Here is a 138,467-nt window from a genome sequence, read left to right on the forward strand (position 1 = left end):
AATAGTTCAAGTTCAAATTGTATCAGATACTAGGCAGTGAAAAGTCCATAACCTCCCTGAGGCCCCTCCCTAAAGGCCACTGCTGTTAGCAGTTTCCTGTGGGTCCTTCCAGAAAGCTCTACACTGATTACTATGTCTGAAAAAAATATTTGTAGGTTTCTCTGCTTATGTCTTCATTATAAAATGTTCAGACACGGGGCTGGGAAGGTAGCTCAGTGGCCAAGCACTTGTCTATCATGTGCTAAGGCCCTGGGCTCCCCCCCAGCACCACAGGATGGGGAGGGGAGTTCATAGGTTTATATGTTCCAAATCCTAGAAATCACCACAGTGTGGAGCCCATGGGGTTTTCATTACGCGTACACTCTACATCTCCAGCATGCTAAGTTAAAACTTTTGTATCAGTCAGGGGTGCTGGCACACGCCTATACTCCCAGCAGCTCGGGAGGCTGAGGCAGGAGGATCTTGAGTTCAAAGCCAGCCTCAGCAAAAGCGAGGCGCTAAACAACAGTGACATCCTGTCTCAAAATATTAAAACAGCTGGGGATGCAGCTCAGTGGTCGAGCACCCCTGAGTTCAATCCCTGGTACTCCCTCCCCCCCCAAAAAAAAAAACCCACAACTTTTTATCAAATCATAACATACATTTGGGAAAGTGCACAAGTTGCCAAAGCACCGCTCAGTGAATTCCCGCCAACTCAGCGCACCTGTGTGTCCAGCCAGCAGGTCAAGAAATGCAGTTAGCAGCTTCCTGGGATCCTGGGGCCAGCACTCCTGCTTACGCTGGGTTCTTTCAATTGCTTCTCCTTTGACATGGATGATACACTTGCAGAGCTCAAAATCCAAAAGCCACAAAAGAGAATAAACTGACAAGAAGTCTCCTCTGCTCTCAGCCACTCAGTTTAAGTTCTCAGAGGCAATTACTGTGATGCAGGGACTTAGGAGCTCCTGCAGGGAGGATCAGCAGTTAGGGAAATCATGTACGTCACAGATTTTTCACCCAAGTGAAAGCATGTTAGATTCTTTGCTTTATAGTTGGATTGTTTTCTCCTTTGCTAATACTTCTTAGAGACCCTTGGTGTTCAAGGAACTGGTCCATACTTTTTCACAGCTGCATAGTGCTCCACGAGGCACTTGGAACTGTCTTCCTGGGCAGGGGACAGTTAATTGTCCATGAGTGAGCTGAAGGTCAGTTCCATCCATGTGACTTGGGAGAAGCACAGCTGTGGACCAATACCTCTGGGGGTGATTTTCCTAACACTGCCCCTCCCCCACCATCCACCCTTTCCCCCTCCAGGATGGACCAGCCCAGCCAAGGTTCTCCAGGCCAACTTGGGGCCAGAGGAGCAACGTTGTCCAGAGAAAAGAAAACCAGGGCTGAGGGGACATGGAATAACCAACCCCAGCCCGATCACCTCACACGCACTGCCCCCAAGCACAACGCACTGATCATCTCACACGCACTGCCCCCAAGCACAACGCTCCATTGTGAGGGCATTCTGTAATTAGAGGGTTTACAGAAGCATCAATTCTGTAATACCTTCCTGCATCCCACCTTCTCCTCCTGCTGTCTGTTTGACCTCACGTGGTTCTGCTATCCGAAGTCCAGACCTGACAGCTACATGCAACGCATGCCCTTGAACTGGATCCTGTGCTATGGGGTGGGGGATGCTCCAGGGGACGTTATTGGTTGACAAAATTAGAATGTGAGCAATAAAATGTTGTATCAAAGGTGAATTTTCTGAATTTGCTAACAGGACCCTGGTTATGTAAGAGGATATCCTTGTGCTTAAGAACTAAGGATCCTTCAGGGACACAGGAGCAGAGGTAGGCCACATACTCTCAAAAGAGTCAGGAAAAAGTAAACTGTGGGCAATTGAGAGAAAGGGGATAAAGCAACTGTGACCACTGGTAAATGCTGGTGGCCCTGGGTGGGGGCGTAAGGACTTCTCCATGCTGCTTTTGTCTCCTCTGCATGTTTGTAAATGCACAATGAGGAGTTAGAGAGAAGCCAGGACCTTGGCCCACTCAATGCGAGGTCTCCCAAGAGGTCCCCTAGCCCTGCTGACCCACCCTTCAGCTAGTCTAACGAGGACAGATAATACTCCCAGGGGACCCAGGCTTCCCTGCTCCTGACTTTCAGGCCTCTGTGGCCCTCAGGAGGCTAAGGTGGTCCCAACCCCCGAGCCTCCTGCCACCATGATTTATGTCCCTGTGAGCCTCAGCAGCTGTGAGCTCAGGTCCCACCAGGCGGCCAGCTCGGGTGGGGGTGGGGGGGCAGCCTTTGCTTCTCAGCGTGTCTAATCCAGACCAGACTTTCAGACCCCACAGGCCTGGGATTGGGCTCCCAGGGGGCCCAGGGTCACAGGTCAGGCCAGTAGGGCCTGGAAACCCAGGAGGCACTGAGGGTGAACCAGCTGGAAGGCAGGTCTAGCCTGATCTAGTTTGGCCACTGCTCCTGTGTGTCCCAGAGTGGGTTCTGCCTCTCTCTGGGCCTTGCTTTTCCTTAGCTCAGGCTGCACACGGTGAACCAGAAGGACTTTGTCAACAGGAAAGACCCACCTTGAGGAGGGACGGCTGGTAAAATAGGAGTTGGCTTTTTCTGAACACCAGATCCCCCAGGCTTGGGGAAATGCTTGACTTTTTGAGAACCTACTATGTTTCAGGCCTCAATCTACATATTTGACATAAAAGAATTAATATAGCTTTCAAGTTTGCCAGATTATATACTATTGTTGTTGCATTTTATAGATAAGGAAGTTGAGGGACAAGATTGTTAAAGAACTTGCCCAAGGTCCCGCAGTGGTTGGTAAATAGATTGATTTGAATCAGGTTCTCTGGCTGCTCATCTACCACCCCCACCTGGCCAAACAGGTAGGTGCCTCCTCCTGCCACTGACAGGGCTAACTAATTGGAGGTACTGCCCTGAGTGACTCACACTTATGGCTTCACTTAATCTTGCAGCAATGCACAGAGGTAGGTCCTGTTGTTACCCCCATTTCACAGACTAGAAAACCAAGCCCAAGCTCACTGGGCTAAGCAATGATTGACAGAGCCAGGAATCAAACCCAAGGGACCAGGCTGAGTCACTGCAGGAGATAAGACTCCCAGGAGGCACAGGATTGAGTTTAACATCAGGAACAACTTAAGGTAGGCTCAGCCATCAGTCCTCAGTCAACACACATGCATGGAACTTCAGGGACCAGCGAGGCTCTGGGGAAGATGAGAGAATAGGACAGATGTGGTGCCCGATCCTGAGGTGGTCACAGCTTATGGAAAAAGCAGACTCTGAGCAAATAATAAAAATGTGGAGGCTGAGGGTGTAAATCATGCACAAGGCCCCGGATGGGATCCCCAGCAAAACACCCTACACATACACACACAAAGTACGGGGCGGGTTCCAAGGCATGAGGGAATATGTGGCCGGGAGACCAGAGGTGTCATTTGGGATGGTGCTGCCAAGGCAGGAGAAGGTTTTACTAAGTGTGGAAGATTCTGCTGGGTGATCTGGCCACTTGTGCACCTGCATCAATAATAGTGCGTCTGCGGGTCCTTGAATCTCCCCTGAACAGGACCCAATAATCCCCAACACATCTCCTTGAGCGTCCAGAGCATTGGCCCAGAGCAGCCGGTGGCCATCAAAGTCACCCAAGTCCTCGACAGAGTATAGGACACTAGCACTCCCGGCACTTCCTCTGTGCCAGGCACTTCTGAGCCCTGGAACTCATTCTGTCACTATTCTGCTGGCTCCGCAAAGTCACTGAATGACAGAAGCAGAATCAGGAGGCAGGCTCGCTGGGTCCAGAGCCCTTGCTCTGAGCTCCTTGCTCGCTGCCTCTGTGCTGAAGGCAGAGGTTTCCAGGAAGGAGGCGAGTCTCTGCAGGCCACAGAGCTGGACCTGGAGCCCACCTTCCGGCTGCCACCCCCTGGGGAACCTGCCACCTCCCTCAGTGCCCGCTGGTGGCGGGTGCTTGTGGAAGGTCTGGGTCTCGCTCCGCCTGCACGCCCTGCTGCAAGATGGGCTTGACCCTCTTCCCAGAGGTCACTTCCCAGGGGTCACAGCCAGGAGTGCGGAGGCAGACCCCGCTCGTCCCATCCGCTGAAGGGCCAGTTTGGGAGATTCTGGCAAGGCGCCTCTAGCCAGAGGGGAAGGCAGGGTGGGCCCGCGGTTTGGAGAGGGAGAGGCGCTGCGAGGTCCGTGGGAACGTCTCTGGCCCCCCACTCACCCAGCCCCGGGGCCTCCCCAGCCTGCGGCCAGGGCAGGGGAAGGGTGAGGGCAGGGGGCGGGCCCCGGACCCGGGAGGGCGCCGGGCGCGCCCCCGCGGGGTGCGGGCGGAGCCACTCCCGCGCGCCCTGCGGGGCTTCTGCGCCTCTCCTGCCCCCTCCCCGTCGCCCTCCCCGCGGCGCTGGCCCTCCGCCGCCCAGCAAGCCCTGGAAAGGCCGCTTTCCCTGAGACAGGAAGGTGTCCTCAAGTCTCAGGAAGGAAAAACAGTCAAGCTGAACCCAAGACCGTCTCCAAGGGGCCGGGGCTGGCGCCGCGCCAGGACTGACATCACCTGGGAACCGCCGCGACCGCAGCTGCAACCCGCCTCCTGGGGGGACGCGCTTTTGCTATTTAAAAAAATAATACTACTACTAAAAAAACTTTTCCAGTCTGGTGTTTTGAAATGTGCTTTTTATAGTGGGCCCTGGGGTGTGGGCGTTGGGCGGCCTCCCTCCTCCCTTCCCTCGCCCTCCTGGATTCTGGCAGCACATGGCGCCGCCTTGGACCAACCACGGCCAGTTAATTCCCGGGCTCCTTCCAGGCCCCACACCCTCAGACTATCTTTTCTCTATTTGGATATACTCAATTTCAACTTTAAAATATGATAATAGCGGGGCGCGCTGGCGCACACCTGTAATCCCAACCACTCAGGAGGCTGAGGCAGGAGGATCACGAGTTCAAGGCCAGTCTAAGCAATTTGGAGAGGCCCTAAGCAATTTAGCGAGAACTTGTCTCAAAATAAAAAATAAAAAGGACTGGGGTGGGGCGGGTGGCTCAGTGGTAGAGTGCACTGGGTTCAATCTCCAATAGAAAAAAAAATTAAATAATATTCACCCAAGGTACAAATTCAAAAGGTACATAAGGGTATCAGGTGCAAAGTCTCTCCCTCTACCCCCTAGTCATCTGGTTCCTTCCTTTTATTTTATTCAACAAAATCTTCTTGCTGTGCTTACTGTGTGCCAGGCTTTCTCCTGAGCAATTAGGTAATATGAACTCATATAACCCTCATAAAAACCCTATGAGGTGGAGTTTCCATGGGTTCTTATCTTGTGAATATTGCCAAAGGTGTTTTACGCATACAGAAGCACATCCAGATCCACAATCTCACCCCTCCCTTTAATTAATCTACTTATTTATTTTTGTGGTACTGGGGATTGAGCTCTGGAAATGTTTTACCACTCAGGTTTTTGTTTTGTTTTCTTGTGCCAGGGATTGGGGGATTGAACCCAGGTGTGCATAACCACTGGGCCACATCCCCACCCCTCTTTATGTTTTATTTTGAGACAAGGTCTCCCTAAATTGCTGAGTCTGGCCTCCAATTTGTGATCCTCTTGCTGGGATTACAGGCGTGCTCCACCGCCACAGGTTCTAGCTGTGTAGTAGGCCCTTCTATGGAAGATTATACCATCACATAGATACTGCATACACTCTTTATGGACATTAAGGAGGTTTTCAAGTTTTTTTTTTTCTCTTGTACATTATACTACAATGAATAACAGGTTGAAACCCAACAGTTCAATACTCAAAAACACTCCCTTCATGCAAAGGGGCAAAAAATTAAAGGTTAGCAAGAACACCTCTAAGACTGACAAAAAACAATGGACTTGCTGGGCAGTGATGTGCCTGTGTCCCACTGGGACATCCACATTAGAAATGATGAACTTGGGCCCGGGTGTAGCTCTGGGGAAGAGAGCTTATCTAATATAGAGTTCCTGGGTTCAATCCCTAGTACCTAACAGCAATAGCAAAAGATGATCTTGTCGCACACAATCCATGGGCTGTGTGAGCTATGGGCATTTGAGCATCTGAGGGGACTGGTCTGGCCTTGCATGCTGATTGGGCTGTGTGACGCAGATGTGCCTTTCCTCTCGCTCTGCCTATGATCCCACACAGCACCTGAGATGGGTGTGACTTGCCAAGATGTCCATCAATCTGTGACCACATGACCTCACCAAGCAAGACTCCACTCTTCAAAACCCTACCCCTTGCCTTATTGAGGTGGAATATTCTATCAAATGTCTTCTCCCCAATAAATAGGGGGATTCCGGGTGAGCCTGCTCTCTCTTGCTCTTTCCAGTGCTGTCCAGCGTGGAGCTGATTCTTGGGGGTCACCGAGCTGTCCTGCTCTCTTTCTTAGAAACTCACGTTTGTGTGCTCCATGGCTTCTTCGCTGTTTTCTTAGTTATTGATACAGCCATCTCCTTTGAACCCAGCTAATCTAGCCAGCCCGGCCAGCTGGCGACCTGATCTCAATTGGGTAGTGGTCATGAAGGTGCAGAAGACAGCAGCAGCCAGGAGAGCTTTCCAGAACCATAGGTGAGATAACCGCCCCAGTTAAGAGACCCATCAAGTGCACAAGAGGAAAGAGTTGACTAGAAAAGGCCAATTCAAGTCCCTCCTCTGCCCAACACACCAATGACTTTTCTGGACTTCATAACCCAAGTCCAGAGTCCTGTCCTGGCTTGAAAGCCCCCCCCCGCCCCCGCCTGTCCTTGGACCACAGTAGGGCCACTCCACCCCCACAGCCTTTGCCCTAGCAGCTCTCTCTGCCTGGAATGCTCTGCTCCCAGGTATCTGCAGGGCTTGCTAAGTCCCTTCATTCAGAGATCTGCTCAAAGTCACCTCTGCAGAGAAGCATGTCCTACCACCTTAGCTAAGATAACAATTTTTTTTTTGGGGGGGGGGGCAATAGTGGAGATGGAAACCAGGAATACTCTCCCACTAGCCCTTTTCATTTTCTGAGAAGGACCTTGAACTTGCAATTCCCCTGTCTCAGGCTTCTGAGCAGCTAGGAATGACAGGAGTGTGCCACTGAGACTGGCTCTCTCCACCAAGCCTTATGCCCTTAATGTTCCTTTGTAACAGTTACTGACACTTTGATACTGTCTTTGTCATGTTTACTGCGTGTGTCCTTCCACTACACTGGAAGGTACCCCAGGACAGGGACTTTGCCTACGTGTTCTTACCAGCCCTTGGACAGTGTCCAGCCCATGGTGCGTGCTTAGAATGAGTGTGGATAAAGTAACCAATGAAGGGCCACCTTCCAGAGGAGGAGGAACACACTGGCTCTCTGCGCTGCTAAGCACCTCCCTCCCCTCCAGTCCCTCCCACCACCCATCCCTCTCTCCGACCACATTGGATTCTCCACCTCCCTGACCGTCTACCACCAAGGCTTTGCCCAACCTGTGCCCCTGATTGGAAATACTGTCCCTTCGCCTTCTCCAGGTATCACAATGTCTCCTTTTTTCAAAATCCTACTCAAAATTCACTTCTACCAGGCAGGATTCCCAGAAAACTCCTCACACGCTCCCAGCCCCTCTCCCTTTCCAACATTCCCCTGACACTGTTTCTGCCTGGAATTAGCCAGGACTTCCTTCGGCTGTGACAGAAATCCTTCTTAAGGTGACTAATAAAAGATAAGCTGTTGGCTTCCAGAACTAAGTTCAGGGACAGCAATCTCATTGCTCAATCCAGAAGGCAGCCATGCGGTAGCATGAGAACGCCATGGCTGTCTCTGCCTCTCCTGCTTTCCTCTCCCCTTCATTTTCAGAGAGTCTCGCCCCTTTAGATGGCAAAGATGGCTGCCAACAAGCCCGGGTGCAATGACCTGCTTAGAGACCCTGTGGTAGTTGGAGCAAAAGTCCCAGGGAAGGCCCTCATTGGCCTGCCTTAGGTCACATGCTCAACCCTGGGCCAATCACTGCCGTAAGACGGATGACGTGCTTTAATTGGCTGGGGCTGGTCATGTGCTCACCTCTGAAATAGGAGTGAGGTTTGCGCGGCCAGAACTACAGGAACTAAGAAGGATCATTTCCCCAAAGAAAATCGCCCCTCAGCTGCCCAAACCGCAGATGTCATTAGAGATGCCTCCGTTGTTCCACGGGGAACCTGAGCTATTTTTACAGAAGGTGTCTTCTCTCGCAATCTGTGAATTTCCTAGGGACAATGTCCAGTACCCAGCCAGGGTCTAGCATGGTCAGTGTCACGTGGCCAGTGCTTGATAAACACCAAATCCTTCCCTCCTCTCCCTTAGGCCCCAGATCCCTTTGTACTCAGTCCATGACTTGGCCTGCTGTGGGGGACCCTGGCCAGTGGATGGGTGCAGTGGACTGCCCAGAGGGGGTGCACTCCAGTCCTAACTTCTCTTCTACGCCCCCCCCCCCCCGCCCCAGGACATTCCACAAGGGGACCAAGGGGTCAAGTTCTTAGCCTACAACATCAGTGTGACCTTGGAACAGTCTCTTCCCCTCTGAGCCTCACTGGTTCGCTCTGTAAAACAGGGGCCGGGCCAGGCATCCACCTCAGAAGCATCTCCTTCTTTTCAGCCCTTGGCGCACATTTTTAAATATTTGTTCTCTCTCTGGTACCACCTGTGCTGCCAGTTACATAATATTTCCAAACGCAAATATATTATTTCAAAAGCAAACTTTAGATCCCTCCATAAATGGAAAACCAGTATCTCATGCCATAAATAGAAGGTAACCATAAAAATAAGCACAATGAAAACAAAACAATGTCATTCAATTCTGGCCAAATCCCGTTGCCTGCTCAGGGCTCTGGAGGCCTATTCTCTGTTAAAAGGGGAAGTAAGTATTAGGAGAGGTGTTAAAACACACTGCGCTCAACAGGGACTTTCTCTTTAATAACAAGTTGAAGGAAAAGTGGAAAGGGAGGAAGGTTCTGCCTCTGGCTTTGATGACCCATGGTTAGCGTGGCTACTGCCCAGGAACGCCGGGTTCTATCCAGCCTGTCCCGGGAAGCCCTGGACCTGGCCATCCCTGCCCATGGAGGGGCTGCCCTCGGCCCTCACAGGCCAGGGGAGGCCAAGCCCCACCCAGGTTGAGCCCAGCCGACAGATCCAGTTCATGTTCATGTTCCTGGGTCAGGTGGACAGTCGTGCTCCCCTGGGGACCACTGGCTGTCTGTCGTTTGGATCTTGAATGTCCCCCAAGGCCCAGGTGTTGAAGCCTCTGTGGGCAGCCAGTCCACTGGGAGGTGGGCCTAGGAGAGGGAAGCGAGGTCCCTGGGTGCTGCCCCCCCAAGGACATATTGGGAACCAGGTCCCTTTCTGTCTTTTTCTTTTCTTCCCAGACACCCCAAGGAGAGCAGCGTTGCTCCCCACGGGCTTCCCGCCATGCTGGCCATGCTGCTCTGACCGTCACAAGTGACCGTGGACTGAAGCCCTGACACCTCCTTGAACCTTCTCTTCTTTTGTCGGTTACAGGAACGGGCAGCTGATTCACTCGTGGCTGGGTGGCAAAGGCAGCAAGATGAACCGCCCAGGGGTGGACCCGGCCCCCACAAGGCGCTGCATGCGTGCTCCCAGCTCCACACCAAGCCCAGGCTGGGGGGTGACAATGGTTTCTCTCTCTCTCTCCCTCCCTCTCCCTCTCCCTCTCTCTCTCTCTCTCTCTCTCTCTCTCTCTCTCTCTCTCTCTCTCTCTCTCTCTCTGTCCAGGGATGGAACTCAGGGGAGCTTAACCCCTGAGCTCCATCCCCAGCCTGTGCCTGTGCCTGGTGTTTCATTTGCATAAATTTCTATAAATTTGCATGAAGAACTTCTGGAAAGAAAAAAAAATGGTGATACCAACAGCTCAGCTCGGGAGGCTGAAGCAGGGGGATTGCAAGTTCAAAACCAGCCTCAGCAACTTAGCAAGGCCCTAAGCAACTCAGCGAGACCCTGTCTCTAAATTTAAAAATGCAAAAAAGGACGGGGGATGTGGCTCAGTGATTAAGTGCCCCTCGGTTTAATCCTCAGTACCAAAAGAAAAAAAAAAAGTGGAAACCAGATGGGTGAAAAATGGAGTAGGAAATGAGAATCTTCACAGTTACCTCTTTTTGGGGGCGGAGGGGGTTACTGGGGATTGAACTCAGGGGCACTCTGCCACTGAGCCCCATCCCCACCCCTATTTTGCATTTGATTTAGAGACAGGGTCTCACTGGGTTGCTGAGCACCTTGCCATTGCTGAGATTGGGATTACGGGCGTGTGCCACCACACCCAGCTCCTTTTATAATTTTTGAACCATATAAATACCTCACTCGATTTTTATTTATTTGTTCATTTATTAAGTACTGGGGACCCCGTGGACACTCTACCATTTTTTATTTTTGATGTCGAGACAGCATCTCACTAAGCTACCAAGACTGTCCCTTAAAGTTGCGATCCTCCTGCCTCAGTCCCCCAGTCTCTGGGATTACAGGTGTGCGCCAGGCTCCCAGTTTCAAGTTTCAAATAATAAAAATAAATATTGGCCTCTGTCAGTAAGCAGACCTGGTTTAGGCGCCGAGGTCGCCGGTTCATTTGTTCTCTCCCAATGATGGTTGAACAAGCATCAGCGCAAGCCAGGCGGGGAGCCCGGGGAAGGCGCGGGGCTCACTCATTCCATGAGCGCCTTCCGGGGTTCCGTGACCGTGTCCACTTGTGGGGGTTGGAGCCACGAGAACTCTGGTCTCTCAGGGTCACCGTCTAGAAGGCGAGAGAAATGCCAGACGGTAGGCGCAGCCTGGGACATCAGAGGAGGTTGACCCTTACCTCTGGGGTGGGGTGGGACCTTGGATGCTAAGATAAATCCTGTCCCTGTTGGACCTCGGTTCCCATCGCTCCCAGAGCTCTTAAAGTCACATAGGACGTTCAAGTGCCAACTCCCCAGGTTGTGTCTCCATTTGCATCAGCCTCCACCCCTCGACAGCATTTGACAGAAGCGGGGACAAAACTTCTGACTGTCCTCTCCCTTCTCCCTTTTTACTTGAGACAGAATCTAGCCATGTTGCCCAATCTAGCCTCAAACTTGCGATCCTCCTGACTTGGTTTCCAGAGTAGCTGGGATTAACCCACCAAGCTGGCATTCCCCAAGAAGTCGGGAGCAGTGCCCCTTCACTTCTTCCTTCTCCCTGCTTACTGGAAAGCAGCTACAAAGACTGGAGCACCAACCGCTATTTTGTATCAAGAGGTGACCTTGGTAACAGAAGCCACTCACAGTGGAGCCAGAGCCCAGGTTTCTAAAACCCCAGGGTGCCTGACCAGCTGTAAACTGTCTACCTCAGGGATTAATGGATGTGAGAAGGAAATAAACTACTTTTATTAAAAAGGCAATTCTCTAGTTCTAATGTCATTTTAAAAAGGCTTATGCTAATATGTTAAGCAGCTGAATCCAAGACGAAGTCATACAGTTGCCACCCAACAACATTTCCCTCTTTTTCTAAACTGGCAGATCTTCACTTTGTTCTTGGGTTTACCCCTCTTATCTTCTCTTTCCTTGGAAAAATTCTGACTGTTCTAAATAAACATGGTGATTTAGAGATGGATATATGACCTATTTCTGGCTAATGAGACATGAAAGGGAAGGACTTCTCAGAAGGTTTCTTTAAAAACACGAAAAATATATGGAAGAAACAGCCCTTCTCTGCATCTGTACATGACTGGGTGAGGATGTGATGTCTGGATCTGTGGCAGCTATCTTGCAACTATAGGGAGATAGCTGAAAACAGTGGAAAGATGGGGGGGAAAACCTGAGTTGCTGTTGATGTTGTTCAATTAACCAAGCCCTGAATGCCCTACATCTGGGTTTCTTCTTGTATGATAACAAATTCCCTGTATGTTGAAGCTATTCAGGTTTGTGTTAGTACTTACATGTGGAGATATTTTAACTGATACATTTCCTTTTTTAAAACATTCTCTTCTTCTTTCATTAAAAAAAAAATAAAGCTTTTAGAACTAATAAGCAAATTCAGCAAAGTTGTTCTATCTTCAGCCAGGACTCAGAGAGGGAAGAAGGGAGGAAGGGCTAGGCTTGCACCTTTTACAACAATCCTCAGGAGGACACCTTAAAGCATTTGCAGGGCAAGGACCCAAAGATCCAAGGACCCCCCACTAAGTCCCGCCTCTTAAAGGTCCCACAACCTCTCCCAATCTCACTGTTCTGGGGACCAAGCCGCCAATCATTTGAATCCTTGCAATAATCTGAGCCATATCAAAACCATAGCGATGGTCATGCCTGTTCATTTATATTGCCTATGGCTGCTTTCCCACCATGGGGGCGGAGCTAAGAGCTGTGACAGAGACAGGATGTTTTGCAAAGCCTAAAATATTTACTATCTGACCCTTTACAGGAAATGCTTGCTGACCCCTCATCTAAAGAAATCCTTCCCTCTTCTCGAGTTCATTCCCATTGCCAGTCCCCATTCTCATTTCTTACATGGCACTTAAAACAATCTGAAATGTGTGTGTGTGTGTGTGTGTGTGTGTGTGCACGCGCGCGTGTGTGTCTGTCTCTAATTCAGACACAAAAGCATTTGGAAAATGTTATGGTTTAGATATGAAATGTCCCCCAAAAGCTCATGGGTGAGATAATGAAAATCCTCTTAGAGGTTAAATGATTGGGTTGTAAAAGGTTCGACCTAATCAGTGCATTAATTCTCCCCATAGGGATTCAGCTGGTGGTAACTGTAGGCAGGTCGGGTGTGGCTGGAGGAGGTGGTTCCCTAAGGGCCAGGCTTTGGATTATATTTTGTCTGTTTTGAGCAGATCCATATCCCCCCGCCCTGCACTCTGCTTCCTGATCATCATGGGAGACACTTCCCTCCACCACACTCTTCTGCCATGATTCAGCCTCACCTCAAGCCCTGAGGAATGGAGCTGGCCATCTGTGGACTGAGACCTCTGAAACCATGAGCCCCCAATAAACTTTTCCTCCTCTAAAATGACTCTTGTCAGGTCTTTTGGTCACAGCAGGAAAGAAAAGCCGTCTAAAACAGAAATCTAACATACAAAAGTGTACCTGGAATGCAGTTCTACAAGAGGGTTCAGGTTTCAGAACAGTAAATCACCAAATTAAAAAGTGCAGCAGATATTTCAAGGATGAAAAAAAAAGTTACCCAGGGGTTCGTCTGTCCAAGACAGAAAAAAGCAGCAATTCTCTCATATGATCATTCCATCCACAAAGGTAGTCACATATTTTCAGACACAGTATTGCAGAGGTCAGGAATAAAGTTCTTTTTGTTAGGGAGTCAGTAACTTACAGGAAAGGCTCAAAACTTTATTTATTTGGGGATTTAAAACTGGACAGGGTAGCCTTGTTTCCTCCCCACCCCCACTCAGGGTACAAAGTGCTTTTATAATCTGACTATGAGGCAAAAATGGGAAGGACTTGGTTTGATTCCCCAAAATCATCTGCCCCCAACTCTGCCCACTATTGAATACTAAAACATTTTCCTTGAGGGAGAAATTTTGTCTGATGGTTATAGTCTATTGGCCTCCCAATGGAGAGATGCCTCTGTTACCATACCTAGCACAGGTCTGACTTGGATCAGGAAAAAGCACAAAAGACTTTGGAATGGGCCAGGCTCAGTGATGCACGCCTATAATCCCAGCAGATTGGGAGGCTCAGACAGGAGGATGGCAAGTTCAAAGCCAGCCTCAGCAACAGCAAGATGCTAAGCAACTCAGTGAAACCTATCTCTAAGTAAAATACAAAACAGAGCTGGGGAAGTGGCTCAGTGGTTGAGTGCCCCTGAGTTCAATCCCCAGTATCAAAAGGAAAAAAAAAAAAGACTTTGGAATGGAAAAAGAAAAGAACTCAGCTTCCCAAAGATCACTGGATAGGCGGATGTCCTATAGAAGGCCTCCCATCATCTCCACAGCATTTCCAGTTAGATGATTCTTTGCTGGTTAATGTCAGGCTGACTAATACAGCTGTGTTCAAATAAAACTTTATTGACAAAACAGGTGGGGGGCCAGATGTGGAACATGGGCCATTGTTATTTTTGAGCTGTTGTATGCATCTGTAAATTGTAACAAGACTGATAATAATATAAATAATTATTGTCATAGAGATGTAAGTAAATTCTATCTGCTCACCATGCAATTAGTTCCCCCTAGTCCTTCTGCAAGAAAAGTTTTGCATCTTCAGCAAGTTAATTTCAGCATTCTTCATTACTTATCTGTCTTCTCTTTGGATTCTCCTTTGAACCAGTTTTGGACACCTTACTGGCTTCCTCATAAATTAAATAAAATCTTTTCATAAATTTTTTTAGTTGCAGATGGACACAATATTTATTTATTTTTATGTGTGCTGAGGATCGAATCCAGTGTCTCATGCATGCGAGGCAAGTGCTCTGCCATTGAGCCACAACCCCAGCCCTAGATAAAACCTTTGACATGCCTTCATTTTATATTAAAAAAGAGACAAGACTTTATGCTTCTGTAAAAATTATCTTCTAGCACACATAATCCCTTTTATTAAATATTTGTTTAATGAATGCTGGAATAAATAATGGCTATTTTCTCATAGCCCCCTGTGTTTCTTTGTGTGTGTGTGTGTGTTGTTGTTGTTGTTGTTGTTGGGGATTAAACCTAGGGCCTTGTGCATGTGAGACAATCATTCTATCAACTGAGCTGTGTCCCCAACCCCCATCCCATATTTCTATAGTACTAATCGTTGATCACATTGAATCATATAGCTATTTGTCATTTGTGTAACAGCTGTTTTTCTCTCTTTTAAAAAATTGTTCTTTTTAGGGGCTGGGGTTGTGGCTCAGAGGTAGAGCACTTGCCTAGCATGTGCAGGATGCTGGGTTCAATCCTCAGCACCACATAAAAATAAATAAATAAAATAAAGGTATTGTGTCCAACTACAACTAAAAAAAATATTTAAAAAAAAAAATTGTTCTTTTTAGATATCTATGACAATTTAGTATATTTTGACATATTTATACAAACATGGAGTGATAGCTGTCTCTCTTGACCATAGCTTCACAAAGGCAAGAATCTTGTGTGCCTTGCTCACCACTGTGGTCCCTGTGACTAGCTGAGTATCTCCTGTCACATAGCAGGTAATCATATATATGCAAATATATAAGTGTGTGAACATGTTTTTACTGTGATACATACCCTTGGATGTACATGTTTCTATGTGTGTATGTGTGCATATAAATATCCTGGTTTAGGATAGCCCCAGACACCTCTTTGAAACTCACAGTGCAAGACGGAATCTTTTGTCGATGCAGTGGCAACGCCGGTTTGCTTGAGAAGTTGAGGCAGAAAGATGACAAGTTCAAGGTCAGCCTGGGCAACTTAGTGAGATCCTGCACCAAAATTTTTCAAAAATTAAAATGGCTGGGGGTGGAGCTCAGTGGTAAAGTGCCCAGTTGGTGGGGATGGAATCTTTAGGGAAGATGGGAGAACAAATGGAATAGAGGAGGGGAGGGGGGAGAGAGAGAGAGAGAGAGAGAGAGAGAGAGAGAGAAGCCAGAACACCAAGAAGGAAAGAAGGGAAAAAAGAAAAAGGAACCCACTGCCCCTCGGCAGGGGGCTGGCACTGCAGGGGCACCCTCCCAATCCCCAATCTGCTCCAGGTGTCATTTGTCCTCACAGCGAAGTCACAGGCCAAGAAGCTCTGTGAGCTGCTGAGCATTCTGTTTGCTGTGGGGAAAACTGAGACTGTGAGCCGAACTGCATCCTCCTTTCCTGATTCTCCTCTGCCCCTTCACCCAACCCAGTCCTCCTGTGCAGGTCACCTTCCTGTGTCCCTCCACCGTTGCTGGCTGCCACCCAGACGCCCAGCCTGAACTCTAGCCCTCTCCAGTTTGGTCATTTCCAGGCAAAAAGCCTCTGACCCAATTGTATCTGGTTCAGTCAAATCATCTAGTCTGTATCCAGGGCTCAGGACGTCTTCTTCCTCAAGTCTTCCAGGGACCACGGGGTGATAATGCCACCCCCCGCCTTCAGGGGGTCTGCAATCTATGGCAGAGGTGATTTATGTCCCCACGGCACCTCCACACAGTGTAGAATATGGTGCCCACGCATCTTCTCATCTGTGCCAGAGACCCCCCTTTCATCCACTGTCCCCATCTCCTATAGAAATAAAACCTCTGACCTTTAGCTGGACACTTGGCAACACAGAATAAAGACTGCACTCCCCGGTCTCCCTTTGCAACAAGTTAGAGCCACGTGAACCTCCAATGCATGGCTGTGCCTTGGTTCTCCCTTGCCCAGTGGCTCAGCCACCTGAGATCATGGGGACCAGGGCAACATCCAAGAGATGGCAAAGCTGCCAGACAGAAGACCCTTGAGCCCCAGCACCATCAAATCAGTCCCGGGTTATTCACACCCAGTAAATTCTATCTTCTTTATGCTCTTACTTTGGATGTGTGTTAGGACACGGTCCTACCTGCCCTATGTTCTCACAGACCATCCATTTGTCTTTGTGACAGAATCTAAGCGAAACCCAATATTTATTTCTTATTATGTGCCAGGTGCTGTCTCAGCATCTGGGGACACAGAGGGACTCTCCATCCAGTATGATGAAACACACACTTTAGTAAATGCACAATTGTGTCTGAGTCGTCTGTGGCTCTGCTCTTCCTGCTCCCCCTCCTCCTTCCTCACTTGTCCCCCTTGACAAGTGGGGACATTCAGTAATTAGCATAACCACACACCCTGCCCAAAGAATGATCCATCAGATCGCAGAGAGGCAGCAGAGAGGAGCAGGAAGGATATGTAATGTGTAGTCACATGGACGATACTTAAATCCTAGCTTAACCTCTGAGACTCAGTTTTCTCATCCATAAAATGGGCACGAGAGTAATACCTTTCTCAAGGTTGCTGAAGGCGAAGGATGAGATGATATCATGCATAGAAAACTTAAGAGTGTTAAACTGGCGTTTAATACTCTTCCGCCCAGTAAAACATGGCTGCTAAAGTAGCAACGGTCTGAGTGAAGGTAACAGGGAAACACTCTCTTCTGAGCCAACTTAGATTCTAAGAATACAGCACTTAAAGAGTTCCTCACCTCAGCTGCTCCCTGCCTCACTTCCTCCTTCCCAAGGCCGTTATTTTCTACTCTTTGTCAAATCTCCACCGGTTCCTTGGGCTTCTGCTGTCAGCTCTCCTTGAATGGGAAGCTGAGGTCTAAGGAAATCCCCTTCTCCGCCCACCTTCAGCCAGATCCTGCAGCAGCTGCCCTCTTGCCCCACCTTGAGGGGGCGTCCCCTGCATAACTTCACTGTTCCCAGAAGGAAGTGGCCACAGGGAGGGCTAGTCAGGAGGCTACCGACCCTGCTGCAAGTCTCTGCCCAGTAAGAACCCTCAGTTGGGTTGTACACACTCACTCCCCGCCTGAGGACTCGATTTCCCCTACAAAAACACCAGCCCCGCTGCTCCTCATCCTCCAAGACCCAGTTCACCCACCCCGCTCTCGGTGACCCCTTTCTTTCTTCCCTCCGATGTGGAATTTGTGGCTTTCTCTTCTGTGATCCCCCTGGGCGTGGGAATGGCCACTTCTCTGGTCCAGCAGCCTTCATGTTATGGAGACCTGCTTCCTGTCTGTGAGTCTTTCTCTGCTAGACTCTGAGCCACTTGAGGACAGCTGGGAGCTTTTTCAGTCTGTGTTACTAGTGCACATTACCTGGCGGGTGGGATGGAAAATGGACCTAAGAGAACGGATGACTGGACGGGAGGACGTAAACAGATGCCAAGATGATTAGATGATGGCAGGTACAGGGGCAATGACATACGTGGATAACAGATGACAGATATTTAATGAAAAAGCAAATGAAGGATGGATGGTGTATGGAAGAGAAATGGCTGAAGAATACATTTATGAGTTGATGATTGGCTTGTGGGTGATAGATACGAAAAGTAGATGTTGAATGAATGCACGAGAAAGGTATGCATAAGTGACCAATGGATGGGTGGATGGGTGGGTAGATGGGTGAGTAGATGGAGGGTGGGTGGATGGGTAGGTGGATGGGTAGATGGATGGATGGATGAATGGAGGATGGGAGAATGGGAACATGGATGGATGGATGGATGGATGGGTGGGTGGGTGGGTAGATGGGTGGGCAGATGGAGGGTGGGTGGATGGGTGGATATTTGAGGAAGAAATGGATAGGCACATGCAGAATGGTTGGGTGAGGAACTAATGAATTCATGAGAATGATGAATAGGAAGTGAATGGCCGGGGACTGGTGGATAGATGGCTGATGAATGGAAGGTAAGTGGATTGACAGATGGAAGAATGATGGCTGGCTGGAGATCTGGCTGAGTGGGTGTATGGATGAGAAATAGATTGACGAGGGACGGTCGGTTGATGGATGGTGGGGAAGCCACAATGATGGATCAGGATGGACGGTGAGCGAAGGGTGAATGGGCTGGATGGGTGATGAATGGGTGGTGAATGGATGGTTATTTGAATGGAGGTATAAAAAATGGATAAATAACAACTGCACAGATTGATGGATGGTGTGTGAACAGTCGTGAACAGATGTGTGTGTTAAGGCAGGAAGTCTTCGAGGGTCCTTCTCACCCTGATATTTTGTGAGCACCCTCTCTTTGGGGAAAAAAATGTTATTTGATGCAGTGCCAGGAGCCAGGCGCCCTACTGAATGTTTGACTTTTGTCATCTCCAATAATCATCCACCGACACAGCAAGGGCCACTTTACCCATCAGGAAAGCAAGGCTCAGGAAGAGGAAGTGATTTTCTCTGCCTGGCTCCACCTTGACCGCGGTTTGTTTCCTCCTCCTCTTGAGAGGTGCTGCCTCACATCCTCCGCCAACCCCTGTACACACCCTGCCCCTTCCATGGCTTGTGTCCCCAAAGCCTCCCCATCCCCTGCTCCTCAGGATGGCTCCTTCCACACCAGAGACCTCCTGGCCCTGACCTTCCCCACCTTTCGATTGGGGCTCAGCCTGACTCACAATCCGCACCTGAACCATCAGCATTTATTGAGTAACCTACTGTGTACTTGGCACTGAGTTTGTGCTCTGCGTATGTGACCTCATATTATTTCCACGAGAACCTTAGACATAGCTGTTGTGACCCTCCTTTTAAATATGAGGAAACCAAGACCCAGAGAAACAAAGGTACTTGTCCAAGGTCGCTGGCTAGGTGGTGATGAAAACGGGGTTGTCACTATGGTCTGTTCAACTCCAAAGTCTGTGTCCCCAAACCTCTGCGTTGCATTTCCTCTTGGCTCCTTTGATTTTGATGAACCACGTTTGTCTGTGTGTAGGTGCGTGTGTCTGCCCACGGGGTTGTGGCCGGTCCCCCCACCACGGCGTGGACTAGAGACACTTTTAGGGCACTCTCCCTGGCCCTCCGCTGCCTCAGTGCGAGAACCAAGGACCTGCGAAAGAGCAGCCTTGAACCTGCTGCAGTTCCACCCCTCCACGTAAGATCCCCAGGGCTCTGAGAAGGGCTGTAACGCCTCAAGGCCACCCAGCAAGTTGGGGGCGGGGCTGGGACCTGAGCCTGGGTTTTTATGCTCAGCAAAAATTGATGATAAAACTCAGCCCCTACGTAGGCTCCGGGGCCAGGCTCCAGGAATAATAATATAATCCTAATAAAAAGTGAAGCAGGTACGATGCTCAGCCTGTCCCCAAGATAAAAAGCCTCCCTTCCAACAGGTGTCAGAAGCTCAATCTTGGTCAATTCTGGGTGTCTTCTTTCACTTCTTCTCCTTTGGGTCACTTCCTGCCCCACCTCTTCAGGGTACAGAAAGGATCCTGCACACCCACGCAGGCATCAGGCTGGAATGAGGCCCTGGGTCCTGCACTTGGATCCCGCCAGACCACACAGGTTTCCATTGTTTTTTCAAGGTCACACCAATGTCTCCACGCTCCTGTTTCCTGTACCTGACCTCTGTATTACTTGGGATGTGAACTCAGCCATTGCTTTCCCTCTCACTAGCCAGCAGAGGGTAAGGAGTGCAGGCCGGGATGGGTCCTGCGTGGGCTCGCTCTCGTCCAGCGAGATGGTCCACGGAACAGGGTACAGGAGAGTGTGGCTACGGAGTCGCTAATCAGGACCTCCGGAGACAAGCAGGAAGCAGGTCTGATTTTATTGTGCAGTTACTATGTGTGTATACATACTCAGGCAGTAGCCAAGAAGATTACAGGCAGCCACCAGTGCAATGTCTGCTAACTGTCCTTGCAGCGACCAATTGAGGAGTGGGCCGTGGAGGAAGCACAGGGACTGCAATATAGCCTCACACCCAGGGCTGTGCCTGTGGGGTTTGCCGCTCACACGCCTAGCACGAGGGAGTGGTTTGCCACTCAGACGCCCATGTATGCAGTACTCCCTGCACTTGTCCCCACAGGGTCCCGGGTGTTCAAGAGCCTAACCCCTTCCACGGTGCTGTCTGGCATTCTTAACGTTCATACCCTCCCATCTTGTGGCCCAGGGTGGCTGCTCCAGCTCCTGACACCATGTCAAATGCCACCTGGCAGAAAGGGAATTGGGTAGATGCCCCTTTGTTTCTTTCAATGCATGACCCAGAAGTTGCATACACCATTTGGTAGCCATCTCCTTTGTGGAAACCTGGACGTGTGGCCACACCTAACTGCCAGGGAGTCTTCAAAATGGACAATAATAATTTCTGTGTGTTTATATGAGACAGGGTCTCGCTAAGTTGCAGAGGTTGGCCTCTAACTTGTGATCCTCCTGTCTCAGCCTCCCAAGTTGATGGGATTATAAGCATGCACCACCACACCCAGCAAAATGTGCAGTCTTCTGCTACGTGGCCCTCTGCAGGGTTAGAAGGGAAGTCAGATAGATTGCATATCAGACAAGCATCTCTGCTATACTTCCCTTCTCCCGCCACGCAGATAATCTTGTTTCCTACAGACAGAAACCAATTTTGACTCATCTATCTCTCTCAATCTATGTATGGCATAAATTGTATGCCCTCAAATTACTCAGGGCTGTGACTAAACTTCCATTGCTCTGATAAACCAAAAGCCGTGGCCTTTGGGAATCAAAAGGAATTTCTTCCATTTCTGCCTTATTGTCCCCTTCCCAAGGTGACAGAGGGTAGCCATTAACAAACAGGGGAAAGAAGAAGTTTACAAAGACATGCAGGAGATGTTTCCAAGGCTACAAAATGTTATACAGCTGTAAGCATCACCTGCTAAACCTTTTAGAGGTTTCCCCTGACCTTGAACTTGACTTGAATGATAACGACTGAAACTTTCTGTGCCCACTCGATTTGCTTCCTTCATAGCAGGCATCGCAATATGTTTGTTATAAATATATACACATCATGTGGCTCATACATGACATGAGCAATTAGACCACATCTGCTTTTTTATCTGTGTGTTTGGCACAATGCCAGTACACAGTAGTTGCTCAGCAAAAATATATATGATGGAATCACAATTTTGTATACCAGAGCTCCAAGAGATACCAAAGATGATGAAATATTTTACCAGATGACTGAAAATTAAGGGACTGTGATTTATTATGGCCCAAGAGGAACAAGGTCAAAATATCAGCAGGGGCAGGGCTTTCCCCAATGAATGCCAACAGGGCAGAGGCATGTTGGAGACCAGAGGTGCTGGAATATCTTGAGAAATTCGAGTCACAGATGACCCTCTTCTCAATAATGACAAGCTACCTCTATCCATCTAGGACTTAAGTCAACCCAGAAATACAAGGAAGGAGAGGACTGAGTACTCGATCTAGTTCAAATTAGAAATAACTGGTTTTGTCTAGATTTTATTGCATTTTGCATTTTCTGGCATCAGGTTAAAAAAATATAGAAGCTCTAGAAAATCAAAATTCAGTTATAGCCAGGCACAATGGCACACGCCTGTAATCCCAGTGATTTGGGAGGCTGAGGCAGGAGGATCTAGAGTTCAAAGCCAGCCTTAGCAATTTAGTGAGGTCCTAAGCAATTCAGTGCAACCCTGTCTCTAAATAAAATATAAAATGGGTGGGGATGTGGCTCTATGGTTAAATGCTCCTGGGTTCAATCCCTGGTACCAAAAAAAAAAAAAAATCAGTTATAGAGAACAGAGTGTTATATTTCCTGTGTGTGTGGTCAGTGGGGGTATTTTGACCACCTTTAGAGCAACATCCATCTAGAATCAGAGATGAGTTTAACTTATGAAAATTTGTAATCATAGAATTAAAGTCTCTAAATCTTAGACTCACATAAGGTTAGATTCATAAACTGTACTCAGAACAGTGGGACCTGACTCTGTTCTGGGTTCTTCTGAAAGCAGAGCCTGAGTCTAGGATTTGGAGCCTGTAGCCCAAGAAGCCAGAGAGACCTGGGAGAGCAAGACAGCGAGAGGAAGCCCATTAACAAAAGGGGAGTTGCTGAGCCAGTTTCCAAAACCGGCAGCTGGTGCCATCTCACTGCCAAGAGGACTGAAGCTCGGATGTTTAAGGAGGAGGGCTCGGACCCAGAAACTCCCATCTGCCAGTGATCAACGGTCTTCCTGGGATCTTGCTCGTCCCAGGTCCTGGCTGAGAGAGTTCCCAAGGCTCCAGGGAAGCAGAATGACAGCTGAGCACTTGAACTGAAATGCAGTGTGACCTGGGAACTGCCCACGTGGGTACAGCTAATCAGAGGTGGACTGATCTGATTTCCCTCCAGAAAAGCTCTGGACCGGGGCGTCTATAGGCTGCATCAGTCTGGGGGATTCAGGATGTTTGAATAGCACCATGTTGAGCTGTCTGGGTGGACAGGAGGATCCCAAGTTCAAGGCCAGCCTCAGCAACTCAGTGATGCCCTAAGCAATTTAGTGAGACCTTGTCCCAAAACTTTAAAAATAAAATAAAATAAAAATGGCTGATGATGTCACTCAGTGGTAGAACACCCCTGGGTTCAATCTCCAGTAATTAATTAAAGAAAATTAAAAGGGCTGCGGATACAGCTCCGTGGTAGAGTGCTTACCTAGCAGAGACAAGGCCCTGGGCTCAGTCCCCAATACTGGGGAGAAAAAAGAAGAAAAAAAAAAAAAAGAAAGAAACAAGAATAACACCATATTGAAATAAAATCTGAATCTAAAGGCCTTTGGAAGATCTATGTAGCCACACTTTGCCATATGCCCCACCACTCCCTGTTGCTTGCACGTATTCAGATTTCTGTCACCTGCCTGGCCCTGAGGCATTTGACTGGGAATCTCCTGCTCAGGGTCCCTAAGGACAAGATCCCTGTCCCCCTCCCATGGAATCTCCAGTTCCCCCACGTGCAGGCCAGGCCCTCGGAGCAGGCAGCCCCCCTGGCCGTGCCCCTGCCCGGTGGCCGCCGCCCCCAGCCCCGCCCCGCCCCCAGGCGTTCCCAGCGGGGACTGGGGGTGAAACTCGCTGCTGGGGTGAGCAGCGGGTTAATTTCCTCCTGGCGCTTCCCTCGGCAAACAATGAGACAATGGCGAGCCGGAGGTGGCCTGCGTAAGACAGCCGAGGAGGGGAAGTTGTAATCTGTGCGTGAAGCCAGCGGGTGGGCAAAGGGGCGAGGAAGGCAGCCCCGCCAGACTGGGCCCTCCGCCCAGCAGGCCCTAGGGACCCAGCGGGCCCCAACCTGAAGGTCACCTGAGTCGCCCTTGAGGAAAACAGCCACAAATCGCCATCCGCGTGGAGAAAACACGGATGGGTGGGGCTCCGTCCAGATGGTCCTAGCTCCTCCCCAGATAACCCCAACTGCCCACCCTCTGGGCCCAGCTTACAGGGAGACACCCCCAGCAGAGACCCTCTGGTTCTGACTGTGACTGTGTGACCTGGAGACAGGTCACCTGCCTTCTCTGTGCCTTCCGTTCCTCATCTGTAAAGGAGGATCCTCAGGTTGTCAAGAGGACGTCATTCTTCCATTCACCCAAAAGCATTTATTGAGCACGTACTAGGTGCAGGCACTGCCCTGGATGTTGGGGATACAGCTGTGAGGGAGAAAACATCTCTGCCCTCATGGGACACACAGTCCTGACGTGGAGGGAGTCAGCAACCTGGTCGTGGCAGTGAGACACCAAGTGAAATCACAAGTGACAGGTGTCATCAGGAGAGGAGGTGGCAGCAGAGAGGGGATGTGTAGCATGAGACCCAACCCAGTCTGCAGGTCAGGGTGGGCGTCTACTGGCAAGAGGACTTTGATGGAGCTGAGCAGAGAGATTCCTCGGCCAAGGGGAAAGTGTCCCAGGAGCCGTGTAATTGCCCTGAGCCAGGAACGAAGTTGGGGGTACTGAGGTGGGTCCAGGAGGCCTGTTCTTAAGGACACAGAGAGCAGGGACGCTGTCTGGCTTGTGAGGTGGGCAGAGCCAGACCTCACTGCCACACCCATCCACCCCTGCAGAAGACTGTTCTTTAACTGGAGGCAAAGGAAAGCCACCACTGTTCAGTCCAGTGGAGTGGCCGGATGGCACCTGCTGTCAGCTAATACTTGGAGGCTCTTAGCCCAGTGCCTGGGCAGGCGGGGCCCTCCTTCGGGAGGGCAGGGTCCTGTCCGAGCATATTCTGCATGACAAACCTCTCTGTCCAGCAGGGTGAGGGCCTGCTTGCCCACCTGACAGATGGGGAAACTGAGGCTTCGTTCAGGGGAAAGAGAAAAGGAGAACCAGCTCCAAACTGGGTGGTCCCCAGCCACCTCTGGGGAAGGCAGGGTGATTGGCAGGGCATTTTGAGACCTCAGAGAAACTCAACACCCTGGTCTCTTTCTACCCTGTCCCTTCTCTCGCCCAAGGGGTTCCCTAAAATCGATCTATGGGCCCAGAAAGGAAAGAGGGCTGCAGACAATTCAGGGATAGCTCCACTGCAGATCTGGCCCCTGATGTCATGCAAATCTACACAGCCACTGGCCTAATGTGGGCTGAAGACTAGCTTTTGACTCTGCCCCAGAAAGTGGCTCCACTCCTAGGAGGGTCTAGAGAGAGTGGCTCCCAGCTGGGCTCAGTGCAGCGCACACCTGTCACCCCAGCAGGTTAGGAGGCTGAGGCAGGAAGATCTAGAGTTGCAAAGCCAGCCTCAGCAACTTGGCGAGGCCCTAAACATCTTAATGAGACCCTGTCTCAAAAATAAATAAATAAAAAGGGCTGGGCATGTGGCTCAGTGGTTAAGTGTCTCTAGGTTCAATCCCCAGTACCAAAAAGAAAAGCAAGAGCAACTCCCACTCATGGAGGGCTGTGGCCGTGCCCTTCCTACCAATCACCAGAGTGCCACGAGCACCCTTACTATTTATTTATCTGGTACTAGAGATTGCACTGAGGAGTACTCGACCACTCAGCTACATCCCCCACAATTTTATTTTTTGAGACAGAGTCTGGCCAAGTTGCTTGTGATCCTCCTGCCTTGGCCTTCTGAGTCACTGAAACATCAGGTGTGATTCACCAAGTCCAGCTCTGAGCTCACTTGACCAAGGGGGAAACGGAGGCTCAAAGACACAAGGCCTCACATCCCATCTATAGACCTGGGGAGGAGCAGCATCCAGGTGCCAAGCTGACCTCAGAGCCCTGCTCCACAGGTCCACCACCCGTGGGTCTCCCCCCCACCACAGCGGGTTGTGTTATAGCTGTATCAGTGCTGGCTCAAGAGCCCTTGGGCTTCCCATCAATGGAGCCAGAGCCCCTGTGTGGCCCCAGAGCCCCCAGCCCTTTCCTTCCCCCGCCTTTCTTTTTTGGGGGGGCCAACTAGGGATTAAACTCAGGGACACTCAACCACTGAGCCATATCCACAGCCCTATTTTGTACTTTTTTTAGAGATAGGGTCTCACTGAGTTGCTTAGGGTCTTGCTGAGTTGCTGAGGCTGGCTTTGAACTCTCAATCCTCCTGCCTCAGCCTCCTGAGCTGCTGGGATTACTGGCCTGCACCACTGCACCCAGCCCTTTCCCCACCTTGGACTGCTCCCTCTGTCACCGCCCAGAGGCCTCCCTAGCACCTCAGGACCATTACCCTGCCCCTGGTTTCTCTTTCCTTGGAGTACTGCCCATGGGGAAGGGGTTTGTGTGTTTGCGTCTGTGAACTCCTGGGGGCACAATATCGTGATCCAACAAATATTTGTCGCATGAATGAAGGAAGGAAGAAAGTTTTTAGTCCTGTCCCCAAGGCGACCCAAAACAGGCATCCCCAGCTGCCCCCGGTCTGGGAAGGGCCATGCACCCTCATGGCCTCGCTGGACCGTCCCACCAGCCTTAGCAAACCCTGTTCACGGCTCTCAACTTTCGAGAGCTCAGAGGGCTCCGGAGCTGAGATTCTCCAGGGGCGCAGTCACTAGCCTGCAAGCAGAGGGCCCGGTGGAATGGGAACGTGGGGACATGTCCCCTTCTCCAGCGAGGCCCAGCGATGTTGGGAGGGGGTCCCTGGCTGCTGGTGGCTTCCCTCCTCCCGTCACGGGACTCCAGCTCCATGTGTTCCAGGAAATCCAGGCCACATTTCCCTCCCCGGAGCCGCCGCCCAGAGGAACCCTCTGGGGAAAGACACAGCATTTTTGAGGAAAAGGGGTGGGAGGGGTGTGGGAGAAAAAGTCATCAAAAAAAAAAAAAAAAAAAAACAGTGGCTGGGCCAGGAATGTGCCGGGGTGAACCGGAGCCAAAGGTCCTGTCACATCCACAGCTGTGCAACCAGGGCGGGGCAGGGTCACTCCTGGGACAGGACACCAGCTGCCAACCTGCTCCTGGCTGGCCAGTGAGCTGAGCTCCCTGCCACTGGGCTGGTCGGGAGAGCCGGGGAATAACCCAGCCGGGAGTGGGCACGAGGCTCTGCCACCCGCAGGGCAGGATGATCCAAGTCCACTGTCAGGCTTCCCCAGCTCTGCACCAAGATAAGACTGGGGGAAATGCTGAGACTTCTCCACGACAGACGGGTTGAATTCAGAGAGGGACAGTGCATGCCTGTCATCCCAGCGCCTCAGGAGGCTGAGGCAGGAGGATTGTAAGTTCAGAGCCAGCCTCAGCAACTTAGTGAGGCCCTAAGCAACTCAGCGAGACCGTGTCTCTAAATAAAAAGGACTGGGGATGTGACTCAGTGGTTAAGCACCCCTGGGTTCAATCCCAGTATCTCCCTAAAGAAATATATCAATAAAAGAGAGGGAGGGACTGACACATTTTTCAGCATGGGTTCTTGAACTCAGGGACTCTATGAAGTTGGAAGGGGAGAAAAATAATAACTTTGTTTTTATTTAATTTTACTTTCTTGGTACCGGGGATTGAGCCCAGGGGTGCTTAACCGCTGAACCACATTCCCAGTCCTTTTTAAATTTTTTAATTTTGAGACAGGGTCTCACTAAGTGGCTGAGGATAGCCTCGAACTTGTGATCCTCCTGTCTCAGCCTCCTTACTTGTTGGGATCACAGATGTGTGCCACATGCCTGGTAAAAACTTTATATTCACTAACTTCTCACTGAAATTTAGCACTTCCTTCAATATGAATGTGAACCACATGAGTCACGACAGGGTTGGCAGTGGTTCTGTCAGAAGCCAAGATACTTTAGTTCCACAACCCAGGGGTGGGAGACCCTCCACATCCTACTGCTGAGGACCTCTTCCTTTCTATATGCTGATTAAGAGGCTCCTGTAGCCAAAGGCTCACCTGGAATCCCAGAGAGTAGGGAGGCTGAGGCAGGAGGATTGCAAGTTCAAGGGCAGCCTGGGCAACTTAGCAAGACCCTGTCTTAAAGTGAAACATAAAAAGGGCTGGGGATGTGACTCCATGGGAAAGCACCTGCAGGTTCAACCCTCAATACTGGAGGAAAAAAAAAATGAAGAAGCTCACGTATCACCGCGTAGCACACCCCAGTTAATATTACAACAATCAGGGCTGCGAATGTAGCTCAGTGGAGAGCACGTGCTTAACAGGTGGAAGGCCCTGGATTCCCTCCCTAGCACCAAAAAGTAAAGTAAAATAAAAACAATATTGTAGTAATAGCATTTCAACATTATTGGCTTCCTTCAGAATGGTATGAACTGTATTTTATGCATTTAAAATACTGTGATGATAAGGAGTCCATCCTTTCACCAGGTGGCAGAGAAGTTCCCAGGAAAAAAATTTAAACATCCCACTTTACGAACAGCCATTTTTATTTTTAAATGGGAAAGTACTAGGTACATTAATCTGGAAAATAGTCACGCACTCTGTTAACGCAATACAAAAAGCAAGAAGCAAAGCAGCGTGTATGGCCAACTGTTCTTTGTGTAAGAACGGGGCTGGGTCCTGAGTTTGCTAGATACACATGAAATACATCAAGGAGCCCCAAACTGGCACCAAGGTCATCTCTGGGCTCCAAGGAGAACCATCACTGGACGTCTGAGTGCTGACGTTTTTCATGAGGTTCTGGGGAGCACGGCAGGGACTGTGGTATAAAACAGGTTTTGTATCTTTCCAAGTCCCCATGTAAGAACGTGCAAAGCAATAAGGTAGCAAAACCAAAGTCCCATGAACAAGATTGACAGCAAATCTCGATGACAAGGGTCCCCACAAGCCCCCCCCAAAAAAATATAAGCGGTAGAGACAAACTTGCAGGTTCTTAAGATTTGTGTGGGAAAATACATTTGTTAGTCCTTGTTGGGGGGAAACAGGAATTAATAAAAATGCTAGTCTTCATCCGCTCTAGAACCCACGATTGGTGGGGAACACAGAGAATCACCCGGACACATGTAAAACTGCAACTGTGACCACAGAAAAGAAATTCTACATGTTCAAGATTTTGATAAAAAGAATTCAAGTGTGTAATAGGGTCAGAGTTTAAAAGAACAAAGGAAGAGAGAGAAAAAGAGGCTGGGAGACAGACAGGTCCCAGGGCAAGCTCCTTCCCAAGGCCCAACCCCACGACCTCCCGCCATCTGAGACCAGCTGGTCATCTGCAAAGGCTGCAGGGGCCCTGCCCAGCCCCCAACACCTACTGCCCTGCATCTTCCTTTGTGATGAATCATGTGTTTGTGGACTGAAAGGCAGGGTTACCCCAGCCAGGAAGTCCTTGGAGTCATCAGATGGTGGCAGCCCCTTGAAGCGGAAAAAACACAGCCCTCAGAGGCCGGAGACATGGGTTCGGGCCCCAACCTGGCCTCATAATCCACAGGAGAGCTTGCAGATCTGAGGATGGGGAACAGGTACCTGTCCCAGCAGATCTGCAAAGGGGCCCCTCCAGCTCCCCTGCGAGGGAACTAGAGATCCTGGGCACCCACCCTAGTTAGGAGGAAGGTAAAGTTATGTTACACCCTCTGCTTGGTTCTTGGGGTGCTCAGGCAGCACCCACCACCAGCAGGACAATAACAGAGCCCTCCGCAGCTAGGTAGCCTTGTCACCATTTCACAGCTGAGGAAGTTGAGCTCCAGGAGGAAAATATCGAGGCCTATGGTCACACAGCCCTCACACACTTTGACCCTGGTCACTTGGAGGGGACACCTTGGTCCCCAGGGCAGTTCTGTCCTGGCAACCCCAACCCCACGCCCAGTGCTCAGGGGTGGGGCTGGCTCCCTGTGAACAGGACTATTTTTAGAGTGGACAGCAGGGGCCAGGGGCCGCAGCCAGGAGTGACAATGGGGGGAAGGGGGTGGGGCTGCTGGCGGCCGCCCCCGCACCCAGCAGCCGCCCCATTTCCTCGAGGAACCAGGCTGCGCACAATACAAGGAAAGCCGAATGGGGAGCGGCTGGGGGCTCCTGTTGTGGGGGCTGACCTGGCCCATCGGGGCAGCTGGGGGCCCGGCGGAGGCCCGTGGACCAGGGGAAATGGACCATTAGTCCAGATGCCTGGCTGAGCGCAGGGAACTCCGCTCCACACGCACGCACAGCCTCACACGTTCCTCCGGCCTCACCCTCGCCCTCCTCTCTCCCACCCAGAGCGCACGTTCCACTGATGCCTGGGCAGGGGCTGGCCCCATCTCCAGTCTCCAGGGTAGAGAACTGGGCCCTCGGGACCCAGCGAGTTGAGTCAAACAGAAATGGATTTGGAGGACCCGGTGAGAGCACCCAGACACTCTGTCTAGGTCCTGATCTGCCAGAAGGGGTGTCCCATCCGGAGAAGGTGCTGGCCTGAGGCTGGAGCTGCCGTCTAGGGGGCCTGTGACTTCAGCCAGAAGGGGGTGTCCTTGGCCTTCCCAGCCCCTCTACTAAAGGGTCTCCAGTTGTGACATCTGTAATCCCAGGGGCTCTGGGAGGCTGAGACTGGAGGACTCCAAGGTCAAGGTCAGCCTCAGCAACTTAGTGAGATCCTGTCCAAATAAATAACGGGGGGGGGGGGGGGGGGGCTGGGGATGTGCTGAGTGGTTAAGTGCCCCTGGGTTCAGTCCCGGGTACCAATAAAACCCTTATGAAAAGGTACACTTAAAACAGGAAAAAATGGGTGCCTTTGATTTGATGTTGGCTATATCCTGACACAGTTGAGCTTTAAAAACTGGCGCTGTCTTTCCAACTTGAGAATCCTATGACTGCCTTCTTTCTGGTGCCAGAGCGTACATACCTCATCCCAGCTGACTTGTGAGGCCCAACACCAAGGTTGCATTTAACTATCTGGTTAATTTTTCTCCAGGGGTGGGAGGGGAGCTGCAAGGGGAAGGCGAGCTCCTCCACGGCCCCGCTCAGCTTTACGCACAGGTAACGCACATTCTCCCAACATCCAATGAGGAGGGTGTACTTCTTATTTCAACCTGACAGAAAAGGGAAAAGGTGGGAGAAGGGAGGTCTAGCCCAGGATAGTGCAGCCAGCAGGTGGGAGAAAGGAACTGGGTCCAACAGCCTGGTTCCAGACCCCCATCCCTACCCCATGCCACCCTGGAGGAAGATGCTGGGGTCATAGTGCAGCCTTCTCCCCTGCCCCCCAGGTTGGGACCAGGAATTGAATCCAAGGGCAGTTTATCACTGAGCCACATCCCCAGCCCTTTTTATTTTATTTTTTTATTTTGAGACAGGGTCTTGCTAAGTTGCCCCGAACTTGCCTCAGCCTCCCACATTGCTGGGATTCCAGGTATGCACCTGCACACCACCATGCCTGTCCCGCAACGCAGCCCTCTTGATGGTTTCTTTTCTCTGGCCTCGAGTGTCCCACACCCTTACATAAAACAGGAACCCAGCAAGCGATGCAGACCTCCCCTCCCTAGAAGGCAGCTCCGCGGAGCTATCTGGGGGTCCCAAAAGGGGCTCAAACCCATCCTTGACAACTTGTCCACATGTCCCTGCCAGCCCCCATGGCTGGCTTGTTCCATTTCCTGGCTGTGTGACCTGGGGCATGTGACTTCTTGGCCTTGCCTCTGCTTATTCATCTGTAAAATGCAGATAAAAATACTATGTATCTACCCTTAACGGATACGGAGTTTTCTTTGGGGGTGAGGAAAGGTTTTGGAGCTAGATGGAGAGGTGGCTCCCCAGTCTTGAGGATTTATTAAATGCCACTGAATCTTACACTATAAAAGGGTTGATTTGTGGGACGTGAATTTCACCTCAATTTTTAAAAGACGGTGGGATACAAATAGACATAGATACACAATTTTTAAGTCTACCTAAAAGCTGTATTGAGGATTAAAAGAATATTAAATATCAAGTTCTTAAAATAATGCCGACCCATTGCAAGCAGGCGATATAGAAGTGTTTTTGTTTCTGCTGGAATTTAACACCCCAGATTGTTGACCAAGCTGCCGCCCCCACTGGCCAGCTGCACCAGCTTTTCTGCTGGGCTCCCCGCTGCCGCCCTGGCCAGTCCCATTCTCCAGAGGCAGCCAGGGAATTAGAGTGATCCTGATAAGACCCAGTCTCTCTCACACATTCCTCTGCTCAAAAGCCTCTGATGTCGGTGGCTGGTGAGAAACAGCTGAAGTCCCTGCAGTAGACTTTGAGACCCCACAGAATCGGCTCCTCTGACCCCCATCCCATCTGCTCTCCTCTTCATTACCTTCCTCTCACCAGCCACCAGCTGCACTGGCCTCCCCACTCTGCCCTCTCCCTACTCCCTGTCAGGCCTATTTATGCCGCAGGGCCTTTGCACTTGCTGTTTCCTCTGCCAGAAACCCTCTTCCCCCAGGCTCACATAGCTGCCACCTCACCTCTTACTAGATCTCTGCTCCAATGTCACCTTCTCAGATAGACCCTCGCTGGCCATCTTCAAAACCAGCACCGCTCCAGCCAGTCACATCCCCTGCCCAGCTTTCCAACCCTGAGTGACACAGAACGTTGATTCACTTTCCAGTGTTTGTCCACCTCTCCCATGAGACTGCAGGCTCCTTGGAGAAGGAGTTAGGCCCTCTTCAAGGGACTTCGTTTCCTGTTGGGCACCCAAATGGCAAGTTGAGAGCTCGCCACGGATTGTGTTGGATGAATGGATGAGTGAGTGTCCGACACCGTGCTGTGGCTCACCTGGTCATTCCGCTGGACCCCGAGGATCAGAAGCCTGGCTCGGCGCAGTGGCCCCTGCGTGGACGAGGGAAGGCCCCTGCCCAGTGCAGGGTCCTGCCACCTGCTGAAGCTGCGGAGGCTGGGGCCTGGGACACAGAGCCCCAGCCCACCCCAGCCCACCCCGGCCTCTCCCTCGGGACTGGGGACTCTTCCTCCCTGTGCAGCTGTTCCTTCCGCCCGCGGCCTCTTCCCTTCCTCCCCATCTTGGCCCTGCTAGTCTCCCCAGGCCTTTATCTCTGCCCTCAGCTGCTCCAGGGAGGAGCGGGTGTTCCGTTCCCCTCTCCTCCCTGCCTTCCTGGCCTGGGCCCTGCGCCTCCCTCGGGCTCAGCACCCATCCCACCTCTCCCCGGACCCCTCAGCCACTTCCCAGAGGGCTGGGAGGAACAGAGGTCACGCAGGAGTGGCCAGGGGAGCCCAGGGTCCCTCTTCCCAGCCTCCAACTTGCTTTATGTCCATGGCTTCACTCAGAGGCCAGCCTGGGAAGAGGCCATTTGAGCTCCAGACCCAGCTCTGGCCCCCGCTGGCTGTGAAGTCTTTAGCAAGTCCCAAGACCTCTCTGAACCTCAGTTTCCTCATCTGAGAAACGAAGGTCATGGCAGCACCTACGTGGAGGGATCCTGAAGGAGTGAAAGAAAGCAGAGAACCTGTCTTAGCACGGGACGCAAGGCCACGAGGTGGGAGGGCTTGGAAACTGCCAAGTCCTGGGCCACCCTTGGCAGTGTCTCTGGGCCACGTTCCTGGCACAGCGAGCCTGGAATCTGCGGGATTCCTAGGCTGACTCGGACATTGCCTGCCGTCACCATCCTTAACATGACAGGATCGTTAACGAACTCAGGGTCCAGAAAGGCCAGTGGAGGTCAGCTCCTGGAAGCACTCTGGAATGGCACCCCTCCAGCTGGGCCCACTGCCCCCAGGGGCCGCAGGATAATCCAGACACAGAGTTGTCCTCGTTCCGTTTCCCACATCTGGAAGCTGGAGCCCAAAGAGCTTCAGGTGGCCTGACTCTAAAGCTGAAGCTCTGTCCCTGTCCCTGGCCGGCAGACTGCAGTCCCTCTCCTGCCTTCCACACCTGCTCCCACCGGGGCACACGTGGGAACTCTTTGCCCCCCCTCCTGCTGAGCAACCCCCTCCCCGTGTTTCCCGGGCACTTTCTCCTCCTCCCAGGACGCCTGGTCCAGGCTGGGGACAACAGATCGGTGGCTCTTTCCCTCCTGACTGCAGAACAGAAGAGGCAGGGGAGAGGCTCGGGTCCCTCTTCATGGGCATCACCAGCAGCTACTGAGCGGGAGGGGCTCTTACTCCCACTTAAGCTCTGCCTAGGGCCTCCGAGCTAGGGTCTCCCCTGAGCTAGAGGGGAGACCAAGGTCTGCCCAACTCCAAAATTTGTGACTTCGACCTTGGAACAGGTGGGTGACCTTGGGCAGATATTTCTCAGCTCCATTGCCTCTTCTCTAAAATGGAGATAGTAATAGTTCATGGAAATTGTGGGGATTAAATTGAACAAGTTTAAAAAGTGCACAGAGCCAGGCTCCCTGCAGCACTCCCAGGAGGCTGGGTCAGGAGGATTGCAAGTTTGAGGCCAGCGTAGAATACCCTGAGTTCTGACCCCAGTACTGAAAAACAAAACAAAACAAAACAAAAAAAACTATGTGTATAGATATATATGTGTGTGTGTGCATAAAGATTATATATATATATATATATATATATATATATATATATATATATATATATATTCCCAAGAGCTCCAGGTGTGGTGGCTCACACCTGTAATCCCAGCAGCTCGGGAGGCTGAGGCAGGGGGATCCCAATTTCAAAGCCAGCCTCAGCAACTTAGCAAGGTGCTAAGCAACTCGGCAAGAACCTGTCTCAAAATAAGACATGAAAAGGGCTGGGGGTGTGGCTCAGTGGTTAAGTGCCCTGGGATCAATCCCTGATACCAAAATTAGTCCACAGAGCTGCCTTGGGCACATGGGCGTGATACCACTGAGGCATGGGGGGCTCTGGGGTCAGGCAGATCTGGGTCAAGTGCCAACTGTACCCTTTGGCAATTGGAGACAATGATTATCCTTCTCTGAGCTTCATTAGACCCATTGAAAAACAGGAATAATTATCCAACCTCACTAAGATGGCCCTAGAGCCAACAATTTTTTTGTGTGGGGGGGATTTACTGGGGATTGAACCCAGGGACCCAGGGGTACTTAACCACTGAGGCACATCCCCAGTCATTCATATATATATATATATATATATATATATATATATATATATATATATTTTTTTTTTTTTTTTTTTTTTTTTTTTAATTCTAGAGACAGGGTCTCGCTGAGTTGTTCAGGGCCTCTGAGTTGCTGAGGCTGACCTTGAACTCGTGACTCTCCAGCCTCAGCCTCCCGAGCTGCTGGGATTACAGGAATGTGCCAATGCACCTGGCTCCAATGCATCATTTTTTAAAATTAAAAAATATGATCCTCCCGCAAATAAAAAGTGAACATGTGCTGAGATCACAGGCACGGCATCGGCAGGGAGGTGAAGCTGCTTCAAGAAGCAGAGAAGGCAGGGCCGGGGCCCAGTGGTAGAGCGCTGGCCTGGCCCAGGAGGCCCTGGATTCCATCCTCAGCACCGCATGTAAATAAATAAATAAAATATCCACTGACAACTAAAAAATATATATATATAAAAAAGAGAGAATCTGAAATGTTAATAGACAGTGAAAGAAAGAATGCTAAAATAAGATCATGAGACCAGGTGATGTCCCACAGAACAATAAAACAGTCATCTTTGTGGTGACCTTTCCACTGGACAAAGATCATTGGTAACTTAAATAGACAAGTGGACTTCTTCAAGTGTGGGCCCTGATAAAGACGTAAATGATAAGTCAACAAAAGATCTCTTCAGTGCTAGTCAATCCCCAGGGAGCTTAGTAGCCCTAGGGTGGCCCTCGGACAACGCTCCGGCTGACACTAGCCCTTCTTTTGCACTATTTTCAAGTTTGGGACTTATTTTTCTCTTTTATTTTTATTTTAATATATTTTTTAGTTGTAGTTGGACACAGTACCTTTATTTCATTTGTTTTTATGTGGCGCTGAGGATCGAACCCAGTGCCTCACCCATGCTAGGGGAGCACTGGACCACTGAGCCACACCCCCCAGCCCTATTCTATATTTTATTTCAAGACAGGGTCTCACTGAGTTGCTTAGCACCTCACCGTTGCTGAGGCTGGCTTTGAACTCCCGATCCTCCTGCCTCAGCCTCCCTAGGTGCTGGGATCTCAGGCGTGGGCCACTGCACCCAGCCAGGACTAGTTTTTTCTTTACCTGAGAATGCAGTAGTGGAGGGCGAAGGGATTTATAAATTTTAAAGTACCGAATCGTCTTTGCTTAGTTGTTTATACGGGGTTTTTGTCCACTAACTCCAGGACTCTGAGGGAGTCCCACTGTCCAAATGAGGTGGCAGTCACCTAGGAAGCCTCACTGGATATAAAGGGTTTGCAGACATGGTCTCATCTGGATTTCCTCTGGACCCCTCTGGGCCCCTGGGCAGGGCATGGGCGAAGGGATGCTGAGCGTCACGTGGTCTGTGGGCACCTTGTCCGTGGAGTCCTTTCTCACTCTCTGGCTCTCTGGGAGAACCTGGGAAAGTATTTTTCATATGCAACCAGTATTTCCTGGGATCCTGCTTGATGCCAGGCACTGTCCTGGCACTTAGGGTGAAGCAGAAAATAAGACGGACTGGGTCCCTGCCCTCAAAGATTAAGAATCCAGACAGTAGACAGGCAACTAACGAAGATAGGAAATAAATAATTACAGACTGCCATAAGCCACTATAAGGAAAGAGACAGTGATTAACAGGAGGGAGAGCTTCCCAGAGGGTTGCCAGGGAAGCCTCTTTGATGAGGAGACACTGAAGTTGGGATTTGAGGAGCAAGAGGAGAGGGCCAATGGAAAAGTTGGGGAAAGCCATCCCAGGCAGGACACATCATGTGCAAAGGTCCTGGGACAGAAAAGGCTTCAAGGAACAGAGAAAGCCCACAGTCATTGTTTAGACAGTGGAAGAAGATAAGGTGGGAGAAGATGTCAGGGCCTGTATTGTGGTGGGTGCGGACAGACCACCTGGTAAGAGACCTGGGTTTCATTTTGAATGTAACTGGCAGGATAACAGTATAATGTTTGTGTCAGACACCTCCAATATGGTGACATGGGGAGGTCTCCTGGTTTCTACCTCAGGGTTCCAAGCAGAGATTCTCAAAGTGGGGTGCCTGAACCAGAAGCATGGCCTTGCCTGGTACTTGTTAGAAATGCAAATTGTTGGACCACCCCAGAGCTACCCATCAGATGCTCTAGACCTGGGGCCCAGTCTTAAGGAGACCTGCAGGAATCAATCCACGAGTTAGAAACATGACCCAGAGTCTCCACCTGGTGGTAATTCATGGGCACTACCGCATAGTCAGTGCGTTCCCTGCTAACCCCGGGGGAAATAGGACACTTGCTGATCAAACTATTGCAGACCCCAATCATGCACAGCAGGGCAGCTTTGGAATATGCCCAGCCCCTTCACTCACTCGCAAAAGCACTCAGCATAGCAGGGCTTCCACTCTGAATGAGGCCCAAATGCCTTACACAGTCTGGCCTTTCCTAATCCCTCTGTCCTCACTTCCTCCTCTTTCTCTCTTCCTACTAGCCACATTGGCCTCCACACTACTTCCCCTTTTAAAAAATTTTTTGAGGGCTAGGGCTGTAGCACAGTGGCAGAGCGCTTGCCTCGCATGCATGAGGCCCTGGGTTCAATCTTCAGCACGACATGAAAACAAGCAAATAAAATAAAGTCAATCTGTCCATCGACAACTACAAAAGTTATTAAAAAAATTTTTTTTTTGATACTGGGGATTGAACCCAGGGGTGCTTTACCACTAAGCCACACCCCCAGCCCTTTAATTTTTTTTTTTTTTTTGAGACAAGGTCTAGCTAAATTGCTTAGGGCCTCACTAATTTGCTGAGGCTGGCTTTGAGGTTGGGATCCTTCTGCCTCAGCCTCCCGAGTTGCTGGGATGATAGGCATGAGCCCCCCGCTCCTGGTCTGACATTAACTTACACAGTTGATTTTTGTCTTCCTCATGAAACCAGGAGCTCAAATGAGGCAGAGCTGTTAGTCTGTCCCCCCCAACCCCGCACTGTTGTATCCCCAGTACAAACACAGGTGCTCAATAAACGTTAGAGTCTGTAAACAAGTCAGGATGGCGCCTGGAAAATGTTAGAGTCTGTAAACAAGTCTGGATGGTGCCTGGCAAAATGCCAGAGGGAGTGGTTTGTGAAGTAACACCAGCGGGCCATGAAGTGTGGAGATTCCTGATTGGTTGACTGATGTATCTAGTTTATGCTAATTAGATAAGCTGTGTGGAATGTATAAATACCGCTCCTGTCCTGCAATAAAGGGCTCCCACTCCTGCTGTATCAATGTACACAAGTTGTTCGTCACCCCCGGGGTTATTTTGCTGCAGCCGGACTGCGGCAAATAAATATTTATTAAATGAATAAATAGACTCCGTGAGGCAGGCATTAACACCCTTCCTCCACCAAAGGGGAGAATGATGCTTGGCAAAGTGACGTGACTCACTCAGAGTCACCCAGTGCATAGATGGCCGGGATCTAGATTGGAGGTGGGATTTCTGGAAACAAGTGTGAACTGTGTCCATGGTGGCACCTTGAGATTCCTGAGGCTGGGGGCACTTTTCAATCAGGACATTGTGTCTCCAACACTAAAGATCAGCAGTGGCTGAGGGTTCTTAAGAATGTTCCTCATGCTTAGAGGGACAGAGGGCGAAGACAGACATCCTCCTGGGCAGCACCCCTGGCCATGCGGGGTGGTCCCCAGAGACGGGGGTACCCTGGGCATTCAGCAGGAGTCCTGCCTCCACCATGTTCAAGTTTCCCCTTGGTTCACGCAGGTGACAACCCGGTTTTTAAGGATTGGAGCCTCAGACCAATGGTTATTTTCCATGTAAACACAATGTGCAGGAATTTGGTTTCATTTTTGAGGGTTTGGGGGTGTTTCGTTTTGCCTTGTTGGAGACAGGGTCTCGCTATGTTGCCCAGGGTGACTCCCCTGGACCTTCCAATCCTCCTGCCTCAGGATCCCAAGAAGCTGGGATTGCAGGTGTGCATCACCCCATGTTTGGGTTTTTTTTTTTTCCCCACTTTTAGTTACAATGCTTTTATTTTATTTTATTTTTTTATGTGGTGCTGAGAATCGAGCCCAGGGCCTCACACATGCTAGGCAAGTGCTTCACGACTGAGCCACCACCCCAGCCCAACAACAGGTTTTGTTTCCAATCTTTAATTGACTTTTATCTTTTAAAGAAGTTTTAGATATACAGAAAAATGGCACAGACACTAGCAGAGCGTTCCCTTAAATCTTCTCTCCCCAATACGCGATTTCTCTTACTGTTGACATCTTGCCTGAGTGTGGCCACTTGATCCACTTGATGAGCCAGCACCTCTGTGCCATTAACTCACGCCCACAGTTTACATCGGGGTTGACTCTTCGGATTGTAAGGTCCTGTGGGTTTTGATGAACTAATATTCCGTATCGACCATTTCAGAATCAGAAGGAAGAAGGTCACTGCCCTAAAAGAGCCCAGTGCTCCCCCTCGTCCTCCCCTCCCTCCCCTCTGCCTGAGCTCTGGCAACCACTGATCTTTTCATTATCTGAAGCACTGCCCTCTCCAGCACGATGTGTCTTGGCTCGGTTTTAGTACACAGTGACTCTGCCAGGACAGCGACCTGGGCACAAATTGGTGTCTTCGTCCATTCGGGTTGCTATAAGAAACTACCTCAGGCTGGGCGCAGTGGCACACGCCTGTCATCCCAGTGGCTCGGGAGGCTGACACAGGAGGATTGCAAGATCAAAGCCAGCCTCAGCAATTTAGTGAGACCCTAAGCAACTCAGTGAGACCCTGTCTCTAAACAAAATAGAAAATAGGGCTGGGATGTGGCTCAGTGGTTGAGTGCCCCTGAGTTCAATCCCTGGTACCCACCCCCCAAATAAGGAAATAAATTACCCAGACAAGGTGGCCTACAAAGTGCAGACACTTATTTCTTGCAGATCTGGAGGCTGGGAGGTCCAAGTATCGGCTTCCAGATTCACAGGTGGCTTCTCTGTGTCCTCACATGGTGGAAGGGGCGGGGAAGCTCTCTGGGGCCTCTTTCATATGAGTATAAATCCCATTCATAAGGTCCCCACCCTTGTCACCAGTCACCTCCCACAGGTGCCCCTCCTAATACCAGCCCCTGGGGGATGCATTTTGACACGTGGATTTGGGAGAGACAGGAAAATTCGGTCAATAGCAGTTGGGAACAAACAAGGCTTGCATGTGGCTCAGACTTTACCTAGAACCGTTCCTGTCTTGGACCACTGCAGGCCCACGGTCACAGTGCTCGGTTTGCCACGGTGGCACTCCAGAGCCACACCCTCTGCACTATTTAGTGCTGTTTTTTACATATGCGCCAGAACACTCGTACATTAATTTATTCTAAACTACTTCCATTTCCTTTTCTCCTGAATCACAATCAAGGCGCTGTTTATGTGGAGGCCATGTGTGTCAGCAGGTCATGTTGCTCACGAATTTCATTTTAGAAAAGCAAAGAAGCATTGCAGCCACCGTTACAGGAAGCACTGGGTCTGTGGGGTTTCAGCCCGCAGTCAGACCGCGTGACCACACAACGGCTGCAGGTGCTCACGGGATCAGTAAGTGACTTGCACGCAGGAGTCAGCGCCACGTGGGGCCAGAACCAAAGACAGCCCCAAGGGGAGGAAGTAACTGGGGGGAAAGTGGAAGGCAGAGGAGATCCCTGATGGGATCCATTCACCAGCCAACGTGAGGCCACCTGCGCCAGTCACCAAGCTACATGCTGGGGACAGCCAGTGGACGTCAGGCTGGCCAGAGGACAAGCTTTGAGCCACTCTGCCCCGACTCAGAGCCCAACTCTATACCCTAGCTGTGCAAGCTTCTATAAGCCACTAAACCTCTCTGAATATCTCTTCCTCCCCACTTCCAGCCTTGAGAATTAAAGCCATTTTTTTCCTGGACACACTGGGGACTCCTTCTCCTCTCTGGCTGAAACTCACCGGTTGATGCCTGCGCTCTGTGCTTGTCCCCCGGCAGTGGCACGTGGCTGGAGGAAAACACCACCATGTGGCCGGGTCTCACTTCATGTACAGGAAGGCTGGCCTCGAGGGGTCTTCAGTGCTGCCTGGCAGTCACCTGAGGCTCCTTTGGTCCCTCTGTTTTCCCCAAGCAATTCCTTCCCATCTTCTCACACCTCCTTCACCTTCTCCGCCGTCCTGCACCCAGATGAAGAGCTGCCTGTTCCTCGGGGGAGCTGCCGCAACCCGAGAGCCTGTCTCCCAGCTCCGCCACACAGCACCCACCCAGCACGTTGCACCCGATCCTCTGCCCTCCCTTCTGTGACCGCGATGAACCACCTGCACTCCAAGGTTGACTTCCCACAACACGAGTACTCTAGGGTCCCTCCTCTCCCCTGGGGACATCTTTCTAGCCACTCTCTCTCTCTCTCTTTTGCGCCATCAATTTCCTAATCTGCTGAATCATTCTCATCAGCACAAAAAGGCACTAATATTTCTAAATTTAAAAAATGACTCTGGGTTTGTGGCTCAGCGGTAGAGCGCTCTCCTAGCGCACGTGAGACCCTGGGCTCGATCCTCAGCACCACATTAAAAAATAAATTAAAAAATTAAAGGTATTGACAACTACAACTGAAAAAATAAAAAATAAATATTAGAAAATATTAGAAAAAAATTACTCTTGGGCCAGTTGCAGTGGTGCACACCTATAATCCCAGCAGCTCAGGAGGCTGAGGCTGGAGGATCGCAAGTTCAAAGCCAGCCTCAGCAACTCAGCAAGACCCTGTCTCTAAATAAAAAATCAAAAGGGCCAGGGACGTGGCTCCGTGGTTAAGCACCCCTGGGTTCAATCCTCAGTATGAAAACGAGAAGCAGAAAACTTCTCCTGGCCGCACTTTGCTCTCCATGTGCCAGGCCACCCTCCGTCCTGCCACAAAATCCCTCAAAATCTTCTCTGAACTCATTGCCACATTGTCTCAACTCCCAGCCCTTCCATTCTTTGTAGACTTGACTTTGACAAAAGGTCATCCATAGAAAATTTTTGAAATGGTACAAAGAATACTCAAATACCCACGATTTATTGTTTCCCCCTGAACTTGAACTTTCTACAGTAAGGGGCAAATATAATGTCCTATTATCCGTAAAAACCAATGGTTATTTCCTAAAATCAAGGTCATTCCCTTATAGAAACCAAAACCAGGAAGTTTTATATTGATGCAAAACTATTATCTATCTAACCAGTAGACCCTATTCGAATTTCACCAGTTGTCTCATTAACATCTTTTATAACAAGTGGGAGTGATATTTTTTACTGGTGTACAGCCTTACATTAGTTGTTTCCCTTTAGTCTCCTTAAAAGAACTGTCCCTTAGTCTTTGTATTTCATGAGTTCAGTATATCTGTGTGTGTGTGTGTGTGTGTGTGTTAGTACAGGGATTGAACCCAGGAGTGCTTAACCATTGAGCTACATCCCCAGCCATTTTTTTTTTTAATTTTTAATTTTGAGACAGGGTCTCACTAAGTTACTGAAGCTGGCCTCAAACTCATGATCCTCCTGCCTCAGCCTCCTGAGTCACTAGGATTATAGGTGTGCACCACGGTGCCCAGTGAGCTCAATATGTTTAACGAGCACAGGCCAGTGATTTTGCAGAAACATCCGCCACTTACTGTTGGTCTAATGCTTCCTCATGAGTCACTTAGACATTTTCCACAGAAACACTGACATGATGGCAAGTCCCTCTCAGCGAGCGCCTCATCCCAGGGGACATGCCATGTGGATTTGCCCCACTCTGGGTGGTGTCCACTATGGCCACTTGGGTGCTGTGTGTGCTGGGCTTCTCCGCTGTCAAGTTTCTATTTTAACCCTTGTGACGAGTAAGTGTCTTGGGGAGAGATGCTCTAAGACTCTGCAGACGTCCTGTCCTGTTTCTCATCAAACTTTAATCCCCTCTGCAGCATCCATTAGTGAATCTCTTCTGAAACAATTAGTACCGTGGTGGTTGCCAAGCGGTAATTGTATAACTCCTACTCTTCTGCATTTTGTATTTCACTTTCTATTCTTTAAAAAAGAGTCTATCCTGCCTTTCTCTCCTTTCTTCCATGCTTTTTTATTTTGTCTGCCCTCACTCTTTGTGTGTGTGTGTGTGTGTGTGTGTGCAGTACTGGGGATTGAAGCCAGGTTGCTCTACCACGGAGCCACATCCTCAGCCCTTTTTATGTTTTTATTTTGAGACAGGATCTCGATAAGGTGCTGTAGCTTATCGAGATGTAGCAGCAATCCTCCTGCCTCAGCCTCCTGAGTCACTGAAATTACAGATGTGTGTACTGCCCCCACCTCCATTTCTTACTCTCTTATGCTGAGAGCCATAGCCAAGTAGGAATGATGCATGGCATTTTGGGTTGACCCCTGCTCAGGGATTAGGGTGGCTCTGGGTTTAGGGTGGATCCAGCTGGGAATAGGGCGGCTGGAGGCAGTGTATTCGCAGGTAGTGTGAGTAGAGTGTCAGTGAGAGTTCGGGAATAAAGAGTTGCTGTTTGAATCTACAAGGCCTTTGTGGTGGCTCGGTTATTTTGTGCCCAGCCAGACTACGGCACTCTTAATTCAATCGCAATCAGATTTTACTCCCACCAGTCCACACACACCCTTTCCTGTCGAGGTAGCAGTGCATGTACTTTGGTACATCAATTCTCGGTTCTCATCTTCCTCCACCTTTCAGCAGCATCTGACACAGGGGACCTGTCCCTGCTCCTGGAGATGCTTTCTCTACTGGTTTCAGGACACGTGCTGGCTGCTCCTTCTCAGGCGCATTTGCTGCTGCCTTGTCTCCTAATGGTGCTGCCCCAGGGCTGGCCCCTCATCTCTGCCTGGACTCGCGCCCTTGCTGGCCTCACGCAATCTCCTGGCTTTAAAAGCCGTCTCTACGTTGATGACCCTTCATTAGCTGCTCTGGCTGCTGTAGCAACATGCCATAGACCGAGGGACTTAGACATCAGAAATTTATTTTCTCACAGGTCTGGAGAGTTCAAGATCAAGGTGCAGGGCAGGCTCCTAGAGACGCCTCTCTTCTCAGCCTCTGAATAGCTCCCTGCCCCCAAGCTGTCTTCACCAGCCTTTCCCTGGCTTGCACGAGGGCAGACAGTGAGTCCCAGTGGATTAGCACCCCACACCATAACGTCATTGAACTTTCTACCTCCTGTCTCCAAATACAGTCACATTGGGGGCTAAAACCGCAACATACGAATGGGCGGTGGGCATGATCCAGTATGTGACAATGTCCAAAGTCAGGTCTCTGGCCTGGGCCTCTCTCCTGGGCTGTCATACATCTAACTTCTGTCCAGGGCCAGCACCTGGCAGTCTGATGGTCACCTCAAATTTAACAAGTCCCAGGTAGAAGTGCTAAGTCTTCTCCCCGACTCCTGACCTGAAACTCCTGACCTGAAATGTTCCCTTCCTATAGTTCCCATCACTTATCGGCAAATTCCTTCTGCCAGGTCCTCAGGCCAAAAACTTTGGAACAATTCTAAATTCTTTTCTTCTCTCAAATACCTTATGCCCGACCTCTAGCAAATCCTCCTGGCTTTACTTCTGATATAACCCTAGAGTCTAACTTAGGTTAAAACCTTCACCATCCCTTGTCCAGATTACGGCAGTAGCCTCTTTCCTGGTCTCCCTGCTTTTGTCCTGTCCCCATCCATGTATTCTATCTTCAGTCCCTGCATAGATCCTATAAAAATGCAAACAAACAAACGGGCCCCGCCCTGCCCCTGGTCAAAACCCTCCCAGCCACCCAGATCTTTCCATCTCAGGACAGAAGCCAGAAACTCTACAATGGCTACAGGCTGTGCACGAGCCAGCCCCTATGTGTCTTGGGGACATTGCCTTCTTCTTGCTCACTTAGCCACCTCCTCTTCAGTCCTTCCTTAAACCCCTCAGGCGTGTCCCACTTCCTGAAGACCCTGTCTTTGCCCATCCTCTGTCCCCCTGGCCTGGGACAATCTTCTCCCACAGACCCCCAGGGCTCCCTGCCTCCCCGTCCCAGGCCTTTGTTCACGCTCCTCCCGCCCAGTGAGGCTTCACTACTGACCCCTGGAAGCTGCCGCGAGCACACACCTCCGCCCCATTTCCCCCATGGTGCTCATCAGCGCCTGAGATCCAGGAGGATAGGGGTTTTGTGTGTCCGCAGTTGTGCCCCCACTAATAACAACTCTCATGGAGCGTACTTTTGCTGTGTGCCGGAATATCTTAAAGGGATTTACTGTGTTCATTCATCAATCCTGACGAAAGCACTAAGAGGTGAGAGTAGCATTTAGTTATTGCTATAACCACGTTGCATATCTGCACCCCTCCCCGCCCCCCCCCAAAAAAAAAACAGCTCTGTGACTTGCAGAGGCAAATGTTGATCTCTCCCTGTCCCACCTCTGTCCTTTGGGTTTGGCTCTGCCGGGGTTGGCTCCAACTCAGGTCTCTTCCCTGTGTCTTCTATTCTTCTTGGACAAGCCTATCTAATGCTGGTTCCTGAAACTGAGACGGAGCATTCTCTCCCTACCTGTTTAGTTTCCTGCCATTTAAAAGAGATGAAATTCAAGAAAAACTACAGCTTATATTTTAATACAGACCACACACTAAAATACAAAACTACAAGACTCTTATCTCAGACCTGCCCACAGCACCTTCGATTGGTACTCTGTTTCAAAAGATATGGTGCCCCAAGGATGGACTCCTTCACGGCAAAGGAGGAGATTCCGTGGACAGCAACTGGAAACACGAGAGGCCTCGTTAGGCTAGGCTAGGACTTAAACATGGCCACTTCCACCTACATTCTGCTGGCCAGAGGGACTCACACGGCCAAGCCTAATATCAATGGGCAGGGAAGTAGCAACCACCGGTGCTTAGGGGCCTCAGTAGGCACCACTAAGGCATCTGATTTGCCTCCACATGTGTAATGCTATTTCTTCCTTCCTTCCTTCCTTTACTTTTCTCCCTCTCCCTCCCTCCCTGTCCCCCCACTCTGTTTTTCTCTCTTTTCGTGGTGGGGATTGAACTTAAGCCTCAAGAATGTAAGGCAGTGCTCCTTCACTAAGCCACATCCCCAACCCCGCCTTCAAATTTCTTTTTAACAGATGAGGAAACTGAGGCTCAGAGAGGTCAAATAACTTCTGCAAGTTTGTACTGCTCGTAAGTAACGGCTGGAATCCAACCAAGCTGGAGTCTCCCTATAAACGCCCCGTTCATCAGGCCAAAGGGTTTGGGCCTTCTCTGCAGGCAACACAATGCCAAGAAGGGAACAGGGTAGGAAGTCAACTTTCTTCCAGTGGCCGCCAGCCCGTGGGATGCACTGGGGAGAGGGGAGGAGCTCACTGGGGAGAGGGGAGGAGCCCCGAGGTAGTCGTGAAAGTTCCGGCCAGAAATTGATAAGGAGTGGAGCTGGGTGGTGCCAAAAGAAAAGAAACAAATAAATAAAAGTAAAAAACAAATAGAAAACGACAGAGACAAGGGACAAGGTGAAGGACATTTTAAAAACACTTTTATCTTCATGGAGTGTTAAAATAAAAAGTCATGTTTGCTATAAAAAATTCAAGCAATGCAAATGGATGCGTTGAAAGAAAAAGTTCCCTCCTCTTCCCCCTCTTCAAAGATAAGCTCCATCAACAGTTTGTGGTAAATTCTTCCTGAATCTTATCTAAAACTCTAGAACACAGATACATCGACTCATTTCTTTTTTCTTTTTTTAATATTTATTTTTTAGTTGGACACATCTTTATTTTTATTCATTTTTATGTGGTGCTGAGGATCAATCCCAGGGCCTTGCATATGCTAGGCAAGAGCTCTACCGCTGAGCCCCAGCCCCAGCCCTCTACTCATTTCTTAATGTGTTTCAACCAACCAAACTACTGTCTTGTTTCTTGCTTTTGGTTATGCCACAGTGTGTCCGAGACATCTTTCCATGGCAGGACCTACTGCTGTCCTCATCTCTATTTTTTATTTTTGGTACTGGGGATTGAACTCAGGGGCACTTAACCACTGAGCCACTTCCTCAGCCCTTTTTTGTATTTTATTTAGAGACAGGTCTTGCTGAGTTGCTGAAGGCCTTGCTAAGTCGCTGAGCCTGGCTTTGAACTTGAAATCCTCCTGCCTCAGTCTCCTGAGTCCCTGGGATTACAGTCATGGATCAGGGCACCTGGTTTCTTACTCTTTTTAAAGGCTTTGTCACTTGCTAACTGTATGACTTTGAGAAAGTCATTTAAACTCTCTTAAGACTTGGTATGCTTAATCTTTAAAATGGGGATAAAATGTACTTACTTTAACAGGGCTGTTGTGAGGATTAAATATGTTAATACATTGAAGGTATCTTATACAGTGGCTGACACACATTAACTGCTCAAAAACATTAGCCTGCTGGGGACAGTAATGCATACCTGTAATCCCAGCGGCTCGGGAGGCTGAGGCAGGAGGATCACTAGTTCAAAGCCAGCCTAAGCAAAAATCAAGGCACTAAGCAACTTAATAAGACCCTGTCTCTAAATAAAATACAAAAGGGGCTGGGGATGTGGTTCAGTGGTTGAGTGCCCCTGAGTTCGATCCTCGATACCAAAAAATATATACATATTTTTTTGTATATATGAGCTCTCCTTGCTGGGAATAGCTCCATGTTTAGCTGTACCATGATTTACATAACCAGTTCCATAACTATGATTACTTAATGTGAGATAATGTTTACAAATATGGCCACAAAAATTCCATCCTTTCTGGTACATGTGACTCTGTGAGATGACTTTGATGTTTTCTTCATCAAGAGATATTATCTATTTCTAGTCTTCTTGAATCTGAGCTGGCCAGTCTCCTGTGACTGGCTTTGATCAATAAAATGCAGTAAAGGTGATGCTGGAGCACTTGTAAGCCTGTGTCTTGAGAGGCCTTGCTGCTTTTCTCCTTTTCCTTTTGGAGTCCATCGTGTAAGGAAGCTCAAGCTGGTTGACTGAAGAAGCCACCTGGAGGAGAGCCAAGGCGCTCCAGCCGCCAGCCCTAGCTGTACTTGTCAACAAGGCCACACAGGACAGGTCAGGTTACTGACCTGCCACCTAACTGCGAATGCAGGAACAACCTCCTCCAGATGTGTAGAACAGAAAAGAGCCTTCCTGGCCAACGTGTCCAAGCTGCAAATGCACACAAACACAATAAATGGTTGTCACTGGAAGCCACTTTGTGGAGTGACCTGTTAAACAGCAACAGAACGCTGATACACTTAGGTTGTTAGTGCAGTGATTGAGACTCTAATGGCCCAGGTTGGAATGCAGGCTCCATCTCTGCTATGTGACCATGGGCATGGCCTGTAGCGTTGCTAAACCTGTTTACTCACTGGTACCATAGGATGCTTTGGGTTCCAATCTCATCAAATTGCTGTGAGGATTCAGTGAGATAAAGACTGGGTGTGTGTGTGGTACAGGGCCAGTCCTCCCAACGTCTTCACAACTGCTGCTGCAGTTATTGTTGTTTAAGGAAGACTAACCTGGAGGGTCAGGGAGAGTGAGTGTTAAGGGTAAGTATTCAATCCATGAGGTGGACACTGGGGACTGAGAGCCTCTTGGGACCAGAAACCCATGCTAGAGTAGTCTAGGAAGTGGCAGCAGTTGGGCAGCAACTGTGTTCTGCGTGAGTATGAAGGGATGTACACATATGTACAGGTGAGTTCTCTGAATGAGGTCATGGGTTAAGGTCAGAACGAGGAAGAAGAATGGACGCTGTAAGGGAACTTGAGACTACTGGAAAGGCATGAGGGTTAAGCTGAGGGAAGACTTCACTCAGATGAAAGCCCAGCTTCCTGACCATGACCTGAATGCCCTGGCCACCTCTCCTTCATATTCCCTATCCTTCTCCTTACTTACAGTGCTTCAGTCACCATGGCCCCCTTCAAACTTAGCAAGCTCTCTCCTACCTTGGGACTTTTATACTTATTATTCGCTTCCCCAAGAGAGCCCCTGAGCCACTCAAGCAAGAGTACTCTATTTCAGATGACTTCTCTGTTTCCTTCACCCTGCGTACAGCTATCTGAAGCTTTTAGTCTATTTCACAGCTACTTACTTTCTTCCTTCCTTGCATTTATTGCTACCTGAAATTATTGTGTTGATTCATCTGTTTACCTGTGCACTATTTCTCACTTTAGCAGGTGAGGAACTGGTATCTGTCTTGCTCATACCACATCTCTAGCACCTAGCTCCTAGCACAGTGTCTGGCAAGCAATCAACGACTGTGAGTTAAACAAACATGAATAAAAGTGGGGAAAAGGAAGCCATACTCCAAGAGTTAAGAGGATGGGCAGTCATTTCCTGGAAGAGGGTTTCACAGAAAACGTGGAATCACCTTGTATAACGTCTTCATTCCACAGGAAGGGAAACTGAGGCTCAGGGAAGAGGGATGGCTGGCTTTCAGGCCCCTAGAGAACAAATTTCTACAGAAACTGAGGCATTTGGGATTAAATGTCACAGACCTGAGTGGTGGATGAGGTCCAGAAAAGGTCAAGGCCACCCCTCTGAGGTCATCACTGTAGGTCTGTAAGCCACCACCATTCTCATTCTGTCTCTTTGAGATCAGAGGTGCCAGTCAGCTGAAAATCTGAAAGGCGAGCTGGGGAGGGTAGAGAGGCCCATTCCCGGAACAGGCATTTTATATTCTGAGGTAGCTGGGGATAATGGCTCTTACAGAAATAACCCAGCCTCTTCGCCCTCCTTCCAGCTCTCACACCTCTGCCCTCCCAAAGGTGAGGCTAACACTTGAATTCCTCTCAGCAACACTTACAGCTTTCACAGGGCCTGCAGGGAACAGGGTGATCATCAGAACCATCCCTGTCCACTGGGGGCTCACAATCTGTTGGAGGGAGCAGAGTAGGAACTTCAAGCTGCCAAGTGATGGTGCTTGGGTTTGGGGGAGCTCACGAGAGAGATCCCCAGAGGAAAAGCGCCCTGAAATAGATGAACATACAAAAATTACCCAGTCCATGAGGTAAGAATAACAGAAGTAACTGCCAGTGGAAAGGGTGGGAAGCAACATAGCCAAGTTCGAGGAACTGTTTGCAGTTTCAGTGAGTGGAAGCATGAGGGATTTGAGAGGGGGGCCGCTGAAGAGGAGAAAAGAAAGGAGTTTGAGCAAATGTGGAGGGTCTTGAATGTCAAGCAAGAGTTCGGTGTAGGTGTACAGAGAGAGCCACCAGAAATTTTTGACCAATGGACCAAGATCAGGTTTGCATAGTAGAAAGTGCCCTGTTTTAGAAAGGTGGCCAGGGCCTGAGAATGCGGGTAGGGTGCGGTTGGGGGGCAGATGGAAAGGTAGAACACCCTATGGGATTCTGGATGGGCAGCTCGAGGTAGGATCCCTATTGGAGGAATGAATTGAGCCTGGGTCTCTACAGGGCTACTATACTCTACCGGCCTCCTGCGCCATGCCCATCCTGACACCCAACTTTCGCCCTTCGTTTCAAACTCCAAGTCGGAGCAGAAAAAAAAGCTCTGCTGGAACCCTAATCCTAGACGTGAGGTCGGAGCAGGAGACTTCAGCTCCCAGGATGCTTCGTTCTCCAGCTCTGCAGATCGCGCAGGCTTCTTTTCCAGAAAGGAGGGGCGACTCGTAGGCTGGTGGGACTCGCCGGCTGGGCAAAGTGCACGAAACCTGGGGACCGCCATCTTCACTGGGAACAGACCAATCGCACACGGAGTGGGAAGTTCGTGCTCCTCTCTCTCGTCATTTAGTATGGATACTGAAATAAAATGCGTCTAGTCATTGGAAGCCTCGTTATTATGAGTTACACCGAGAATTCATCCCATTTTGCGCCTCAGTCTGGAACGGCACCCCCAGGAACACAATAGGACAGCCCAGCATGGCCGCACTCAGCCGGATTCCATTGAGGGCGGAGTCGGAAGCGGTCCCGCCCCGCCTCCCAGCAGGAGGGGGCTTCCGCTTCCGGCAGCGGAGGCTGCAGCCTCGCTCTGGTCCCTGCGGCTGGCGGCCGAGCCGTGTGTCTCCTCCTCCGCCGCCGCCATATTGTCTGTGTGAGGAGAGGGGAGAGCGGCCGCTCCCGCTGCCGCTTCCACCACAGGTACCGCGGGAGCCACCAGGCGAGGTCGCTGGGGGTTGGGGGTGGGCCCAGGATTGGGCAGCGGGGCGCGGCCGCCTCCCACGCTTCCAGCTGACTCCCGAGTAGCCCCGTCGCCTTCCCCTGCCCCCCCCCCCACACACACACCAGCCGAGGCCCCTGCAGTCTATAGGGGAGGCCCGGGGCCACCCCCAGGGCTGGAAAGCGAGGCTTGGGCTCAGAGGCGGATGTGAGGGTGGGAAATCGTTGTCGGACTCCAGTTTTTTGCAAGAGAGGGGTGCTGGACTGGGCGGAGGCTAGGGGGCAACTTGGAGGTGGGGTCGCGGGGGGGAAGGGAGCTTGAGGGGTGGGGCCACAGGGGGATGGTGGGGGAGGGTGTCGAGGGAGTGGTGCCTGCTGGGTAGGGTGGCGTAAAACCTCCGGGGAGAGGGGCAGCTGGAGTTAGGGCCTTCCTAGGGTCCCTCTGGGTGGAGCTGAGCTTCCCACCTGCAAACTGGGTGCGAGGTGGAAGGGTCCCTGGGCGGGCTTGCTGGGGAGAAAGGGAGATGGAGCCGTGAAGTGGAGCAGAACGGGTGGAGTTGGGGTTAAGGGCTACTTGCCAGCCTGGGGGGAAATCAGAGTTATGTAGAACGAAGGGTTGGCTAAGAGTTACCTGTGTTGGTGACCTTTTGAGTCAGTAGGACTTTTAAATTTTGTTTCTTGTTTATTGCAGTGTTGGACCATATCTAGGCTAGGCAGGTGATGGGTGGAGCTTCTGTAGTTTGTTTTGGGGAAGCAAAGTCAAGAGTCAGGGGAATTGCTTTGTGGCTTTTGCTTTTGTGGCAAGGGAAAAGGTTCTGAAAAGGAGGTGACAAGTTATTTGGGAAGACTTGATTACCTTTTAAGTGCTAAATTGTATGAGAAGGGAACTTGGGGGGAGGAAATGAAAATAAAATTAGGAAGGGAAGATTTTTTTTTCCCCCAAGATCTGAAGGCCTCATTCCATTTAAGGAGTGCAGTATAGGCCAGTGCTTAAGAACTAGACTTCTAGTTTCCAGATATCAGGGCCTCTGTAAGCCTCAGTTTTCCTGTCTGTGAAATGTGGATGATACATCCTAGCTTAAATTTATGGCAAGGAAATAAATTAGATAATTTGTATCAAGTGCTTACCACAGTGCCTGGAAGGCAATAAGAACTCAACAGTTCTTACTGGACACTGTTATTAAAGGGCGTACCTGGTATATTTGGGGTGTCTCCTGTCTAGATAAAGTTTATTCAGAAATCTGACTTCAGAAACTATCTTTGTAGTTACTGTGAATCAGTTGACCTAACTGGCTTCATAGACTTGGGGCTGAAGTTCCCGGACCAATACTGGTTCTTTTCCATATCCTTTGGAAAAGTTCACCTGCTTAAGTCTTACCAGAGCAGGTTTGTCCTTCTATGACTTAGAGATATTTGACTTTCATTTGTTATTGGAGGAGGGTATGTGATTTGAAGAAAGAAGATTGGATGTTTATTTAGATTGGTTTTATCATTTGGTTACAGAGTTCAGTTACCTCATGACAACTTTTCTTTAAAAGCTAGAACAACAGGGCTGGGGATATGGCTCAAGTGGTAGCACGCTCGCCTGGCATGCATGAGACACTGGGTTCAATCCTCAGCGCCACATAAAAACAAAATAAAGATATTGTGTCCACCTAAAGCTAAAAATAAATATTTGGAAAAAAAAAAACTAGAACAACAAAGCACATATGCCTAATTAATTAATTAATTATTTTTTTAATGGAGAACAAGAAAAGCAGAGTACATATTTAAGGGGGAACATGGGTCAGTTTCTGAATTATTGTGGGATTGCCATGTTGTTCGAGGATGAAACAGGTGCAACTTCTTTTCCACAAGGTGCTTTTAGTTTTCCTGTTGCTTACACGCACGCACACACACAAACACACTCTTCCAGGATGAGACTTCGCTTTTATTTAAATATCTTTAAATGTATACCTTTACATCACATATGCTTAAAAGGGTATTTTGTTTTGTGGTGCTGGGGTTCAAATCCTGGGCTTCATTCATGCTAGACAAATGTACTGCCACTGAACCATATCCCCAGCCCTGAGATTTTCTTTAGAAAGTGAGTTTAAAGACTTACATCGGGTTTCGGTTTATAGTTGGCAGAAATGACACCCTCACCCTGCACGATGTCCATACTTTAGTCCCCAGAATCTGTAATTAAGTTATGTTACAAGGCAGAAAGGACTTTGAAAATGTAACTAAAGAATCTTAATAGGACCTCACAGTGGTGGCACACACCTGTAGTACCAACTACTGTGCAGCCTGAGTCAAGTGGATTGCAAGTTCAAGATCAGCCTGGGCAACTTTGTGAGGCCCTGTATCAAAATTTTTAAAAAGTGGGATTGGGCCTGAGATTGTAACTCAGTGGTAGAGCACTTGTCTGGCATGTGTGAAGAGGTTCACTCCCCAGTACTGCAAAAATAAACAAATAAGAATCTTAAAATAGGGATATTATTCTGGATTTTCTGGGTAGGCCCTGTCTAATCACATGAATCCTTTAAGGCTCAAAGAACTTTCTCCAGCTGGATCAGACAAACATAAGGGAAATCCAGAAATTTAAAGCATGAGAGGAACTGTATTTGCTATTGTTAGATAGAGTCACATGGAAAGCATAAGAAGGAATGTGGGCAGCCTCTAGTATCAGCCAGTGAGGAAATGGAAACCTCAGTCCTACAACCCTGGGAACTGAATTCGGCCAACAACCTAATGAAGTGAGAAGTGTATTCTTCCCCAGAGTTTCCAGCAAGGAACAGCTTTGCACACACCTTGATTTTGGCCTCAGAACTCTAAGCAAAAGATCTAGAAAAACCTACCCAATTTACAACCTGCAAAATATGTGAATTAATAAAATTGTGAGATTTTAAATCACTACCTTTGGGATAATTTGTTATAAAAATAATGGCACACTAGTATAGATTTTTGTTATTGGGAATGGGGTACTATTACCTAAAAGTGAAGTTGATTGTGGGTGAAGTCTGGAAGAATTTTGAGGATCATGGTAGAAAAGACTTAGAACAGACTGTTGGTAGTAATTTGAATGTTAATGACTGCTGGTGAGGGCTCAGATAGAAGTGAGGTACCTGTTGTTGGAAACTGGCAGAAAGGCGGTCCTTTGTATTTACAGAGTGGCAAATAAGCTTAGTAAAATTGTATCCTGTGGTTATACGGAAGATATAATTTGTTAGAAATAAACCAGATATATAGCTGAGAAGATTGTCAAGCAGAATATTGAAGGTGCAGGTTTATTTGTGGATGTCTAAGAGAGTAAACCTTGTGAAATTCATGTAAAGCCCCCTAGATTCTTGATAATTTTATGCCAGCAGAAACAATGCTGTCTTCAATCAAAAGAGATGGAAATTAAATAGGATTGGTAGACCCCTCCCAAATTCTGACAGGAAGAAAGTGGAGAAAACTATTCACATACTTGCACGTGAATGTGCTGCTTTTTCATAAAAAAAGAAGGGTGACTCACAGGTGGAACCAGGAGCCCAGAGGGGCGGAGCTAAAAGGCTCAGAGGATTTTTCCCAGGATATAAAATAGAATTAATTTTAAAATGACTTTGCCAGTTTTTTTTAATGCTTTATTGTAGATGGACACAATACCTGTATTTTTATTTATTTTTATGTGGTGCTGAGGATTGAACCCAATGCCTTACATGTGCAAGGCAAGTGCTCCACCATTGAGCTACAGCCCAGCTCTGAAAATGACTTTGAATGTGTGGCTCTCTTTCCCCTTAAATTTTCTTCAGTTGAACTAGAATGCCTGTGAGGTTATTCTATACCTGTCTCATTATAGTATGTTGGAAATAGATAACCTTTAAAAAAATAATGGCCCAGGTATTGTGCTTAATTTTATTATATGCAGAATGTCCTATACCTGAATTAAAGGATGAGAATTGGGACTGTCTGAATTGATAAGCTTTAGATGAGATTTTGGGACTTTGAGTTGATGCTGTAGTGATATGAGACCTTTGGGAAGCTTGGGATGGGATGAATGTATTGCATTTGGGAGAGATTTGAATCTTTGGATGTCAGAGGGTAGATGGTGGTAGGCATTATGCCTCCACACCAACTCCCATCCCTTTGTTTTAATCTCTGGAATCTGAGCATGTTATGTAGCAGAAGGAACTTTATGGGACCTTTAAGCTTAAGGATCATAAAATTGGAAGATTATCTTGGATTTTCTTAGTGGGTCTAGTCTAATCACATGAGCTCTTAAAAGCAGATCACTTTTTCTAGCTGGAGTCAGAGAAATAGACAGAAGTTAGAAATTTGAAGCGTGAGGAAGACTCAACCTGCCCTTGTTGGAGGGGGCTACATGAAAAGTATACAAAATGCAGCAGTCTCTAGTAGCAAAGGTCAGTCCCGTTTGACAGCCGCAGAGAAATGGGGACCTCAGTCCTTCAACCACAAGGAAGTAAATTCAGCCAACAACCTGAATGAGCAGGACAGAGTGTCCAATGATGACTGTAACTGGTGAAAACCCTGGTTTGGGGGCTTTCAGAACCCTAAACAGAGGACCCACCTAAGCCCACCTAACTCTGGCTCTAGAAACTGAGATAATAAATTTGCGATGTTTTGTTTGTGGTAATTAGTTACAGCAACAATAGAAAACTAATACAGGGCCAGGCATGGTGTGCATACCTGTAATCCCAGCGATTCTGAAAGCTGAAGACAACAAATTGAAGGTAGCTTCAGCAATTTAGCAATATCCTGTCTCAAAAAGATCTAGGGATGTAATTCAGTGATAGACTGTCCTAGGGTTCAGTCTCTGCTACCACCAAAAAGGGTAAAAAAGCTAATGCAGGGTTTTGTGGGTTTTATTTTAGAATTTTAGAATCCAGAGCACTTTGGTCTGAAAGTCTTCACAGAGTATAATGCCAGCAGTGCATGAGGCTGAGGCAGGAGTATCCCGAGTTAAACACCAGCCTCAGCAACTTAGCATGGCCCTGTCTCAAAAAAAAATTGTAGGGGGGGAACTGGGGATGTGGCTTAGTGGTTAAATGCCTCTGAATTCACTCCCCAGAACCACAAAAAAAAAAAAAAAAAAAAAAAGACTTCACAGAAAAATGGTGTTGAATAAGGCCTCTTCCTTAATGTTTAAATATTCCATTACTAGATTCAGTTTGAAGGAGATAGATGACTAGATTGGTAAATATAGATTCTAGAACTCTGGCCCATTTTGGTAGGATTTTTATAAATTGGTGATTTTTCCATGTCTGTAATAAACTTATTGTCTAAACAGCATAATTACTTCCTTAAATTTTGTTACTTGGTTAAATAGTAGGTTTATATGACCTAATGATGCATTTTTAGAGGACGTGGAAATGGGTAATATGTTTTTAAGAATTAATAGCCAGTTATACATTGATCTATATGTTGTATTTTCCACCCTACCCCAGCTTGATGTTGTAAGACCTTTTCTCCCTATCACTGTCATTTGGGGTTAAAAGTCAGATTTAGGAAGCATAACTACATAATGGAGCTTCTAGATTTTTTTGTCCTATTTAATTTTTAGCACTGGGGATTGAATGTGGGGATGCTTTACCACTGAGCTACATCCCCAGGCCATTTTATTTTGAATCAGGTTCTAAGTTGCTGAGGGTCTTGCTAAATTGCTTAGGCTGTCCTAGAACTTGCTGTCCTCCCATAGACTGCTCAGTTGCTGGGATTATAGGCACATACCACCATGCCTGGCTGAGTTTCTTTTAAGAAAAATCTTTTGTTTTTGTTCTTTAATAGTATCCTGTTAATTAAATTCATAAAATGTGGTCTAACTAGACCTTAGATCGTGGAGGAAATGAGATTATAGGCGTGCACTACCATGCCTGGTTCACTTTTCAGAAGCATTACTTAAGACTAGTTACTTTCTCTGTCTTTTTCTTAATAGGGTCATTGTAAGGATTAATGGAGATTATATATATATATATATATATATATATATATATAAACACATTTAATATGTTACCTAACACATAAGTGTCTCCAAAATACTAACTGTTTATAACATTTATGATAGCTGTTTTGACAACTGTACAGCAATTTTTTTCATAAATATTACAATTTGTATGAGTTCAGAAACTGATGTGATTTACCATTGAATGAAGTAAGGGCTTTGCATTTTCAGGTAATAATAAATAGTGCTTATAATACTTGATTTAATGAGAAACTGGATTTGATCCTTGGTCTGTCACAGTTTACTGGGTGACCTGGGCCAAGTTTGTTTCATAGGAGTATTATTGTGTTCTTACATCTAAATTTCTTTGGGCTCCTAAGATGAATAATTTCAAAAGTAGCATATAATTTAGTTATTTTTTAATAGAAATCTAGGCCAGCCAGCTTTTCAAATGAAGAAATTCCCCTAGGATTATTAAGGAAAAGTGGCTGCTGTCATTGTAACAAAGGATATATTTGCCTTGGGTTAAAGACAATGGGTAGTTTTCTTGTGTGTGCTTTTTGTGTGCTTCGGAGTAGAATTCAGTAGACTTAGTATACACACAGTCACATGTAGTATACCTTTTTTTTTTTTTTTTTCTTCCTTTTAATGGGAATCAAGGATTGAGCCTTTTAAAAGTTTAGGGTAAAATAATTCACAGTATTACAAGATAAAGCTTAGGAGTGGCATTTTCTGGGTCCTACAAATTCTGTATCTTCAGCCTTAGACATAAAAAAACCTACTTAGCAACAGTTGCTATCATGGGAAAGCTTTTTTTTTTTTTTAACATTAGTGATGATAATATTGTCTTGCATAGAAAATGTTATCTAAAATGAGGGTTTTGTGTTTAAATAACCAGGTTTAGGTTAATCTTTATAATTTTGTATGTTTATCATCTTAAATGCCCTTTATATTGGCTGTTCTTTTTACACTTTCTGCTCTTGTGGGTTTTTCTGACAAGATTTTTATTAGCTTAAACATTTTAGTTTGCTTGGAATTTTTCTGAAGTTATGACTAATGTTCTAATGGGCATTTCTCAATTTAGCTATCTCTCTAATGTTCTAAATTTTAAGAAAACCACCCTGTTATAAATGAATGGGTAAATTATTTTCTAAAACAAATTGCGTCATTGTCAGAAAGTACAAAATAGCCATTGTTGGCTATTGGATTTATAACCAGTCAAAAGATGTTCATTCAGCAGGTCCTAAATGCCTGCTGCATTTCTTGCAGGTACTGTGCAAAAGATCTCCAGATTGTCCCTGCCCTCAAACTCACAGTTGACATTTTGTCAGATATATTTTGCCACCACCTAGTAACATTTGAAGGTGTTGTCTCAATGAAAACTCCTATTTACTTTGTGTCTTGGCTATACTTTCTAAAACAGCTACAGAAATGAAGGGGTGAGGATGGGAATGGGATCAGGAATTAGTTGAGATGGCCAATGGGTAGTAGAAGGCAGCGGGATAGTGGGAAAGATTCGGGAGTTGGGGGAAGCTCACTTAACCTCTCAAGCGTGGTTTCTCATCTCTGCGTCAGTAACTTATATTCAGTTTCTTCATCTATAAAATGGGGTTTAGTGTTTCCTACCTCAGGATTCTTAATGAAGATTAATAATAAAAGCACCATCTAATATTATCATCTCAGGATTACTGTGAGGATTAAAGGAGATAATTTATAAAATGTCTGACCCAATTAGTATTTGTTCTTTCCCTTCCCTGTCAATGAAGACACTGTTTATTGCTGAGGCTGCTCTTTATTTTCATTTTCTGCTACCAAGCATTCTTAGTTTTAATGAGACTTTTGACTTGTACTTCCTGTTTCTGGTGTGGCCTGCTAGGTGGGTGAGGTACTTAATTGCTGATTAGGGGTGGATCTGTATGTAATTCAAGACCAGTGTAGATTGCTTTAGTTACTCAGGTACTGTGTATATTGCCAGAGGGTATATTGATTTGATGAGTCTAGGATCCTCTTGATTCTAAATAGACAAGTTTTTGTCTCAAATTCAGGATTAAGTTCTAGGTTTGCTCTATAGATGTGGGGTCAGAAATTATTTTCTCTAGTACTTTAGTCTGATTTGGGAATTGTTTGAATATCATGTGATAGGGATATGTTTGCAGGAGGACTTCTTCCTGCATTAACATCTTCTCTAAGTCCTGCTCACTCAGATAATCCACTTAGTTTAGTTTGCTCTGGTTGCTGTCAGTTTTTTTCCGTGTGTGTGTGTGTGTGTGTGTGTGTGTGTGTGTTGGTAGTGGTGATTAAACCCAGGGACTCTGCTAAGCATGTGCCACAATCCTAGCCTTGCTCTGTATTTTTAAGTTATAAATTCCTTGGAGTAGGAATTTACCTTTATTAGTACTTATAAAGTGTGTATTTATGATCATATTGAATAACTATAAATGACCATTTGTACTGGAGTTGTTCTCCCATCCTTTTTTAAAAAAATAAAACAGACTTTATTGTCTGGCATTTAAAATAGTAAGTATTCAAAAGTGCATTTTTCTATATAATTTATTGTGAGATTATCACTGTCAAATAAAATGCTTTCATCATTTGCTTGTATTTATCTGTGCCTGACCAGTTCATTTTTCCTTCCAAAATGTTGCATGCCACACTTAAGGCCATGAAGAATTTTCAGAAACTGCAACTAAGGACTTCACCGTATACCTGTAGCTACTTATATGCTCTTGCTACATGTAGTGTTTTTTTTTTTTTTTTTTTTTTTCCACAACCTATCTCTTGACAGTTTTTGGGAAACTTTTACCAGGATGACTTTCATACATCTTAAAAACTCATAGGATTTGTTGCACCTTAAAGAAGTCAACACCAAGGCCCATAGATCCTGCCAGCTAGCTAGTATGGGGAGGGCATATCTTGTGCCCCTTCCTCTTTCCCTGTTCCCCTTGGCAGTCTCACAGAAAAGCTTTTCCATCTTTTATTTTATACAACTGTGGCCTGGTGACCAGCTTATAGTGTTGGATTTAGTAGAAAGAACCTGTTTGGGTCTTGAGTTCAAAATCGACCTAGGTTCAAATCTCACATCATCGGTTAGTGATCCTGTGGTTTGGGGCAGGTTTTTCAGCTTTTGAACTTGTTGACTTCTAAAATGTAAGTATGTGCTGTGTGCAGTGGCACTCATCTGTAATCCCAGCACATCAAGAGGCTGAGGAGGAGGATCTCAAGAACAAAGCAAAAGTGAGGAGCTAAGCAACTCAGTGAGACCCTGTCTATATAAAGTACCAAATAAGACTAGGGATCTGCCTCAGTGGTCGAGTGCCCCTAAGTTGAATCCCCGGTATCTCCAAAAAATAAAAAATAGAATGGAAGTATGCCTCTCATCTGGTTGTAAGAGTCATTCATATGGTAGCAGTAATTATTAAAGACAAATCCTGGATTACGCTTTTGATTACTCTAGGTCTGAAAGTTCTTTTGGTTCCATTGGTTTGGGCCATTGGAATAGTTTCACATTATGACTTTTTTTTGCTTGTGTTGCCTGATCAAAAGGTACAGTATGCAGATGATGATTTCTGTCATTTATTATATTTTGTATTATAGAAGACAACGCTAACTTCAAATTTTAGGATAGAACTGTGTTAACCAAATCAAACTGCTTGGTAATGCCTCACTTCATTGGAAAACCTTCCATTGTTGCTGTGTCATCTATGTAACATCGATACTTTGATCCTTTGATCCTTCTGACTTAAAAGTAGAGAAATGAAATTTTCACACAGAGAGCCCAGACACTTAACGTTTTTTGTTTTGCCTTACCTCTTGGTTTATATTAGAAATATTGTATGTATTGGCTTTTAAAATAAGACTTTTGTATACTTCATAGGTAGGAATAAAAATAGAAGCCCCAGTGATATGAAGGATCATAATCTCTTAAAAGTTAAGTATCCTGCAGGTTCACATAAGCAGAAATGTCATAAATTCAGGATTTATTATGGATATTTATATTCCAAATTTCAAAGAGCTTAATAGAACCATGGGGGAAAAAAAACCTTATTATCTTGACTTTGAACAGGTTGTTTTCTTAATTCAGTGTGCGCCTGTAGTCTTGGAATTTGAAGGCTAAAAGAGTCAGGAAATTGTCAGGGAGCTAGTTATTAACCTCTGGAGATATATTTTTATTCTCAATTTATAAATCAAAGCAAAACTTTTCTCTTTACATGGCATTAGTTTGATATGTGAGGGAAAATGCTATTGGCCATGATTACTGATAGCATTAAACATCTCAGCTTAAATTAAGACAGGAAAAGAGAATCAGTATTAATTGGAGGAGCATATCTGGCAAGGTGGCCTGCAACTCTGGAGTCTGAGTCAGGAAGATTGCAAATTCAAGCCAGCCTGGGCAACTTAGTGGAACCCTATCTTGAAATAGAATTTGAAAATAAGGATCGTGGCCAGGTGCCGTGGCACACACCTTGTAATTCCAGCAACTTGGGAGGCTGAGACAGGAGGATCACAAGTTTGAGACCAGCCGCAGCAATTTAGTGAGGTCTTAAGCAATGTAGGGAGACCCTGTCTCAAAAAATAAAAAGGGCTAGGGATGTGGCTCAGTGGTAAAGCGCCTTTGGACTAAATCCCCTGTACCCGCCAATAAAATAAAGTAAGGGTTGGGGATGCAGCTCAATGATAAGAGTGCTTGGCTGGTGTGCATGAGGCACTGGGTTTGATGCACGGTACCATAAAAAAAAATTAAGTGGGAGGGGGAAAACTTCATTTACTCATGTATATTTTTAATTGTAAGGTTTGTTTATTTATTTATTTTGTAGTGCTGGGGTTTGAACCCAGGGCTTTGTGCATGCAAGGCAAGCACTCTACCAACTGAGCTATATCCCCAGCCCCACGTTTTATCCTATTTACTTTTATACTATTTACTTTTATCCTATTTACATTATCTTATTTACTTTTTACTTACAAGCTATGGTTTGGAGGTCTACTTTGTGATTGATGTTTTGTTTTTGTGCTGGTGACCTTCCAGACCTTCTGGACTATACTTGGAAGTGTAGAAGGTGATTGCATGTGTGTTGAAATAAAGGTGATTATGAAATACTGTTCTTAACCTCTTCTGCATGGGTTTTGACTATTCAGGTTAGGATCTCCACAAGTTATATAAATCAGAATTTCTTAACCAGTATACTTTAAATGAGTTTGAAATGAAATGAAATGCTGGTCCTTTAAGACCTGGTCATTTGTGTGAGGTACAGTGTCGCCACATGATCTAGATCCAGAATATTCTTGATCATTTACTCCAGTGTCCATACAAACAGTAATTTTTTTTTCTCTATATCATGACCTTTTTAAAAGGCTGAAAGCACTGATTTAGAAGGTTCAGTAATTGGGTGTCTTAACAGTTTTTAAGATTCAAGGGATCACTAATCTGAATCTTGGCTTCAGGTTTAGAAAAGACCATTTTCAGGTATCTCTCTAACTCTGAAATAATTCTTTTTTTTCCACAAATGATTCAAGGAATTTTTTTTTTTTAAGATTAAATGATTTAATGTTGGTCACTTGTGAAGAAATTCAAGTGTTTGTTGTTGTTTTGTTGTATGAGGGATTGAACCCAGAGGTGCTCTACGACTGAGTTGCGCCCCACTCCTTTTTATTGTTTAATTTTGAGACAGGATCTCACTAAATTGGCCATGCTGGCCTCAAAACTTGTGATCCGGTCAGGGGATATAGCTCAGTTGGTAGAGTGCTTGCCTTACATGCACAAGGCCTTGGATTCAATCCCCAGCACCACCAAGAAAAAAAAAAAAGAGAAAAAACCTGTGATCCTTCTGCCTCAGCACTCCAGATCCCTGTAAAGGCGTGTATCACTATGGCCAGCTCAAGTTCGTATTTTCTTAAGCAGTACTGTGAGGCAAAATAAAGTTAGCTTCTGTAAAACTTGTCCTCACCTGACTCTAAATGCCACTGTATCTTTCCTGAAGCTGACATTTTGTTAATCATTCATCAAGCTTGGGTCTGGCACTGGAATATAACTTGAAGCCTACGCTACTTTGTCTTTTCTTCCTTTGGGAAAGGATGAGATGTACTTACTTTGAGCGACTTAATTTTAAAAAATATTTTATGTATATCATCAAGTTAACCTTTTAAAATGGATCTTTTACAATGTTAAAAATGTACATTTCCTGCCTGGGGGTGTAGCTTAGCACATGATTAGCATGTGCAAGGCCCTGGGTTTAATTCCTAGCAACACACACACACAAAAGCTGATTAAAATGTGCATTTCCTGTTTGTCTAAGTGGGTAATTCTTTTTCTTTTTTTAATGGTTTACAGATTCCTCTAAGCCTGTAATAAATTTTTCCTCAAAATGTATGTGCACATGCACTTTGTATACATTTTCAGGGAGTTTATGGCCTCTGATCTTATTGATGAACTTCCATTTTCAGTGCCATATCTTGTAGTCCAGACAATTATTTCACCTTTTCATTACTTTTTAAATTTATTTATAAATTTATATATATAGTATAGAGCAAAGATTGAAGCTCAAGTGTCTTCAAGAATCAGTCCAGTAAGATAAATGAATAGAGTTGTCCAGGTTTACTAACAGCATCTCCAGTGGGTGGGTTTTAAAAGAGCCTGTTGTTAGGGGCTGGAGTTGTGGCTGTATGATAGAGCGCTTGCTAGCACGTGTGAGGCACTAGGTTTAGTCTTCAAAATATGTTTTTTTGGTTGGGGATGTGGCTCAAGCGGTAGCGCGCTCGCCTGGCATGCGTGTGGCCCGGGTTCGATCCTCAGCACCACATACAAACAAAAGATGTTGTGTCCGCCGAAAACTAAAAAATAAATATTAAAAAAAAAAATTCTCTCTGTCTCTCACTCTCTCTTTAAAAAAAAAAATATGTTTTTTAAAAAAATGCCTATTGTTGAATAGGCAAATCTCAGCAGATCTGATTTTTGTCAGTGCAGGAGGGAAGAATTCATTATTGCTAGACAGGTAGACCTCCCCACCTTTCACCTTCTTTCCTTCTTTTGACAAACTAAAAAATAAACTGTTACTTTTTTAATACTTATGAAAAAAAAAATAATATATAATTCAACTGAACAGGTTATTCATTTTTTAAAAACATGAAAAACTCTTACACAAATATTTAATAGCAATATTATTCATAGTTATTATAAACAAACATAGTTAATATAAACATTATTCATAAGCAAAATGTGATTTACCCATATAGGATTCAGCCATAAAAAGGAATGGACCACTGATAAAATGAAAGAGGTCAGACGCATAGATTTGGGGCTTGCTGGTTTAAAGGTGATAAGTCTAAAGAGGGACTGACATAGGGATTCATATGGTATATTTAGCTTTAAAAGCTAGCTCACTGTTTGCTCCCCCAGTACCACCCTATTTTCTATCTTTGGCAAGTTAATACAACCCACTCTGTTAGCCCACGTATTGATCACCTGCAGGGAGAATGGCTGTCTTCTGTGTAACCTACCTCCTGGACAGTAAAGGAATGAGAGGGTGTTAATTCTGCCGCAGTCTGGCTGGGCACAAAATAACCGAGCTGCCACACAGCCTTGTAGGTTCAAAACAGGAACTCCACACTCCACACTCCAACCGGAAATCCTTCCTCCCGCACTTCCCCAACCAATGGGAACTCCCAACCAATGGGAATCCCCTCAAGAACTCCAAAGTAGCAGGTGGAGGCGGACAGCAGGGGTCTAATATACAATTGAATACACAGCTTAACATAACCATCATCATCTCAATGGCTTGCTGGGGTCACCTCTCAACCACTCTGGCAAAAATGTCATTGGACATTCTAGCTGGGCTGTGGCTCTCAGCAAATTCCTTTGTTCCCAGTTTTCTCACTAATTATATAGGTTAAATGACATACTTAAGGTAATATCCAGGGACAATTCAAGCTTTTCATTTGCTTGTCAGTTTTTTCTTCTGTGTCCCATTGAGTGTCAGAGAGTTGTTCATAATATCCTTTCACTAGCTACCAGACCTACAGTGATGTAGCCTTTACTGTTCTCTTTAAAAATTTTTTATTTTTATTTTTTATTCTTTTCCTTCTTGATATTGAATGTTTTTGCTAATTTGTTGTCAGTCACACTAGCAGTTTTTAAAATCAAGTTTTTTGTGTCTTTTCAAAAAAATATTTATCTTTGTTGATCCTCTTTGTTTTCTTATTTCTGCTTTTATTTTTTCTTCCAAGTTTCTTTGGGTTTATTTTATTTGTTTTTAAGTTTGAGATGTGTTAACTTCTTAATTTCTAGTATGTTATTTTTTTCAATGTATTTTTCTTGTTTGTTTTGAGATGGGTTCTCACCATATTGCCCAGGTTAATTTCAAACTCAGTGAGCTCAAATGATCCTCCCACCTCACAGACTCATGAGGCATGTACCACGGTTCCTGCTTTGACATGAATCTTTTAGAAAGCTTATGGTTGAATTTTTTTCTTTTTGAAAATTTGTTTTTTATATTAATGTACAGTAAAATATACTCCTTGTGTGCATCATTATGAATTTTAACACACATAGATTTAGATAACTGCCTTCACAACCAGGACACAGAACAATTATGTCTTATCACCTTCTGCATGTTAACTTTGGTAGTCAGTCACACCTATTCTTTCACCACTAGTAATCTCTGGTAACTAGTTTTCTGTTATGGTTTTATCTTCTCAAGAATGTCACACAGTGGTATTCCTTGGTTCAGTATCTTGCCTTTGAGATTCATTACATTAACGTTTCTGTCAGTGGTTGGTTCCCCCCCCCCTTTTTTTTGCCGAGTATTATTCCATTATATGGATGGATCAGTTTAGCTTATTTCTTTGTGGTAAAATTAATTATGAGTGGGATTGCTGGGTCATGTGAAAAGTATGAGTTTAACTTTTTAAGAAACTGCCAAACTGTTTTCTAGAATGGTGTAATAGAGTTATCTAGAGACACAAAACCAATAGGAAATGTATACATATGTATGTATGATAAAAGGGCCTTTCTTAGAGCGGCTTAAATGATGAGACAGATGCTGGATAGTTCCATAATGACTGTCTGCATGTGGAGAGCCGGAGGACCAACTTTGCTTAGCCCAAGAAATTGGAGCCTCAGAAAAAGAGGCACCAATGACATAGCCCCAGTCTGAGACTGGAGGCCTGAAAATTCTTTGGAGAATAGCTGGTGAATGTTCGTGGGACTAGTGAAGAAGCTGCAGTCTGCTGTCCATGGGCATTGGCAGAAGCACTAGATGTACCTGCTCAAGAATCCAGCTTTCACCTGCTGAGGCTTCCTCCTGCTTTTTGTTCCATCTGGCCCCCAGCCTACTGGACAATGCCACCCACATTTAGGGTGGGTCTGCCCCCTTCATTTACTGTCCCACATGCCCCTCTGGAAACGTCTTCATAGACACCCAGAAGTCTCTCAACCCTAGGGGTGTCTCAGTCCTATCAAATTGATAGGCCAGATTTAACTATCACAAATAGCTATACTATTTTGTATTCCTACCAGCAATGTATGAGTTTCAGTTGCTCTAATCTTTTCTAGCACCTCATATTATCAGTATTTAACTTGTACTGTTGAAATAATTTTAGATTTAAGAATAGTTGCAGAGATAAAATTTTTATATACCCTTTGTCTAATTTCCCTAGTGTTAACTTCTTACATAGTCATGGTACGTGGTTAAAACTAAGAAATTAACATTGGTACAATGCTAATGACTAAATTGTAGAATTTAATTGGGTTTTAACCAGTTATGTCATTTTTCTGTTTAAGTGTTTCATTCAGTATACCACATTGCAATAAGTTGTCATGTCTCTAAAAATGGCATATCGTCCATTCTGTGATTTTTATGACTTTTAAACTTTTGAAGACAATTGGTAAGATTTTGTGACTATCCTTTAATTTAGGTTTGACTGGTGCCTTCTCAAACAGATTGTATTTATGAATTTTTGAGAATACTACAACAGAGGTGAAATGCCCTTCTCATCACATATCAGGTATATTATGTTAGTGTGACTTTTGGTATTTCAGTAATGTCTCCACCATTGAGTTATTTCTTCCTTTTCACACTTACTCATTAGAAGGTCGTTACTAAGTTCAGCCCACCTTTGAAAGGGAGGAAAATTAAACTCCATCTCCTCAAGGGAGGCATATCAAATAATTTGTGGGCATACATTAAGACCATCATAGTAATTAATAACTATCCTGGAGAATATGCTTTGAGTATCTGCATATAATCCTGTTTTTCGAAAAAGCTTTACTCACTAATTTTGTATCTGTCAGTGGATCTTAACCTACAGCAATTACTGATCTCATGGTGATCTCCTATTTCTTTGTTTCTACATGTTATTTGGAATTCTTACAAAAGGAAGGTTTTTAAAAATTTAGTCATTTATATAGTATGGATATTTGCTTTGTTGTTTGGGGTTACAATCCATTACTGTCATTTGTTTTTGTTCACGTTGTTCCCTCCTTGGACGTTGGCATGCTTTCAGATTGACTCTCGTATCCTTTGACAACAAGATTTGCCAGGCTATCTTGTATTTTTCCTGCCTCGATCTTAGAATCAGCCATTTCTTCAAAGAGTCCTTTTCCCTTTTATTGGAGTATTATATTTATAAGCCAAACTCTGGGCACAAGTATTCTTTTTGCTACTCAGTGTCACTACTTTTATGTCCCCCCAGCAGACAGGGCTAGGAATTTGGGTCCAGTAATGTCCATTTTGTGGTGTGCAATACTATGAATTTTTACAAAATCACCTCTAGAGTATAGTACTAAATAGAACTTGCCATGATTAAACACTCATTGTTTTCAAAAACAAACTGTTTTTGTTTTTGTTTTTTCTGGACTCATAAATGAAAGTATACAATATGTAAAAACAAAATACATGTAAAATTTATCCACATTGCCTGGCAGTGGCACACGCCTATAATCCCAGCAGCTCAGGAGGCTGAGGCAGGAAGATCACAAGTTTGAGGCCAGCCTCACCAACTTAGTGAGGCCCTAAGCAGCTTAGCTATATCCAGTCTCAGAATTAAAAAAGCGGGGTGGGCTGGGGATGTGGCTCAGTGGTTAAGTGCCTCTGGGTTCAATACCCAGTACATATATCTTTTTGTGAAGTGTCTGTCTGTGTCTTTTGCCCATTTTTTAATTTGGTTATTGGTGGCGGGTTTTTGGTTTGTGTTTGTATTGGGGATTAAACCTTGAGGTGCTTAACCACTGAGTACCTCCCCAGCTGTTTTTGTGTATTAGATAAAGGGTCTTGCCCAGTTGCTTAGGGGTTTGGGGGCCTCTCTAAATTGCTGAAGCTGGCTTTGAACTTATGATCCTTCTGCCTCAGCCTCCTGAGCCATGGGGATTACAGGTGTGTGCCATGTACCTAACTTTCTTGAGTTTTTTATTTGTCAAATATGATTTGCAAATATTTTCTCCTTGTCTCTCTGTCAAAAATCAGTAGCTCTATTTGTGTGAATATGTTTCTATTTTTCATTCTGTTTCATTGATCTTTTGTATCCCTTTGCCAGTCCCACAATGTACTGATAGCTGTAAATTAGTAGTAAGTCTTACAATAAGACAGTGTGATGCTTGTAGACTTATTATCCTTTTTCAAAGTTGATTTGATAAGTCTAGTTCATTTGGTTTGTGTTTTTTCTTTTTCTTCTTTTTTGAAATGAGACCTCATAGTATTGTCCAGGACTGCCTTTGAACTTCTGGGCTTTGTTGATTTCTTCCTCGTCACCCTCCCAAGTAACTAGAACTATAGTGTGTGCCCCCACCCCTGGCTGGATTTTTAATCTAGACTGATAGTCTTTGTCTTTTACCTGGATGATTTATTTCATTTATATTTTATTAGTCATAATTCAGTTTAAACCCCCCAACCTCAGATTCTTGTCTTCTGGATTTATTTATTTATTTTTATTTTTTGGTACCAGGGATGAACTCAGAGGCACTTAAACACTAAGCCATATCCATAGCCCTTTTTATTCTTTATTTTGAGACAGGGTCTTGCTACATTACTGAGGCTGGCTTTGAACTTTGGATATTCCTGCCTCAGCCTCCTCAGCTGCTGGAATTATAGGTATGTGCCACTGTGCCTGACTATTCTGAAGTTTTTTTGAAAAAAAAAATACCTTGCCATTCTTTTGTATTTTTTTTTTTTTCTTTCTAGTTTGGAAATGTATGCTATTTGTGTTCTGTAATTATTGTAGATATTAAAACTTTGTAGCCATGACTTATTAGCATGCATTATTACTTGATAACTTTATCCTCTTTATTTTTCTTTTTGGTACTGGGAATTGAACCCAGGGGTGCTTAACCACTGAGGCACATCTCCATCCCTTTTTATATTTTATTTAGATACAGGGTCTTGCTGAGTTGCTTAGAGCTTTACTAAGTTGCTGAGGCTGGCTTTGAACTTCTGATCCTCCTGCCTCAGCCTCCTGAGCTGCTAGGATTACAGGTGTGTGCCACTGTGCCTGACTTTAGCCTCTTTTTATTTTATTTATTTTAAAATTTATTTTATTTTTTAAACATTTGTTTATGTATCTTTAGTTTTAGGTGGACACATTATTTTGTGTTTAGGTGGTGCTGAGGATCGAACACAGTGCCTCATGCATGCTAGGCGAGCGCTCTACCACTGAGCCACAACCCCAGCCCCTACCCTCTTTTTTAGATAATAAAAATACCTAGAACTTAATGTGCCATTTTATCAGTATATATGCTTTTGTTGTTGGGTATTTTTATTATTTATTTTGTGATACTAGGGATTGAATCCAGTGAGATCCTCGTGCCTTAGCTTCCCAGATAGTTTGGGTTATAGTTGTGTGCCACTGTGCTCACTTTAAATCTGTTTTCTGTTTTTTATTTTAACTTTTTTAACAGTACTGGGGATTGAACCCAGGACCTTGCACATGCTAGACAAGCATTCTACCACTAAGCTACATCCCCAAATCTTTTTTTTTTTAAGTTCTACAAATATTGTTATTCTTTTATGTATAGTCTTCCATAAACCTTCCACTTTTTTGCTCTTTCTCTTTCAGCTCAAATCTTCCAAATGGGATTCTTTATCCTTAGATATTGCTTGATGATAAAATGTTATTTTTATAGTAGTAGAATTTTAATTTTGGATTTTTCTTCTTCAGCACACTGCAAATGTATAACTATCTTGAATTCATTGGCAATTTTGGAATATAAGCTGTTCTCACGTTATTCAGATGAAATCATCCCTGCTTGTTTTCAGATTTCTCTTTTGACTTTGTTTTTTCTATATCAAACCCTTTTACCAAATTATTTCTCACTTTTCCATAGTTTTGACTTTTGCTAATTTTTATCCTATTTTTCTTTGATCACTTTTCTTTTCAGCTTTATTGATTTTATTATTGCAATATATTTCATTTGTTAATGTCAATCATCTCTGGGGGGGTGGTTCCTATTGTCTCTTCTGCCAGTTCTTTTGGGATATTCAATTCCTAGTTATGTTTTATTATAAATTGGACAGCACTTTTTTTTTTTTGGTCAGGCATCCAGAGAACACTTTACAAGCGTAAGATATTCTCTCCAATAGAACTTTAATTCCTCTGTGGATCTTCCACTCAGCACTACACTAAGGGTGTAGCTAGCTCTCTGAAGTCCCTGGTACCTTTGGGAAAGGTCTCCTATTAGACTTCTCACATTGTGAAGACTCTTGACTGTGACTTAAATCAGAACAAAATTCTGCTTCTTGGGGATCAACAAAGGTCCTTTGGACTTCCTTGATTTGCTTCTCTAGGTTCTCATTTTCTTACCTTTGGCTATAATTGCTCCTCTTTCTTATTTACGAATGAAAGAGCATGCCTGTGCACATTATCTTTAGTTGTTCTCAGTGGAATGGTGGATCCAAATAACCTAGTTCACCATTAATGAGAAAAAGAAAATTGCCTGGAAAAAAATCTTGGTTTCTTACTTTGGAAACCAAGACGCTCTAACCAAATTTTTAGAGATCATCTTTACACCTTTAGCTACTTGCCTTTCTAGGCATTTTGTTTTGTGACCTGTGCAGTAAAACTGATTTGTGTGGGGAATGAATGGATAAAGGAAGAAAAAGAATTGCAATGACCGTGAATTAATGATTTTGTTTGTTTTAAACACAAATGGTCTTGGTTGAATGTGGTAGACTAATAGTCTCCAAATCAGATACAAAGTTTTTGCTTATCTGATGAGCTTCTTATAGGGAATAACACAATACGCTAGCCTTTGGTCATTTTAGGAGACAAACTGTAGCTCTTTAAAATTCTTAATTTGCTTAAAAGTTTTTTGTTTGTTTGTTTGTTTGTTTTTTAACAATTTTTAGTGTTTTTCATCTGAGTGCTTCCTATGCATCCTTTAAAACTTAAGCTTAGATGTTATTTTTTCCCTAATAACTTTTCTTCAAAACATTTTAGGTACTTTGTAAATACTCATTGAATGAATATCAAGTAGAGCACCAAGAGTTAATTCTTTAAAAAAAATTTTTTAGTTGTTTATCTATCTATTGATTTTGTGGTGCTGAGAATCGAACATACGAGGCAAGCGCTCTACCACTGAGGTACAACCCAGCTCCGAGTTAATTGATTCAAGCACTAATTACTTTAGATTATAATGACTAGTTTTGTTTGTTTGAGGACTGAGATACTTTCTCTCTGCTCTCCAGGGTCCAGTCAGGCACTCATTTTCTGAACATAGTAAATGTTCAATAAATGCTTATTACTAAATGGCATTCTGCTATTAAATTTGAAAGGAAAAGAAAATCAGAAATTAAAGGCAACTATGAATATTTACAACATGAAATTCAATATTAGTTACTTATGCTTTTGTGTGTTTAGTTAGCCTTCTATTCATTGCCACTTTTGTAAAGGAGAAAAGGCAAGTTTGTTCCCCAGATTTTGTTCACCTCTTACCAGTTCATGCTATCTGCTTGTTAGAAGAACAGTTCATTCTCTGCAGCAGGGCTTAAAAGGTGTTTTCCTCATTGGGCTACCGTTTGTCTAAACAAGTAGTCCTAAATCATGTCATCTGTGTAGTCTGAGCACATTCCTCATTGTTTACTACAGAAATCATTATCCTGTCTGGGTGATTATGAGATTTGTTCATTCAGTGTGGATGATCTAAGGATAGGAACAGTTATTTAGTTTTGCTTTTGATGTAGGCTATATAAACACTAGGGTTTGAAAGAATTAATGAAGGTGGGTGTTATGTTGCATGCTTGTAATCCCACCTAATTCAGGAGGCTGAAGTAGGATAGCAAGTTCGAGTCAAGCTGGGCAATTTAGCAAGACCCTATCTCAAAATAAATAATGAAAAAGACTGAGGATGTAGGTCAGTGAAAGAGGTCCCCTGGGATCGATCTTCCGTCCACCCAAATACACGGAAATTCGTCAGTAAAAACAAAGTAGCAGAAGTGGCCAGATGCTGTGTGTGGCACATGCCTGCAATCCCAGCAATTTGGAAGGCTCAAGCAGGAGAATCACAAGTTCAAAGCCAGCCTCAGCAACTTAGCAAGCCCCTGTCTCAAAAAATAAAAGGGGCTGGGGAATGGCAACCCTGGTTCAATCCTGGTTACCCCCCACCACCACCAAAAACAAAACAAAACACCAATAATGACTAATTGGACTTGTGTAATAATTGTCTGGCACTGGACAATTAATAAGTCTCTGGTTTTCTTTTTAGTTGCCAAATTGGGGGAAACCAGAGCCACAAAGACTGGTTAAGGACAAGAAGAGTTTACATTGAAATTGAGTCTACAGTTGATGATGTCAGTAAATTTAGGATTTTGGCAATGCATAATTTAGCTTTGTGGTTTAATGGAGTTTTAGTTATATTTTACTAAATAATAGTTTTGCAGATCCATGTCATTGGCTTTGGTATTGTGTGACTTTAGTAAGGGAAAATTTGTTGACAAAATACTCTACATTGAGCAAACAAGACTTAGCCATGTCTTCAAAGTCCACCTGTTTTAGTCAGCTTTTTTGCTGTGACTAAAGGACCAAACCAGAACAATTATAGGAGAAGAAAAGTTTATATGAGGGCCGTCAGTTTCAAAGATCTTAGTCCATAAGAAGGCTGGCTCCAGAGGGAAGCAGCTAACATAATGGAGATCAGGAAGCAGGAGACTCTACTCTCCCGATCCACAATATGCCCCAAAGCCACGCCCCCAATTCCCACCTCCTCCAGCTATACCCTACCATTTCATTTACCACTCAATTAATCCCTATCAGGGCAATTAATTGCCTATTAATCCCTATCAGGGGATTAATTTACTGATTGGGTTAAGGCTCTCACAACCCAATCATTTCTCCTCTGAACCTTATTGCATTGTCTCACACATGAGCTTTTGGGGGATACCTCACATCCAAACCATAACACAACCTGAGGGCTTTGAGATATATAGTGGTCTTAAATTGTCAGCTACTAGAAATATACTTCCTTTTATGTAGCAGTGGGGAGTCAAGTAAGGTAATTTAAAATGAGAGTAATAGGAAAGAATACTTTTTCTGTAGTTTGGATTTTTAAGGTACATTTGTATTATGAACAAGGGATTGGAGAATTGACCTTCCTGTTATCCTGTACTCAGTTACCTTTTCCTAATTTCCAAATAAACTACTGTCAAAGTTACTAAAATAAAATTTCTCCAATAGTTTCTTAATTTGAATTATTTTGGGGAGAGAAAAACAAATCTTAATTGTTTATAGAAGAAGTTATAGTATAGAGAGAGACTTATAGAAGAAGTTATAGTATAGAGAGAAAGAAAGCAGAAGGATCAATTAACTTAAGAACTTATGGCTCCATGGTAGAGTACTTGCATAACATGTGTGAGGCACTGGGTTCGATTCTCAGCACCACGTTAAAAAAATGAATAAAAAATAAAGGTTCATTCACAACCAAAAAAATTTATTGAAAAAGAAGAAGAACTTATGGCTCAATTTTTTTTCCAGTTTTCCTGATTTTGCACCAGATAACCTGAAGTGTTTAGGGACACCTTATACTTTGATCGATGGCTGCATCATTTTGTTTTATTTAAAAAATATAAGACCAGGACCTAGATGCCCTTCAATAGATGAATGCATTTAAAAAAAATGTGGCATATATATACACAATGGAATATTACTCAGCAATAAAAGAGAATAAAATCATGACATTTGCAGGTAAATGGATGAAGTTAGAGAAGATAATGCTAAGTGAAGTTTGCCAATCCCCAAAAACCAAATGCCGAATGTTTTCTCTGATATAAGTAGACTGATTCATAGTGGGGTAGGGAGAGGGAGCATGGAAGGAATAGAGGAACTCTATATGGGGCAGAGGGGTGGGAGGGTAAGGGAGGAGGCATGGGGTTATAAATGATGGTGCAATGTGATGATCATCATTATCCAGAGTACATGTATGAAGACATGAATTGATGTGAATATATTTTGTATACAACCAGAGGTATGAACAATTGTGCTCTATATGTGTAATAACAATTGTAATGCATTCCGCTGTCATATATAAATTTTTAAAAATAATTTAAAAAGGAAAGAAAAAATATACATATAAGACCAGGCTGGGGATATGGCTTAACAGTAGTGAACGTACCTAGTATGCAGAAGGCCATGGATTCCACCGTGGTACAACCAAAAAACAAAAAGATAGATTGATCGGTCTTCCCATTAGCCAGGTGGTTTTGGTGCAGTCCTGTAATCCCGGCTACTTGGGAGGCTGAGTTAGGGGGAACATAATACAAAATGCAAAACCATGGGCTAGGTGCTATGAATTTTAAAGGTGATAACATTAAGACCAAAACTGTCTTGTGAGTTACTTTCCAGAATTTTTTGTCTCCACAAATGGCACCAAATAATCTGTTAAGCCAGAAATCTGAGTGGCTTTCCACCTTTCAAACACATTTTCCAATCTACTCAGGGTGATTGAGTTTACACTACAAATTCTGTTTTACTGATTCTTCACTTGTCTCCATTGCTGCCATCTTAGGTAAAGCTGCCATCATTCTCTCACATAGGCCACTGTAATAGCCTTCTGTCTTCCTAAGTCCTGCACCATACCCAGCCCGAGGAAAGTTTTTTTTTTTTTGGTTGTTGTTTTTTCAATACCTATAGGTCACTTTTCTGCTTAAATTTTTTTCAGTGAATTTCCATTTTTCTGAGTCCACAGATAAATCTTAAGTAAGTCTAAATTTTCTCACACCTGATTTGCCTTGCTCATTCATTATTACAGTTAGCCCTCTGTATCTATGGATTTTGCATCTGTAGATTCAACAAGTCAAGGATTTAAAAATACAGTATTCAGGGCTGGGATTCTGGCTCAGTGGTAGAGCACTTTCGTAGCATGGGCGGGACCCGGGTTCGATTCTCAGCACCACATAAAAATAAAAGGCATTGTGTTGTGTCCATCTACAGCTAAAAAATAAATATTTGAAAAGATACAATATTCGGAAAGATAAGTTGCATCTTACTGAATATGTGCAGACTTTTTTCTTTTTCCCTAAACAAGAAGGTGTAACAACTATTTATGTAGCATTTACATTGCATTAGGTATCATACATATTATACATTGCAGCATAAATAAGGTAGATCTAATTAAAAGCATTCAGGAGGCTGTGCATAGTCATTTTAGATAAGAAATTTGAGCATTTGTGGATTTTGGTGTCTGCAGGGCATTCTGGAACCAATCCCTTGAAGAAACTCAAGGACAGCTGTATTCCTAAATCCTAGCATAGTGCTTTTCATAGTAGATGTTTATGTATTTATGGGATGGACAAAGGCTCTTTTGAATGTTTGAAAGAACCAAACTAGTAATTTAAGAAATTTAGGCTGTTCTTGTTTTCCTTTCTGTTAGGCTGCATATGAAATATACAAACACTTTACATAGGAGCAAATGAAATACTATATCTGAATAAAATAATGTTTGTTTTTGATGACATAACCTGTTTGTTGCCATCCCTTTCTTTTTCTTTTTCTTTTTTTTTTTAAGTTGTAGACACAATATTTTTGTTTGTTTTTATTTTTATGTGATGCCGGGGTTGAACCCGGTGCCTCATGCATGCTAGGAAGTGCTCTACCACTGAGCCACAACCCCGCCCCCCCAACACTATCCTTTTCTTAGCCTTGTATTTCCACTTACCTGAAATTGCAGAGCCACGTTTCAGGAATCCTATTTTATTCCCCCCCACCACCACCACCACCCATATGATTAATGAAGGCCAACCATTTGAAATTCATGTGAGTATCTTTTACTGAAAGCAGATTATTTAGTTTTCATAAAACTAAAGAGAAGCATCTCTTTGGGATACTACAAATCAGTAGCTAGTCAGCCTCCCAATGGAGAATCAAATCCACCAGTTCATAAATTAGGTCCCAGTTAATGAAACCCAGAGCTGCACAGGTCATTCAGAATAGTACTTGAGAATCTCGAGAGGTTCATTAGTAATTAGTCATACTGTGCTCTTCACAGAGAATGTCAAGGCCTAAAGAGTGCTGTGGAAGACTGGGTGGTAAGATTGCAATAGAAGCATGGACTAGTGAATAGATATTGAGGAATAGTTCCACTTATTTTTGTGAAGTCATGTTTGGCCACAATTTACCCTTCACAAGGGTAAATTTTGTACTTTTTTGTATTTTAAAGAAAACAAAAGGGACTGGGATTGTGGCGCAGTGGTAGAGCGCTCACCTAGCATGGGTGGGACGCGGATTCTCAGCACCACATAAAAATAAAGGCATTGTGTTGTCTCCATCTACACCTAAAAATAAATATTAAAAAAAAAAAAAAAGAAAATGAAGATAAGTTCTTCTTTATTAGTTTTCACTAAAGAGCTATGTCATGGTAATCATTTAATGTTAGTATTGTTTCTAAGCCCTTTCTGGAAGATTATCTCACTTGCTCTTCCCTTTACTCCATAAGCGCAGTTAGGTGAAAACTAGAAGAACTCCAGTGCAGGTTCTTACCACTTAGGGAACACTACTTGTTCTAATCGTTCTAATGCATGTAGTCGCAGTTACTAAATTGATGGTGTTTTATAATTTCTTTCTTTTCGTTTTGGTACCAGGGGTGCTAAATCACTGAAATATATCCCTAGCCTTTTTTGTTTTTTGGAGACAAGATCTCACTAAGTTGCTGAGGCTGACTTTGAACTGATGATCCTCTTGCATCAGCCTCCAAAGCCATTAGGATTACAGATGTGCGCGCGCCACTGTGCCCATTGGCTTTACAACTTCTTAAGCGCTTAGAAAAGGGGTTTTGAGAGCCACAAATGAAGGGTGTCTTATTGGTTTAAAAAATAACAAGCATCTGGCATGCAGGCCTGTAAATCAGCTACTCCCAGAGGCTGAGGTAGGAAGATCTCAAATTCAAGGCTCCCCTGGGCAACTTAGTCTCTGCCTCAAAACAAAAAAAGATTGGGGTTATAGCTTAGTGGTTGAGCACGTAGCCTAGCTTATGTGAAGCCCAGGATTCAGTCACCAGTACCATAAAACAAAAACAAAAGTGCAGGAGAGTAGAGTGTCTATAAAGATATTTAGATATCTGTTCATTTAATGCTGCTTTATTATTTTGGCTGTTTTACTAAGCACACACACATATCTTACCTGTTTTCCTGATGTCTTCTGCCTGCTGTCAATGTAGGCATAGTAGTTATCCTATAATTCAGATGATATGTCTTTGGGACATATAAGAAAATATAAGATAAGCAGATACAATAAGAAAAGTATCTGCTTTCGGTATTTTGTTTGTTTGGTGTGTGCCTGTTTCAATTTGCACTATTATTGGTAAAAATAAAGAAATATTTGAAAATTTTTATAGACTTTTAAGTATGACATATACCTGTAATCCCAGCAACTCAGACTAAGACAAAAGGATAGAAAGTTCAAGACTAGCATCAGCAACTTGGTGCGATCCTGTCTAAAAAATTAAAAATACGAAGAGCTGGGGATATAGCTCAGTGGTAGAGTGCTCACCTTGCTTGTTCAAGGCCCTGAATCCAGTCCCCAGTACTGCCTGAAGGAATATTGGATGAGAAGGGGATGTAGCACAGTGGTAGAGTGCCCTTGTGCTCAATCCCCAGTACTGGGTGGGAGAAGTTTTGGTACTTTGAATGACTTTGTTGTTGTTTTCTGGCCATTGAGAACATACATTTATGTAACACCAGAGGTTGGGGGTTTTTGTTTTATCTATCTATCTGTCTATCTATTTGGTTTTGGTTTTAGTTTTTGGTACCGCGAATTGAACTCAGGGGCACTCAACCACTGAGCCACGTCCCCAACCCTATTTTGTATTTTATTTTGAGTTGCCTAGCACCTTGCTTTTCCTGGGATTCTAGGGGTGTGCCATCATGCCTGGCACCAGAAGGTTTCTGTTGGATAGAAACAAATTACACGAGTTTCTTGGATAGGAGAATTCATAAGTAAATACATGATTTTAATTTCATGTATTTGGGGTGGGGAGCCCTGGTATCATTGATTGTGTTTTTCACACATATGGAGCATAGCATTGCCCACCTTCTGGTCTCATGCTATTCCTCTGAAAGCTTTAAGCCTCTGAAACCATCAGAATAAGAGGCATCTTTTCTGGCTTATCTTCCTTTGGTAGCTAAACTCTAGCTTAAAACCTCACAGATCTCACAGCTTTCTTTTTTGGTGGGTGGGGAAGTATTAGGAATTGAACCCAGGGGCGCTTAACACTCAGCCACATCCCTAGCCCATTTTTGGTATTTTATTAGAGACAGGGTCTCACCTAGCTGCTTAGGACCTTGCTAAATTGCTAAGCACTGAGTTTGACCCAGCTCAAGATCCTCCTACCCTCCTGAGTGGCTGCAATTACAGGCATGGGCCACTGCGCCAGGCTCACAGCTTTCAAATAAGCATAATCACATTAATTCCGGTCCTTCCCTACAAACCTATATGGTAAATACAATTAACTCTTTGAAAGTCTGAAAACAGGCCAACCGGGTATGAAATACAGCCCCTTGTTTTTTTTATCAGGTCCCTTAATCTTTCTTTACCTCAGTTTCCTCTATAAAAATGAGGATAATGGCAACTTCCTAACTACTTCCTTATGGTAAGGATTAAATGAAATAAATCCTTATAAAGCAATATATGGCACATAGTAAATGCTTATAGTTATATTGTTATCTAACTAGTTTATGATTACTTGGCAAGAGAGATCACAGTCACAAGACAGACAGAAATTTGATTTTTGATCCTTGCTACTGCTATCAAGTGGCTGTGTGTTTATGGATAAATTTCCCTTTATGGCCATGAGGTTTTTTTATACTGTTTCAAACTTTCATTGGAAATAACTTCAAATTTACATAGGAGAAAAAAGTTAAAAGTAGAATACCTGTGATACCAAAAACAGACAACAAAATGCATAAATGCTTTGAATAGACATTTCTTCAGAGAAGATATACAAATGGCTAATATGCACATGAAAAGATCTTCAACATCCCTAATCATTAGGAAAATACAAATCACAATCAATAATATACCACTTCATACCAATTAGGAGAAATTGGAAACTTTGTGTACTGTGTGGGAACCTTTGTGTACTTTGGTGAGACTGTAAAATGATATAACTGTTTGTGGAAAGCAAAATGGTAATTCCTCAAAAAATTAAGCATTAAACTACCATTTGAGTGAGCATTCCTACTTCTGGGTATGTACCCAAAAGAATTGAAAGCTGAGTCTCAAACAGATATTTGTACATCCATGTTCATCACAACATTATTTACAGTAGTAGAATGTGAAATCAACCCAAATGCCTGTCAGCAAATGAATGGATAAGCAAAATGCAGTAAATACAGCTGGGTGTGGTGGCACATTACCTGAAATCACAGCTGCTCAGAGACTGAAATAGGTAAAGGAAAGCACCTCCGGGCTCAATCCCTAGTACTACCCCCCAAAATAGTGGTGTATAAATTCCAGTTATCGTTCAGTCTTAAAAAGAAATGAAATTCTTAAACATGCTACAGTGTGGATGGGCCTTCAAGACATTGTACTAAATTAAATAAACCAGGTATCGTCTTGTTCTGCATGTACAGGGTACTTGAAGTAGTCATCTCATAGAGCAGAAGACAGAATTGTAGATGCAAGAATCCAGAGGTGAGGTGCTAGTGTTTAATGGGTGCAGTTTCAGTTCAGAATGGGGAAAATTTCTAAAAACAGATGGTGTAGTGATAGTTGCACAAGGATGTGAATGTGTTCAATGCTACTAAACTGTATACTTTAGCATGGTTTAAATTTTATATTTTACATATTTTAACACAATTTTTTAAAATGTTTGCACAAAAACATATAATAGTACAAAGGATGTATGTATCCCCTTAAGCCAGATTTATTATTGTAATATTTTACCCTGTGATTGTGCTTTCATGTGTACTTTATATATACACACATGTGGGCACATTTATTTCTGAACCATTTAAGGGTATATTATATACATCATGAGCTTTTACCTTAAGGACTTCAGGAAAAGTTTTTCTTCTTTGCACTGGGGATTGAACCCAGGGGCACTCAACCACTGAGCCACATCCTCAGCCCTATTTTGTATTTAGAGACAGGGTCTCATCAAGCTGCTTAGTGCCTCGTTTTTGCTGAGTTTAGCTTTGAACTTGCAATCTTCTGCCTTAGCCTCCTGACCTGAGCTGTTGGGATTATAGCACTGTGCCTGGCGTCAGGAAAATTTTGTAAGAATAGATGATATTCTCTTAACTATCATAAATAAGTCTGTGCCAGCTTCATAATTTTTATTAGCACACTAATCTCTCATCCATGCTCCATTGTTATTGTTGTTTTCATATCATCCCAACCCTGCAGTACAGTGTACAGTCTAGAATAATGTATTACATTTACTCATATGTCGTTAGCCTTCCTTTGTCTTTTCTTTTTTTGGTACCAGTTGAACCCAGGGGTGCTTAACCATTGAGCCACATCCCCAGCCCTTTTTTGTACTTTATTTAGAGACAGGGTCTCACCAAGTTGCTTAGGGCCTTGCTAAATTGCTGAGGCTGACTTTTAACTTGGAATCCTCCTGCCTCAGCCTCCTGATCCACTGGGATTACAGGAGTGTGCCACATCATCCAGCCCTTTTTCTTTTATGATAATAATATTACTTAGAATCTCCCTTTCTTTTAAAGATGCTTTCTCATTTTCTGTTTGTCCAGTGTTTCCTAATAATTTGAGACTGATCAGTCTCAACCAGAAAACTACATAGAAGATGTGTTAATTATCATATATAAAGACTCAGTACAATTTTAATTAAAATGCATAGTAAAGGGAATCAATGAATGCTGTAGGATTTTCAGAGAATGAAGACAAAAGGTTGGAATAGTCAGGGGATGCATTTGACTTGATAGACTGATTTGTTAGAATCATTTTGCAGTAGCTTAGCTGAAATACCTAATACTGTGTTTATTAAGTTTCTATATTAAACAAAGCAAGAGGAAATTACTGATTTCTGTTTTTAGATTTAATGAAATCAAACGTCTTTCCAATGTTCAAATGTCTGCTAATTATTATATAAGATTCTTTTTTTTTTAATATTTATTTTTTTAGTTTTTGGCGGACACAACATCTTTGTGTGTATGTGGTGCTCAGGATCGAACCCGGGCCGCACGCATGCCAGACAAGCGCGCTACCACTTGAGCCACATCCCCAGCCCCAATATATAAGATTCTTTGAATGATTTGGATCAGTATAAGATAACATTTAAGATATATGACATTATTTTCTTTCTGTTTTTCATCAGATATTAAAGTCAAACTGACAATTTGTATTCTCAACTTTGCCACCATTCTAGAACCTTTTGGCACTCCTTCTTAAGTTGTAGAAAGCTGCTGAAAGGAAAGTACTGTTCCTGCCAGTACTTTGTGTAATGTGTGAACAGTGGTAAATGCTGATTTATCTATTCTCAATGCCATTTTTGCCTTTTCTAGACTATTTTACAAAGAACATTCATTTCATACAGAAGTTATAGACTGCTTTGCAAAATATGATTCGGACCAACATCAAGTTTTAGTATCTATCTTAGGATTTTTTCCCCCCTCCATATTAATAAGAACATTGTGGGGCTATGGTTGTGGCTCAGTGGTAGAGCACTCGCCTAGCATGTGCAAGGCCCTGGGTTCCATCCTCAGCACCACATAAAAATAAAAGATATTGTGTTCAACTAAACTAAAAGAAATTAAAAAAAAAAAAAAAAGAAGAACATTGTGGTTAACATAGTTGGGATTTATTCATGGATTAATAGTTAGGAGAGCCTAAGGTATAATTAAGGCCGTTATTATTTGTAAAACTTTTTTCTTCCTCTGTACTTAAAAATAATAATAATTTATTGGACTTTTGCATTTTGTTTCTGCAGTTTGAAGAAAACAGGTCTGAAACAAGGTCTTACCCCCAGCCATCTCTGCACACAGTGACTGCCAGATCTTCAAGCCTCAAGTTCAGCTTTGTCCGCCAACCTGTCTGACATGTCGGGACCCGTGCCAAGCAGGGCCAGAGTTTACACAGATGTCAATACACACAGACCCCGAGAGTACTGGGATTATGAGTCACATGTGGTGGAATGGGGGTAATTATTCCTATTTACTTCACTGTCCTCACTCAGAATACTGAGTCTTGTGGATTCATTGAGTCAGTAAATCTTCCCAACTCTGCTTCTCCAGACCTCAAGGTTGAAGTTCAGCTTGTGATCTCTTTTTGTTTTTTTTTTTTTTGAGCTGCAAATTTGGTTCTGTAGTAAAGAAGCAGAGGATTGTTTTGGTAAGGTAACAATTTTGAAGGACTGACTTTAAAAATCATTTTCTATGTTTCCTTTTCTCTCATTTATATATTTTGTACATGAAGGTGGTAGCTATGAGCTTGTGTCTCAAGCTAAGGTTATTGCAAACAGGTGAGAATTAGTGCCTGAGAGACTTTGAAAACACAAAACTCTTACATAAAGTATTTTTGAGGTCAGCGAATGTTGTCCCATGCTGATACTAACGGATGGAACAGTTCTCCAGAAAGGTGTCCTATTTTTGATGAGAAGCAAAATTAAATCCTTAAACATTTGCCCTTATCATGAGACTAGGCATTTTTAACATGGAATTCAGCCCAGATTCCATCTTGAACAGTTGTAGTCTGCCTGAACAGCTGTGTTTGCCCTTCTGATTCTCTGTGCAGACTCATTTAAATGTTTGCATTTCCTGTCCCAGTGTGGCATTACATTTAATTGATCTGATCATAGTTTTGTGATAAAACTGTTTTGACATTCAAGTGCAAAAGAAAGCACGAAAGCTCATAAAGATACAGCTCTGATTACATAGCCTATATAAGTGGTTCACAACTGTCTCTCTGAATTTTCTGAGGTTGTATTCTTTATAGTGGTTATGCAATGATTCTTAGCAGTAAATACTTTTGTCTCTGCATAAAGAGGCACACTGTGTGCTTTAAAGATATCATCAAGAACCAGAGGCACAATACCAGTAAATGTGTGCCAGACTTCAGACTCTAGGTAATATGAACCACTATTTGCAGATCGAGTGCTTTACATTTAGTTCTGCTTGAAGTGGCACTAAACAGTCCTTTGTCATTTTTTGGCATGGTGCCATTGCTTGCTTGGGTTTGTTTTATATGCCCTCACATAGGAGGAGAACTTTAATGAGAACTAAGAAAGGTTCCTTCCCCTAGACCTCCAGGATTGTTACATTGTCTGTTGCTCTTAGTACCTTTGCCTTCTCTTTTCACTCACTTGTTTGAGCTTTCTGAGGGAAATGAATGACTGCCATGGAAAATAATACATTCTGAGAGTAAATGAAATTTTGACCTGTTGGTGAAGCCATGTTTTTCATTCTTTACAGCATAGCCTCTAAGTTGGAAGCAAGAGCAGGAAAAGTGACATTTCCCCTTTTTTTTTTTTTTTTAACCTCTGTTTTTGACAATTGACATTGCTTCTTAATGATGGAGTATGAGTCAAAGTAGAGAATGGGACCCCTAACCATGGTTTATGGTCTGCAGTGTGGTTTGTGAACTTTGTAACATGGATTATTCTCCGTGTTTGCCTTGGAGAGCAAGTGGGAAATCAAGCTTATGTATTTAAAGCCACTTAACCTGCAAAGAGGCCCATCTCTAAGAGAAATACTTGTTGAAAACATACATAACAAATTCTAATAAGAACTAAACATTTGTGGAATGTCAGGGTATATAAGCAGTTGGGATTTGAAGAAATCATTGAAAGGCTTCATTTTTCAATTTCTGGGATTTTGGTGCCCCCATCCCCACTACTGGGCTCTATACCACTGAGCTATATCCCCAGCCTTTTTTTGACACAGGGGTTCTCACTAAATTGCTAAGGCTGGCCTTCGCCTTGTGATCCTCCTTCTTCAGCCTCTTGAGGCACTGGAATTACAAGAATGTACCCTGGTGCCAGGCTTTTGCACTCTGTTTTTAAAAATTAGGCCAATTAAAAATATGTGGAGCCTGTTGTCGTTGTGCATGCCTGTAATCTCTGGCAACTTAACAAGACCCTGCTTCAGAATAAAAAGCAGTTGGTGCAGTGGTATTGCCTGTTATCCTAGTGGCTCAGAGGGTTGAGGCAGATCACAAGTTCAAAGCCAGACTCAGCAACTTATTGAGATCCTAAGCAACTTAGTGACACCCTGTCTCTAAATAAAATATTTTAAAAAGGACTGGGGATGTGTGGCTCAGTGGTTAAGTGCCCTGGGTTCAATCCCAGTAGCCTAAATAAGTAAATAGCACTGAAGATGAAGCTCAGTGTAGAGTGCTCACGAGTTCAATCATCAGTATGAAACCAAAATGCAGTACAACATTTGAAAAACCTTTTCTAACTCCGACTGTAATAGAATTTTATAAGTTGGCTTGCTGCTTGATAATTTGAACTTTTTAAATCATTGTGACTTTGACTTTTTTTGTCTACAGAAATCAAGATGACTATCAGCTGGTTAGAAAGTTAGGCCGGGGTAAATACAGTGAAGTATTCGAAGCCATCAACATCACAAATAATGAAAAAGTTGTTGTTAAAATTCTCAAGGTGAGTATAAGAGAGAGGATTTTAGAGGTATTTAGAATGTAGGTTTTTAAAAATAATAGTGATGCCTTTTTATAACCTCATTTGAGAGGTTTTTGGAGTGCTTTCACTCCTTTATTTTATTATATTCTCTGAAGTTGATAGAACAGGTAATCCTTGTTTGACAGATAATGACCTGAAGCAAAGAAGTGACTTGATTCAAGTCGTATAGTTATGCTGTGGCAGAGAATGAAAGTAAACACATTGTCTCCTAGGTTTTGCCTAATATTCATTTCCTAAATTTTTAATTACTGTCTATGGTTTTGTTTTCAATAAATAAATCATTACCTCTACTTTAAAAGGATGAGAGGGCACAAAGGCAGACCTTAAAGAGACAAGCAGAGACATCAGTGCATCTTGTCTGGTGTAATTTCCTGTGTTGAGGTGATGTGATAGGGACTGATGCAAATCGGGAAGCACATATCCCTTCAGAAGGAGGTCGCTGCTTCTCAGTCTTTGTTTTCTTTTTGCAGTACAACTCCATTGTTGCTTAATTTCTGTTTTACAAAAAGAAGCCAGAAACTGTTGTTAATGTATGAATACCTGATTATTTAAATGACTCAAGATTAAAAAAAAACAAAACCTGCACAGTCCATATTTGGCCAATGGGCTACTAATATGCAACTTTTAATTTAGTTATTACTATAGTGTGCACTATTGTTGGGAATTTATTCCATAGTTCTTACTACAGGTAACCAACTCGGTTACAAGCCAAGCTGTTTCTAATTTACAGCAGATACATTTTTACATTGTCTTAATGGTGTTTTGTTGTTGTTTCTTTCTTTATGGTAATCCTAAGCCAAAAGAAATACCTAATGGTTCTGTATGTTAATAGGAACTTTGTTCAAATAAATAACTGATAGTTATTTCTTTAAATTTTTATGTGTTCTTTTTAGTTAATAAATGACAGTAGTCTATTTTGAACTATTTATACAAGCATGGAGTACATCTTATTCTAATTAGGATAATAAAGTGATTATATTTAACAAGTTGGTGGCCATCAAGAGATTGATACACATTCATTTAAAGAAATAATTATTCTTATGTAACCATAATTGATTGCTATTGAGATGTGTATACTTCACTGCTTCTCAAATATTGGGATCTGTGTGGACACCACCATGCTCATTTCCTGGTCTACACTGACTTTTTGCATAGTACTTGCTTTTATCACAGCAACAACCTGAAAACCCAGCTTCATAAAAATAGGTCCTCAAAAAGACATACAATGCAAACAAATGTTGAAACTACGAACTACCTCAGGCTGGTAATGTACTTTCTGTCTTGCTAATATCAAGTGTGATTGATGAATTTCCCTCAAAATTTAAAGTATTCTACTGTGACCCTGGGAATTTGCTAGGGTTCTTCATTACCATTTCAGAACCATTATTTAAATATTTATATCTGACATCACATGAAGAAAGAGAAGTAGGCTGGAAATCAGAACACTTGCACTTTAATCCAAACTCTAATAGCAGTCAACCATGGTAGTTCATTGTGAAAGTGAGAGAATTTTGTTTTACCTACCTTTCTTAGGCTTTTTATAGGGATCTGATATGAAAATGTGTATGGTGACTTACTTGGTGCCTGAAATTCTGTTATTGTAAGATGGTGTTCATACTGGAAACTATATGATAGAATGAGAAAATGTTATTTATGTCATTTTTTTTATTTGCTAAGAGTTGCTTTGTGGCCTAAAATATGGTCTATTTTGCAGAAGGTACCATGAGCTGCTCAGAAGAAAGTGTTTTCAGCAATCTTTGGATGAAATATATATAAAATATGTCTTATTTTTAAATTTCTTTTTGTAGTTGTAGGTAGATAGCATACCTTTATTTTATTTATTTTTATGCAGTGCTAAGGATTGAACCCCAGTGCCTTACACATGCTAGACAAGTACTCTGCCACTGAGCTACAGCTGCAGGCCCTATATATGTATTTTTTAAAATATTTTTTTTAGTTGTAAATTTACACAATACCCTTATTTATTTTTATGTGGTGCTAAGGATCGAACTGAGTGCCTCACAGTGCAAGGTAGGCACTCTACCACTGAGCTACCACTGAGCCCCAGCCCCCCCTTTATATGTCTTTTAAGGAGATGATAATACTTATTATATATATTTGAGAGAGAGAGAAAGTATACTATACCGTATATAGTTAGGAAAACTGGGCTGAAAATAAATTTCTAAATCACTGTTCAGTCATGACCACCAATGGCTCTCACCTTCCTAGAAAAGATAATTTCTGAATTTCCTCACAGTCTTAAAAGGTAGATGTATAAATGTCCTTCACAAACTATATTTAAAATTTTTAGGACTGGATGTAGTTCAAATGTAGAGTGCTTATCTAACATGCATAAGGCCATATTTTGATCTCCTCAACTCAGAATTTTTTTTTTTTTTTTCTTAAGAAAAATTTTAGTCTATCTCTGCCTGTTTTATCCAGTAAAAGTTACAGTGATCACATTGAACTGGGGTGTAAGTCACCTACCTGGTCCATATTAAACCAACTTTGGAAGTTAAGATTAAATAAAAGATTTGTAGACCAATAGTTGTTGGTTGTTTTGTTGTTGTTGTTGTTGTCGTCTTGCCATAAATCAGCTATTGGGAAATAGTAATGTAGTAGAAAACAGGCGGTAGATTGATGGGTTTGTCTCTGGAGGGGAGAAAATCTCCTAGATAGGCCCACAGATCAAAAAGATCTGATCTGGTGAAGCAAAATGGGAATACTGATCACCTTGCTTCCCAGCCAGCCAGCTAATGTACTGAGTTCTCATAGGAGCAAGGTAAAGCTTTGAGTTGAATTGAATGTGGACTATATAAAAGTGACTATAAAAAATACTTACTTCTATTAAGTGTCATCTTTGCAATGGGACATACATATCACAACAACTCTGAGGGAACTATAGTCCTTTTCCACCAGTAATAAAAATAAAGTTGAGAAACCTTTAGATGTTTTTCCCAAAGCCATATAGCTACGAAGCTAGGCTTTTAGGACTGTTTCTAAAACCTGCTTGCTTCCTGCTGTACCAGAACTAGAACTTAGGTTAAAAGAGTTTTATAGTACTGTAGTTCCTGGACCTAGATCATCAACCTGGGAACTATCTAAAAATACATTCCCAGTTTCATCCTCAACATTCTGATTTAGGCCATGTGTGGTGGCGTATGCCTGTAATCCTAGCAATTTAGGAAACTGAGACAGGAGGATCCCCGGGTCTAGGCCCGCCTCAGTAATTTAGCAGCACCCTAAGCAACTAGACCTGTCTCAGAATTTAAAAAGCAAGGGGCAATAAGATTTTGAATATAAGTTGAATAAAACATACTTTTAAATTAATGTCTATTTTTACTTATTTGATGTGACTATTGAACCTTTAAGATTACACATGTGGCTTGCATCATATTTTTCTTGAGCCAGCATTGTTTTACACTCTTCAGATAAGGCTAAACATGTATTTTCTGTGTTATGCCCAACCATGTTCTGAGGTCTTTTCAGATAACCTCATTTGATTCTTGCTGGGTCCTCTTTTACATGTAATGAAAGTCTTAAAGAAGTTAAGAAATTTGCCCAAGGGTACACAGCCAGCAGGAATGGAGATGGGGCTGGCACCGATAGCAGTCATGACTATGAAGCCCACACCTGACTCACAGGTTATGCTGCACAGAAACAGTTTGGCCGTCCTTGCTGTTGCTCCTGTTTTCTTCACATAGGGTCACACACTTAGAGGAAGGAATGAAGAGAATCACTGTTTCATCCTAGAGGACAAGAAGTGTTTTTACAGTATACCTTAGGATTACCAGCCATTTAAACTGCTAGTTTGTAAGGTTTTAAAACAATGTATTAAGACTGTCAATTGAAATTAAATGCTAATTCTGTGGAACTATAGCCTTTGGAGTGGAAATCTTTTCCCCTTTAATTCAACTTTTGTAAGTACCTGCAGAGTGCCTGGCACAGTGGTAGGAGAAGGGGATACAGAGACGAGTCTGACACATTTCCTTCCTTCAAGGAGCTCATAAGTAAGCCATTTATGTATTATCCTACCTGTTAAAATACTCTGAAATAATTGTTTTTGCTGATATACGTTTACCCTTTCAGCCAGTAAAAAAGAAGAAAATTAAGCGAGAAATAAAGATTTTGGAGAATTTGAGAGGCGGTCCCAACATCATCACACTGGCAGACATTGTAAAAGACCCTGTGGTGAGTATAGTAGGTGTTAGCAAGGCCCCCCGGGGCCTAGGTGGTCTTGGAATTGGAGCACAACTTGCCTCTTTCTATTCTCCCTTTCACCATTCAGTCTGGCATTATAAGTGCTTAATCAGATATACCATTTAACTAGCTTAGGTCTTTCTTTCAAAGAGACCTCCACCCACAGACTATTTCTTATTCTTCTAGGCTAAGAGACTGATAGCACTGGAAACTGAAATGTGTTAATCCATTTTGCAAACTCAGGTCCGATGCCGATGGGCGATGGGCGCAATGTCGGGCTGCCTAGAGCCTGGTGAGACTTCAGCTCCATGTCTTCTGTTTGAAATCCATCCCAAAAAATGACCTAAGTGTGGTGACGATCAGAGTGGGGGGGCTTGTAGCAATAAAGGGTTCCTTACTTCTGAGGCAAGGACTGCCAAATTCACCACACAGCATCCACAAACTTTGTGCCCACAAAAGCTGCCAAGGCTATTACTAATGTGTGTTTTCTTTTTCTCTCCCCTAGTCACGAACCCCTGCCTTGGTTTTTGAACACGTAAACAACACAGACTTCAAGGTATAATATATAGCCAACCATTTTAAGCTGTTGGGTTTTTAGACCACATGGAAAACCTTTCTGGGGGTGATGGTTAAAAGAGCTTGCTTCTTAGTGGTTTTAAATCAGTTTTTCATCCTTATGATGCAAAATGTTTAAGACTTAAGAAAAAAATCCTTATACGATTAATACCCACTTTCCATATTTTGCCCTTTTATAATGACCCCTGTGTTTTGATCATCACTGGGATTCCTCAGAAACTTTGGGATCTCCTTTCCCCCAGGTGGTACTGGTGATTAAGCCCAGAGCCTCACATCCCTAGATAAGTGCCCTATCTATCACTGAGCTACACCCCCAGCCCCTTGAGCCATAAATCTTAAGAGGTGAGGAATAAAGAAGGGTTCTACCTCTACAACAATATCTGAATCCTAGCTCATCCAGAGACTTACTTGTTTCACAGTTCTTAATTCCAGTACAACGGAAAATGTAGGTACTCTATTACAGTACAAGTTGTAAGGTATTTGACCTGTCCTTGTACCAGTCATATGAAGACTGTTAGTTATTAATAAATGTGTGCATTTTATTGAGGAGAAAAAAGAAGAGGAACTATTTTCGAATCAGAACAATAACTTCAATGTAAACTTTGTCAGATAATACCACTAACCATTTAAAGATGTACATGTAAAAATTCTGCAACCTTTTGGAGACTGAAAAAATTATATACAGCTGTTTTTATTTATTTTCAGCTTGAGACTGGAATAGTTCTTTTAAATTGGCTTAACTGGTTTGGCATTGTGCCATCTGTATACCCACTAGTGATTTGTAGTGCTGACTGTGTAAGTCAAAGATGGGTTAGTTCCCTACTAAAGAAGTTCTGTCTTTGCCAAAATGCCTTTTATAAAGGAGGTCTGAAGGTAAAGGAAAAACAAATTAAATTGTTAACATGTATTAGTATAGTAGATTTAGCTTCAGCAATATATTTAAGTAAGTAATTCTTCACTTTTACATGTAGAGATGAAGACTCAAATTCTAAGTGAATGTTATGTTGGAGATATAGAAAGCAATGAACAGACAGATCTAAGTGTGGCAAAGGAACCAGGTCTTAATTTGAATTACAATGAGTGAGAATGAGAAATTGCTTTCTTCTTAGCATTATTTTGTGGCTCAAATATTGCATTTGTCTTTGACAGCAATTGTACCAGACGTTAACAGACTATGATATTCGATTTTACATGTATGAGATTCTGAAGGTAAGGATCTTTGGATGTCAAATATCTTTTTAATTTTAATTGGTCTTACCTTTGTAAAATAGTCCCACTGATGGTAGAAAAGCCAGTGAATAAACTTTGTGAAGTGTTTTGGAAAACATGTAAGTGGGTTTGTTCGTTTGTATTTTTTCAGTACTGGGGATTAAATTTGGGGCCTTGTAAGCGCTCTACTGCTGACCTACATCCCTAGCCCTTTTTATTTTGTGACAGGATCTCACCAAGTTGCCCAGGCTGGCCTTGAATTTTACTTTCCTTGCTCAGTCTCTTAAGCAACTGGGATTATAGGTGTGCATCACTGGACCCTGCACATTCAAGTTTTCAACAGCTAATGGTATTAAAATCTTTAGACTTTTGTAAGGGTTGTGGGGATAGGGTCTAGTAGGAATATAACTTAGAATCCTTTGAAAGAGATGTTAAGAGCTGAGAGTGAAACAGTTGATGTGATAGCTTTTGCTTTACTTTTATTTCACTTATGATTCAACAAGTAAAACAGCAAACGTTAACTGAGCCTCAGAGGGTCATTGTCCTCAGGATTATATAAATCTCTGTTTAGGGATTGGTGATTGAGAGTGAACTTTGATTTCTCAAGTGGGATCATCAAATATCTTGCTCTATTATAGAGGAGAGAGTTGCTAAGACTTGGCTAAGGTTTCTTATTAAACAGGGTTAACATCAAGCATTCGGAGATATTTGATCTGTCCATTGGCCCATGGAGTCCTATGGCAAGCAAGGCTTCAGAAAGTTATGAATATGCTTGCCTAGTCCTGAGAATTGTGGGAATCCAAGTTGCCCTTAAGTTAGGACAAGAACTTTGATGAGGATCACAAGTTCAAAGCCAGCCATAACTAAACAAGGCCCTCAGCTCAAAAAGGGCCAGGGATGTAACTCAGTGGTAAAGTGCCCCTGGGTTTAATCCCTAGTACCACCACCACCACCCCCCCTCCAAAAAAAAAAAGAAAAGAACTTGGGTAATGATATCAGTTGACTAAAAGACCAGAATTAATGAACCCCAAAGATTATTCAGTTCATCTTAATTTGGGGTAGGAAACTTTTCAGATGGGATTGGATGACCTAGATCATGGGTTTGCAAAATTCATTAAAAGTCTGAATGGTAAATATTTAGGATTTATGAGCCAATGGGGTCTTTGTCATACCATTTGGCTCTGTTCTTACAAACGTAAAAGCAGTCATGGGGCTGAGGTTATGGCTCAGTGGTAGAGTGCTCACCTAGCATGCATGAGGCCCTGGGTTCGATCCTTAGCACCACATAAATGTAAATTAAAAATATTGTGTCCACCTAAAACTTAAGAATAAATATTTAAATTTAAAAAAGAAAAGAAATAGTCATGCAAATAAATAGATGTGACTTTGTGCCATAACATATTGTTCACAAAAATGGACAACAACCTCCAGATTTGGTCCATAGGCCTTGGTTTTCCAATCTCTGTTATAAACTCTTAGCTGCTAAACACGTATTCTTCAGATATGAGGTTTACATATAGGCTGGTTTTCTTTTATGAGGCCTATGTTTATGGAAATAATCTAGATTTTGGATAAGAGGCAAAATTGGAAGTGGTGCAACTGGTATATACTTTTGGGTCTTTCTGAATAGAAAGGTAGTTGAAACAACTCTGTAAAGAACAGAGCTTGAGGGCTGAGGTTGTGGCTCAGCTGTAGAGTGCTTGCCTAGCGCGTGCAAGGTCCTGGGTTCAATCCTCAGCACCACATAAAAATAAATAAAGGTAATAAAAAAAAAAAAAAGAACAGAACTTGAAGTTCAGAGACCTGAGTTTGCTTGTCTATGGAATCCTGGGAAAAATCTCTGAAAAATAGCTGTAGAAGTGATTGTCCTAATCCTGATTCCTAGGGTTGTCTCCAGAAGATAGGAGGAAAATTTAGTTGGAGAAAAAAAAAATTAAAGAACTGTATTAAGAAACCTGACTTTTATCTGCTCCTCCCACAGGCCCTGGATTATTGTCACAGCATGGGAATTATGCATAGAGATGTGAAGCCCCATAATGTCATGATTGATCATGAGCACAGAAAGGTAAAGAGATAAACAGATTTTATTTATCTGCATGATGGAATCTTCAACACTTTATCCCTAGTATCTGTTATGGTTACAGGTGCTTTTTTTGATAAATATTTGGTAACTGACTAGATTAATTAAATCACCATTTTTAAACCATTGTTTATATGCCTAGGAATACTGTCAAGGAAACAGATGAGTATAGTGGACAAAACATTTGTCTAGACCAGGAAACTTTGTTTCTAGTCTTTCTTATTGAATAATTTGTTTCTGAGAAACCCTTTTCTCATTTGTCTTCTTTTTCTTACCTGTGAAATGAGTGTAATGGGGCTAGAGATGTGGCTCAAGCGGTAACGTGCTCGCCTGGCATTTGCAGGGCCCTGGGTTCGATCCTCAGCACCACATAAAAGATGTTGTGTCCACGGAAAACTGAAAAATAAATATTAAAAAGAAAAATAAATGAGTGTAATGATTGCCTTGTACACCATTAAGTTAAATGTGAGAATTAAAAGTATATAGCTGTGAAGTGGCTGAAATATTTAGAAAATGCTAGTTTGGTTAATAAGCATCCGAGGCCTCACCTCTACTATTGCTTTACATGGGAAGTGTGACGGCCACATTTTTTGAGGTGACCAAAAATTAAGGAGTACTGAATGGCCAAGGGTGTTGCTGTTTCAAAAAAGGGTTAAGAGAAGCTTTAGTTGGGAAGGTGACATCTTAGTAAACACTGGAAGAATCCCTGCCATGCTGTCTCAGGGGAAATATGTTTCAGGTAAAGGAAATAGCAAACAGGCAAGAATGTGCCTGTCTGAACATTAAGAGGAAGAACCTACTTAAACTGTTTTCCCCCAAACAGAGATCACTTCTGTAACCCCCAAAAGCATGGGGATTTGTTCCCACCAGTAAGCCAGTAATTAATTCTACTGCAGACAACATCTCTAATTTGATTCATTTCTGACCTGAAGATAACATTAGATTCCAAGATTGCCCTCTTACCTTTTTTAGCTACTAATCCCAAGCCCCAGGTTTTTTAACATTTTTCTTCTGACTAACTGGCTTTAACTTGGACTTCCCACAACCCCTTTCTCAGAACTAGGGGAAATACATTTACTGGTTTATTATAAAGGATATTACAGAAATAATAGGTGCACAGGGCAAGGCATGTGTGAAGGGGTGCAGCTTCCTTGCCATCTCCAGGCACATCACCCTCTTGGAACCTCCCCATGTTCAGCTGTTGAGAGGTTCTCTGAACCCTGACCTTTTGGACTTTCATGGAGACTTTATTGCATAAGTGTGATTGTAACATGGACAACTGTGTAGCAAAGTGATTGCACAGAAAGAGTATGATCTAATGCTAATAGACTAAGAGGAGAAACTCATCAAATCCTGTCTGTTTAGATTCTTCTTGGCCTTTCTGTACAGTATTCCTCCCCGAAATGGCACAGGACCTCTTCTGAAATAGTGGTCTTAGGGTTAGGGTTATGGTTAGTGTTTAACTGGAGTTCCCACAACTCTTTCTCAGAACTCTTACAATGTGGCCAGCTCAAACAGGTTTTCAGTTCTGTGATTCACCTTAAGAGAAATTCAGTTCTGTGGTCTTCATTGAGGAGAAAAAGGTATAGAAAGAAGGAAGGCAGCAAGAAATCTTGTTTTCTAAGTCCTAAAGTACCACAGCATTAATTGTCTTACCTGTATTGCTCTGAAACTGCTTCAGGAACCAAGGACAAAAGGCCAAATACTTCAGCAAAAGAGATACTCCACATTCTAGTTATTTAAGGAATAGGTATTATGGAAATCATCAGCAAGGAACTATGGATGAAAACAAGCTTGTGTGTGTGTGTGTGTACATACACATATGTATGCACATGTATGTATGATAATGTCACAGCCTCGCATGTTAGAACAGCAATAAGGATGGAAATGGGATAAAATGGAGAAAAGAGGGAAATGAGATCAGAGGTAAGGAGAATCAAGTTATGCACATCTTAAGAGGTAATTGTCAGTCCCTGTCTCTGAAAATGGAGAGCTTTTTCAAGGTCTGAGCAGAATATTGATATATTCTCACTTGCGTTTTAATGTTCATTGTATACGTATTAGAACAGCTAAAATTTTAAAAAGCTGGCAAGGTTGTAAAGAAACTTGATACCTTGCTGTTGGAAATACAAAATTTGGCATCTTGGAAAATATTAAACTGTTGTTTTCCAGTTTGTAGTTTGTCACTTTATTAAGCTAAATATTTGTATACCATATAATCCAACTGTGTCATTTATCTCAAAGAAAAAAACTTGGGTCCACACAAAAACCAATATACATAAATGTAGCTTTATTTGTGATAGCTCAGAATTGAGGGGAAAAAAACATGCTTCCATGGGTGAATGGTTAAAAAATACTGGTATTATATATCTTTACCATATCCTATTATGGTATAATATTAGCCATAAAAGGAAGCAACTCTGATTACATGCAGTAACTTGGATAGGTTTTATACTGAGAGAAAAAACACATCTCAAAAAGTTATATGCTAATTCTAAAAATGAAAGAACCAAGGAGATTGAGAACACAGGTTACTAGAAATTGACGGCACGTGAAACATCTCCGTGGTGATGGAACACTTCTGTATCTTTTGGTGAAAGTGATGTGATTAAAATTGTATAGAACTGCACACATGCACCTCCATGAGTGCATTTAAGACCTATGAATTATTCCAGTATCAATTTCCTGCTTTTGCTATTGTACTTTAGGTGTGTGTGATGTTGCTATTGAGAGAAACCCATTGAAGGGAACACAGATTTGCTACTATTTTTGCAACCTCCTGTGGACCTCTAATTGTTCTAAAATAAACAGGTTTACAAGAAATGTTCTGGTTGCTGTGTAGATGATAGAAGGCAAGAGTAAATGCAGGGATATTACTTAGGAAAGGGGGCAAATGCAGTAAATCAGACAAGATGGTGGTAGAATGGATTGAGGAGGTGATGGTAATGGTCAAAATATGGCACAGCAGCAGGACTTGATGACAGATTAAATAGGAGGTGTGAGGGAAACAGAAGGTGAATCTTAAAATTGGCCTGAATGGCAGGTTGCTTGAGGTCATCTTTTACTGAGAAGGAAACTGAATGGAGTTGATTTTCAGGGAATAATCAGGTTTAGATTTGAGATGTATACAGTGACTTACTCCAGAGCAGTCAGTCATTTTCCCTCAAGGTGTGCTGCTCACACCAGAGTATGGTCATGCTTTGCCTATGGTCAAATAGGGTTATCTCTTGTCTCTACTTGTCCTTTTTCTACTTTCAGGACACATTTTGGTAAAAGTTTTATTTATATATGTGACTTTTCTAAAACTTCATTCACTCAGCAAGTATTTTTTTTTTCCTCCTGTGTACCAGGTATTGTGTTAAATTCTAAAAATTACAAAGGTAACTAAAACAGTTTTTAACTAACTCAAGGAGTTGACAGTCCATATTTAAAATGAAAGGTGGAAAACAGACAATAAAGAGTTAAAGAAATATACCTAAAGTTCAGGGAACTAAAGGCAATGATTTCTTCTACTTGGGTGATTAGAAAAGACTTCATTGAGGAGCTAACTTAAGTATCCCAAAAGAAAATGTTCACTAGTAAGTTGAATAGCATTAATTTAGTCCAATGAGATGGGCTGGGGATAAAGTTTAGGGATAGAGTACTATCCATGTGCCAGGCCCTGAGTTTAATCTCCACCCAGTAACACAAAAAAGAAAGAAATTCGGAGAGACATAAAATTAGAGTGTCTTCATAAACTATTTCATGGGAAAAGCTGAATGTCAAGCTAAATTTAATTATTATAAAAGCTAATAAAGGAGTTTCAATAAAGAGTGACGTAGGTGATATTTTTTAATAGAATACTATAGTGGCCCAATGGAAATAGCTTAGAGGAAGATAAAGTTGCTCATGGTTTATTCTCTCTCTTTCCTTTTAGCTACGGCTAATAGACTGGGGTTTAGCTGAGTTTTACCATCCTGGCCAAGAATATAATGTCAGAGTTGCTTCCCGATACTTCAAAGGTCCCGAGCTACTTGTAGACTATCAGGTGAGAAGAGAAGGGCAAGTACAATTTTGGTCCTATGTTGTTTTGCACATAATTTACAAATTACATCACTTTGAGCCTTTGAATAAGCCATTTATGTACATCCATAGCAGTCCTTTTTATGTGAAATGTAACATGAATCACTTTATTTCCCATAATTTGTGTTGCTTTTGTTCTCATAATGTTGGGAGAATATCAATAGGTCTGTATTTGATCCTTAATTAAGGGAAAGTATACCCGAAATATTTTTTCTAGTCAGAAATTTCAAAATTTTTGAAAATTATAAGCGAGGTTTAACCAATCTTAAGAGTAAACTTAAAAATGTTCCCTTTGCTTCTCTAACTTGCACCCTGTATATAAAGATACACACACATACACAAAGGTAGTGGGGGGATACCTAAATTTACCACATTCTAAAAATCTGAAAATTCTTTGAGGTACTTTTCATGGTCATTCTTCCTAGGTTATTATCAGATGCATTGAAGAGTTTCAGACTCTGGGAGTGGGGATGTAGCCCAGTACTAGAGTGTTTGTCTTACATACACAAGATCCTGAATTCAATCCCCAGTGCTGTTTAAAGTGGGGGTAGAGGATTTCATAGACCAGGGATTTTCTTATGTAAGTTTTTTTTAAAAAGCAATTTAAAGTAGTATGTGCACATTGTTATAATATTGCATGAATGCATAAAACGAAAAGATAATATGCCTCTGGTTTTTCTCAGAGGAATGGTTTCTTTTTTGTTTGTCTGTTTTGTTTGTTTGTTTGTTTTTTTAATAATAGACAATTTTCTGCTTTAAAGTCAAAAGCCTGGGCATTCACATATGATAACAATTACTTTGTTTGAATGCAGATGTACGATTATAGTTTGGATATGTGGAGCTTGGGTTGTATGCTGGCAAGTATGATCTTCCGGAAGGAGCCATTTTTCCATGGACATGATAATTATGATCAGGTGATATACATTGTTCCCATTAAGAAACTTATGTAGTGATGACCAGCCCTGCATCCTCGTTAGAAACCTCAGTGGACTTGTCTAAAATACAAATGCTTAGCCCTCTATCTATTCTATCTCTGAGGATAGAGAAAAGTTTTCAATTTACTGCTTGTTCAGTCAACATGACATTCATCTTCAGGTTGATACTTGGTAGCCACCAACTTAGGTTTTTGAAATCAGACAGTCTTTTTTCTCTTCCATCTTTTTAGTTTGCAGTACTTGTTTTATTGTGAAATATTCATATGAATATTAAGCATGTGTATATTTCAAATAATTATATTAAAATAATCATGCAACTGTTATTCAGATTAAAAAGTGTACATTACCATAGAATCTCCTGCTGTAAACTTTCATTAGAGTTGGAAATATTCTCTCCTATATGTTGGTTTATATGTAATATTTCTGAGATCCATTTCTTTATATGGATTGAGTTGTTACATATCAGTAGAAATAGAGATGGTGTTTTTTAGACTTAACTCCACTTTCCCCTTGGGCCATTTCATTCATGAGGAGCTAGCATGATTCTAGCACCTTGTGGAAGGTACTGTTGCCTTGTTCCCATTGAGCATTCATTTCTAATGAATGATAGAATACAACCTGACAAAGGCAGTAACTGTCAGGTGCCACGCAGGACTCAGTCTTTATCAAGTAGTTCATAGAGCATCTGTAAGAGAATTAAACAGATAAGGAAATTAATTAGAGCTGTAACTGTCAGAGTACCAAGGTACAAAGACAGTGGTGGAGAGTAGTCGTCATGTGCAAGGGCAGCTTCCCAAAAGAAGTGATATCTTCAGTTGGGTTGGCAGGGTGAGGGGCACAGTTCCAGTAGGGGAACATTTCAAGCGGAAAGTTAAAAAGCAGTTTTTTCTAACATTTTCACATTGAGTTGATTTGAGAATTTTATGTCAATTCATTCCTGCTGCACACAAATTTGAATCACAAACTATTAGGAGGTAACATTCATACCTATAGGCATAATGGCGCCTTTCTGTTAATTTGGTTGTGGTTGTTGATTTAATCATGTAATGTACTTGTGGTTTGGGTTTTTGTCTTTCTTTAATACTAGTTGGTGAGGATAGCCAAGGTTCTGGGGACAGAAGATTTATATGACTATATTGACAAATACAACATTGAATTAGATCCACGTTTCAATGATATCTTGGGCAGGTAAGTCCATAAAATCTGTGCATCTCTGACATAATTGCTTAGGTTTGAGTTGACGCTTTGGATTCTTGAAATAGTTCTGTTGTTTTTGCCAGCAATGCTAGAGTGCCCATGTTCTGGTGCTGCAGGATGCTGCATTGAACAGGCCTGTAAAGCATTGGGTTGAATGACTATTTCTCACATTCACTTAGAGGATTTTAAGTATGAGGATTGTAATAAGAGAATTCCTATGAAATTAATGAAACGGGTTTTAGAGTAAGGGTTACAGTTGAGGCACAAATCACAATCTCTCTTGATTTAGGTTTTAACAGAAATTTGTGGACTTTCCTAATGCAAGGGCTTCTGCTCGCCAAATGGCAAAGTTGTCGGGGATGTGTGTGGGAACAGGAAAGAGGTCTAGTTAGCTCAGCCTCCTGCCCTCATTGCTGCAAGGAACATTCACAACATCCTATAAAATAACCTGAATTCATGGATCTTAAAATTGGAGGACTCGGATTTCTCTTTTTTGTAACGCTCCTACTTTCAGCCTCCAATTAGCTTTGTCATCTTCTCACCCCACCCCACCCCCACTGTGGTAGAGTGGTACAAGACTGCTATCTTGAATTTTGCCTTTCTTTTCTGTTGGCTGAGGAAGATGTAGCAATGAAGTATTGGGCTTCTTTATCCCTGTGAGCCATTTCTCATTCCCCCTTTTGTCCTTGTAGACACTCTCGTAAGCGATGGGAACGCTTTGTACATAGTGAAAACCAGCACCTTGTCAGCCCTGAGGCCTTGGATTTTTTGGACAAGCTGCTGCGGTATGACCACCAGTCACGGCTCACTGCAAGAGAGGCCATGGAACATCCCTATTTCTGTGAGTCTTAACTGCACACAGCCTGTGGAGGCTTTCCCATCACTTCCCGGCAGAATGTGAGAAGTGAGGCAGAATGTATGCTGTGAAGAAAGCTCTGCTCCCTTGGTCCCGTTGGAGAGAGCTGCAGTCTAACTCCTGTTAGCTCCCTGCAAGTTACTTGGCCCACATTGAGCCTCGGTATCTTCAAGTGGACATTGATGGCAACCATTGTGCAAATTTAGGGGGAGGTTTCAAATCTATAAATTTACTGTTTAGAGGGTGGTCTGGAATAGTTGAATTAGAAATGAACAGTACTTCATCTGTCCTTTCTCTGGTAATCATTTGTTGGGGAGACCCAGTAAGGCTTATAATATTATAGGTAGACTTTGATTTACATTTATGAGTATAGCTAATTGTGCTGTCCTGGATTAAATGCTGCTACAGTGACACATCAGTGTTGGACTGTTCCCTGAGGAGTGTTGTCTTGATCAAGTTAGACTGTATTTGTTTCCATTAAGCCCCAACTTCATCACTACCAACTTAACATCTTAAGTTAGCGCTATTATGGTAATTACCTTATCTTCCTACCATTTGGTTTCAGAGTTTACCTTTGTCACCGTTGGACAGAAAAGGTATTTCTGCTTTAAGCTACTTGTCTAATTTATGGTGAAGGCAATTGCTACCTTAAGTTCCAGGAATAATATGGAGTAAGATAAAATGCAAAGTTTGAAGGTGGCTGCTATAAGGCCCCCAAAGGCTGGTTAGTTTAGCCTTCAAACAAAACAGAGCATAATCTTTTGTCTCTTTTCTAGACACTGTCGTAAAGGACCAGGCTCGAATGGGTTCATCTAACATGCCAGGGGGCAGTACACCTGTCAGCAGCGCCAATATGATGTCAGGTCAGTTTGTTGGTATATTCCCATTTAAAATGTAGAAGTCCATTACTGTTAGTTTCATGCCTTCTTTGTGGCCTGATTTCTTATTTATCTTCTCTGTGGTCTGTCCTTGATGACAGACCAGCCCATGTGGCTTTTCCCATCAGGTCTCAAGGTGCATTTTATACTTAAATTTACTTTAGTGACACTCTCTTGACTATGAAGTATAATTCATACAAAATTGTTTTCCATTATTATTAAACTGTGGTTTTGTGATTTTTAATAAAATGTACAATTATTCAAAAGTATCAGGCTGGGGATGTGGGTCAAGCGGTAGCGCGCTCGCCTGGCATGCGTGCGGCCCGGGTTCGATCCTCAGCACCACATACAAACAAAGATGTTGTGTTTGCCGAAAACTAAAATAAATAAATAAATAAATAAATTCTCTCTCTCTCTTAAAAAAAAAAAAAAAAGTATCTATAGGCCCATACCCTAAGAATTATGCATTCAGGTAACATCCAAGTGGGTACACTGGTGATTATAAGGCATTTACTCATATACCCTCACATGCATGTGAGGTAAGCATTGTATCACTGAGCTACATCCCCCAGCCATTTCATTTCTTTTTTTTTCTTCCTGGTGCTGGGAATTCAACCCAGGAGCACTTTACCACCAAGCAACATCCTTGGCCCTTTTTTTATCCTGAGAGTCTCAGTAAGTTGCTAAGGCTGGCCTCACATTGCAAACTTCTGATCTTAGTTTTCTAAGTACCTGGGATTATAGATGGGTGCCACTGTGCCTGTCTCGATTCTTTTTTTTTTTTTTTTTTTTAAAGAACTAGCTGCCGTTTATTTTTTATCCTCTTAAAGTATTTTACCTATGTGCACAATAATGTACAGCTGAGATTACTTATTTGTGTTAGCAGTACATTGAAAACAGTTATCAGTAGAGAGCTGGTTAAATCAGTTATGGGGCATCTGTTCAGTGGGATATCATGTGGCTATAGAAAAGAATGAGAGTAAGTGTTTCATGTTCTGTTAGAGATCTGGTTCCAAGATAATGGGTAAAAAATTGACCAGGAGGGAGCCTTCATTAAAGAAAAGAATCCTAAGAAAAACTAGTGACTGCTGTTGCTGTGCTTGGTATCTCTGACTCACTGTTAGCTGATTTCTTTCAGGGATTTCTTCAGTGCCAACCCCATCGCCCCTTGGACCTCTGGCAGGCTCACCAGTGATTGCTGCTGCCAACCCCCTGGGGATGCCTGTTCCAGCTGCCGCTGGTGCTCAGCAGTAATGGCCCCATCTGTCTCCTGATGCCTGAGCAGAGGTGGGGAAGTCCACCTTCTCCTTGATGCAGCTTGCGCCTGGCGGGGAGGGGTGAACACTTCAGAAGCACCGTGTCTGAACCGTTGCTTGTGGATTTATAGTAGTTCAGTCATAAAAAAAAATTATAATAGGCTGATTTTCTTTTTTTTTTCTTTTTTCTTTTACTTTTTTTTCTTTTTTGTTTTTAACTCGAACTTTTCATAACTCAGGGGATTCCCTGAAAAATTACCTGCAGGTGGAATATTTCACGGACAGATTTTTTTTCTCCCCTTCCAAATTCAGTTCCTCATGACTAAAGAACAAAGATAAACCAGCCTCAATCCCAGCTGCTGCATTTGGGCAGAGATTTCTTCCCATTCCCACTGTTGCTTCCCCCATCTTCCTACACTTTGGGGGGTTGTATCTCACGCTCTTCTCCAGAGATTACAAAAACGTAACTTCTCAGGAGGCAGGAAGGAAGAGAGGCAGGTCGGACCCAATCTAAGAGCAGTGTACTGCTGGTCACTTACATGACTTTACTCCAGAAGTGCTTCAGTGGGGTTATCCTGGTGACTCTAGTGGAAGTGTGTCTTACTTATATTGAGATGTTGAAAATCTACACAAAGTGCAGACAGATCCTAAAAACTTCTGTTTAGTATGAATCATGTCTTACTGACCTAACCCTAAATCCAGCTCACTTATAATTTTAGTTTTAGTTTAGTTTAAAATTGTGATACCTTCCCTCCCAGGCTCCTTCCTACCTTGATCTTTTCCCCTTTCACCTCCCAACATGCTGTGCTCAATAGCTGGTAGGAGGGAGAAGGCAAAAATCTTTTCATTTTCTTTGACTTGGCCATGTTGAAGTCACTTGGTTACTGGGCATAGCTTACTGCTTTTCTCAAAAGAACATTTTCTATGTAGGTTTCATGATAGCAGCTCTGAGAACTAATGGGCAGTGAGGCCACGCTGAGTTTCATTTTAAGCTTTCTACCTTCTTTTCCTCCTACCCTCCCTTCCTTTACATGCCATCCAATGAGAAGACCTGTTCCTCGGTCTTATAAATGTATCTAAAAGGCAGGAGCAGAGCCACTATCTCCAGTGAAACAGAAATGGTAGACCTGTAATCGTGGGCCACTATCAACTGTTGTTACAGCCCTGCCACCCCTTGCTGTGTGTATATATATAATACTTTGTCCTTCATATGTGAAAGATCCAGTGTTGGAATTCTTTGGTGTAAATAAACGTTTGGTTTTATTTATCAAGGTTAGATTTAAGTTCCCTGTGTAAAGGTCTCGCTGGGTGGGTGTCTCACATTCACATCTGAGGGGCCTGCAGCCCTGTACCATGGAGGCTTCCCAGAGCCCTGGTTTTTATACACCCCTTGTTTGACCCATGGTACTGGGCAGGGCAGAGAGGCCTTAAAAAAGCACCACAAGCCAAAGCGTCTCTGGGGATTAAGGATCCTTTGCCATAAAACTCATTTTGTGTCAGCAGTGCAGGGATTGGGGATGGAAAAAGTCGCCAGTTTTTGTGTTTGTGTGTGTGTATAAAGTGGACTTTCCACTGTACTCCAACCACCTAAGTTTATCAGGTGCTTCACTAAGGAAGCCTAGTTTTTTAAGCACAATAGCAAAACCATCAGCTCTGTATTTTCTCCTGTTATTTCATTACAGTAGCTGCTTATGGGGACTAGGAAAAAATTCTTCCAACGTATTTTAAGGCCTAAAATCTTAGTTCCCCATTCTCCTACCTTATAGATTCACAAGCCTTTCTCACCTGGGCATCATAAATAAGCAGTTGTTTAGGGAGTTGACTTTAATGAACTTATCTAACTTTGTAATCCATCTTGGTTTTAGTAACTTTATCAAGGTGGTGGCTTTGGGGAATATAATGGTAAACTCTAGAGGAAGCCGACGCCTCCTTTTATAATGCTTCTCAACTGTAGGGAGAACTGAAGGGAAAACATTCTGACTGTGACAGGGTGATTTTCTTCCTTGTAGCTACTTACAGTGATTATTTATTGTACTTAACCCTTTGATGCCCTAGAATGCTGTGAGGGTTACCATGTTGAACTTGTGCAGAAGCTAAAAAGCACCAGATGTGCCAGAGATGCAATTTGTGATTACGTTTGCACTGGATTGTGCTTGAACAGGACGCTTATGATTAATGAATTTTTTTCTTTTGAGGTGGGGGAGGAGGGTTGGAAATCAAGGCTTCACACCCCAGTCTTGTAGCTCAGAAATCTAGTTGTAGCTGAGATTGATGTGGAGAGCTACAGACAGTGGACCTCCTCATACCTCTCAGACCTTGTGAGAACTGAAGGTGACTGCAGAGGACTCTGAAGTGCCACCAAGAGCCTTTTAAAATACATAAATGTTTTTTAAAAATGCTACTTAAGGAGTCATAGCAGAAGCATGAAGAGAGTTTTTTTTTTTAAAGACCCATTTGGGTGGGTGGGTGGGGCAAGGGTTACAGAGTAACAACTTCTGTGTTGTTGTAAATTACCTCATCTGCATACCTTGTATTGGGACACTATTTCTCAGCACTACCTGTGTCTGCATTGCTTAGATGGCAGGAAACGGAATGCCAATATAGAATGGCTATGTTGGCAGTTATTCTGAAAGGATTTTAACATTTTTTAACCTTCTTTGAAGTGGTCTCTTCACCCCCACCTTTTTAAGTTTAAAGTCAGAAGTCCTCCCTCACTTTGATTTATTGGTTGTAATTGTATTGTAATTGGTATAACTAAATCATAACTGTGCTGGGAAGAAGTTGTGCCATGAAGGTCTTTAATTTTTTTTTTTAATAAAAACATTTAAATAAATGAAATGTCCCTGCAGCCTGAGCAATATGCTTCTCCACCCGACACCGTGTGTGCTTAGATAGCTTTCACGTGGTTTGAATTTAGTATTGGGTTGATGGAGATGACAAGTGGGATTGAGATTGGTTGAGAAGCTCGGCAGTCTGGGAGTTTTTGACCTCAGAGTACCGTGAATGGAAAATGATGTTGTTGCCAAACAAGACTGTTCAGTCCTCCCCTTCTCACATACTTGGTTACTAGGCAATCCACTTCACTTCTGAGTTAGTTTCATCTATTAAATGGAGCCTCTGATGCCTTGGAATTTAGTGACAGTATATATCAAGTGTCTGGCACCTGTTAGGCCCTCATAAACCTTATTCCTCTGGCCCTTTGCTATGGAATATTAGTCCTTGGTCTTGCCTTGAACTGTAATTCCCAGTACAATCTCTGGCAAAGGCCCTTCCTTAGTACCTCTGTGTGTATTTAAGCTCAGGGAGACTGAGGTGTCTTCTGAGATCTTTTTCAGCTCTGACACTAGTTTTTACGTAGTTTAGCGCTTATATACAAAGGCTTGTTTTAGCAGAAAAGACCAGTAAGTGGCATAAGTCCTATGAAGGGTCATCTTTGCAGATAGTCCAGCCCTGGAGGTCACTTGTTAAGTCTTGGGCACCTGGATTGAGTATGTGCTGGCGGGCTTGTGGGAACATACTTGATGACTTGAACATAAACCATCAAAAGGCTGGGGAAGAGGTAAAACATGTCACTGGCTTATCAATACCAACTTAGTAAAACCCACAAAAGTAGACTTGAATTGCTTTTATTTCTCATTTAAACACAGTTTAAAATTTTGAAATCAGAGAAAATATTAGTATCCCAAATATCTAGTTTCCTATAAGTGTTCCCTGTGTACTATTATTTTATGGCCCCGATACATTGAGGTTGAGATTATTGGGAATTGAGAAAGGTTTAGATATAAGGAACTCTTGTGTAATATCTTGTATTTGAAATTATCCCTCAGGATCCAACTTTTTGAATGTGTACGTGAGACAAGACATTACAGTGTGACTGTCAGATACAGTATATTTGATGAAATAGCTCTTCGGATTAGGGCTAAATTACTATAGTCATAAAATAGTAGAGAAAATCAGAGATTGACACAATTAGGGGTTTTCATTTTCTCTTGCTCTTGAAATTTCATTTTCACCTATTAAGTACAGTTATAATTAGAACTGACCATTGAGTACATCCTGAAAAATCTACTTTTGTCACCACCACCTACAGATTCCAACCAGCAGATTCTCTCCCAAGATTAGAATTGGATGTAAGGAGTTGTTTATTAATCACCAGCCTTGCCTCCCTTGTGCTTCAGCTTTAGAGACTGTATGGTCCTAGGTAACCCAGGCTGGCCAGGGCCTATTCCTGGTGAAGGAAAAAGTTCACCGAAAGGCTCTGAAGTGGCCTTCAGTCCTACCTCAGAGAACGTGTCTAAAAACCTTGATCCTAACTCATCTAAAGTGATCTTCCCTGCTTTTCCCACTGCCGTTTCTACCCATGTTCTTTTTCTTCATAGCATGTGGAGGCAAGCACTCTACCAACTGAGTTATATCCCCAGCCCCATACCTAAACTTTTATAGGATTATTGTTTCTTCTGGCCATAAACTTTTCATTTAATACCTTTTCATTTAATTATCTTCCCACATACAGGTATACTTGATGACCTTGCATGTCTTATCTATGCATCCTTATAAAAAGCTGCTTCTTTTTATAAAATAAAAAAGATGGCCCATTATCCCTTAAGATTTAAGAGGACTGGATAGAAGAGCATAATTCTTAAAAATAGGTAGTTCCTCCTACACTCCTACTGTCACCGTCATGGATTCCCCCCACACACAAAATAAGTAAATGGACGTATTGTTGCATAAAGAGCATCTCAACATTATAAGGTGATATCCTTGCCCTGAGGTTTGTATCTGTAATTATAGCCATGGAACAAGCTAACATGACAAGAAAATATTTCATTAAATGATCTCTAGTGAAATCATAGATGGCTAAAGGCTTAGCAAAGATCGTAGTCAAATTAATAGACTAAAATGCTACGGTCTCCCTACTTTCTACCACTTGTATATAGTAAGACAGATGTACAGAAGGTGTAAGGATATTTTGAGTCGGAATTCATCTTGTTTTATTTTGGTGCTGGGGATTGAACCCAGGGGTGCTTTACCACTGAGCTACAGTCCTCCTTATTTTGAGACAGGGTCTTGCTCAATTGCTGAGGATGGCCTCAAACTTGTGATCCTCCCTAGTTGCTGATATTAAAAGCATGGGCCACTGCACCCAACTTGGAATTCATTTTACATAGATAAGCACTTTATAGACTGTGGTGAACTTAACCACTTAAGAGAAGCAACTTAGTAGAACCACAGATTCCCTGCTTCTAATCAACTCTGGCTGGATGATTTGGGTTCAGTTACTTAACCTCTCTGAATATTTACACAAGTGACTTATTATAAAACATTTTTACACGTGTATCAGATTTTAAGGAAAGCTGTAACACACCCATAAACCTGCTATCCAAGTTAAATCCTTATTACCAATACAGATGGGTCCTCATCTTCCCTTTCCTGATCAGACCCTTTCTCTTCCTTCTTGCCCCAGAGGTCCTAATATTTTCTTCAGCATTAAAATAGGGCAAAGATTGCTGTTTTATACTTTGGTAGTTCACATTTAGATGATAAATATGGAAAGTGTCCAGCACAGTGTTAATCATACAATAGAATTGGACCAGATTTTCCTTTCTACTTTGATTTGTCTAGTTGTGTAGAGTATGTGTTGAAAAGGATGCCTTAATTGTAGAGATCTAATGATTTGTATGTTTGGGATTTTCTTACTATTTTCCAGGAGATGGCAGTATTTGCCAGAAAAAAAAATAATAATAATTTGCATTAAACCTGACTGGTTTTGAACAGATGTAAATTGAGTTTCTGATTTGTACGAAGGCCACCATTGTCTCCTCTTGAAGTTCTGTCATTCTGAATTTTAAACTTCTCTGCTGAAAGTCAAGTATTTTTTCGCCATAGCTAGCTACAAACAATTTGTCTCCCTGTGGCCACAATCACCCGGGATTCTTACTGACCGCAATGTAAGAAACTCTTCCCCAGGTACCTCCAGATTGCCAATCTGTTTCTTGGAGAAATTCCTAAGGGATTTGAATATTTCTGAGTCAGCAACAGTCTTGCATCACCTGCTTTGACAGAGTTGTCTTGGCTCCTCTAATGAGAGAAAGGAAAAATGCAGCAGCTGGTAAGTGGCATTCTGATCCGGTGTCCTGTGAGTCGCTCTCAGCAGCCATAGAGCAGCATTTGTATTCAGACCTTGCTTCTGTGTATTGAGCAGTTGGGAGCTTCACAGTGAAATTTTTACAAAGAAGCCTAATTCCCTTCATTTCTTCACACCCTATTTTGTTCCCCATTTACCAGGGTTCAGCCAGGCTCTTAACCCCCCCCCCGCCCCTCCCCCCCACCCTTGACTGGTCTTTCCAGAGTTCATTTCTGTATGAGATGTCCTTCAGCAAACATTTGCTGGTATCCATAAGCTTGGCCCTGTGCTGAATACTAGGGTGTGAGGGATGAGGTACAAGCCTGTGGGGAAATGTTCTATTTTTAAATAGAAAAGTGATAGATGATTATGTAGATGAGATAGTCCAGCTTGTTTAATTCCTTAGGAAGGGCTGGGGATGTAGCTCAGTAGTAGAGCACTTGTGACCTGGGTGAGGCCATGGGTTGACCAATCCCCAGCACCACAATCAATATATAAATAGATTCCCTAGGAAAATTGCAGATTTCCAGTCAGTGTGGTAAATTGAGTGAACTTGCATAGGTACCCACTTCTATCATAAGCACATTGCTGATACTAGTCAAAATAAAATACTTTCAAATAAATAGCGCATTTTAAAGAAAGAAATCAAAATTCTCAGGTGGCAGAGAGGAAGAGAATTAATTTTGAAGGTGTTACTAGTGGACTCCAAACAAGATACCAGGCCTACATACAGATGAGACTCAGGCCCCAGGAGGTGGGAGGCAGCCTCAAAGATGTTCAGGGCAGAAACTGAAACAATCCCCTGATACCTAAAAAAACTTGTCTCCAGGGGAACAAAACTGGAAGAAAACAAAGCATTAACTATAGTTGCCTCTGGGAGATGAAGTTAAGATAGGTATTGTGGGAAAACTCACTAGGAAAGAGCCCTGAACTCTTAGAGATGGGAGAAAGGTCACAAAAGCATTTTCAGGATCCTTGTCCAGCTAGCTTGCTTGCTTCCTTTCCTTTCTTTTATTTTGTTGTGGTTATTATTTGTTTGTTTTGGGTGCTAGTAATTGAATCCAGGAGTGCATAACTACTTTGTCTCATCCCTCAGCCCTTTTTTATTTTTTTGAGACAGGTTTTCACTAAGTTGCTGAGGCTGGCCTCAAACTTGGCAATTCTGCTTCAACCTCCCAAGCCACTGGGATTACAGGCATGTACTGTAACAACCAACCCTTGTCCAGCTTTCTAACCATTCACAAGAGAAACGTTTTCTTTCTCTTGATTTTGTTCACTCTCAAGTCTTGTCTTCACATAACTCTCTAGGTCAACAATAGTTCAGCTGATCAAGACTGGGTCCAGCCAAGCAACTCTGCCTCAAACTGATGATTATTTAGTTTGGGTAACTCCATGAGAATTGAACTCATATGCACTCCATGTGGTTCCTCTGGGTCCCATGCCGAAGCTGATGCTGCCCAGGACCTGCTCTATTCAGGATAGACTGCTGAAGCACAGAAGCCAAATGAAATCACATAGGCACATGTCAAGGATTTGCTGTGTCACATGCACTGTTATCCCATTGGTCAGAGCAAGTCACATGGCCAAGCCCAACAGCAGTAGAACAGGGAGGTACACATTCCACATTGGGTAAACTAGAAGTTACAGGACAAACAGTATGTATATATAGTATTGTTATAGGGCAGTGAAGAATTGAAACCAGTAATGCAATTGGCCACAAATAACATTTGTATGTGTGGTATACATGAAAAGGATTATGCCAGTTCTTAGCTTGTTAGCATTGAGGAATAGGAATTGTGGGTAATTTCTATTTAATTGTATTACCTAAGTTATACATAAGTTACATATATAGTCATCCCTTGGATCCATGGAGGACTGGTTCTGGGACATGTACACACCCATACTAAAATTCACAGATACTCAAGTCCCTTATATAAAATGTTATAGTATATAACCTTCTCATTACCTAATACAATTTAAATGTTATATAAATAAATATTATGCTATGTTTGGGAATAATGACAAAATAGACCATATATGAGTCCAGACATATTTTGTTTTTCTGGATTTTGTTTTGTTTTGTTTTGACTGGGGATTGAACCCAGGGGCACTTTACCACTGAGCTACATCCTCAGTCCTTTTAAATTTTTTTTTAAGTTTTGAGACAGGGTCTCACTAAAGCTGATCTGGAACTTGGAATCCTCCTGCCTCCCAAGTTGCTGGGTGCCACCACCCCCAACTCTCCAAATATTTTTTTGTTCTGGGTTAGTTGCATCCATGATGGAGAACCCATAGTTATATGGGACCAACTATGTATGTATATATCAGGGACAATTATTGTTTTCAGACAACAGAGATCAAATCAGGCTTTGATGCTTTCCTGAAACAACACAAATTCTCACTGCACAAAGGAATCTTCTGGGGGCATGTAGCGTTCTACTTATTGGGGTGGTGGTTATATGTGGTTTTTCTCTGTAATTGTTAAACTGTACATTCATGGGCTGGGGATGTAGCAGTGGTAGAGCACTTGCCTCGCATGTGTCAGACCCTGGACTCGATCTCCAGTAACACACATACACACACAAATCCACTATACATTTATGTTTGGTAAATTTGTTAAAATTCAACTGTTAAAAAGGTTTTTAAAACAGACAACTAAGCAAACTAAAACAAAAAAAGTGATTATTAATTTTACGTACCCTTAGTGGAAACACTAAATATTGATCTAATCAACATAATAATATTCCTTAGAGTATCTGGAAAGTGTGGGTAGCTGTGATAATGCTGGTAACAGGATAAGCAGTTTAAAAAGGAATAAGTCGTCTTTTATAAGAAGGAGTAAATAATGACTAAAATTGAAAAATCAACAAGTAGTACTATATGCATGATATTATGGGGTTTTTTATTGTTAACATTGCAGCACTATTTTAAAAACTGGTTAAAAATAAACTAAACTATTTTTATTTACATGTATTTTTGCAATACTGGGGATCAAACCTAGGGCCTTTTGCATGCTAGACAAGTGCTCTACTACTAAGCTATATCCCCAGTTCAGCAAACTAAATTTTAATAAAAAATATGAATTTATTTTGAATGTGTCCACTTCTCACCATTCAACTTACCAAATCCCACATCCAGTCTACCATTCTCTCTTGCCTGGATTATCACAGCTGATAACTGGTCTTGCCTCCTTCTCTCTCTCTTGCTTCCAGATTCATCCTAAACTGTGCAGAGAAATCTTTCAGAAACAACTCTTCTCATCTTTTTAGAAAACCTTTTAAAGACTCCTCAGTTGCATGTTTCCTAAGTCATTTTATACGCGGGGACCCACACAGACCCTAGGCATATCGTGTTCAAAATGCCAAGACAGGGAAAATCTTAAAATCATCCAGCAAATAAAAAAACATTATGTACAGAGGGTGCTAAGAATTAGAGACTTGTCAAAAACCACATAAGCTAAGAACAATGAAGTGATTTTAGTACTGAAAAGAAAAATTTGTCAATGCAGAATCTCAGAATCCTATACTCAATGGAAATGTTTTTGAAAATGAAGGAAAAGTAAAATAATTTTTCTCACACTGAGAAATAACTGAAGGAATTCATTACCAAGAGACTGTTCTGTAAGAAATATTGAAGGAAGTTCTTCAGGGGAAGGAGTATGGTATCAGAGAAACCTGGATCTGCACAACCAAAGTAAGAGCACTGGAAATGGAATGAAAGTAAATTTTTTAATTAGTTTAAAAATAACTAAAGTCTATTGGGTTTTTTTTGTTGTTGTTTTTCTAATTTGGGTTCTGGGGATTGAACCCAGACCTTGTTCATGTTAAGCCCACATTATACCACTTAGGTATACCTCCAACCTCTAAAATAGAACAAAGACCATAGTAAAGTTTTTGCAAACATTTCTGTAAAAGAATATACAGTAAATACTTAAGGTTTTGTAGATCTTATGCTCTCCTTATTGCCACCACTGACCTCTACCCTTAGAGCACAAAAGCAGTCATAAACTACAAGTAAGTGAATGAACATGACTTTTTAGTTTAAAAAAACAAAAAACACTATGAACATAGATTTGAACTTAATGTATATGTGTGTACCAGAGTTTGTACCTAGGGGCACTGATCCATATCCCTAGCCCTTTCTAAATTTATTTGAGATAGGACCTCACTAAGTTTCTGAGACCGGCCTCAAACTTGTAATCAATCCTCCTGCCTCAGCCTCCCAAGTTGCTGGAATTACAGGCCTGTGCCTGGTGAACTTCTTATAATTTTATATGCCAGAATGTATTCTACTTTTGATTTTTTTTTTCCCCCCACCAGACATTTAAAAACATAAAAGCCTGCCAGATACTGTGGTACATGCCTTTAATCCCAGTGACTCCAGAGGCTAAGGCAAAATTGTAGACAAGTCTATAATTCTTAGTATCCTCTGTACTTTCTAAGTTTGAGGCCAGCCTCAGCAATGTAGCAATGACCCTGTCTCAAACTAAAAATTTTAAAAGGGCTGAAAAAAAGCTCAGTGATAAAGTTCTCCTTGTTTAAATCCCTAGCACTCCTCACCCCACCCGACAAAATAATGTAAAAGTCTAAATTCATGAGCAATGCAAAATCAGGTAGACTGGTTTTGGCTTTCAGTTGGATCAGGCAAGTATTCTTTTCCACACTTTTTTAATGGCCAAGTAGTATCTTTTTCCCCCCAGAGGGATTCAGAAGCATGCTGAGTCGTATTTTATTATGTAGACATACTGCAATTTATCAGTATTTAAAATTTTTACGTATGTTATAAGATACACAATCCATCCAGGCATGGTGATGTTTAAAGCTAAAACATCAGCAATGAAATGTGTGTGGGTTTTGTTGTTTTTCATTTGCAGTGTTGGAGGCCAAACTACATCCCTAACCCTCTACCCCAATATTATTTTTAATTTTTATTTATTTGTTTATTTTATTTATTTGTTTATTTATTTATTTATTTATTTAGAGACTGTCTCACTGTCGCCCAGGCTGGTCTCCACCTTCTGGGCTCAGATGATCCTCTTGCTTCAGTCTTCTAAGGAGCTGAGACTGCAAGTGTACATCACCATGCCCAGATTAATTGTGTGTTTTATATGAAAGATTTTAAGTATTGATAAATGAATTGCAGTATGTTCACATAATAATAAAATACTACTCAACCATAAAAAGGAATAAACAATTCATGCAGCAACATAGGTTGCTTCAGAAATAATTATGCCAAGTGAAAGGAGTCATGAAAAAAACAAGGTACATAAAATGCTAAAAAAATGCAGACCCATCTATAGTGACAGAATGCAGATTAGTGATTGTCTACAGGGGCTCCGAGGGAGAATGGTAGAGGAGGAAAGGATTTTAAAAAATGAGGGGAGAAGATTGAGGTCTTTATACCACACATAAAGCCAGGGTAGTATTGGAAGGTAAAGTGTGTGGTATTGGAGCTGCCAGCCATGTAGTGACCCCAAGGTCTGTTGGAGAATATAATCAACATGAAGAATTAGTGAGTCGAGAGATAGAGAGGCTGAATTAAATGAGCAAATAAATGCCCTTTTTGTGGATGCCTGTTTTGGATGGAATATTTACTCACTGTATTAAGTATAAATTTAACATCTCCAAGTGATACACATTTATTATTCACTTTATGTGCAGACTATCTGGGTCCTTTGTTCCAGGTCTCATCAGAGTGAAGTCAAGGTGTCAGCCAGGGTCATGCTCTTAGCTGAGGCTCAGGCCCTCTTCCAAGCTCGTTCACTATTAGCTGAACTCTATTCCTCTGGTTTGGGATTCCCCTATGAGCTTTCTGCCATTCTCTGCCATGCAGGAAGGCCTGGACCCCCTTCTAGAGGATTCAACTTGATTAACTACCTTTGTTATATTGCAAAAGCCCCTCATCTTGGTCATATAGCATGACTTCCTCACCAGGGAAATCTTACATTCACAGGTACCGCCTATAATACACAGGCAGTCATATACACTGAGTGGGAATCATGGGACTCTTAGAAATCCACTTACCACAGAGACCTGACCCATTTCCCTGTGATCTGCACTCAATCTTAGATTTTTTCCTTTTTACCATGTGATGTTTTAGATTGAACCCAGGGCCTTACACATGTTAAGTGCATGTACATTAGGTACAGCATTTCCCTGCACTTAACTCTTTTTTGCAGTACCAATGATCAAACTCAGGATCTTGCACGTGCTAGACAAGTGAGCTCTACTCCAGCCCCCTGCACTTAAGAATCTAGGTTTCTGGGATTCTCCATGTTCTCCCAGTCTTTTAGTTTGTCCCCTCCTTAACATCTCTTCACTTGGCTTTATGGCTGCCTGGTTACTTGTCTCTCCTATTAAAAAAACAATTCATCATCTGTCATTCCAAGTCCCACCTCAGCCTGGCACGGGTTTGATGTTCCCATAAGCAATTGTATGGATAAGTGGAAGTGACTTTTTTAAAAAAAGATATTTATTCACAATACCTTTATTTCTCTCATTTTTTATGTGGTCGTGAGGATCGAATCCAGGGTCCTGCGCGTGCGAGACGAGCGCTCTGCCGCTGAGCCACAACCCCAGCCCCATGATTTTTTTTTAAGCCATGATCTTTATTTTTAAAATTTTTTTAGCTGTAGATGGACACAACACCTTTATTTTATTTATTTATTTTGAGGTGGTGCTGAGGATCAAACCCAGTGTTTCACATGTGCTAAGCAAGCGCTCTACCACTGACCTACAACCCCAGCCCAGAAGTGGTTCTTACATGGAAGTGAGGATTAATTCTAGATGACCTTGAATGCCTCATCCAGTGCTGAATCACTGCTGTCTAGCTGGTTCCATCCAGTCCTGACTTGAGTGTGGTTCAGGAGGACCTGCCTGGCATCCCCCTGCACGCCTACTTGCCCTACTCTAGAGCCAGAGTCCGCTTTCATACTGTACTGCAGGCCATTAGACACTTCTGGTTTCTAGACTCTTAATTCTATACATGGGCTATCTTCTCAGTCTAGAATGTTCTTAACTACATTGTTGATTTAATCACCTTCCCAGGAAACTTCATTACCCTCCCCTGCCCCAGTATGAGCTTTGTTGTCCTTTTGGCTTCTACGACTCTCTAGGTGTCTTCCCCCTTTCCTAGAACTTGTCACCCTTTGTAAGTAAATAAACTTTCTCTCCTAGCAGCCAGGGCTGTCCTGGAGTCCAGAACACAATGAAATTTCAATATTAGGTCCCAGCATAGGCTTGGTCTTGGGTAAGGATAGTGATTATTTATTGCATAAACCATGTTTGTTATTCAAGATTTTGTAAGATGTTCATGTCCTGGGCCCTGTGGCAGACCAGCCTAACAGACTCTGGCTCACCTGCAAGCCTCCAAGCCTAGGCCACAAATTCTTACCTGATACCCACTCTACTTTCAAAAAGACACAGCATGGGAATAGTGAGCAAAGAAACTAGTATTCTTGGTCATGACATTCAGAGCTGCATAATGATGAAGTACAATTAGGCAATGGGCTTCCCAAAATGTGGGGTGCCAACCTGGGACAGGAATTATCTATGAGATACCTTGTTCTTCACCTTGCTGAGCACTTGACAGGAGCTTGATGGTCTCTCCCTTTTTCCTGAGAGCTAGCACTTCTTGTAGTACAGAGGATAAGAGCTGACTAAGCCTCATGATGACCATACAACTGATGAGCTCCTAGACTTGCAGAGGTGAGGAAGAGAGGGGCCACCGTCCAGTCACTAGCAAGAATCCAGGTGGCTCACTCTTACTAACTAGCTCAGTAAATTGTAAAGGGAATAAACACTGTAACCCAAATTGCTTGAACAGGTTATTCCTAAATTGGGATGACAATTCTTCAGGGAGCACTAAACATTTTTTAATCTCAACAATAGTTTGTAATAAAGATTAGACAAGTCAGACTTCCAGCATTAATATTTTTTTGCATTAAGGAATCTGTAAATGTGATACTTTAAATCCTTATAGTTTCTTTAAATCCTAACAGCAGTGGATGGGGATGTAGGTAAGTGGTTGAGGGCTGGCCTAGCATGTATTAGGCCTGTGTTTGACCCAGAAGGAAAAAAAAGATAAATTCTTATAATGCTTAAGATAATTCAAGAATTTTAACATTCTTGGGGTAGTAATTACAAATGTGTATTTAGATAATAGATTTACACTTGTGATTTAAATTGAAATTTTAAGTTTGTATTGACACATTTTTGCATGCCTATAATCCCAGCAACCCCCAGAGGCTGAGTCAGGAGGATCTCAAACTCCAGGCCAACCTAGGCAACTTTTTGAGCCCCAGTCTCAAAATAAAAAGGCCTCCGGTATGTAGCTCAGTGGGAAGGACTCCTGGGTTAAATCCCCTGTATCGCCCCCCGCCCCCCCCCCCCGCAAAAAAAAAAAAGTTAAAAAGCCCAGCGCGGTGGTCCCCACCTGAAATAATTTCGCCACTCAATCAGGAGGCTAGCAAGTTCCAAGCCAGCCTCCAAAAACTTAAAAAGACACTGACTCAAAATTAAAAAAGGGCTGGGGATACAGCTCAGTGATAAAGTGCCCCTGGGTTCAATTCCCAGTTCCAAAAAGAAGAAAAGGAAAAATTAGGTTTGGGAATTTCTGATTTTAATGAATATTAACTTTAAAAGTCAAAGTAAACTTCAGAGTAATCTTTTCCGCTCATGAGGACCTTTTAAAAAAGGACTTAACCATGTACTAGTGAAGCCAGATTTAAAGATAGGTACTTAGTGTAGTTAGGTAAATGGGGTCTAATATCGAATAAAATCGATAATGAAGGCCACATTGAGAATAGAGTCCAGGAAAAGGGGAATTGAAAATGTCGGCAAGGCCCAGAGCCCATCCCAAGGAAATGTTAATGAAGCAGCTGTCCCTGCCCAGCTTACTCCTTCAGCTCACCTGTCCCCCACCCTTCCCACCTATATTCCATCACTGCAAAATAACAGAACCAAGGACAGGAATTCGGGAAAGCTGAGAGAACACCTTAGGTATAAAAGAGGGAAGACCTCCCCTTTCCACGGCTTCCACTCTTGGGTCCCCTTCTTCCTCCGTGGAGAAGTCTTTTCTGCTGTCCTTTAATAAAGCTTTTACTTTCTACTCTAAACTTGCCTCCGCGTGTTTCTCTGGTGTTATACTTCAGCATGGGGAAGCAAGGACTCCTCACGGGGTAAAACAGTGGTAACACTAGTGAACCCTAAAACCGGAACAGGACGGGACAGACATGAAATCAGGAGGAGCCAGTAATGTCTCACCATTTTTTGGTGGAGGTTGGACTATGAGAGTTTTCAAGCAACTTGAATCATGAGAACTTCATACTCTGCCTTGGAGATTTGTGAAGTGAGGTATTTCTGGCCATTACAATATCAGAGGTGTCATTGGGTGTGTAGCATTGCAGAAGAAGGAGTGCAAGTGGAGATGAGAGGGAAATCAAAGACCAGAGAAGCCAGTGTTATTTTGGGCAACTCAAGGCGGGAGCACTGTTCCAATAGCTGTATTATTCATGGCGACCCCTTGTACTGTGCATTGCGCGGCTTGAGGAGCCGTCAGCAATGGTCTTGCTAAACCCTGAAGTACACAAATGCATAGAACAGGAGTTTGCGCGGGAAAGCGACACTAGAGGTAAAGTCCTTGTTAAGCAAAATAGCTCGTAATTATTCAGTACAGTATTTACCACGTGGGTAATGGTCTAAGCACAAGCACAATAATATTCTCACCATTACCATTCTAGAGATTATAAAAGCCAAAGAACTGACAAAATCCTATCCTGAACACACGACGTCAAAAGCGCCACGCACCACAATTGGAATTCAAACAATTCCTCAGCAAGATCCCTGCTCTTTCCCCCGACCCACGCCCGCCGCCCAAGGCGCAGGCGCGCATGCTCGGCGACCGTCGCCCGCCCCTGCGTGTTGTAGGGTCACGTGCCTGTGTGGGGCGGGGCCACCTGCGCGCCTGCGCGCCGCGGGCTGACGAAACCAAGCCTATCCCACGTAGTGGGTGCAGCGTCCTGCGGCCAGAGTCGCGTCTCCTTACGGCTCCGACACCAGCCGGGGCTCGGGCCGGGGCCCGGGCCCCCGGGACATGGCCCTCCGGCGTGCGCAGGGCGACGGCCCCACCTCCAGCCGCTGGGTCGGCGGCGCCGACAGGGCAGGTACGGAAGCCCGCCGGGGCGCGGGGAGCGGCCTCCGAGGACGGCCTGAGGGGCCAGAACCGGGTCAGAGCAGCGGGCCGAGGGCGGGGTCGCGGCGCTGGGAGAGGAAAGGGGCGAAGGACCTGGCTCACGTCAGAGGGGGAGAGGGCCTGGAACTGGCGAGTCCTGAGCCGTCGGAGGAAGAGCCTTGGCGGGGAAGGTCCGGGGGCCGTACGCTGCGGCCTCCGGTACCCCGGGAGTGGAGAATTGGGACTCCCGAGGGCTGAGGCCAGGCCTCTCCCCGGCCCGCGGCTGCCGGGCCACGTCCGCAGACTCTGGGGCCGCCTTCCTGGTTGTTGGGCAGGTTTCCCAAACTTCACTCGGACCGACCGGACTGAGGCGTTCCTCCCGTATCTTTAAAGTACCATAAATTCCCTCTTCTAAAGCGTCGAGTTCAGTGGTTCTTGGTTCTCTCGCAGAGCTGCAGGCACCGCCACTGTCCAGTTCCGGACCTCTGGTTCCGAAAGAAACCCTTGTCCGTCAGCAGTCACTCCCCTTCCCCCGTCGACGCACTCCCAGCAACAGTTCCTCTCCTTGGCGCTCCTAATCCTCCCTTAACGTTATTTAATTGTGTAGAAAGCGATTGTGCTTTTTATACTGTTTCGGTCTAGTCAGTGCTTTGGGTGAAATCATGGTCTTGTAGCACCTATTCCCAAGACACCTTCCATACCAGAAATAGGTGGTAGTTAAAATTATGAATGTTTACCCTGCATCGAATGAAATCTTTTTCCCTCTTGGGAAGGCTGAAGTAGCTATCTTCCTTTCCCCTCTTCTGATGAGTGGTGCCCGTGATAGAACAGTGGTATTTTGATGAAGTTCCTGGTATCCACATCATGTTTCTAGGGCTCAATTTTCTGTTATCCCTCTTTTCTTTTGATACTGGTTGGAAATGGAGCTCACTACACATGTTAGTTTTCTGGGGTTTTTGTCGTTGCAACATTTTGCAGGTGTTTGTGTGACATCTATCCTCATGGCACAATAGTCAATGTCCCAAGCAGCATGGGTTGGTTATGTGACCTGTTGCAGTGCAACTGAGTAAAAGACTTACCTCCTTCTGTATCCTTGACTTTGCTTCTTCGGATGAAAAGGAGGAACTTAGAGATGAGGGGCTTGGGGGAAGGGTGTTTGTTTTGGATTTTTTTTTTTTTTTAATTCATATTGGAGAATTGTTGACAAAAGTTACTAATGCTAGAAGCTGCCTTTGTAAAGGATGGTTAAATTAGTTTACTAGACTATCATTCTCCGTTGTTGGAGTAAAGCACCTTTTCCTTCCTTCCTCCCTTCCTCCCTTCCTTCCTTGTGTTCTTAACCACTGAGCCACATCCCCAGCCCTTTTTTTGTATTTTATTATTTAGAGACAGGGTCTCACCAAGTTGCTTGCTTTTGTATTGTGCATTTACCACACTATTCAAACTGTGTGCCTGAAAACTAGCAATTTTATTATATATAAATGGTACTGTAACCGTTGTTAAATGTACTGTTTGGTTGGGGTTGGGGGCTTTTGTTTGCTTTGTGCTCCTGGAGGTTGAACCCAGGTATTATCTGCCTCTGAGGACATCCCCAGCCCTTTTTATTTTTTATTTTGAGACAAATGTCTTGCTAAGTTGCTGAGCCTGGCTCTGAACTTTCCATCCTCCTACCTGAGCCTCCCAAGTCCCTGGGATTACAGGCATGGGCCCCCATGTCTAACAGCATCTTTTCTTGATGCCTTTGTTATGGTTCAGATAGTTAATGAATCTCTTCTTGTTTGGGTACTGTTTTCTAGCAACTAATTAGGACTGCCAAAGACAGAAGCTACTATATTTTATTTTATTTTTAATGGGAATCTCACCCAGAATAAGATATTATTTTCCCCTTCCATTGTCTATCTCAGGTACAGACATGAAGTCTGACCATAAATTTTCAAATTAATTTCTCATGTCCATATTGGGAGTTCAGGGTAAGTATAGGGAATGTCTCTGAATAGGAAAATCTCTCTCCCTCACCCTCTCTCCCTCTCCTTTACTCTTCCATTGTGATTGAAGCTATCATTTTTGAGTTTAGCTTCAGTTTAAAGACTAAAGTTTTCTGGATATGCAGGCATATACTAAATAATCAGTATGGAATTTTGTGCTCTTGCATAAGCTTCTGTTTTACAAGTATGTACGTAGATCACTTACCAGATTCAAGTCACTAATTATTTTAGGGCTATGATTAAAAACTCTTAAGAGGATTCATAAGTGTGGTCATCTTTAGTCATGGCCCTTTCCCTCTATATTAAATTCCTGAAGCCAGGGATTTTTGGAGATACCTGTTACTCTGAGGAGGCAGAAATCTATACCTGGGTTCTGTAGCCAGTGTTGGGAGACACTTCAGACAGTAATGGGCTCAGCCATCTTTATCTGAACTGTTAAGAAATACTGCTTCAGTGGCCCTTATTTTAATAGAAAACAGGCCAAAGTAGTGCCTGTATCATTTTTCCTTGTTGAATGAATTGCTTTTCAGGCACTAGGAATTTATTTATACCAGCCTTACGTTTTATAGCCAGCTGTAGGCAATCATTTCACTCCATCATGGTTATAGCCAAGTCCTCTACTACAGAGGAATTTGAAACATATCAGCTTTGGAATATATACAATACACCTTTCTTATAAGTGAGGCAATAAGTTGGAGAGCAGAGGATTCAGGGAGATTAGAATGACATCAGTGATACCTTCAGATGAAATGTGGGCTTTAATATCAAGCCAAAATACAGCATGATCAAGTCCAAAAATATGTGTCCTACCCTAAAATCTATACATAAAATTTACCTTTAAATAAAATAGATAGTAGGCATTCATTTCAGTCTTTTTCTTTAACATCCAAGAATAGCTCTGTGAATTTTTTGCTTTCTTAGATAAAAACAATGTGTGTGAAGTATTTGTTCAGTGAAGACCCTGCTAAAACTTTTTGTAATGCAGTAATTGACCTTCTCACCTTGGAGTTTATGTATCTCTAGCTCATTGAACTTTCTGTTTTATCTTTCCATATTACAGTGAGAGAGTATACATTTGATGTAATAAAATATCCATGGGGGTGGTACATGTAGGAGTGCCTTCCTCATCTGCCACTGACATTTAACCACTGGAATGTGGGGGTAAGGAAGGCAGTCTTGGGGCTTGAAATAGCAGCCACAATCCACATTTGAGCAGCATACTAGGAGCTTTATTTTATTTTTATTGCTTCTTTTTTGGAGGGGCACCAAGGATTGTACTCAGGGGTCCTTAACTACTGAGCCACATCCCCAGTATGCATGCATGCATGTCTGTTTGTCTTTCTTTCTTTCTTCCTTTCTTGTTATGCTAGGAATTGAACCCAGGGTCTTGTGCATGTGAGGCAAGCACTCTACCAACTGAGCTATATTCCCAGCCCTAGTTATTTATTTTGAGATAATGTCACACTAAGTTTCTTAGGGTCTTACAGAGTTGTGATGCTGGCTTTGAACTTACAGTCCTCCGGCCTCAGCCTCTGAAATTGTTGAGATTGCAGTTATGCACCATCACACTGGGCCTTGGGAGCTTTAGAAACAAACCAGAGTGCTGGATGTGGTGGTACATGCCTGTAATCCCAGTGGTTTGGGAGGTCTGAGGTCAGAGGAGTGTGAGTTCAAAGCCAACCTCAGCAACTTAGTGAAGCCCTAAAAAATTCAGCAAGACCCTGTCTGTAAATAAAATATAAAAAGGGCTGGGGTTATATAGCTCAATGGTTAAGCATCTCCTTTAATCCTGAGTACCAAAGAAAAATAAATAGACCAGAATCTACAATTTATATTTAGAATTCTACAGTGAGCATACTAACAGTAGTATGGAAAAAGTATCATATACTTTAGGCCAATTTTTTCCAGAGGAACAGTAACTAAGTAACTTATTCAATGTCCACACATTTATGGAGTTCCTACAGAGTGGCAAAAACAGGAAGATACTAAATTTTGAAATGCTGGATTAAAAATAGAATCAGTGCCAGGCCTGTAATCCCAGTAGCTCTGGAGGTTGAGACAGGAGTATCTCAAGTTCAGAGCCAGCCTCAGCAACAGCAAAGTGCTAAGCAACCCAGTGAGACCCTGTCTCTAAATAAAATACAAAATAGGGCTGGGGATGTGGATCAATGGTCAAGTGCCCCTGAGCTCAATTCCTGATACCAAAACAAACAAACAAACAATCAAAACAGTATTAAGAGAAACAAGTGGTCAGGCACAGCCGTGCATACTTGCTATGCCAGCAATTTAAGAGACTGAGGCAGGAGGATTGCAAGTTTGAGGCCGGCCTGGGCAACTTAGACCCTGTCTCAAAATAAAAAGGGCTGGAGATATAGTTTAGGAGCAAAGCACCCTGAGTTAAAAGTAAAAAATAAAAAAGAGTGAAAATAAGTATTAGAGCCAGGATTTTGGTTCAGAATTAGTTAACACTCTGACAGATTTTTTTGCCAAAACCTCACAGAAATCCAGCTGATTACAAACAGTGTTCTCCCCGAAATACAAGCAGCAGTTTTCCTTTTCCCCAATTGCTGAATAGCCTACTTGGAAAGAGGAGTGGGGGTGGTGTCTAAACAAACTGAGGAAAATTACCCTATGCTTAACAAAGGGGGCAATGCAGTTTCTAAATGTCAGCCTCCCTCAAGTAATACTCAGTATTACCATGTAAGTGCTCTTAACTTGTGATGTATGGAAAGTGCAAGAATACACAAGTAAAAAAAAAAGTTAGATTTTTTTTCCTTGTGGAAATTAATTAAATTTCTGTACTTATTTTGTCTCAGCCTGTGTTGTCATATAAAAAGTCTTCTTGGCGTCTGAGGATGTGGCTCAGTGGTAAAGCCCTTGCCTACCAACCTCAAGGCCTTGGGTTCAATCCCCGGTACTGCCAAAAAAAAAGTTTCTAAAAAGTCTTCTTGGGCTGGCATGTAGCTCAGTGGTAGCATGCATGAAGCCCTGGGTTCCATCCCTAGCCAGGGGAGAAAGGCGGAGAGTCTTCTGTTTCCTGTATGCCTGTGACCCCTCTGAAAACATTCAGCCTCTTCTTCCAAAGGAGGAAGTCCCTGCAGGGTGTTAACCAGACTTCCTGCAGGCTGAGTACAGCCTGACCTTGATTAGCCTCACTTCCTTCAATGCCCCTGCTTCTGCACTCTTCCTGTACCCAACTCTGCCACATGTCAGAACTCCTCTGTTTCCCAGACATGCTGTTGGTGTTTAGTTCATGTGACAAGGTCTTTGCACATACTCTTTCCTCTGCCAGGAATACTTTCCCTTCAACACACTCTTCTGTGTGGCCAAGTTTTCAAGAAGATACCAGACTATTCTTGGTGAAGCCTTTCCTCATTGTCTCAGAAGTAGTCATTCATTCTTCTAGGTTTTCATAATCCTTCATGATTCTGTAATATCCTATGTAATAATTGTGTTCCTCTCTAAAATGATATACTAAAGGTCTGGGTGGGAGACATATTAATCTCTTTATTCAGTACAGTGCTTGTACAGATAGTCACTCATTAAATGATGGACTGATGGGTGGGTGAATGGATGGAAGGAAGGAGGAAATGAACCCAAGGATAGACACACTAGACACACCAGAGCTAAGAGCTTGACATACCTCATAAACATTTAATTTGCTGACAGAGGGAATTGGGGACTTGATTTTTCATGATTTCTGGGTAAAGCAGCCATTTAATTTAGTATCCAAACTGGGCCAGTTTTGCAGGTTGCAAGAGGAGTTAGCTGTGAACAGTTACAGCAAGACTCCAGTTGTAAATCAGGAAGATCTCAGACAAATGATCACCCTCCTAGGCTATCATTGTTGTTAGGAGAATAACAATAGTTTGGCCAAGATAACAGGGTACCTGGCAAAAAGTCACTTGTGTTATTTTACTGTCTGCAACTTCAGTGGCATGTGACCCCAGTCCTCTGTTTGTGTGGTTTATATGGCACAGCTCTCACAGGCTCCTAGTACCAGTTCCCATTTCTGTTAATAATGTGCAACTTTCTCATGGAGACAGTTTGAGGCAGACTTTTGTCTCAGAATAGAACATTGCTGAGGAAACCTGCTTAATGACCTTTCTGAAGTCTAACCTTTCTTCCAATGTTACCTTCCTTCTTACATTAACTCTAGAGCCTTGTATTAAAATTTATTCCATAATAATTATAGGACAGTGCCTTGTAACATTTGATGTTGTCTTATTTCACTTTTCTTGTGTTTTGTTTCATTTTCTCAGTGGTACAGGCAAAAGAAAAGAATCTAAATATACCCATCATTCATTTAACTTCAGCTAGCTATTCTAAAAGTAGCTATTCATTTGGATACAGTGGTGCATGCCTGTAATCCCAGCAACCCAGGAGGCTGTGACAGGAGGATTGCAAGTTCCAGCAAGACCCTAAGTAACTTAGCAAGAGTCTTTCTCGAAATAAAAAAGAGGCTGGGATGTAGTTCAGTGTTAAAGTACTCTTGGATTAAATCTCCAATACCAAAAAATAAATAAAATAAGCCATCTGCTTGAAAATTCTAAGATCCTATGACCCCATTATTTTAAATAGAAGACTAATAGTGACAGATATCAACCATAAATCCCCAACCTATATCCTAAAAAGTAATGTAAACACAGTAAAATGCCTGTAAATAACAGACTACACATAAGAATGTAAGATGCTTAAAACATTACTTTCTGATCACCAGTAATTTATATGGTTGTTGAGAAATGATTGCTTTGTGTGCAATCAATATCTCTAACCTCCAGCCACACTAGAAATCCTAGTACCCTTTGACAACTCTTGCTTCTGAAACTGTCTCCGCGTGATTCTTATGTTCACCAGTTATATTAACTGGTATATGTAAAAACTGATATGTGTAACTTGAGACTTCTCTATGTGATTTTGTTAAAAATGTAGTATTGAGCATCACACAGTAAAACACGCCTATAATCTTAGTGATTCAGGAGGTTGAGGCAGGAAGATGGCAAGTTCAAGGCCAGCCTTGGTAACTTAGCAAGACCCTGTCTCAAAAAATAAAAAGAACTGTTGGTGCATGCCTGTAATCCCAGCAACTCAGGAGGCTGAGGCAGGAGGATTGCGAATTCAAAGCCAGCCTCCGCAACCTAGCAAGGCACTAAGCAACTCAGTGAGACCCTGTCTCTAAATAAAATACAATATAGGGCTGGGGATGTGGCTCAGTGATTGAGTGCCCCTGAGTTCAATCCCTGGTACCAAAAAATGAAATAAAATAAAAAGGACTGGGAATGTAGCCCTATGGTGGCATAGTGCTCCTGGGTTCAATCCTCAGTACTGCAAAACAAAACAAAATGTGTATTGAGGCATTACAGAGCCACACCCTGAGCTACACCCCCAGCCCTAATACTTAGAGGGTTTTATTTTTTGTTTTTGTTTTTTTTTGTTGTTGTTGTTATTGTTGTTTGTTTGTTTTTAGAGGAGGGAAAGTTTATTGGGTGCTCACAGTTCCAAATGTCTCAGTCCATAGATAGCTAACTCCATTGCTCTGGGCCTGAAGTGAGGCAGAGCATCATGGTGGAAGGTTATAGAGGAGAAAAACAACTTGGGACATGGCAGTCAGAAAGCAGAGAGCTAGGATTGAGTTTTGAATTACCTTTTTCCTACATAAATGATAGGAAATTTTTCTTAAATTGAGATATGAGTGTTCTTTGAAGTTTGAGTACTAAGAAAGAACAGGAAAACATTGCCACTGACTGATAAGCCTGAATTTACTGAACATTTATTATAATTCTGATTCCTTGCTTGTTACTTATATATCTCAGTAGAATCTTACACATCATGTGCTACATAATTATTCGTGGGTTGATTTTTTAAAATCTTTGCTGTTTTAGAATGAGGAAGGTAACTAATATTTAGTAAATAATTGTGACTGTCCTGACAGATTGGTGTTAACCCTGAGGACCAGAGAGGTGGAATAATCTGCTCAAAGTCATTTGAAGGGATAAGTGGCAGACCCAGATGTGAACCATGATCTGTCTAATGTTAACACATTATTTTTTTCTGTCTGATGTTAACGCGTTTTTTTTTTTTTCTTTAAAGAAAGATGCTCTGTACCTATGATCATTGGTTCCAACCTATAGAATAAATCACCTTCTAAAAAGTAGTGCACACCTGTAATCTCAGCTACTGAGGAGGCTGAAGCAAGAAGATTTCAAGTCTGGGGTCAGCCTTAGCAATTTAGCAACACTCTATCTCCAGAAAGGGAGAGGTAAGGTAGGTACCTCCTGTTAGACAGGAGGGAATGCAGCTCAGTGGAGAACGCTTGCCTAGCATGCATGAAGCCCTGGGTTTAATCCTCATTATCAAAAACGAAATAAGTAATTTTTAATTATTTTATAATGAGGGCCCCCCCACAGGATTAAAAGCACTTGGCATGAAATTTTGAGTGTCTCTGTCCATGAGATTTAAATGCCAGCTTCTAACAGGAGGTACCTACCTTACCTCAAACCAAATAAGGAGAGGGAGCCCCAAGCAGAAAACTACACGTGCTGAATGTAAGCCTCACACTCCCCACATACACCTTTTTTTTGTTGTTGTTATTTCAGGTTTTAGTGCCAAAAGGAAAAAGAAAGTGGCAGAGATATATCAGGCTCTGAACAGTGATCCCACTGACGTGGCTGCCCTCAGACGCATGGCTATCAGTGAAGGAGGTCTCCTGACTGATGAGATCAGACGAAAAGTGTGGCCCAAGCTCCTCAATGTCAATACGAGTGACCCACCTCCTATATCAGGTAATGGGGTAAGGGCCCAGGAGGGGAGCTTGTCCGGGAGGTGGGGAGAAAATAATACTGGGATCCTTGATTTTTATGATCAACCAAGAGTAGATGAGTAAATCAAAAACGTTTTAGGAAATCCTTGAGCCCACTCTGAAAATAAGTTCAGACTGATGAGTAGAGTCTTATTCAAAACTGGAATCAAGCCAGTCAAGGTCACACATATCTATAATCCCAGCTATTGGGGGGGTTAAGGCAGAAGGATCACAAATTATAGGCCAGCCTGGGCATCTTATCGAGGCTCTGTCTCAAAACAGAAAGGGATGGGGATGTAACTCAGTGGTAAAGCGACTCTGAGTTAAATTCCTAGTACCAAAAAAAAAAAAAAAAAAAAAAAAGGCATTGCTATATTCATACTCTCAGTTCTGGGATGGAATTCTTCTGTCAGATTCCAGACTTCCCATGTCTCCTGATAAGATGGAATCAGTGTGTGGAAATTTACACATCTTCCTCTCATACTTTTGATTTAGGTTGCAAAGGAAATCTGTGCTTATTATAGCACTTGTTGTGGCTTGAGGGAAATGGTACCCTTGTGTATATAATAGCAAGAAAATACTGCTGTATTCTTGAACTAGTTGGACTTACCAACCAACTGACCACAAGTTCTGTCTCCTGTTTGCAGTATCCTAGTTTTAGAATTTCAGGGCTGAGGGGTGTCAGGTTCATCTTTGTCTGAGTTTACTCCTTTCTGAACAGCTCAGGATGCCTTAGATCTTATAGATGTTGAAATTTTTTTCATTGGTTTATGACTTCCACATTCATAATTTTATTCAGTACTTTTAGTAATCTGAAAGGTGCAAATCAAAGGGAATATCATCATTTTGCACACATGGGCTATTCTCTAGTGATGCTCAGTGGCAGCCTGCACAGACCCAGGCCTCCTGACTTTTCTGGTGCTGTCGCCACCCCACTGTGGACAGTCTGTTCATGACTTGCATTAAACAGCATGTGTTTGTCCATACATGATGATATATGCCTATAATCCCAGCCAGCGACTCAGGAAGCTGAGGCAGGAGGATCACAAGTTCAAGGCCAGTCTCAGAATTTAAGGCCCTAAACCACTTATTGAGACCCTGACTCAAAACTCAAAATAAAAATGACTGGGAATGTAGCTTAGCAGTAAAGCAGTCCTAGGTTAATCCCCAGTACCAAAAAACAAAAACAAAAAAAGAAACACTCCAGCATGCATTTAATACTGAGTAGGGATTCCCTTCCACATGTATCTGGAGTTGTATACTTTTCAGGAAAAAGCTGCATTGTATCCACCAGGGCTTTGACGTTATTCCAGAACGTTTTGCTCCTTATATGACTTCCCAGACATTCCTGCAGTAACAAGTTCTTTTTCCAATAGGAAAGGACCTACGTCAGATAAGCAAGGACTACCAACAAGTGCTGCTGGATGTCAGGCGGTCTTTACGGCGGTTCCCTCCTGGTGAGACGCTCTTCCTTCCTTTGGAAGTCTTTCTGCTCTGTTGCACTTCCCTCGTGTGTTGGTGCTTGCCAGTCTTGAGGACTTTCCATCCCAGCCCACAAAGGCCCAACATGTAGGACCCTGCTTCTCAAGCATTTGGGGTGCTTTCAGTCTGCTGAGTCATTCTTTTGATGACTAGGCCACCATCAGGCCTTCTTTGTGAAAGCCTAAACCTGACATATTTCTTGGCCTGGAGGTGGTAATGAGAGAAGAAGAATTTTTTTTGGTCTTTTTTTTTTTTCTTCATGCCACAGAGAGGACTTTAGAGATTGGTAGAGCCATCAGTCTGGCTTTAGAGAGCAAATTGTCTTAAATTGGATACTAATAAGAACTGTTAATATCATCATCTAACTAGATTTTTAAACATACTTGTATTAGGTCCCTTGGACTAGAGGGGAGGCCATTCCCTTCATGTTCATAGAATCTATTCTTAAAATTGCCTCCCTTGGCTGGGGCTATAGCTCAGTTGGTAGAGTGCTTGCTTTGCATGCATAAGGCCATAGTTTCGATTTCCAGTACCACCAAAAAAAAAATGCCTCCCGCTTCTCAGGAAGAAAGAGAGGGTTCCTTGTCATTTCCATTTTCACAAGGAAGGAAACTGGACGACAAACCTTATATATATGACCTATTTCTCTTCCTCTAATTACTCCACTTGGAAGTCCCTGGAGAGAGGAGAGCTGCTGAAGGGAACTAGAGCCTCTAACCCTGTTTTTCACTCATTTGAAACCAAGCTCTAGCTTGGATTTATCTGTTAGGGTCTTCTTTCCTGCTTGTATCCATGTTCCCTAGAGAGGCCCTTGTGACTCCCTTGTAGCCAGTAGCCTGCCAACTTTGGTTTTCTTGTTGTTGTTATTGTTTTCCTGTACTGGAGTTTAAACCCCAGGGTACTCTACCACCAAGCTGCATCCCCAGCCCTTTATTTATTTATTTATTTTTTTAATTTTGAGACCGGGTCTTGCCATGTTGCCAAGGCTGACGTCAAACTTGTGATCCTCCTGCCTTAACCTTCCAAGTAGCTGGGATTACAGGTGTGTGCCACGGTGCCCAACTCTAACTTGGTTTTGTTTTGTTTTATAATTATAGATTGACACCATGCTTTTATTTTGTTTATTTTTGTATGCAGTGCTAAGGACGGAACCCAGTGCTTCACACATGCTAGGCAAGTGCTCTGCCATGGAGCTACAGCATCAGCCCTTGGACTTGGTTTTGATAAGATTTGTACCCATGATCCAGTCCCTTTTTCCTACCTCCTAGTCCAAATGAGACCTCTCCGAGCGGAAGGCTCCCCTTGCCTCCCCTAGTAAACTGCTTTCCCTCCGAGCCCTCTGTTCCTCTTCCATTGTGTCACTTCAGTCTGTGCTGCTCTGGCAGGCTGAACTTTTGTCGTGCTTTGTGGTATTTTCCATTCGTTTTCCGCTGGGCTTGGCTGAACACTCTTCACTTTGGAAATTCAAATAGGGTTTAGTTTAGACTCTTAACTGCTTTCATTATTTTACCTATCCATAGTTCTTGGTTTATTTCTTTTTTGTTGTTGTTGTTTTATTGTTTGAAATATGACTTTTTTTTGAGACGTGGTGGAGGAAATGTGGGCATGAGGTAAGCTTTGCTGTCACCTTGCACCTTTTGTTCAGTGGGATCTGAGCCCTTAAGTGAGCTGTTTTCTCCCATATCGGTTTTTAACAGTGAAAGTTAAGCTACTACTATATTTATAACTCAAACTTCGGGAATTCAAAATTAGCATCCTTGCCTGTGAGCTTATGTTTTAGTTTTAGATGGACATAATATCTTTATTTTTATGTGGTGCTAAGGATCGAACCAAGTGCCTCACGCATGCTAGGTGAGCGCCCTACCACTTGAGCCACAGCCCCAGCCCCAGCCTGTGAGCATCTTACACCTGAGTTGTGCTCTTGTGTTCCACATTGTTCTGTCAAGCTTTGTCAGAGTGAACCTTTATGAGCAGCAGACTGCTGTCCAGCTTCAGACAGAGTCTCTTACCCATGTCAATGGTCACAGCCTGTACGGCGGTCCGCATGCAGCTCTCAGGACATTTTTGTTTGTTTTTCCTATGGCTTTTTCAAGTTGGCTTAGGTGCAGTTGTCCTCTGATCATGCTTCCTGCTGAGCTTTATCTTAAGTTCACAGACTAGCCAGGGTTGGATTTTCTGGAAAGTTTTCAGCAGAACTAGATCAAAGATTGTGATAGCTTTCTGACTATGGCCCACTTTAGTCTCCTTGGCTTTGGTGGCATTCAGCTCCCTTAGCTGAGCCTTGAGGTCTAGCTGGATTCATCTCTTGCTCCTGAACTGCCCGAGAGATGCAGGACGCAAACCTACTGGGCTTCTCACCTTTGGGCTGTAGTCTTGCCATTCCCGCTGAGCACAGCCCTCCCCTTGCTGCTGGCTTAGGGGGACAGTTCAGCACTCTTAACATTAAACACCCAGATGAGTGAGGAGCTTGCTGACCACTGCGGACTGGGTTCATCCTCTGAAAGAGCTCTGGAGACAGGCGCCCCCGTTTCTAAATGTATTTTCGGGTGGAGGAGATCAGTCTTCCCTGGAATATTGATTTAGTTTAGAGGGGAACATGCAGCTTTTTCAATTTTTAATTTATAATTTCATTCCAAAAAGTTGCAAAAGTAGGACAAAGAATTCTCCAGATACCTTTTACCCAGATTTCTTTATGTGTTTTACCACATTTGTTTTATTAACTCTTTGCTATTCTTTTCTTCTTTATACATAGAAATGAATTTTTTTCTGAACTATTATTTAGGAGTACAGTGGGATCCTAATTAGAAAAAGTTATACTCCATGTATAATATGTCGGAATACACTTTATTGTCATGTTCTCTAAAAGAACAAATAAAAAATAAATAAATTTTTTAAAATTAATATTAAAAAAAAGAAACTGGCCAGGCACAATGTAGCAAGCCTATAATCCCAGCAACTCAGTGAGACTCTGTCTCTAAATAAAATATTAAAAAGGCCTGGGGATAGAGTTCAGTGGTCAAGTGCCCCTGAGTTCAATCCCGGGTACAAAAAAAAAAGCCAGGCACCATGGTGCATGCCTGTAATCCCAGCAGCTGGGGAAACTGAGGCAGGAAGATCATGAGTTCAAAGCTAGAGTCAGCAAAAATGAGGCACTAGGCAACTCAGTGAGACCCTGTCTCTAAATAAAATACAAAATAGGGCTGCGGATGCAGCTCAGTGGTTGAGTGCCCCTTGAGTTCAGTCCCCCGTATCAAAAAAAAAAAATTCATCATAAACATGGTTCCTCTTTAACCAAACTATTTCAGGATATAGTTCTAAAATTAAGGTTCTCACCAAATCAGTGGCAACATTGAAAAATACTGTTATCTAATCCAGTCTAATTTTTGAGATTTCACCATCTCACCACTTATCCTTTATAGGAAGAGGAAATACAAATTCACCCATTTCCCATTCAGCCATCATCTCTTTAGCCTTTTTTTTCAGGGAGGAAGTACAGGGATTGAACTCAGGGGCACCCGACCACTGAGCCACATCCCCAGCCCCTTTTGGTATTTTATTTAAAGACAGGGTCTCACCAAGTTGCTTAGCACTTTTCTTTTACTGAGGCTGCCTTTGAACTTGCTGTCCTCCTATCTTAGCCTCCTGAGCTGCTGGGGTTAGAGGCATGTGCTACTGCACCTGGCTTCTTCAGCCTCTCTTAATCTGTAGCAGTTCCTTTGTATTTTATGACAGCCTAGTTATCCTGCTCAGTTTTCCTTACTTTGGCTTTGCCTGGTGTTTCCTCGTTGTGAGATCAGGCTTATGCACCTGATAGGAATTCCACCCGTGTGCCACAGAGCTCCTGTCAGCACATCATATTAAGAGGTGTATGCCATCCCACCATCCCTTGTGGAGGATAGTAACTCCAATTTGGTTAAGTTGGTGTCTTCAGGTTCCCCCTGTATGTTGAAGGTGTGGCTCTTTTCTGTGTGTCAACTTGATAGATGTTACCAACTTGTTTTATTTTTTTTAAGAGAGAGAGAGAATTTTAATATTTATTTTTTAGTTTTCGGCAGACACAACATCTTTGTTTGTATGTGGTGCTGAGGATCCAACCCGGGCCGCACGCATGCCAGGCGAGCGCGCTACCGCTTGAGCCACATCCCCAGCCCCCCAACTTGTTTTAAATCCATTTTCTTTTATTGGACACTTTCTCTGAAAAATCCATTGCTGGCCTTCTTCCTAATCTCCCTGTTACTGGGCTGCTTGCTGTTTTCAAACGTACCTCCTCTCCACAGGCATGCCAGATGAACAGAGAGAGGGGCTCCAGGAAGAGCTCATTGACATCATCCTCCTCATCTTGGAGCGCAACCCTCAGCTGCACTACTACCAGGGCTACCATGACATAGTGATTACGTTTCTGCTGGTGGTAGGCGAGAGGCTGGCAACATCCCTGGTAGAAAAATTGTCTACCCACCACCTCAGGTACTCCTGCAGAGGGATATAACAGGAGGGTGTCACTCCTTAGTCCTTTTTTTCTTCCTTTGGGCACTGGGGATTGAACCCAGGGGTGCTTTGCCACTGAGCCACATCCCCAACTCCCTTTGTCATTTTCTTTTCAGTTTTTTCAGCGGTCACAGCCTCCAGCCATGATATCTAAGTGCTTGATCCGACTAAGCTCATTGAATTGTCTCACTCTAGGGACTTCATGGATCCCACAATGGACAACACCAGGCACATTTTAAACTACCTGATGCCCATCATAGACCAGGTGAACCCAGAGCTCCATGACTTCATGCAGAGGTACGTGATGCCGCCTTCATGTGTGTACCACCCGTCTTGCCTTTGCTCTCCTGGCTCTTGTTTCTTCTTCACAGATATTTTTCCGTTTCCTCATATATTAGGTTGATTCATGTTGGTTGTCCCTTCCAGTCACCAGCAATCTGGATGATTCGGTTCTTTACATAGTCTTAGAGCCCTTTTTCGGGTACTGGAATGCAAGGGGGAGACGACCCATGGCTTGAGGAATTCACATCTGGTAGGGAGGAGGGGTGGCATCAGTTTACCAACTTAGACTTGCTCCAAGATGAAGTACGAGTTCTTGGAGATTGAGATAAAAGGACAAGGCCATCCATGAGTGATTTTATTTCCCAAGTTCCAAGGAGAAGAAAATTTTCTGTGCAGATATCAAAATTGTCTCAGAAAATCACAATATAGTTCTCTGAAAACACCTCCTTATTCCAATAGTTGACATCTGTTGAGCATTAGAAGAGCGCTTGGTGAGATAAGGCAGTCAGCATGCTGTTGTGGTATGAGTGTCATGCTGCAATTTTTTGAGGAGAAAATGCTAAGTTCTCAGGTAGCTAGATTTAAAAAAAAAAAAAAAAGTGTATTTCCCAAATGCTTGGCCCTGAGAGAGGGAAGGGGTGACATAACAGAGAACCTAACATTTGGATTTCCTTTGCTCCTAGTGCTGAGGTGGGGACCATCTTTGCCCTCAGCTGGCTCATCACCTGGTTTGGGCACGTCCTGTCTGACTTCAGGCACGTTGTGCGGTTATATGATTTCTTCCTGGCCTGCCATCCGCTGATGCCCATTTACTTTGCAGCTGTGGTAGGTACCCACCATAAGCAGCAGCCAGGCTCTCCGCCACCCACCCTAGGTTGACCATCTTCCCTGCAGGGGTCTGGTGATCATGAAAACATGCAAGAGATGGCATTTCCTAGGCAGGTGTCCCTCTTCTGTGCAGTGTAAATGGGGGTGTTATGAAAAACAGAAAATTACAGAGATTTCTATCCTGTAAGACTCTCTGAACCTTTGAAGTACCAGTGTGCAGTGTGAATTGTCATTGTTCTGCTGATGCCTTCTGGAACTATGTTCACCTGATGAACCTCATAGGGAAGCAGTCTGCACAGCAGCTGCCAAAGGAGAGAGCTGGCCTCGGGCTATAGAAGCGAGGTGGCTGGTGATAGTGGTGAGGGCTGCACTTACTAGAAGGTGACGCACACCTGTAACCCCGATAAGTCAGGGGCTGACGCAGCAGGATCACAAGTTTGAGGCTAGTGGGAACAACTTAGCAAGATTCTGTCTCAAAATAAAGTTAAAAATTTTTTTTAAAAAGGGATAGGGGGGCTGGGGCAGAGTACTTGCCTAGCATGCGTGAGGCACTGGGTTCTATCTTCAGCACCACATAAAAATAAAAAACAAATAAAATAAAGGCATTATGTCTGTCTACAACTACAAAATTTAAAAAAAAAGATAGGGATGTAACTCAGTGGTAGAGCACTCCTGAGTTCAATTCCTTGTATGGGGGGTAGGGGAAGCACAGGCCTGAGTAATTTGTAGAGGTGGGGACCCAGGAAGTTCTTCACAGATCCCTTCAACAGCAGTGGATTTGTGGGCCAGCGGTAAGAAGGAAGATGTTTAAAGGGAACCAGACGATTCCTTCTACGATTTTGAACCATTTCTTTGCTGAAGCTCCAAGAATCTTCCCATGATCCCTCTCCTTTTCTTCTTAAAAGAATCACCTTCATTTCTTTCAAGACTCTGAGAGACACTTGAGCAGACAAATGTGCCTGGAAGGACTTACTTTGTCAGTCTTTCACGTCATGAGTGGCAGTGCGCTCCTAGCAGGAAGGCCCAGCCCAGCTGTGGAATAGCACTGAAAGAATGTGCCTCATTCCTTCCTGGATGGATACAAGAGCTTGCTGAGCAGCTGGGCTGGGATCTGTCTGTTTCCGGTTTGAACTCATCTCTATAGAGACTGAGAGGCAGCTGGCCACGGCCCTGTGTGTCTGGTCCATGATGCAAAGTCTTTCTTCCCACAGATTGTGTTGTATCGTGAGCAGGAAGTTCTGGACTGTGACTGTGACATGGCCTCGGTCCACCATTTGTTGTCCCAGATCCCTCAGGACCTGCCCTATGAGACGCTGATCAGCAGAGCAGGGGACCTCTTTGTTCAGTTTCCCCCTTCAGAACTCGCACGGGAGGCTGCTGCCCAGCAGCAGGCTGAGAGGTGAGCAGAGCGAGGCACTAGTAGAGTTGGGGCAGCTGTAAAGGGCAGAGGCAGGGGAGACTGTGGGGTGAGGACAGGGCAGGACAGTGGCCAGAGCCATTCCAGCCGAATCCCCTTAGACTTCTCGGGTCTTTATCCAAAAGAACTTTCTGGCTCTACCGCTCCTCTTCTTCTTCCTTCATACCAGTCCTTATTTCTGCCTCCTTCCTCTGCAGAACTGCAGCCTCTACCTTCAAAGACTTTGAGCTGGCATCAGCCCAACAGAGGCCGGATATGGTGCTGCGGCAGCGGTTTCGAGGACTTCTGCGACCTGAGACTCGAACAAAAGATGTTCTGACCAAACCAAGGACCAACCGCTTTGTGAAACTGGCAGTGATGGGGCTGACGGTGGCCCTGGGAGCAGCTGCTCTAGCAGTGGTGAAAAGTGCCCTGGAATGGGCCCCCAAGTTCCAGCTGCAGCTCTTCCCCTGAAGCCCGAGCCACTTCCTCTCACAGTGCACCCGGTCTCGCCCTTTCCCAGAAGGACTGAGAAGATGGAATTTCCTTGATTAAAAGGGTTTCTGTCGAGGGTGTTCTGTTCCTGCCACCCTCGCCTGCCACGTTTGCCATGGCTTTGGAGGCCAGTCACAGAGCAAGCCTGACTGCGGTGTCTTCCACGGACCTGAGAGTGTCTCTGCCACCTCCCCTCATGTTGGTGGAAGTGGGTTCTTTTGTTCCCAGCCATCCTGAGAACCTCAGGGCCTGGGCTTCCCTGGCTACTGGGGGACATCCTGGCTACCCAATAGAAAGTAAGCCAGACCCCAGAATGCCCTCCTTGCAGCTCCTGGGGTTCTGTCCACTTCAGATAGACGAGGAAAGAGGCCTGCTGCTGAAGGAGTCGGGTCTTGGATGAAAGTGAGGGGCAGAGGACTCTCGAGTGGGAGCCCTTTTAAAAGCAGCTCCATTAGCTGGTCAGAAATCAGACACGAATTAGGTGACTGGTGAAATCCTACCTATTTTCAGCCTAGAAATCACGTGGGTACTTCCAGTCCAGCAGGAGAGAATATTACCTAGACTGGTTTGCCTGCCTTTTTATTTCTTCCTGTTCTCTTCTACAAGCCACATGACATTACTTATAAAAGACACTTTTATTACTATTTTTAGAATTATATACTCCTAACATGTAAAGTACTTTCACTTTAAAAAGAATCGTTCCTTCATGGAAAAAAATAGTTCTCATCAGAAGGATGAGCTTGTACAACCCTGAAGTTTACTTTCTACTCAACTGCGTAACATTTCACTTCAGCCAGAGCTGCCATTTGTGGAGAGCCCCCCACTTCCAACCCACTTTGCTTCCTTCCTGTTCCCCACAGACCAGCCTTCCACTCCCAGGGAGGCGCCCACTCGCATCGTCTGGGCTTGATATAGCAGAGCCCCTGGTCTCTGCCTAGTGGGAAATGGTGGAAACTTGATGGTACCAGAAAGGGACAAACTGTAGCATGAAGAGCATGGCAGGGCCCAGAGCAGCCAGTCCCGCCCCAGGCTTCTCGGAGGCCCCCCAGGCCTTGGGAAGAAGGGGGATCCCACAGTCGTCCTGGGCAGCTTTCTGTGAGTGAAGCCAGGTTTGTACATTAACTCGAGCTTGGGGGGGGGGAAGTGCCTTTTGCTGCTTTAAAAATTGGAGTGCATTGTGTGGAGCAGCTGTGTACTTTTATTTTCCTGGGCTCTCCCAGCTGGTGATTTCATTAAGTGAACGGGTCAGAAGCACTCCGCCCTCCTGCATGCCCACGATGTGCAGGGTGGGTGGTCAGCAGGCTTCCTGCCAGCATGCTGGAGAGTTCTGAGTTACACTGAGCACTTTAACCAAAACATCTTAAAGCATGGTGAGTCGTGCGCAGGAGGCACGTAGGGTGAATGTGCAGCAGATGGATTAATCCAGAAAGTGGTGGGATCATTAGGACAAATGAAAATTCTTCCAGGATCCAGAGGTGACAAGAGATGGCAAATATTCCATCTTCTCCTGTGCCAAGTTTGTCCTCTTGCCATCTTTTCAAATGGCAACAGCTCTGTGCCTCTAGCCGCAGCACGCAAACCTGTTTGTAAACCCAGCGATGGCAAGAGGTGGAGGAGCTGCTGACGACCCAAGGCCACAACTCTGGATCCCAGGAAGCAAGCGATGTTTGCCTGTGCTGTGGCCTAAGGAGAAAATGTGCACTGCAGCTTTGCTCACACCAGGATTCTCCCTAGCCACTGAGGAGAAAGCATTATCTATTTACCTTCAGGTGACTTATTTATTCTGTAAAGAATATGTGTAAATATTTTGTACAGAGAGCCCTGTATGAAATAAACAGCCATATGTGGTTACTAATTATGTCTGTCATTTGTCCACACCCTCCTAAGCTATCCTTGAGCTACACCCCAGCCCTTTTTACTTTTGGGAACAAGACCTCAAAACTGTAGTCCTCCTGCCTCAGCCTCCATGCCTGACTCTTCAGCAGAATTTTGAAAACTGGAGAGTTGAAGAAAGGGTGTGTGTGGTGTAAGTTATTTGGTCTTTGTGCAGGTTCCTGACCCAGGGTTCCTGCAACCCTTGGAATTGCCAAGGAGTGGATGATTCAGGAATGTCTGTCATTTTTAATAAACTCACCTTAGTTCATGCTAACCAGGTGACTTAAGTGAGACTCCTAAATGGCCTCATGCAGGGCTGGTCACTGGAAACACCAAGTGATTACATTGACCTAGGGGTTGGAGGGGGGAGATCTATGAAAAATCAAATGAGGTTCTGTGAGTTGCCCGGCTGGTGAGTACGTGGATATGCAGGGGTCATGACTGCACATGACTGCAGGGACATGGAGGCTCACCCCGCATCTTGTTCTGGTCACCTCCTCTAGCTGCAGGTCGCTGAGTCCAGTGTTCCCTGTGAACATTAGTGAGCCCAAGGGGGAGAAGTCATGGAATTCCCAAATTCGTATCTGGCCAGGCAGAAGTGGGGGTCACTGGGCACCCCATCTGTGCTGGCATCTGAAGAGCAGGCAGTCTCTGGGCTGAGCCCTCTAACTGTGAGACCTGATGCGAACTCCAGAGAGCAGGAGAACTGGTTACTGGAC

At 43.5% G+C, this 138,467-nt stretch overlaps 2 protein-coding genes and 2 long non-coding RNA genes across 8 annotated transcripts; 2 read left to right on the top strand and 2 right to left on the bottom strand.

Moving 5' to 3' along the window:
- Positions 1–28,026: 28,026 nt before the first annotated feature.
- Positions 28,027–32,537, bottom strand: LOC114100529 (uncharacterized). 2 transcript variants are annotated; one of them, XR_003584083.2, is made up of 4 exons: positions 32,309–32,537; positions 31,999–32,216; positions 30,423–30,609; positions 28,027–28,966 (listed from the first exon to the last, which is right to left on the bottom strand). It is a non-coding gene; the product is annotated as an uncharacterized lncRNA (long non-coding RNA). The 2 variants fall into 2 exon arrangements; XR_003584082.2 differs by having other exon boundaries at positions 31,999–32,108; positions 32,309–32,533.
- Positions 32,538–38,536: 5,999 nt separating this feature from the next.
- Positions 38,537–40,941, bottom strand: LOC114100551 (uncharacterized). Of its 2 annotated transcripts, XR_003584090.3 has the most exons (4): positions 40,829–40,941; positions 40,472–40,687; positions 39,405–39,547; positions 38,537–38,902 (listed from the first exon to the last, which is right to left on the bottom strand). It is a non-coding gene; the product is annotated as an uncharacterized lncRNA (long non-coding RNA). The 2 variants fall into 2 exon arrangements; XR_003584089.3 differs by having other exon boundaries at positions 40,472–40,929.
- Positions 40,942–50,450: 9,509 nt separating this feature from the next.
- Positions 50,451–103,098, top strand: Csnk2a1 (casein kinase 2 alpha 1). Its single transcript, XM_027945097.2, has 13 exons — positions 50,451–50,574; positions 81,870–82,079; positions 84,428–84,539; positions 88,668–88,769; positions 89,284–89,334; positions 90,504–90,563; positions 92,545–92,628; positions 96,560–96,670; positions 97,518–97,619; positions 98,728–98,828; positions 99,530–99,678; positions 100,470–100,556; positions 101,710–103,098. Exons 2-13 carry the CDS (start codon positions 81,979–81,981, stop codon positions 101,823–101,825), a joined length of 1,176 nt encoding a protein of 391 aa, XP_027800898.1. The 5' UTR covers positions 50,451–50,574; positions 81,870–81,978; the 3' UTR covers positions 101,826–103,098.
- Positions 103,099–117,946: 14,848 nt separating this feature from the next.
- Positions 117,947–137,724, top strand: Tbc1d20 (TBC1 domain family member 20). Of its 3 annotated transcripts, none has more exons than XM_071608819.1 (9): positions 118,052–118,113; positions 126,197–126,370; positions 126,703–126,888; positions 128,282–128,362; positions 132,665–132,851; positions 133,068–133,169; positions 133,838–133,979; positions 135,194–135,381; positions 135,597–137,724. In XM_071608819.1, the coding sequence occupies exons 3-9, from the start codon at positions 126,789–126,791 to the stop codon at positions 135,850–135,852; spliced, it is 1,056 nt and encodes a 351-aa protein (XP_071464920.1). In that variant the 5' UTR covers positions 118,052–118,113; positions 126,197–126,370; positions 126,703–126,788; the 3' UTR covers positions 135,853–137,724. The 3 variants fall into 3 exon arrangements, with proteins under 3 accessions (XP_027800981.1, XP_071464920.1, XP_071464921.1); XM_071608820.1 differs by having other exon boundaries at positions 126,197–126,365; XM_027945180.3 differs by lacking the exon at positions 126,197–126,370 and having other exon boundaries at positions 117,947–118,113.
- Positions 137,725–138,467: the final 743 nt, after the last annotated feature.

Source organism: Marmota flaviventris, chromosome 2, assembly GCF_047511675.1.
Source record: "Marmota flaviventris isolate mMarFla1 chromosome 2, mMarFla1.hap1, whole genome shotgun sequence".
Taxonomy (NCBI): domain Eukaryota; kingdom Metazoa; phylum Chordata; class Mammalia; order Rodentia; family Sciuridae; genus Marmota; species Marmota flaviventris.

Excerpts from the sequence above, each read along its gene's own strand:
- Csnk2a1 (XM_027945097.2), top strand. The coding sequence starts at position 81,979 with ATGTCGGGACCCGTGCCAAGCAGGGCCAGAGTTTACACAGATGTCAAT. Across the intron at positions 82,080-84,427 it reads TCACATGTGGTGGAATGGGG|AAATCAAGATGACTATCAGC; the intron begins GTAATTATTCCT and ends TTTTGTCTACAG. Across the intron at positions 92,629-96,559 it reads TTGATCATGAGCACAGAAAG|CTACGGCTAATAGACTGGGG; the intron begins GTAAAGAGATAA and ends CTTTCCTTTTAG.
- Tbc1d20 (XM_027945180.3), top strand. The coding sequence starts at position 118,044 with ATGGCCCTCCGGCGTGCGCAGGGCGACGGCCCCACCTCCAGCCGCTGG. Across the intron at positions 118,114-126,702 it reads CGGCGGCGCCGACAGGGCAG|GTTTTAGTGCCAAAAGGAAA; the intron begins GTACGGAAGCCC and ends TTGTTATTTCAG. Across the intron at positions 133,980-135,193 it reads CCATTTACTTTGCAGCTGTG|ATTGTGTTGTATCGTGAGCA; the intron begins GTAGGTACCCAC and ends TTCTTCCCACAG.